The sequence below is a fragment of the Pan paniscus genome, chromosome 10 (assembly GCF_029289425.2).
Source record: "Pan paniscus chromosome 10, NHGRI_mPanPan1-v2.0_pri, whole genome shotgun sequence".
NCBI classification, from domain to species: Eukaryota; Metazoa; Chordata; class Mammalia; order Primates; family Hominidae; genus Pan; species Pan paniscus.
In genome coordinates this window covers 14,651,105-14,795,283 of record NC_073259.2, presented here as the reverse complement: position 1 = coordinate 14,795,283, position 144,179 = coordinate 14,651,105, and the positions used below count along the sequence as shown (strand labels likewise).

At 37.8% G+C, this 144,179-nt stretch overlaps 2 protein-coding genes, 2 long non-coding RNA genes and 3 pseudogenes across 4 annotated transcripts in view; 4 read left to right on the top strand and 3 right to left on the bottom strand.

Annotated features, from left to right (window-relative positions):
- Positions 1 to 28,623, bottom strand: part of LOC129393478 (uncharacterized) — a 30,058-nt gene extending 1,435 nt beyond the window's left edge. The window contains exons 1-8 of the long non-coding RNA XR_008620359.2: positions 28,508 to 28,623; positions 20,640 to 20,755; positions 18,902 to 18,931; positions 15,546 to 15,622; positions 14,427 to 14,567; positions 6,404 to 6,536; positions 4,101 to 4,166; positions 1 to 855 (exon numbers count right to left, since the gene is read on the bottom strand). The exon at positions 1 to 855 is cut by the window's left edge and continues 1,435 nt beyond it. This is a non-coding gene — a long non-coding RNA (uncharacterized LOC129393478). The remainder of the gene's footprint in view (positions 856 to 4,100; positions 4,167 to 6,403; positions 6,537 to 14,426; positions 14,568 to 15,545; positions 15,623 to 18,901; positions 18,932 to 20,639; positions 20,756 to 28,507) is intronic.
- On the top strand, positions 21,619 to 22,555 carry LOC100979614 (prothymosin alpha-like). Its single transcript, XM_003804534.6, has one exon. The coding sequence runs from the start codon at positions 21,783 to 21,785 to the stop codon at positions 22,134 to 22,136; it is 354 nt and encodes a 117-aa protein (XP_003804582.1). The 5' UTR covers positions 21,619 to 21,782; the 3' UTR covers positions 22,137 to 22,555.
- Positions 27,783 to 33,371, top strand: LOC134728430 (uncharacterized). The gene is made up of 3 exons (XR_010108806.1): positions 27,783 to 27,954; positions 28,396 to 30,019; positions 30,378 to 33,371. It is a non-coding gene; the product is annotated as an uncharacterized LOC134728430 (long non-coding RNA).
- Positions 33,372 to 55,874: 22,503 nt separating this feature from the next.
- LOC100981672 (pregnancy zone protein) lies at positions 55,875 to 117,842 on the top strand. Its single transcript, XM_008960810.4, has 36 exons — positions 55,875 to 57,306; positions 61,610 to 61,793; positions 62,877 to 63,036; positions 63,190 to 63,242; positions 64,215 to 64,235; positions 64,502 to 64,670; positions 65,115 to 65,199; positions 68,279 to 68,390; positions 68,717 to 68,831; positions 68,963 to 69,072; positions 71,166 to 71,327; positions 72,671 to 72,898; positions 73,154 to 73,217; positions 83,302 to 83,444; positions 84,287 to 84,436; positions 95,821 to 95,982; positions 96,436 to 96,541; positions 100,405 to 100,555; positions 101,239 to 101,467; positions 102,347 to 102,473; positions 102,816 to 102,937; positions 103,960 to 104,011; positions 105,493 to 105,576; positions 106,127 to 106,303; positions 106,593 to 106,680; positions 108,031 to 108,187; positions 108,772 to 108,846; positions 109,258 to 109,438; positions 111,751 to 111,974; positions 113,247 to 113,465; positions 113,640 to 113,767; positions 114,284 to 114,374; positions 114,922 to 114,990; positions 115,866 to 115,968; positions 117,010 to 117,051; positions 117,618 to 117,842. The coding sequence occupies exons 1-36, from the start codon at positions 57,224 to 57,226 to the stop codon at positions 117,638 to 117,640; spliced, it is 4,449 nt and encodes a 1,482-aa protein (XP_008959058.2). The 5' UTR covers positions 55,875 to 57,223; the 3' UTR covers positions 117,641 to 117,842.
- Positions 110,185 to 110,735, top strand: LOC106635338 (translationally-controlled tumor protein-like; annotated as a pseudogene).
- A 7,716-nt stretch (positions 117,843 to 125,558) lies between the features above and the next one.
- LOC129393477 (protein BTG1-like) lies at positions 125,559 to 132,662 on the bottom strand (annotated as a pseudogene).
- A 5,098-nt stretch (positions 132,663 to 137,760) lies between these two features.
- On the bottom strand, positions 137,761 to 138,794 carry LOC100980989 (keratin, type I cytoskeletal 19-like; annotated as a pseudogene).
- Positions 138,795 to 144,179: the final 5,385 nt, after the last annotated feature.

The following is a 144,179-nucleotide window of genomic DNA, read 5'->3' as shown; positions in this document are numbered from 1 at the left end:
ACACATATATGAAGATATTGAAAAGGAAGTTTAGTGATCAAAATAACTTCTAGGTTGGGGTAATAAGATTCTGGTTCACCCATATATCATGAATGTTTTAAAGTTAGGTTAAAATGTATTCTTTTAAACAATAATGAATATATTTCCTTCTGCCTTCAGATCAAAGCAAGAGGAAAAATCTCCCAATCAGGAATCCACATGTTATCCATTGAACAAGGAAACAGTAAATGTTTTCAAGATTTCCTTTTTCTTTCCTCTTTCATCTTGTCAAATTCTGAACAATTTAGCAATTTGGAGCTATTCTCACATTAGAAGAAACAGCCACCAACCTCTTCATCCAAAGATGAAGAAGCTGATGTAATAGGATGACATACTGGGTTCGCTTTAGCCCAGTTAAAATTTTTTCTTCTTTTATAGCATTCCTACATTTTAAATTTTATTCCTAAACTAATATATATTCATTTTATGTCTTTAATGTCTTCAAAAGGCAGAAAGTAACTGAAAAAATATGGAAAATAACCACAGAAAAATTTTACTTTGTGTGCTTGCGTATGCATTGCCTATTACTACTGTAACAGATTATCACAAATTTATGGGCTTAAAACAACACTTCTAGTTCTTCATTTTAGTGCCTTAAAACACCACTTGTATCTTCTAGTTCTGGAGGTCAGAAGTCTCACTAGGCTAAACTCAAGGTGTCAGGACTGCATTCCTGCTGGAGCTTGAGGGGAGACTCTTTCCTTGCCTTTTCCAGCTTCTAGAGACCTCTTGCATTCTTTGCTTGTGGTTCCTTTCTCTATCTTCAAATTCAGCCACATACCATCTTCAAATCTCTCTCACCTTCCTGTCTTCCTCCTAGAAAGACCCTTGTGATTACATTGGGCCCACTTGGATAATCCAGAATAAACTTCACACCTCAAGATCCTTAATTTAGTCATTTCTGCAAAGGCCCTTTTGCCATATAAAGTAACATATGCAGAAGTTTTGGAAATTGAGTATCTTCAGGGGCCATTATTCTATTTACCACAATCTTCCCATTGGCCCCAGAGATTCACATTCATCCCTCATGCAAAGTGCATTCACTCTATCCATCATAACATTAACATAAGATTAAAAGCTCACAGTCTCATTAGCTCAAAAGTTCCAAATCTCATCATCTCAGTCATCTAAATTAGGTGTTAATGAGGTCCTGGACATAATCCATCCTAGGGCAAAAAGAGTCTTTAGTCCCAAGAAGTGCTGATATCTGGCTAGGAAAACAGCATAGTTTTAACACCTGGGAATAATCCTCTTTAATTCATTTCTCTATTGTCTGGGCTCAAGGATCCACTCATGAAATCATTTGCCGTTTTTCATGAAGGATGTGTTTGCAGCTGAATTGTTTTATCAGATCTCGTTTCCTGCTTGCATGATTTGAGAGGTCTGACATTCTTCTTTTATTCTATACTCTCTCTGTCCCTTTTAGTTGAAGCTGACAATGTTTCTATTAGTATAAACTTTGCAAGAACCATGTAGGTCTCCTGTGTGTCACAGAGATTAATTCCGTTAAACAAAAAGCCTTTTCATTGACATTTGATGGATAATTCTATCTCCAATTTTGGCTTTTGTTGAGATGGGTAAGGGTATCTAAGAGTCATGCACTTAATCTTTTCGAAGAGCGCCTTTTTGGGGCTAAATTACTCTGACATTTTAATTTTTCTGCAAATCAAGTCTTTAGCAAAAAGTTGTCCAGTCACATCATAGCTTTTTTTCTAGAGCACAATTTCCTGACAGCGAATGTCTTAATTTTACCGATTTTTGCAATTTAGATAAGCTGAGAAATTTCCGAATTATCAAGTCCTAGTTCATTTTTGATGACTAATTCCTCAATTTATTTTTCTCCTCTCCAGTTTTGTTATAAGCAGGAAGAAGGAACCACTTTTCTATAAAAGCTTTAACACTTTTCTGTAAAAGCTCCTCCCTAAATATCTGAATTCATTAATATTTGGTATTTCTTTTTCTTAAATATTTTGTTGAATTTACCAGTGATCTGGACATAGAATTTTCTTTGTGAGAAGATTTTAAATACAAATTTATTTTCTTTAATGAAGTGCAATGTAAGTTTGCTACTACTTAATTTTTTGGTTGTGTATGTCATTGAAAATCTTGTCTGTTTTTCTAAACTGTCTAATTTATTGACATAAAATAGCCCATAATATTGTTTTAAAATATCTGTAATTTCTATAGTGATAGAAGCTCTTTCATTCAAGATACTTATAATTTATGTCTTCTTTTGATCAGTTTGGCTAGAAGTTTCTCAATTGTACTGATCATTTCAAACAACTAGTTTTTGGTTTAATTGATTTTTCTGTTTTTTTTTTTATTTTTATGTCATTGGTATCCACTGATCTTTATCAATTAAAGATTGATTTTAATTTAGTCTTCTTTTTATACTTTCTTCATGAGGATGCTGGGGTCATTGATTGAGACCTTTCTTCTTTACTAATACAAGTGTTTATTGTTACACATTTTCCTGTTAATAATGCTTTAGTTGCATCGTTTAATATTTACATGTGAAACTTTCATTTTGAATCAGTTCAAAATATTTTCTACTTTCTTTTTTGATTTCTTCTTTGAACCATGAGTTATTCAGAAGTGTGTTATTTAGTTTCTAAATGGGAGATATTTTAGACATCTTTCTGTTACTGATTTCTAATTTAATGACATTATGATTGTATGACTTTAATTCTTTTAAATTTATGGAGATATTTTATAGCTCAGAAAATATGGTCTATCTTGATAAATGTTAGAATGTGTATTCTGCTGCTGTTAAGTGGAGTGTTCTCTGAACGTCATTGAGGTCAACTGGGTTAATAGAATTTCTCTATCTTAGATCACACTTTTCTTCTTTATTTCTTTGAATCATAAATATATTTATTTATTTTATTTATTTATTTATTTATTTATTTTGAGACGGAGTCTTGCTCTGTCACCCAGGATGGAGTGCAGTGGCGTGATCTCGGCTCACTGCAAGCTCCGCCTCCCGGGTCCACGCTATTCTCCTCCCTCTGCCTCCCAAGTCCCTGGGACCACAGGCACCCGCCACCACGCCCAGCTAATTTTTTGTATTGTTAGTAGACATGGGGTTTCACCGTGTTAGCCAGGATGGTCTCCATCTCCTGACCTCGTGATCTGCCCGCCTCGGCCTCCCAAAGTGCTGGGATTACAGGCATGAGCCACCGTGCCCGGCGCATAAATATCTGTTAATTTCTGTTATCCTAGGAAGAATGTTTAACATTTCATAAAAAGATAAGTAAAAATATATATTTTTTTTACAAAAGATAAGTACAGCTGGCCTATTTACTTGTTACCTCTTGTCCCCAAGTTGAATCTCATAAGGAAAAAATGGACTTCTTTTTGTTTGTTTGTTTCAAATTTTGAAACAAAATTGAATATTTATGAGCTATCATTGACTGAAGGAACTTTTATTAACAGAGCTCAAATAAATTTTCAAATAAAAATTGATTTTTAATTAGTCATCTAACTCAACTATTTACAACTTTTCCTTTAAATAATCATGTAAAGTTTGATTAAAATACTTTTTTTTTTTTTTCGAGATGGAGTCTCACTCTGTCACCCAGGCTGGAGTGCAGTGGTGCGATCTCAGCTCACTGCAAGCTCTGCCTCCCGGGTTCACGCCATTCTCCTGTCTCAGCCTCCCGAGTAGCTGGGACTACAGGCGCCCGCCAACACGCCGGATTAATTTTTTTGTATTTTTAGTAGAGACAGCGTTTCACCGTGTTAGCCAAGATGGTCTCGATCTCCTGACCTCGTGATCCACCCGCCTCGGCCTCCCAAAGTGCTGGGATTACAGGCGTGAGCCACCGTGCCCGGCCTAAGATACCTTTTTAATTAATCACGAATTTAAGTTTGATTTCAAAATATTAATGTTTGTTTGTAATTTTCTGAGTTCCAGATTAGCCTCTTAATAAATTTCCTGTAACTCTACTTCTAGATGAAAACCTTTTTTTCATAGACTTTCTCCCAGTCTTTTTGAGCCAGCAAGAGGCTTCTAAGGTCATGATAAGGATGCAGTACCCACACTCTAAAACGCCACTCACCATAGGTTCTTCTTCGGTCTGTAACATCTCTTAGGTCTATATAATCTCTTACTGATTGTTTTCTTTCTGTTTGAAATAAAGCACAAAATTTGAATACGTTCATTCAAATATGAAACACTGACTCTAAATTTCCATTTAATCCCTGATTTTATGTTATTGGACATTGTATTGATTTTTTTAGAGCGGGTAAGGTTGTCTCTAATAACATATGAAAAAGTCACTGCCTCACAAAGCAGTATCTTCAAAGTTTGTTTCTGCAGTAGAGTTTAAATCCTGTATGGATTGGGTCCTAAGGTGGTGGGATGGGAAGAGGAAGTGTCTCTCTCTTTAAGAAAAAATATACTTCATTTTATTTAATGACAGCTATGTAAATGATTGTTTTGACTTTGTCTTTGACATTTCGGAAACTCAGTGAAAAACTTAAGTACTCTAGTGTAATAACCATTTTATTGCAGCTTCCTAATAAAATTAACTCCTATATTCAACCCTGCTTCAGAATTCCACATTCATTTGGCTTTCGTCTTACTGTTTCAAATTATTTTGACTCTGCTGTTTCTCTGTATTTTCATGAAAGCTGCCCTCAAATCTTTTATAGATACAGGAAGGGTACAATTTTTAAAGAATAATTTTATGCTACAAAGATCAAACTTAGAACATTTATGAAAATAATCAAGTGGAATGTTACATAAGCTCTATGTAGTTCACACAGAGGACAACCACTGAGATGAACACACAGAATTCTATTATAAAAATCAAAGGCTCACAAGGCTTTTTATGTGATTTGTATCTGTATCCCTGCTGTATTATAAATGGCCTGAAGGAAAAGACTGTGTTGCATTGTTTATATTGCCCTTACACACACAAGAATTATAACCAAACATGTCTAGAAGTTCTCTTTCTTCTCTCTTGACTCCTTTCTCAATAATATTTTTCAATTTAGAAATAGAGACATGCATTAAATGTCTTTTTCCTACTTAAACAGAGGAAATGAACAATTAAACCTATATCTTTAAGGGAAAATGTCATTAGCTCAGCATATATTTATTGAACACTACTACCTGCACAGTGGTATAAATGAAAGTCTTTTCTTACTTCAGTGTGATCCAAATGTAAATAAAGTCTATAGTTGGAAATGCCTTTTTTAAAAATAAAATTGATAATTCTGTTGCTAATGTGTTATTCTGAACTTGTTCTTCTTTTTAAATTCTCCAGTGAAAGGGGTGTTTTCCTTCTCCTTTCGAGTGGAATCAGACTCTGCTCCTAGTGCTCATCTGCTTGTTTACACTGTTTTACCTAATGGAGAAATTGTTGCAGACACTGACAAGCTTGAGATTGAAAACTGTTTTGCCAACAAGGTGGGTTGTTTTAAGACTAGTCCTTTTATTCTTCTCCCATTGTGATGTGTGGAAAAGAAGGAAATTAGGAAATTAGGCATACAGTGCTCCTAAAACATTCCTCCCAACTACTTCTAAAGGCAGGGGGTGATGTCATACTGAGAGGTCTAGTGCTGACATCCAAAACAGGCAACCACAAACACAGTTTTTTAAAAGTCTCTTGTTTTGTTATAAAATTCATATGAATTTCAAAATCAAGTCATCTATAAGCCTTTAATAGTTTTAATTTTAAAATGTTTTGTTACTAATATTTTGATTAAAAATGATGCCTCCCAAGGCTGTGCCAATTTTACCCCATCATACACTGGCACACTTCCATGTACCACTACAGACAGCAGGAAATTGTCATGAGTTTAAACTCAGCTTAATAATACAGAACAGATGAGAAACAGCCTGGACACTTTAAAAATAATGATAGCACAAAAATTTAACATAGGTTCAGATGGCATATTTTTTATTTAAGGAATACAAAGCTGCCATGTGAAGCTCACTGAGATATAAGTATGCTTTATTCCAACAGAACTTGGTGCTGTTTATCTGATTTTCACTACTCTGGCAGCATAATCATAACATTAGCAATCAGATAAGAGCCGCCTACTTCAGATGCCTGTTTTCAAATACACCTGGAAGGATTATTTTTTTTAACATGGGCTTTGTGGAGATTAAAACAAAATGTGTTTATAGCAAGTGAACATTTCTGCCCTGAGATCTATATTTAGGTTGTCTTGTTTTAAATATACAGTGAAATAAGAAAAATACACAGTGTATTCTGATGTAAACCTTTAATTCCACCTTACTAAAGAGTGCTATTAAACCTGGATGGTGTGTCCAAGAAGCTTAGTGTCTGTTCTGTTTGGACTTCTGTGTGTTTCATACCCACTGAGAAGAGACTCCTTCATGCTTCAATACCTTTAGTGTTAATGATGGGTAGTTAGTTTGTCGTTAAATCTTGGAATGGCCAAGTTATGCTCCGGCTTTCAGCACATCTTATTCGTTCTAGCAGTGGGGTCTCTTTCTGGTGGGTCAGTATCCTCTTCACACCCTAGAAATGAGAGAAGCATTATAAAACAGAATTGGCAGAAAAGTAATTTTCTCCCTGGAATCCAGTCTGAAAAACAATTCTGATTTTGCAAAACATATGACCGTCCCTGTGCAACAGTATAAAACTTCACCATAGAAGTAAAAGCCCACGGACATTATATTCAATCACTTCACGTTAAATACCTTTAAAATCATCATTGATCAGAATTGAAGATCAGCTGTAAAAAATAATATGAACAAAGATTCATAAGAAGATTCAGAAGAAAGTTGACTACCACAAAAACTAGAAAAACAGTAGATCTATTAAAATTACAAATTAAGCACCCTAAAAGTTAGACATCTTGGCGGGATGATGAGCAAATAAATAGTGCACTGAGGATGTGAGGAAAGACCCCAAGTCAGACATGCATCCCTGCAAAACGATACATTTAAATTTTTTTCAATCTTTGCTGAGACAGAGAAAAATAGTTTTCTATTCAAACTTCATATACTTATTTCTTCACTTAAACACAACAGATTTAGCGTACACATTAAAAATTATGTAATAGTTGGAATCGTTTGTTATACTCAACCAGATATAATTATTCATTAAGAATAACATTGGTAGTAATTAATATAATATATGAGGTACAGACTCCTTTGAAATATGCCTTAAAGTTATGTTTTGGTTTTCATATCAGTAAAACATTTTCTATTTTCTAACATGTCCACTTCTTGTTAATAGTGTTTTTAGTTTATTATAATCCCAAATTACCTGTTCTTTTGACATGGACAGTCACTAACATATTTTAATGAACTTAAATTTTCTAAAAATAAAAGCAAATATATTTCAAAGAGATTCTCCATAAGCAGTGTTTTCATAGTATATTGAATTAGAAAGATGAATACTATTGCATCTTGAAGATAAATAATTATTGATTTTTTTCATATATGTCTTATGATAAGTGATTTCAAACTGCTATATTAAATTCAGTAGACCATAAAGCTGGATTGTCATAGTGAAATTTAGCAACCTAAGTCAGATGTTATTTAGCTAAACATACTGATATTTCATTCCAATACAAATCAGTTTTCAGTCCAAGAATCAAGGAAGTTACCTGATGCTACTACTATATAACTCAGATACTACTCAAGAAATGTCGGTATCAACAGAAGGAACTAATAGATTATCTTGCCAATTAATTTTTTTGGCCAAAGTAGAATCAAATCTTTGGGAAGATTCTGCACAATTTCCTGTTGTTCTTTATTCACCATTTTTAAAATTGTCTGAACCAATGAACTCTTAGGCTGTATATTAGATATTTATTTTTTTAAATGGACCAGTAAATCCCCAATCATGATGAACAGTTCCACACTGCTTTAGAATTTCAGATGACTGAGACTGCCAACTGGAGGAGACTTCTGTTGGCTGGTCTCAGGGGTGGAATGTGATTTTTCACATCACCGTGCAAACTGCACACAGTCATCACACAAACACTGCACAGAGATAGGTCAGTGATAGCAAGGTATGCATCTTTCTTGCACGTGTGTTTTCAATTCTATGCAGCGTTTTATTTCTATATGATTAAGTCAATTTATATTTCACCATTTATATAAGGAATGGAAAACCTGAGTTAACTGGAATCAAATTTCCAGGTTGTTCCAGAGACACTGAATTGGTAGTTCCTAGGTTGTTCATCTCTTAATCCTGCTCTAAGATGAATAAAGAGAAAGGAAGTATAGAAAAGGCTACTCTTAGCCTGGAGTAGAAGAAGGGCTGGTTACTGTAATAATTATAAAAGTGGCTGCTTTAATCATATCCTCTTTACAGGTAAATTTGAGATTCTCCTCAGCTCAGAGCCTGCCAGCCTCAAACACCCGCCTGAAGGTGACAGCCACCCCCCTCTCCCTTTGTGCCCTCCGTGCTGTAGACCAGAGTGTGCTGCTAATGAAGCCTGAAGCTGAGCTCTCACCTAAATCTGTGACTCCCATTCCAACCTTGGAGATCATGAAATGCTCATGTGATAAGATCATTTTTGGAAGTTAAAAGTTCCAAAAATGTTTGCAAAAAAACAAGTTCTTCAGAGTAACAGGCATAGTGTAATTCCACAACAAGCAGAAACTGCATAAAGTACTTTACATATTTTATCTCATTGTATTCTCTGTTATATTCTCCTTAAGGGAGCAATCTTGCTTACCAAGACAATCTGTGCCATGCCTGGCACAGAATCTTTTTTTTTTTTAACTTTTATTTTAAGTTCTGGGGTACATGTGCCAGATGCACAGGTTTGTTACATAGGTAAACATTTGCCATGGTGGTTTGCTGCACAGATCAACCCATCACCTAGGTATTAAGCCCAGCATCCTTTAGCTATTCTTCCTGATGCTCTCTCTCCCCCTGCCCCCACCCCAACAGGCCCCAGTGTGTGTTGTTCCCCACCATGTGTTCATGTGTTTTCAGCATTCAGCTCCCACTTATAAGTGAGAACATTCAGTGTTTGATTTTCCGTTCCAGCGTTAGTTTGCTGAGGATAATGGCTGCCAGCTCCATCCATGTCCCTGCAAAGAACATGATCTCATTTTTTATGGCTGCATAGTATTCCATGGTGTATATGTACCTCATTTTCTTTATCCAGTCTATCACTGATGGGCATTTAGGTTGATTCCATGTCTTTGCTATTGTGAATAGTGCTGCAATGAACATTTATAATAGAATGATTTCTATTCCTTTGGGTATATACCCAGTAATGAGATTGCTGGATCAAATGGTATTTCTGCTTCTTGATATTTGAGGAATCGCCACACTGTCTTCCACAATGGTTGAACTAATTTGCACTCCCACCAACTTTGTAAAAGTGTGCTTTTTCTCCCCAACCTCGCCAGCATCTGTTGTTTCTTGCCTTTTTAATAACCACCATTCTGACTGGTGTGAGATGGTATCTCATTGTGGTTTTGATTTGCATTTCTCTAATGATCAGTAAAATTGAGCTTTTTTTCATCAGTTTGTTGGCTGAATGAATATCTTCTTTTGAGAAGTGTCTGCTCATGTCCTTTGCCCACTTTTTAAGGGGGTTGTTTGTTTTGTTCTTGTAAATTTGTTTAAGTTCTTTGTAGACACTGGATGTTTGATCTTTGTCAAATGAATAGATTGCAAATATTTTGTCTCATTCTGTAGGTTGACTATTCACTCTGATACTCTGTGCAGAAGCCCTTTAGTTTAATGAAGTCCCATGTGTCAATTTTTTGTTGTTGTTGCAATTGCTTTTGGAGATTTTGTCACAAAATCTTTGCCCATGCCTATGCCCTAAATGGTATTGCCTAGATTTTCTTCTAGGGTTTTTATAGTTTCAAGTTTTACATTTACGTCTTTAATCCATCTTGAGTTAATTTTTGTATAAGGTGTAAGAAAGGGGTCCAAGTTTCAATTTTCCGCATATGGCTAGCCAGCACTCCCAGAATCATTTATTAAACAGGGAATCCTTTCCCCGTTGCTTGTTTTTGTCAGGTTTGTTGAAGATGAGATGGTTGTAGATGTGTAGTGTTATTTCTGAGTTCTCTATTCTGTTGCATTGGTCTACGTGTCTGTTCTTGCGCCAGTACCATGCTGTTCTGGTTACTGTAGCCTTGTAGTAAAGTTTGAAGTCAGGTAGCATGATGTCTCCAGCTATGTTCTTTTTGCTTAGGATTGTCTTAGCTATTTGGGCTCTCTTTTGGTTCCACATGATTTTTAAAATAGTTTTTTCTAATTCTGTGAAAGCTGTCAATGGTAGTTTAATGGGAATAGCATTGAATCTATAAATTTCTTTGGGCAATATGGCCAGTTTCACAATATTGATTCTTCCTACTCGTGAGCATGAGATGTTTTTCCATTTGTTTGTGTCCTTTATGAATTCTTGAACAGTGGTTTGCAGTTTTCCTTGAAGAGGTTCTTCACTTCCCTTGTTAGCTGTATTCTCAGGTATTTTATTCTCTTTGTAGCAATTGTGAATGGGAGTTCTTTCATGATTTGGCTCTGCTTGTCTGTTGTTGGTGTATAGGAATGCTAGTGATTTTTGCACATTGAATTTGTATCCTGAGACTTTGCTAAAGTTGCTTATCAACTTAAGAAGCTTTTGGGCTGAGATGATGGGGTTTTCTAGATATAGGATCATGTCATCTGTCAACAAAGATAATATGACTTCCTCTCTTCCTATTTGAATACCCTTTATTTATTTTGTTTGCCTGATTGCCCTACTCAGAACTTCCAATTCTGTGTTGAATAAGAGTGGTGAGAGAGGGCATCCTGGTCTTGTGCAGGTTTTCCAGGGGAATGCTTCCAGCTTTTGCCCATTCAGTATGATATTGGCTGTGGGTTTGTCATAAAGGGCTCTTATTATTTTGAGGTGTGTTCCTTCAATACCTAGTTCATTGAGAGTTTTAACACAACGGGATGTTGAATTTTATTCTAGGCTTTTTCTGAGTCTATTGAGATAATCATGTGGGTTTGTCTTTAGCTCTGTTTATGTGATGAATTGCATTTCTTGATTTGCATACATTGAACCAACCTTGCATCTCAGGGATGAAGCCAACATAATTGTGGTGGATAAGTTTTTTGATGTGCTGCTGGATTTGGTTTGCCAGCATTTTATGGAGGATTTTTGCTTCGATGTTCATCACGGATGTTGGCCTGAAGTTTTCTTTTTTTGTTGTATCTTTGTCAGGTTTTGGTATCAGGATGATGCTGGCCTTATAAAATGAGTTAGGGAGGAGCCCCTCCTTTTCAATCTTTTAGAATAGTTTCATTAGAAGTGGTATCAGCTCTTCTTTGTACCTCTGGTAACATTCATCTGTAAATTTGTCTAGTCCTGGAATTTTGGTTGGTAGGCTATTTATTAATGCCTCAGTTTCTGAAATCATTATTGGTCTATTCAGAGACTCAACTTCTTCCTGGTTCAGTCTTGGGAGGGTGTATGAGTCCAGGAACTTATCCATTTCTTCTTGATTTTCTAGTTTATGTGCATAGAGGAGTTTATAGTATTCTCTAAATGGTTGTTTGCATTTCTGTGGGGTCAATGGTGGATTCATTTATTTTTTGAAGGGTTTTTTTGTCTCCACCTCCTTCAATTCTTCTCTGATTTTGGTTATCTCTTGGCTTCTGCTAGCTTTGGGGTTTGTTTGCCCTTGGTTCTCTTGTTCCTTTACTTGTGATATTAGTTTGCTGATTTGAGATCTTTCTAGCTTTTTGATGCGGGTGTTTAGTGTTACAAATTTCCCTCTTCACACTGCTTCAGCTGCATCCCAGAGATTCTGTTATGTTGTCTGTTTGTTCTTATTAGTTTCAAAGAGCTTCTTGATTTCTACCTAAATTTCATTATTTACCCAGGAGTCATTCAGGAGCAGGTTATTCCATTTGCATGTCATTGTGTGGTTTTGAGTGAGTTTTTAATCTTGAGTTCTAATTTGATTGCACTGTGGTCTGAGAGACTCTTTGTTATTATTTCAGTTCTTTTGCATTTGTTGAGGAGTGTTTTACTTCCAATTATGTGATCAATTTTAGAGTAAGTGCAATGTGGTGATGAGAAGAATATATATTTTTGTTTTTGTTTTTTGTTTTTTGTTTTTTTTTGACAGAGAGTTCTGTAGATATCTATCAGGTCCACTTGATCCAGAGCTGAGTTCAGGTCCTGAATATCTTTGTTAATTTTCTGTCTTGATGATCTGTTTAGTATTGTCAGTGGAGTGTTAAAGTCTCCCACTATTATTGTGTGGGCATCTAAGTCTCTTTGTAATTCTCTAAGAACTTGCTTTATGAATCTGGGTGCTCCTGTATTGGTTGTATATATATTTAGGTAGTTAGCTCTTCTTGTTGAATTGAACCCTTTACCATTATGTAATGCCCTTCTTTGTCTTTTTTCATCTTTGTTGGTTTAAAGTTTGCTTTATTAGAAACTAGGATTATGACCTCTTCTTTTTTTTGTTTCCTATTTGCTTGGTAAATTTTCCACCATTCCTTTATTTTTAGCCTATGTGTGTCTTTACACATGAGGTGGGTCTCTTGAAGACAGCATACTGATAGGTCTTGACTCCATCATCTTGCCTAGCACAGAATCTTATGTACAATAGATGATCAACACATTTTTAATGAGTGAGTAAATGAATAATAATTATTTGAGATGGGTATTATTACTTTAATATTATGAATGAAGAAAACACAACTAGGAGACATTAAAAATAGGGTTAGCCTTTCTACAGGAAAGTGAACAAAATAACAAGCTGGTAGGTTAAATTGTTCCAATAATAAACATTCCCTGAGCATATAACCTATTCCACTTGAGAAATAAGGCAACTATAAGAAATTGATGATAAAAACAATACATTTTAAAGGAGGAATTCCATTCTCATTTCTTTTCTTTTAAATCCACTTCCTAACCCACCACTAATATAATTTCAAGAAATTATGCAAAAATTTTATGCCTTTCTTAAAATCCAGACACTCACTCACTGGTTTTAAGTGTGGACAAAAGAGAATTTCCATTCAATGTTGTCTTTAAAAATGTCTCTTGCAATGAAGCAATTTCAGAACAGCCCTATATTTTATTGGCTTCATGGTTCACTTATTTATTTAAGAAATATTTATTGCATCTTGACTATAAGATGGACATTGTTTTGAGACCAGGATTATTAATTATGGACAATCCAGATTTGGTCTTTTACTAGTTTTGATTTATAATCTTTTGAGATATAAAAACAAACAAGCAAGCAACAAAAACATATAAACATATAATAATTCCAGATTTTTATAAATACTATGAAAAGAATAAACAGAGTATTGATATCAAGCATAAAGGTGCTGATAAATTTTTGAAATAATTGAGCAATTTTGAAATGTTTACATTGGAGAATAGTGGAGAGGCCAAAAATGGAAGCAGCATGCCAAAGGTTTTGAGTCAGAATGAATTTGGAGTGTACTGAAAAGGAAAAGGTCATCACCTAATATGTAGCAGTGAGAGGGGAGGATGATAGAGGCTGCAGATAGGATGGAAAACGGAAGATCATGGCGAGCTCTGTTTACTTGGTGTGGAGTTTGGAGTTGATAGTAAATGCAATGGTAAATCAATGAGGAAATTTACACAGAAGAGTGGACAATTGAGATGAATCTATTAAAAAGATCATATTTGCTGCTAAGAGTATGGGAGCAAGAATGAAAGCACAAGAACAGTTACGAAGTTATTACAGTAGCACAGATGACAAGTGACAGAAGCCACATTAGAAGGTCTGCAGGTGTGTTTAATGGCCTGAACACTGTATAGTAAGGCCACCTGAACCCTGAGCACATGGCCTTAAACTTGGCTCTGGGCAAAACCAAACTGGAATTGAATTATTTCTCAGTTGTCCCTGCACCTAGATTTTTCTTAAGCTAAACTTGGTCCTAATACGGTAGACTAAAAAGAAAACTTGGTACAGCCTTAGTCATATGAAATGGAAAAAGGAAATGAATCAAGTATTTATGGGGATTATTTTAGGTGAGGGGGCTGTGAGAGGCTTTTATTCTTTCATTATGTGCCTCTGCTGTCCACATTTCCTACTTTCTTTTAAAAGTAGGCATTTTTTTTTGTGTGTGGGAAATAGAGACGGTTTTATTTTTACTCAACCAAAATGAATTTTGAGATTTTGATCAATTCATTTCATCTCTCTATATATTACTTTCTTTTGCACAACAAAAGAGTTAGGATCCATGACCTTTGATATTACTCCATGATTCTCTGTGTTGCTTTTCATAATGTAAGCATGCACATGTTAAATAAACACCATAATCTTTTAAATTTCCTAAGGGACATTATCACATTTTAAAATTTGTTAAAAAGAAAGAGATTTCCTTTGTTCTCTCCATGTTGCAGGTCTATAACTTGCTACCAGTAAAGAGTCCATTTACCTTTAGAGCTGGAGGTCCTGCGGATGAATATGATGAAGAGTGCAACAACGCAAAAGACACAACTCACAGCGGAATCACTTCCACACCAAAGCAAGTCCTGGAGGGGGATATTTACAGTATCTTCACGGTAATTTTTTTTCCCTAAAAACATAACAAAAACTGATTTCTACGTCTCTGTTTAGATGGAGAAACAATGGACTTCTAAGCTCTAGGATCTTTTCTCCCCTCCCTCTAACAAAATGATAACTAACAGAAAAATATTGAAATCTCAGAGACAGATAACTTTGTGGACACAGAGATGTTCACACATGAATTTCTCTACCACCTTAAATAGAAAGTGGTTTACTTTTAGGCCGCAAACCTTAACCAAATGGATCCCAAAGCTGCTTACCACCATTGTATTCCCCTCTCAGTGACTCTTGGGGATTCCGATATGTAAGAAAACCAAAACAAAATATTTTCCATAATGTGTCTGACACTCTTGGAAAGGTGAGCACCTTGTTGGAGGCCATCATCTCAGTCATTTGCACCATAAACACTTGTTGAATGAGGCGGGGTGCGGTGGCTCACGCCTGTAATCCCAGCACTTTGGGAGGCTGAGGTGGGTGGATCACGAGATCAGGAGATCGAGACCATTCTGGCTAACAAGGTGAAACCCCGTCTCTACTAAAAATACAAAAAAAATTAGCCGGGCGTGGTGGCAGGCGCCTGTAGTCCCAGCTACTCGGGAGGCTGAGGTAGGAGAATGGCGTGAACCCGGGAGGCGGAGCTTGCAGTGAGCCGAGATCGCGCCACTGCTCTCCAGCCTGGGTGACAGAGCGAGACTCTGTCTCAAAGAAAAACAACAAAACAAAACAAACAAATAAACAAAAAACACTTGTTGAATGAATACAGGATTGAATACATAAAATGCAAAACTTCAGTCCTCACAGGGCAGTAAAATTCCAGGAAAACTTAAAGTTGTCTTTCATTAAGAAAAGATTAACAAAACTTGTATTAGAAATGTTAAGATGTCTTAAAAATGTAATTCTTTAGTATTAACTATAACTGAGCAGAATTATCCAGGTCATGAAATTAAATCTTATCACTATCAAAAAGCACTAAAAACTTTCATCATACCTTCAGGAAAATATGTCGTTCATCTGCTAGAGGTCTACAGCTTAGCTGAAAGCAATTTAAATCTCTCTCTTCTGGACCTTTTGGAATCATAAATCAGATGGTAGAAGGATGAAAACAATACTTCTTGGTTTATTAACCAGCTGTTTAATCTCTAAATATTTATTTCTGGTTTATTTCTTTCTGTTGCGTACACAACCCTCACTGACAACGGTGTTCAAGAGTCCCACAGTTTCCCAAATACTCTGAGATAAAATAGCAAATAATATTTATCTGTGACTAACACTGAAGAAGGGGGAAGATGGAAACAGGTGGACTGTAGACAACCGTGGGCATCTGAATGTGGGTTTTAGATGCAGACATTTGAGACGACTAAAAGAAACTGAGAAAAAAGAGGAAAGGACCACAGGAACGAGTTGAGCATAGATATTCAGGAAAAGCCATATCTTCTGGTAAAACATAAACAAAACAGAGTTTACTAAGATTGTAAAGAACAACCTCCGATATGCAAACCTTCAATTTAAAATGACAAGAAACAAGCAAAAAAATGCTCTTTGTAATAAAGCCATAAGGAGAGCTGTTTATATGCATACACAGACATAGATATTTGTTTCATGGGGAAAAAGAAGAGAAGAAAACATCTAAGTCTAAAATATTCAGTTTTATGGATGCAAAAAAGAGTTAAGGAGCATTAGAGTATACCAGACAATATTTAGAAATAAGAATCAGAAACGGGTTTGAATTCCCACTCCTATTCACTCAATAGCTTAATGAACTTGACCTTCTATGACTCTGTTTTCATATTTATAAATAGCTCTCCTTATTTTATGTAATTTTCATGATGAGCGTATGAACTATATGTAACATAATAGTGAAAGTACAATACAAATTCAAGAAACTACTTACAGTCTCAAGATTGGATTGCCGCTATGCTTTAACAATTAATTTTTTTCAGTCCATAGGATTAGATATTTTTACCAACTCAAAAATCCATAAGCCAACTTTGTGTCTACCACGAGGATTGCGTATCAGCATAATAGGAGGTAAAGGTGTGATTTATTTGTCTGACAGAATAGAAGAAAAATGGTGCTTTATTGGGTTGGTTTAAGATGAAAACCTGTTTTTCTAAGTATTGGATCTTGAGACTGCAGCAACTTCTCGGTAAGTTAGCCCCAAATAATACTTTTTCCTCAAATAGAGGATTTTTAAGCAATTATTATTTTCTCTTTGACATCAAAATCAACTACCTTTTTGTTTTTGCTTTTAATAGTCTTGCCATTTTAGATCTTCCTTGTCCATGATGGATTCAATACCTGAATTAGTCAGAATTAGATTCAATGGCAGTAACAAACAAACTCCCACATCTCAGCGGGTAAGCACCTAATGGTTTGGCTTTTGCTCACACAAAATCTACTTGTGAGTTCAGACAATCTCCAGAACAGCCCCGTGCCAAACAGTGAGTCAGAGAGAACCAGTCTGCTTTCCTCTGGTGACTCTGCCATCGCCAACGTGGCTTTCAGGGTCATACCCATGGGGAAGGAGGTTGCACTTGACTCTTAAAGGCAGGAGTGGGAATGGTATACATCACTTCCGCCCATGTTCCTGCCCTGAATGCAAAGGAGGCTGAGAAATGGGAAGGCTCATGTGGATATTAACTGTCTCTGTCATATCTTCTTATGGAAAGAGAAGTGATTTATGTAATATTGAGCAAAAGAGAGTAATGCAACTTTTGGCAGATATGCTACCTCTGCATAGTCTCTTTGTGTGTTTCAAGTATACCTGGAAATGAGGAAATGTTGCAAAAGGCCTAACTCAAAATTCTTTTCTACTGCCATCAGGCCTAGAGAAATTTTTCTCTGCATGCTTGAATGTCTACCAAATTTACTTTTTAATAAAAAATGAGGATGGCAGTAAAAAGTGTTAAAAAAAAAAAGAATAAACACATTTTAATACAGCAGATTCACTGCCTGGGAAGGCAAGGAGTAATGTTCTAATTGAAAACAAAGGAGTCATTAAGGATATTTCCTCACCAGAAAAAAAAAAAAAAATTCCTGTATAGTGAAAAAAGAACACTGTTTTAAGAACAAAGGGACAATTTTTCATCACACTCCTATCTGCTATGACTATGTGACTTTGGAAATTTGCAGACTCACTTAACCTTTTAGAGGCTCAATTTCTTTAAATCTGAAGTCAGAATGACAACACCAAACTCATTGAGGTATTGTGACCATAAAATGAAAAAAAAAAAATCATGATTCCTTTAATGGCATGTTTGTTTTAAAAAAAAAGAAAGTGAAAAGCATGATTAATTGACTTTCATTTCACCAAGTGTGTATTTTCTTTCCAACCTAAGAGAAAACAGATCAATGGAAACAAAGGTATGATTCAGAAAACCTGAAAACTCAGAGTACATCGTTACACTTTGACCCCAAATGTTCTGTAATATTCTATGCAAATTTTTCTTTTGGTATTTGTTGCTTATCCTTTTCTTCCTTCTCATTTTCAGTTACAGCACTTTAATCTGTCTGTCATTATTTCATAACTAGATTACTGAAAAACCATTCTAATTTAACTTCCTTGCCTCCAGCTTTTCTTTACCTCTATCTGTCCTGCATACTCTTAAACACTGCTTTTCTCATGTCACTTGTTTCTCATAGTCACTACTTCCAGAATTCATAAGATTATTGTATTTAAGGTTTTGAAAGAGCACATCTAACTCTATTATCTTATATATATATCATATATGTATTTATAATTACACACATATATAATTATCTTTAAAAAGTGATGCCCCAGAGATCAGAAGATATATTATAGAATAATATTATAATAAAGATATTTAAGATAATGTTAACAATACGTAAAGATTATATATATCTTATATATATGTATATCTTCTGATTTCTGGAATATCAATTTCTTTTTTATCAAGCTAACTAACTCCCACTTAACAGACCTTATTCATTTGTCCTAGCCTTCATTATGTTTTATTATATATTATACCTTCTGTTTACCTAATTATGGGAAACACACCCTGAAAATAGCCATTCCACTCTAGAGGGTAAATTTTTATTATCCCTGTGAAGCACCCTTCCACCTTTGTATATATATTTGCACAGTCCTTTCCTGGGAATAACTCCCCATTCTCCTCCACCTCCCATCCATGAATGATCATCTTAGGTTCCGCTTTGGTAAAGTCTTTTCCGACCTAACTAAAGTTGATTGTCTTTTCACTCCTGACTCCCCATTGTCTATACTACATACTTTACTGAATCCTGTTGCTTATTGTTTATGTCTCCATATTAATTCAATGTCGAAACAAACAAACAAAAAATCATTCCCGAAATCATCTTGCTTACCTAATATCCATTCCTCTTGTTTGATTCTCACTGCAAACAGAAGACATGTGAACACAATTTCAGTGTAAAAGCAATATTTGGTGTATTAAATTACTCTTTATCCTTCCCTTCACCAGTTGAGTAATCGTCTTAGAGAGAGCTACATTTGTTTTTTTTTAATCAACTTTTATTTTAGATTCAGGAGGTACATGTACAGGTCATTTGTTTTTATTTATAAAGAAAAATATCTTTAGCTCTAGATTCTATTTGAAGAAAAAATAGGATTAGCCTTTTTATAGGAAAGTGAACAAAATAACAAGCTGGTAGGTTAAATTGTTCCAATAATAAACATTCCCTGAGCATATGACCTTATTCCACTTGAGAAATAAGGCAGCAATAAGAAATTGATGATAAAAATGAGGTTCACACTGAGGCCTGTGTGTTGCCTTCCAGGACCAGGTCTGCGAGGTGTACCCCCAGGAGCCGTAGAAATAATGTACGCAATGATTGAAGAAGAACCTCAGATATTGCAAGTGAAAGAGATAGTCCGGAAGTACTTCCCTGAGACCTGGATCTGGGATTTGGTGGTAGTTGAGTAAGTTGTGTGTTGCCTGGAATTTAGTTTAGGAGAGGGCTTGAATCCTGCTGTATGACTGATGTTATCCTGGATTCCTGATCCTTTTAGTTCTGCTCTGCTCTTTTCTGGTAAATATTTAGGTTTATAGTTCATTTATCTCATAATTAAACAATGCTAATTTTTTTTCTAATTTAGTCTATTGATAACTAAAATAATAGAAAGTAGGATGCTACCAGCCCTCTTAAATAAAGGAAAGGGAAGGGGAGGGGAGGGAGATTGAAAGAAAGAACAAAAGGAAGGAAAGAATGAAAGAAAAAAGGAAGAAATAAAGGGAGGGAGGGAAGGAGGGAGTAAGGGAGGTAGGGAGAAAAAAAACTTTAAACCTCACCAGGAGCACCAACCCTTAGATCAAGTTTAGCATTTACCACACTAGGTTACTGAGTTATCATGTTCTAGGATCAGCCATGCTTTGTGTTAAAAAAAAAAAAAAAAAGATTTGCTTATACTCCTCTTCTCTGCTCCTTCACTAGCTCATTAGGTATAAGTGAGCTGGTGACCAGGTCCCTGAAACCATCACAGAGTGGAAGGCCAGCGCATTCTGCTTGTCTGGAACCACAGGGTTTGGCCTCTCTCCTATCGTGTCTCTTCAAGCCTTCCAGCCTTTCTTCCTAGAACTCACCCTTCCTTATTCTGTGGTGCGAGGAGAAGCCTTCACACTCAAAGCCACTGTGTTTAACTACTTGTCCACCTGCATTCGGGTAATGACACTTCTCTGGAAGTGAATGAGAATAGAAGATAGTCACCATTCATTACCAGGTCTCCTAGGTAACCCAGGAAATCAGAACTGCATATGATATATCCTAATTTTGAAGCAGACCTGGTACTAAGAGAAAAGGTACCTGACAGGCCCAAGGTGGTAAGGTTATATTCATTCAGGCTCCTATATCTGTGTATTCCTAAATTCAGACATTATGTTCACCTGATTGTTTCATGTATTTCACTAAACACCTCTTTCTTCTGTTGGCACAAGGCTAAATCCTAAACACTTATCCTAATTCCTGTCAGTTTTTCAATTTTCTTGTTTCAAACATCTAAACTACAAAGTGTCTGATAGAGCTGACCATATTTGCACAGCTTCTCAGCACCTCTGGACTCATGGACATTGTCCCTCAGTCCATTTACCTGATGCACAGAGCATCTTTTGCAGTATTCATGCTGTTCTGCATCCCTTCATAAACTTGTGGTTGGGTGTGGGGGACAGGTCGTTGTGCAGCTGGAGGTCTCTTCCGCTTTCCTGGCTGTTCCAACAGAGAAGAATGAAGAATCTCACTGTGTCTGTAGAAATGGGCGGAAAACTGTGTCCTGGGTTGTGACTCCCGTGTCCTGGGTTGTGACTCCGAAGTCACTGGGTGAGTAGTAATGCTATTAGCAAATTCCACTTCGTGTGCTTGGATGATTTGTTTTCTGCACTGACCCCAATACACACTTTTTCTCCTCCTTTAATACTAATCAAGAGGAAGACAATCACTGGATACACTGGGGAAACTGGAAAAGAAGAAACTGTTCAATATAGAATCACCGTTTAACTCTTAAGAACTTTATTCCCCAGGAAAGGTGAATTTCACAGCCACTGCAGAAGCCATGCATTCTCAGGAAGTGTGTGACAATGAGTTGACTGACGTCCCACCACTTGCGCAGAAGGACACTGTAGTCAAGCCCTTACTAGTTGAGGTACGTAAGTCTACTCTCTGTGAGTCTCAGAGCCCTTATTATTTCATACAGTATTATCTAATATGCATCTCACAGTGACATTTAATTCCCAAGAATGTGGATAGATCTACAATCCAATTTTTCACCACCATTTTCTCCTTTGCTTTCAAGTGTTTAATTTTTCTTTTATACATTCAGTATCGCTTTACTTTTTTTTTTTGTCAATATAAAGCCTGAAGGAATAGCAAAGGAGGAAACTTTCAACACGCTGCCCTGTGCATCAGGTAAGTGTAATATATAGAGAAAATTTTCATGTTAAGTGACTTGCCAGAGTATACAGTTGTGGAATGTCTTTTGGGGGCATGCTTTTCTCTGAGAGAGAGAGAAAAAAAAACAACTCTTACCCTCCTCCAAATCTAAGGACATTTGATGAAAAACATTGTCCTGCCCCACTGGCTGCTCTGAAAAGCCATCTTTGCATTGTTCCTCGGCAGCCTCCTTGCTCGCCGCAGCCGCCTCCGCCGCCGCCGCGGACTCCGGCAGCTTTATCGCCAGAGGCCCTGAACTCTCGCTTTCTTTTTAATCCCCTGCATCGCATCACCGGCGTGCCCCACCATGTCAGACGCAGCCGTAGACACCAGCTCCGAAATCACCACCAAGGACTTAAAGGAGAAGAAGGAAGTTGTGGAAGAGGCGGAAAATGGAAGAGACGCCCCTGCTAACGGGAATGCTAATGAGGAAAATGGGGAGCCGGAGGCTGACAACGAGGTAGATGAAGAAGAGGAAGAAGGTGGGGAGGAAGAGGAGGAGGAAGGTGATGGTGAGGAAGAGGATGGAGATGAAGATGAGGGAGCTGAGTCAGCTACAGGCAAGCGGGCAGCTGAAGATGATGAGGATGACGATGTCGATACCAAGAAGCAGAAGACCGACGAGGATGACCAGACAGCAAAAAAGGAAAAGTTAAACTAAAAAAAAAAGGCCGCCGTGACCTATTCACCCTCCACTTCCCGTCTCAGAATCTAAACGTGGTCACCTTCGAGTAGAGAGGCCCGCCCGCCCACCGAGGGCAGTGCCACCCGCAGATGACACGCGCTCTCCACCACCCAACCCAAACCATGAGAATTTGCAACAGGGGAGGAAAAAAGAACCAAAACTTCCAAGGCCCTGCTTTTTTTTTCTTAAAAGTACTTTAAAAAGGAAATTTGTTTGTATTTTTTATTTACATTTTATATTTTTGTACATATTGTTAGGGTCAGCCATTTTTAATGATCTCGGATGACCAAACCAGCCTTCGGAGCGTTCTCTGTCCTACTTCTGACTTTACTTGTGGTGTGACCATGTTCATTATAATCTCAAAGGAGGAAAAAACCTTGTAAAAAAAGCAAAAATGACAACAGAAAAACAATCTTATTCCGAGCATTCCAGTAACTTTTTTGTGTATGTACTCAGCTGTACTATAAGTAGTTGGTTTGTATGAGATGGTTAAAAAGGCCAAAGATAAAAGGTTTCTTTTTTTTCCTTTTTTGTCTATGAAGTTGCTGTTTATTTTTATTTTTTGGCCTGTTTGATGTATGTGTGAAACAATGTTGTCCAACAATAAACAGGAATTTTATTTTGCTGAGTTGTTCTAACAAAAAAAAAAGAAAGAAAGAAAGAAAGAAAAACACTGTCCTGATGAAAATCACTTGGAATGAGCCTCTTAGGGAAATAAATAGAAAGTACTTTTTAGGGTAAATTATTATTATTGTATTTTAAGAATAAAGAAATGGGCATAGAGAAATAAAAGACTTGCTTAAAAGCTTAAAAGCTCTTGCCTAATAATAAGGTCTAAGGCTGTTGACCTCAGGACAGGATTCTTTCTGATACCTCTGTGTTTCTCAAATGTCTTCCTAAACCATGTTCAAAATATTGAAATATCTGTGTGACACTAGTATGATTTACTGTTCAATTGACAGTTTAAATGCACTCATGTTTTTACTTAAACAAGTTATTTTAAGAGGAACTCCAGGTTACTAACTTGTATAGAAAACCAGTATTTTACCAATATCATTAATATAGCAATACAAAAATTACCACTATATTGAAAGAGAAGGGGAAAAGCTAACACTTTTTAAAGTTTATTTAAATTATCATTAAAAATCCAACTCTGTGCCACCTATAATCATCTTGACGATAATGCTCAGTCTGCAGATCTCTCTTCTCTATACGAGGATCCCTTCATAAAATCATCTAGTCAATGGCTTTAATAACAACTATGTACTTGTGTCCAAAAATGTACAACTTTGATCCACACCTTTTTCCTGAACTCAAACTCATGTATTCAACTGCCCACTCTCCACTTACAGGCTTGTAGGTCTCATAGGCATATCAAAATCAGCAAGTTTAAGACTGAGTATCTGCTCGCCCTCACAAACCTGCTCCTCCCTCAATTTCCTTCATCTCAGATGATGAAAAATCCATTCTTCTATTTGCTAGGGAGAAACACTTTGGAGTTCTTTACTACATTCTTTCCCCTATCTTCCCTACCTAATCCATGCACAAATCTAGTCGATTCCGCCTTCAAATTGCATCCAGAATCTACCCACTTCTCTCCATCTCTATTATTCTAGTCCTTTCTCTTGCGGGCTCTCAATAGCTTTCTAACTGGTCTCATGATTATCTCTTCTTGTTCCCCTTCAGCGAGAGGGATCCTTTAAAACATGTGTCAGATCGTGTCCCTCCTCTTCTCTAACCCTTTCAGGAATCTCCCATATCCCCCCAAAGTTAAAGCGTAAGTTTTTAATGCCACTTAGAAACCCTTGCTACCCCATGACTTCGCGTCTTCCTAATCTCTCTTTCGTTTACCCGGTTCCGGCCACACTGACCTCTTTCTTCCTATTGGAATACACCCAGCATGCTTCAGTCTCTGGAGTCCTTTTACTTTTTGTTCATTTTTCCTGGAAGTATCTTCCCCCAGGTTTGGATAAATCTGGCTCCTTGACTTACTTAAAGTCTCTGCTCACACAGGACTTTTTATCAATGAGCTTTTCCATAGGGAGCCCCCTCCCTACTTCCTGACCTGCCTTGTTTTACTAGCTTACCATAGAAACACTTGCCCTGCTTTAATTTCCTCTATAGCACTTATCAACAACTAGTATACTAAATATACTCTTGCTTTTTTATCTTAGTCTTCCCCTAAAAATGAAATCTCCAGGAGGCCAGGAAATTTGTTTTGAAACTTTTGGTATCATTGCACTTAGAACCTGGTACATAGTATACACTGAATGCAAATGAATGGAATGAATGTAATTCTTGAAAAGCACTAACAGTAGCAGGAATTAATATAAACCATGAAGAGAAGGAAATAAGCATACCATAAGTATATGCCTATAGGAAAAGCCATAGAAATTTAGCACAAATGTATATGATGAATATGAACTTCACTGAGAGATGAATCATGGCTTTAAGGGAAACTTGGATTGTATCAAAGAAATTATATAATAACTGAGCCAGGCATGGTGACTCACACCTGTAATCTCAGCAGTTTGGGAGATGGAGGCAGGCAAATCGCTTGAGATCAGAAGTTCAAGACCAGCCTGGCCAACTCTGTCTCTACAAAAAACACAGAAATTAGCCAGGCGTGGTGGTGCATGCCTGTAATCCCAGATACTTAGGTGGCTGAGGCACAAGAATCATTTGAACCCGGGAAGCAGAGGTTGCAGTGGGATCACGCCACTGTTCTTCAGCCTGGGTGACAGAGGGAGACTCTATCACACACACAAAAAAAGTTATATAATGATGAAGGAAAATAAAAGGTTGGATCTAGATGATGTAGAGAAACATGATTCATAACAAAAATAGAACATTTCTCTCACTTTCCCCTCCTTTATATGTGTGTTTTTCTTCTTTCATTAGATACTGGAGTAGCTGAAAAGGTGTCACTGAATGTTCCTTCAAATGTGGTTGAAGGATCTCCAAGGGCAACATATTCAGTTTTAGGTGAGTCTTTCAGCCCAAGGGAAGCAGCTGTCTGGCTGTATAATTCTAGTGCATGGGCCTCACCATCCACGATTAATGAAGTTTCTGACAACAGGCAATGGATTGAGAGAAAGCACTAAGGGTTACACTATGTTACCGTTGGAAAGGGGCTTGAATAGATGTTGTGCTACATATTATGCCTTGATATATTCTAACAAGAAAGGGTCACCTCTCAGTGCCCTCATCTTCAAGCAGTTTACTAGGTGGTAATGCTTCCTAGTCAGTTTGAAAATGGTTGGGTTGAGTTTTACCAGACATGTGGCCCATGAGAAAAGATAGATCACCTACCATTCAGTTTCTTCCCCGCTTTCTCCATCCTTAAACCATCTATTTTCTCACCTTTTGTTTTCCTCCCTATTTCTTGTTTTTTCACCTTTTTTAGTCTTCTTGTCCTTTTCTCTATAGGTCATTTGGCCTCTCAGTTAGCTAATAATCTATTTTCCTAGCCCAATACAAACCGTATCTGATTTCTTTACAACTTCTATTCCACAGGTGATATACTAGGCTCTGTAGTGCAAAACCTTCAGAACTTTCTTCAGATGCCCTATGGTTGTGGAGAGCAGAATATGGTCCTTTTTGTCCCTAACATTTATGTTCTAAACTATCTAAATGAGACACGACAGCTGACAGAGAAGATCAAGGCCAAAGCCACTAGCTACCTCATCAGTGGTGAGAGATTACCTCAAAAAGAAGAGCCATAATCTCTTAAATTTTTTTTGGTGAACTAAAATCAACATCTGTTTCATTAAGATTCGATAGTCATTGTCATGATTTTCAATAAAATGTCCCAATATACAAGTAGAAAATTCAATAGTATCATCAAGCCTGTGATTGGGGGTTGCGGGAAATTTTAACTAAATATTAGTTACCCTATGATTCCTAATAGCACTGAGAAAAAAGCTCAATAATCCTCCAATGTCTTTGCCATTTCAATAAATCTATGAACACTTCCTCTTCAGGGTACCAAAGGCAATTGAATTATAAGCACAGAGATGGTTCCTACAGCACCTTTGGGGACAATGATGGTAGCAGTCAGGGAAACAAGATTATTTTTTCCCTATGCTCTCTGTAGATCCATGACATTTCAGGATTCTAGAAACAGCTACTCTCTAATATCTGGAGTTTTTTGTGGAAAATTGTTAGTCTTTAAATAACACATATGCTGTATGTATCATTCCTGTTGGGTAATCTCACCGTTTCATCTCTGAAAGCTTACCTGCTGTGATAACACAACTGAAAATGGAGAAATAAGGATCTTCTAAATGGAAATATAAAGCAGAAAATGTCATTCTATAAAATGACAGAGGAAGAACCTCCCACACTGTGCATTAAAGAAGGAGAGGAGGGCGAGGACAGAAGGAGACCGTGATGCAGTAAAGTCAGGACAAGTCATTCTGGAAATGCAGTTTTCATGGTGGGGAGGCTTGGAGGCTCCAACAAACGTTTCACAACAAAAAATTTAAAAAGCATCAACTCAGAGAAACCAATAAAGTTGAGATATAATAAAAGATATTGAGATGTTTGTTGGACTAGAGTATATTCAGCTCTTAAATACTATTTCCCCATCAATACCTCCCAGTAATCTCCTCTACTGAATTGTGAAGAGCAATGTCTGGAGGCAGTGCACAAAGTGAGCTATGAAAGTGAGGTGGTCCTCATGTCTGTGTTTCTGTTTTGCTCGACGGGCTCACTGCATTTGTGCTCAAGTCCTTTGCTCAAGCCCAATCGTACATCTCTGTGGAGAGCTCACACATCAGGGATGCCCTCACCTGGCTTTCACAGGGACAAAAGGCAGATGGTTTTTTCGAAGGCTCTGGATCACTGCTCAACAATGCCATTAAGGTGATGCCTTCTCTATTTTTGTTCTGGTCCCTGAAGATAGTGATATGTGGGAGGAAATGATGTTTGAATTGAGTCCTTCAGTCTTAGCGACATAGATTTCAGGAAGAATGGTGGACTCTAAATCTCCTGAAATCTAGCAATACCTTAGTAGATTTTATTGAATGAAAATAGTGTTCAAAAAAACCTCAAAGCCGAACATACTATAAAAAGTGAGGGAAGGTGATCTGGGACAGACTCAAGAATTTTAGGGTAGAGGAGGAAGGGGAGAAAATCAACAATCTAGCACAAGACAAGAAAAAATCTAGTGAAGATGTCAAAAGGAAAAGAAGTGTTAGCAGATGCTGTCTCATGACTATTGAAGTGTTTGAGTCTCTCTGCCTCTGATCCTTACACGGTGGGGTGAACGATGAGGTGACATTCTCTGCCTACATCACCATTGCTTTGCTGGAGATACCTCTGCCTGCCACTGTATGTTCAAGCACATCCTCTGTACCTCCTTCACACACGTAAAGAATAAAATTATAATATGGTGAATCCCTGAGGGAAATTAATTGTGATTTTTATGGTATTTAATTTTGGTACATTTCACTGGAATGTAAAGGACCAGATCCTTTTGGAAGCAGCAGAGGAAACTCCTCTCTGGTCAGAACTGTGAGGTTATACAGGCACATTAAGGTTTTTAATCTGCAGTTAGCCCGGGAATAGCTCATTTGCCTGGTTCTGCTGTTTTACAATAGCCTTTCATCTTCTTCATAGCACGCAGTGGTCTGCAGTGCCCTATCCTGCCTTGAAACGGCCTGGAGCTCAGAGGCCCAAGGAAGTGTTGTCTGTACCAAAGCATTATTGGCCTATGCCTTTGCCCTAGCAGGAAACAAAGTCAAGCGAAGAGAGTTGTTTGAATCATTAAACAGAGAGGCTGTGAAAGAAGGTAAGAGCTGCTACTGCAAAGTTTACTTCTGACAACCACCAGTGACCAAAAGAAGGGACAATACCTCTACTGAGCTCATGCTTACCATGCTATCTTAATTTAATGACAGAATAATTATCATTGATCTAAGACCCGAATTCTCTGGATAACATGGATCATTTTATTAATCTACACAGTATAGACTCTATACAGTCCCACCTTCTAATATCACACACACACATGTAGTAGACACAAAGGCTCAATGTTATCCCTGGAACTTTACTTTCTTGATAAAGATTTGTTTGATAGTGACTATTTAATGCTTTCACTTTGTTTAATGCTTTCACTTCATTAAAATGAAATGTCAATTTATTAGGTAAACTGTAATTATAATCATCACTTATGGATTAGATTTTGAAATCATCCTTTAAGCTAAAAATTCTACCCTTTTCTATGTCAAAGAGGATTCGATCCACTGGCAACGTCCTGGGAAACTTCGCAAAGCTAAGACCCTCTATTCTCAACCCTGGGCTCCCTCTGCGGAAGTAGAGATGACATCCTATGAGCTCCTTACCTATCTTACTGTCCAGCCTGCCCCATCTTCAGAGGACCTGTCTGTGCATCACGTATTGTGAAGTGGATTACCAAGCAGCAAAATCCCCAAGGGGGCTTCTCCTCCACTCAGGTCTGTGGGAAGACTCTAGAAGGAAACATAAATATATTCACATATATGAAGACACAACCATCTGGGAGTTGAATAATGGAATGGTTAGTATTTCTAATTCACACTTTCTCCATCCCTCCATCAGCAGACAAGTTCCAGCCTTACTATCTTATGTATGGATTACTGCTCTGTCCTTTTTATACTCTCTCCCTAGGGGCCCCCCAACCATGCAGGTAGGTTTGTCTTCACAGAGCAATATTTTCAAGGGATTACTTCCCTTAGAAAATAAATCTTTTTTTCACTCAAAGCCTAAAATTATCTAATATTTTATCAAAAATATTTCCTCTCCCCAGTAAACATGAGTGCACCAATCTGATTAGGCAGATCCCTTTGCTTCTTCTGGAATTAGCTCACAGCTGTTTCCATGACTTCACATAGAGCATTCCCCACCCAGGTCCCCCCCGATGCCTCTCTTCTGTCTACATAAACTCTGCTCATTATTCAGAGTAATCTTATTTCTCAGATAACCTTCTTCAGTCTTCTCTTACTATTCTAACCCATATTTTCTTCTCTCTTCTCTGACCTTTTATAACAAATATTGTTACATAAATTTATAAATTATTGAAATAGCCTGGGCTTGTGTCAAATATCTAAGTCTTATCTCCATATGTATATTTAAACTAGCTGAATGAAGAAACTTTTTAGAAATATACCTTCAAAGTATCTAGAATAGTTTATCATTACTAACCAGATTGAACTGAATTGAAATAGAGTTAGTGTACTGCATTTATGACTAAATAATTCTGAAAAAAGAATAGCGTTGTTATGGTTTACATCCAGTGTGAGTTTGTTACTTTCCTCTTCTGTGATTTCTCTACTCATTTTTTTTTTTTTCAGGACACAGTGATGGCTCTTCAAGCGCTCTCCAAATATGGAAGAGCAACTTTCACTAAAAGTGAGAAAGCAGCTTTGGTCACCATCCAGTCTTCAGACACCTTTTCTAAAGACTTCCAAGTAGATGATGGCAACCGCCTAGTGCTGCAGGAGGTCCGGTTGCCAGAGGTTCCAGGGGAGTACAGCACAACCATGTCAGGGTCGGGATGTGTGTACCTCCAGGTGAGACTGCTGGGGTTTAGGAGATGCTGCAAATGGGAGAGAAAGTCTCAAGAGTTATATTTGAATTTCAAAATAAGAAAAAGAAGTGTGTGCTAAGGGAAGGTATGAATCATCTGGAACAGATTATGAGACAATTTCAGTGTAAAAATTAAGGATTTTTTTTCCATTTGTTTTAGACATGCCTGAGATATAACATCCTTCCCAAGAAAGAAGGGAAAACACCCTTTGCTCTGCAGGTTAATACTCTCCCCACAAATTGTGATGGAATGGATGTCACAGAACGTTCCAGATTGATATCAACATTAGGTAAGTCCTAGATCATGACCAGACCTTTTGCACCAACCGAATAGAATATGGAGAAATTGATTTTCTTATGTGGAGAAACTCCACTGTCCAAAGCCACACATAATGAATATGGAATTCTTGCAGTGTTTATTAACAAGAAAATTTTCTGAAAAAGGCTTAACATTGATAATATGGTATTACAATATCTGAAGAGTGTGAGCTTAAAATGATGGGTTTTCCAAACAACCATAATAACAGAAACAGATACAGTAGACATAGTAACTTAGTGTTAGAAATAGAAGGTAAAGAGAGAGTTTGTCTTGAATGAATTCCAAGAAATTTTGTTTGAATTCCTTATTCTTATGCTTTGATTTTATAGTTATACTGGGGACTGACCCAGTTCCAACATGGTCATTGTTGATGTGAAGATGGTGTCAGGCTTCATACCTATGAGAGCATCAGTTAAAAAGGTAATCCCTAGATCCCTTACAAATAGCAAAGCCATGGTAAATGCTGGCATTTATCGTGTCAATTTGACTTTATTGATGCACTTTTCAAGAGGTGTGCTCCCTCAAAATTGCTTCTCTAGAGGGTGTCTCTATCATTTTAATAGTGTGTATCATGGTTATATGGTGTCAAGTATAGGGTATAAGTCAGAAACATGATAAATAATGTTCCAACAGGCCCCAAGACACCTAGTTATGTGGAATGGTATTGAATTATTTTCCAGCTATATATAAAAAGAGAAAAGGATATATGGGTGTGTGCATGCATATATATATCACATATATGTATCTGCACATACACTTATAGCATATATAGAGAATAAAAGTTCAATAAATATTGCTACTGTTATTTTCATTATTATTCTTGAAGAAATCAAAATTAGTAGTTTGGATGCTCCTGAGAAGCTGTTTATATCATAAATACCTGAAAACTACTGCCAGTATGAAGTTTTCTCATTCCATATTTCTGGCTTATCCTCTTGGTCAACAGCTCCAGAAACAGCCTCAGATTCAGAGGACTGAAGTGAGCACCAACCATGTCCCAATCTACTTTGAAAAGGTAAGACTTTCTGTGACTCTGCTAGATTTGGAATAACAACTAGAGGTTCTATAAAAAGAAATGAAGCCGGCCGGGCACAGTGGCTCACACCTGTAATCCCAGCACTTTGGGAGGCCAAGGCAGGTGGATCATGAGGTCAGGAGTTCGAGACCAGCCTGGCCAAGATGGTGGAACCCCATCTTTACTAAAAATACAAAAATTAGCTGGGGGCGGTGGCAGGTGCCTGTAATCCCAGCTACTTGAGAGGCTGAGGCAGGAGAATCGCTTGAACCTGGGAGGCAGAGGTTGCAGTGAGCCGAGATCGTGCCACTGCACTCTAGCTTAGGCGACAGAGCGAGACTTGGTCCCCCCCACAAAAAAAAAAAAAAAAAAAAGAAGAGAAAAGAAAAGGAAAAAATAAATGAAGCCTGGACTGTCAACAGGCTTGATTCATTACATTTGGCTGTCTACAAAATGTCTCTTTTGTCCTTCTTTTATCTGTCATTGAGTATGTTATGCAGGTCACAGAATTCCCCTTTCTTTTCATAGGTTCTGGTACAGATATATAGCATAACTACAGGGTTTGATAATATCTTATGAAGAGTGGCCAGTAACTAGTAACTAGTTAATCAAAGATTAACTAATCTTTGATTCCAATTGTTTTCCTGTCTCTCCAGCTAACCCATCAAACCCTGCATTTTTCCTTCTTTGTGGAACAAGACATCCAAATAAAGAATTTAAAACCAGCTACAGTAAAAGCCTATGATTATTATGAGACAGGTAAGATTCAGACATGCTGAGCTTTGAAATGAAAAAAAAAAAAAAAAAAAGACTACTAACCTAGTAAAGGATTGCCTTAACTAAAGCAAAACTCCAGTGTTTCACTGGGGGAAAAAGTGAGTTTGTGTGCACTGGATAATCATGTTCTTGTATATTAGCCTCTCATGTCCCCCCACTAAACAAGTCTTAGAGTCATTCTTATAAATTGACCATAAGGCAATAAGAGGGTCCATTCTATCTTCTATCTAAATTTCCCTATAAAGTTGTTTGTCCTGGGCTGAATTACTCCAAAGAGATAAGAAGAGTACAATAACTGAAAAAACATATCTCATTGATGATGTGTGACATGAAAAATTTGATCTGTTTTTGACTTGTGCTTCGGATAGTCTCACACAATTTGGGGAACTTTGTGATAATCAGGAAATACTTTGATTTGCTCATGGCTTTGAGCTAGAAAATTACCACCATTGTAGCATGATGGTAGTGCTAAAACTGTTCTTCTTTGATTAAGGAAAGGTTCAGAGAGCAAGGTGCAATTCCAATGAGAAAAACACAGCTGTGAAAAGGTACTATCTACGGAGTCCTGTAACTACTGTAACTATTCTTAGGCACACCACCCGTGTACCCGGCCTTTCAATTCTGTTCCCAAGCCAGATTTTCTCTTAGTTTCCTCCCACCAATCCCAAACAGCTTAACAGAGAAGTCATTTTTATTGGTTCTATAGCGATGCTGTCTACTTTCTTTCTTAGCTTACATAGTTTATTTACAATTCACATCTGGGGTGCTTATGCCTGAATGTCTTCACTCTTTCTCTCCAATAATTTCTGTGTTTCAGATGAATTCACCTTTGAAGAATACAATGCCCCTTGCAGTGCTGGTAAAGTATAAATGATTCAATCTAATGCCACTTGAAAGAAAATAAATAAGCATCTCAGTTAAACAGTAAAGTCTAATCCCAACTTCAAAATAAATAAGCATCTCAGTTCTCTGCATAAGGCTGCTTCTTGAGAAGACTGTACCCTTTCCATATCCTAAAAAACCACTGATGTACCATGTATAAATTGAACTATATCAAACGTATTATAAAATTTCTCAGAAAAAAATGCAAGTTAAATACAATTACTGGTGTCTGGGGTGACTTGTTTGAAGATGAATCCAAGAATTTGCCATATGTAAAAACTAAATTATCTAATACGTAGTTTCCATTCTATACCCAGTGGTGATATATTCATCACCTATAGCCTTTCTAGGATATTTCTAAGTGTATACTAAAGTCAAAAAACTTGTCACTGTAATTATCCATATAGCACAGCATGAAAGGTGTGGTCTATAAGACCTTCCTTTAGGCTCATTGACAGGGTTGATCTTTGACATAGAATTTGCCATGAAAGCTTTGCTTCTCCATTTTAAAATATGAAAACATGGAGAACATCCCTATCATTAAAAATAATTAAAAGTTACTAAGTTCAAATATTTATAACTGAAATATAAAGAATTATTCTTAAGTAGGTCACAGAATTTCCCTAATATTTCTCCCTTTTCTTTTACTACTTAGAATCTGAACAAAGAAATGCTTGAAAACAGCAACTTACGGACCTCATCGGGTGAACTTCTCCAGAAATGAAGAACAGACTCATCAATAGAGAGGACAGTGAGAGAAAGAAGGGAAGATCATTGGAAATACACAAAATTTGTATGTTGAATAAATTTATGGCATTTATAACTCTATCTTTTCTTTTGTTCTTTATCAATATCATATTCCCTTTTCTGAATATGAATCTATTCTCCCTAGCATTTATTAAATCACAGAAAAGCTATACAAAGAGGTACACTCAAAAACACTATAGATGAATTAAAGCGGAATTTTTAAAAATGTCAATTAAACCACAAAAAGGAAAAAGAAAACAGTTTTTCCAAACATTGGAAACAACAAAAAGTTCATCAGTAGATGAATGGTTTGGCAACCATACGACATAGTTCTGCTGGACAACGAAGAGGAACAAACGACTGACATACACAATGACTTAAGTGGATCTCAGAAGCATTAGGCTGTGTGGGAAAAAAGCCAATCTCAAAAGGTCACAATCTGTATGATTTCTTTTATACAACATTCCTTAAATGACAGAATTATAGAGACGAAAAACAAATTCGTGGTTACTAGGGGTTACAGAGAGTACGGGAGTGGGATGGGTGTGACTGTAAGTGAGTAGCATTAGAGAGTTTTTGTGGTGATGAAATCCTGCATGTGTGGAAGCAAAAGTCCTGCTGCAGATTTTTCCATTTAATTCCATCTCAAATTATTTTCTTGTTTATTGGGTGGTGAGCAAGAAAGTATCTAAATTAACTTTTTTTTTCCATGTAGCTTTCTAATAGCCCTATTAATATTGATTGACCAACTCAATCTTTCCCTGCTAATAAAACATGCCTCCTTTATCACAAATTATCACGTATACTAAGGCTTGTTTCTGAATGGTCTATTCTAGTCCATTGAGTACCTGGTCTATTCTTTCAGAAGGATTACAATATTTGAATTGCTGTAGCTTAATAAAATGTTTTAAAAACTACTATGGCTGATGTCTTTTCATTTCTCTGTTTTCACTTTTTCTTTGCATCACTGATTTGTGTCCTCACCAAATCTCATGTTGAATTATAATCCCCAGAATTGGAAGTGGGGTCTGGTGGGGGGTAATTAGATCATGGGGGTGAATCCCTCATTAATGGTTTAGCACCATCCCCTTGGTGGTGTTCTCATGATAGAGTTCTAGCAAGTTCTGGTCATCTAACAGTGTGTAGCACCTCCCCCACACCTTGCTCATGCTCCCACCACATTAGAAGCCTTGCTCCCTTTTAGCCTTCTGCCATGATTGTAAGTTTCTGGAGGCCTCCCCAGAAGCCTAGCAGAGGCCAGCATCATGCTTCTTGTACAGCCTGTGGAACTGTGAGCCAATTAAACCTCTTTTCTTTATAAATCACCCAATCTCAGGTATTTCTTTATAGCAATGCAAGAATGGACTAATACAATTACTAAGATCATTATTTGTTCAAGTTAAAACTCTAGAATCTTTTAAGTTCATTATCCCCATAGTCAACTAGGTATTGTTTGGAATTGCATTGAATATATAAATATATAAAAGGTTTTAAGGTTATGAATATATAAAAGGTTTTAAGCACAAGTGTCAATTTTTTGCATTTCATCTTCCCTATTCAGACTCATTTTATATTTATTCAATTCACATGAAGCAAATTCTAATTCTGACTTAATTTCTAAATTTGGACTGAAGTACCAAGTTAAAGATTAGCTTCATAGACATATATAGTAGGATAAGTTGAAAAATAAAACAACGTATACATGGAGGCAAACGATTTTCACAAGATAGTGAAAAACTAGAACAATATTTCTCATTTGTTGATGGATGTCATTGAAAGGTTTTAAGCAAGATAATAGTTCCTATTTGCATTATGGATAGTCATCAGAAGACGGGTGATTTCTGCATTTCCAACTGAGGTACCTGGTTCATCTCACTGGGACCAGTTGGACAGTGGGTGCAGCCCACAGAGGGTGAGCCGAAGCAGGGCAGGGCATCACCTCACCCGGGAAGCACAACAGGTCGGGGATCTCCCTTTCCTAGCCAAGGGAAGCTGTGACAGACTGTACCGGGAAAATCAGGACACTGCCTGCACTTTTCCAAAACACTGCACTTTTCCAAAGGTCTTAGCAAACAGCATACCAGGAGATTATATCCCATGCCTGGCTCAGTGGGTCCCACACCCACAGAGCCTTGCTTACTGCTAGTCTGAGATTGAATGGCAAGGCAGCAAGCCTGGCTGGGGAAGGGGCATCCGCCATTGCTGAGGCTTGAGTAGGTAAACAAAGCAGTGGCGACCGGGAAGCTCAAACTGGGTGGAGCCCACCTCAGCTCAAGGAGGCCTGCCTGCCTCTGTAGACTCCACCTCTGTGGGCAGGGCATAGCTGAACAAAAGGTGGCAGAAACTTCTGCAGACTTAAACATCCCTGTCTGACAGCTCTGAAGAGAGCAGTGGTTCTCCCAGCATGGTGTTTGAGCTCTGAGAATGGACACACTGCCCCTTCAAGTGGGTCCCTGACCCCCGTGTAGCCTGACTTGGAGACCCTCCCAGTAGGGGCCGACTGACACCTCAAACAGCCAGGTGCCCCTCTGAGACGAAGCTTCCAGAGGAAGGATCAGACAGCAATATTTGCTGTTCTGCAGCCTCTGCTGATGATACCCAGGCAAACAGGGTCTGGAGTGGACCTCCAGCAAACTCCAATAGACGTGCAGCTCAGGAAACTGATGGTTAGAAGGAAAACTAACAAACAGAATGGAATAGCATCAACATCAACAAAAAGGACATCCACACAAAAACTCCATCTGTAGGTCACCATCATCAAAGACCAAAGGTAGATAAAACCACAAAGATGGGGAGAAACCAGAGCAGAAAAGCTGAAAATTCTAAAAACCAGAGCGCCCCTTCTCCTCCAAAAGATCACAGCTCCTCACCAGCAACAGAACAAAGCTGGATGGAGAGTGACTTTGATGAGTTGACAGAAGTAGGCTTCAGAAAGTTGGTAGTAACAAACTTCTCCAAGCTAAAGGAGGATGTTTGAGCCCATCGCAAGGGAGTTAAAAACCTTGAAAAAAGATTAGATAAATGACTAACTAGAGTAAAAAGGGTAGAGAAGATCTTAAATGACCTGTTGGAGCTGAAAACCATGGCATGAGAACTACGTGACACATGCACAAGCTTCAGTAGCCGATTCGATCAAGTGGAAGAAAGGGTGTCAGTGACTGAAGATCAAATGAATGAAATGAAGCAAGAAGAGAAGTTTAGAGAAAAAAGAGTAAAAAGAAATGAACAAAGCCTCCAAGAAATATGGGACTATGTGAAAAGACCAAATCTACGTTTGATTGGTATACCTGAAGGTGATGGGGAGAATGGAATCAAGTTGGAAAATACTCTTCAGGATATTATCCAGGAGAACTTACCCAACCTAGCAAGGCAGGCCAACATTCAAATACAGGAAATACAGAGAACACCACAAAGATACTCCTCAAGAAGAGCAACGCCAAGACACAAAATTGTCAGATTCGCCAAGGTTGAAATGAAGGCAAAAATGCTAAGGTCAGCCAGAGAAAAAGGTTGAGTTACCCACAAAGGGAAGCCCATCAGACTAACAGTGGATCTCTCAGCAGAAACCCTAAAATCCAGAAGACAGTGGGGGCCAATATTCAACATTCTTAAAGAAAAGAATTTTCAACCCAGAATTTCATATCCAGCCAAACTAAGCTTCAAAAGTGAAGGAGAAATAAAATCCTTTACAGACAAGTAAATCCTGAGAGATTTTATCACCACCATGCCTGCCTTACAAGAGCTCCTGAAGGAAGCACTAAACATGGAAAGGAACAACCAGTACCAGCCACTGCAAAAACATGCCAAATTGTAAAGACCATTGATGCTAGGAAGAAACTGCATCAACTAACGGACAAAAAAAAAAAAACAGCTAACATCATAATGACAGGATCAAATTCACACATAACAATATTAACCTTAAATATAAATGGGCTAAATGCCCCAATTAAAAGACATAGACTGGCAAATTGGATAAAGACTCAAGACCCCTCAGTGTGCTGTATTCAGGAGACCCATCTCACATGCACAGACACACATAGGCTCAAAATAAAGGGATGGAGGAAGATCTACCAAGCAAATGGAAAACAAAAAAAGGCAGGGGTTGCAATCCTAGTCTCTGATAAAACAGACTTTAAACCAACAAAGATCAAAAGAGACAAAGAAGGCCATTATATAATGGTAAAGGGATCAATTCAACAAGAAGAGCTAACTACCCTAAATATATATGCACCCAATACAGGAGCACGCAGATTCATAAAGCAAGTCCTGAGAGACCTAAAAAGAGACTTAGACTCCCACACAATAATAATGGGAACTTTAACACCCCGCTGTCAATACTAGACAGATCAACAAGACAGAAGGTTAACAAGGATATCAAGAATTTGAACTCAGCTCTGCACCAAGCAGACGTAATAGACATCTACAGAACTCCCACCCCAAATCAACAGAATATACATTTTTCTCAGCACCACATCACATTTATTTCAAAATTGACCACATAGTTGGAAATAAAGCACTCCTCAGCAAATGTAAAAGAACAGAAATCATAACAAACTATCTCTCAGACCACAGTGCAATCAAATTAGATCTCAGGATTAAGAAACTCACTCAAAACCACTCAACTACATGGAAACTGAACAACCCGCTCCTGAATGACTACTGGGAAAATAACAAAATGAAGACAGAAATAAAGATGTTCTTTGAAACCAATGAGACCAAAGACACAACATACCAGAATTTCTGGGGCACATTTAAAGCAATGTGTAGAGGGAAATTTATAGCACTATATGCCCACAAGAGAAAGCAGGAAAGATCTAAAATCGACACCCTAACATCACAATTAAAAGAACTAGAAAAGCAAGAGCAAACAAATTCAAAAGCTAGCAGAAGGCAACAAATAACTAAGATGAGAGCAAAACTGAAGGAGATAAAGACACAACAAACCCTTCAAAAAATCAACGAATCAAGGAGATGGTTTTTTGAAAATATCAAGAAATTGATAGACCACTAGCAAGACTAATAAAGAAGAAAAGAGAGAAAAACCAAATAGATGAAATAAAAAACGATAAAGGGGATATCACCACCGATCTCACAGAAATACAAATTACCATCGGAGAATACTATAAGCACCTCTATGCAAACAAACTAGAAAATCTAGAAGAAATGGATAAATTCCTGGACACATACACCCTCCAAAGACTAAACTAGGAAGAAGTTGAATCTCTGAATAGACCAATAACAGGCTCTGAAATTGAGGCAATAATTAATAGCCTACCAACCAAAAAAAGCCCAGGACCAGATGGATTCACAGCTGAATTCTGCCAGAGGTACAAAGAGGAGCTGGTACCATTCCTTCTGAAAGTATTCCAATCAATAGAAAAAGAGGGAATCCTCCCTAACTCACTTTAGGAGGCCAGCATCATCCTGATACCAAAGCCTGGCAGAGACACAACAAAAAAAGAGAATTTTAGACCAATATCCCAGATGAACAATGATGCAAAAATCCTCAATAAAATACTGGCAAACCAAATTCAGCAGCACATCAAAAAGCTTATCCACCAAGATCAAGTTAGCTTCATCCCTGGGATGCAAGGCTGGTTGAACATATGCAAATCAATAAACGCAATCCATCACATAAACAGAACCAATGACAAAAAGCACATGATTATCTCAATAGATGCAGAAAAGGCCTTTGACAAAATTCAACAGCCTTTCATGCTAAAAACTCTCAATAAACTAGGTATTGATGGTACATATCTCAAAATAATAAGAGCTATCTATGACAAACCCACATCCGATATCATACTGAATGGGCAAAAACTGGAAGCATTCCCTTTGAAAACTGGCATAAGACAGGGATGCCCTCTCTCACCACTCCTATTCAACACAGTGTTGGAATTTCTGGCCAGGGCAATCAGGCAAGAGAAGGAAATAAAGTGCATTCAATTAGGAAAAAAGGAAGTCAAATTGTCCCTGTTTGGAGATGACATGATTGTATATTTAGAAAACCCCATGGTCTCAGCCCAAAATCTCCTTAAGCTGATAAGCAACTTCAGCAAAATCTCAGGATACAAAATCAATGTGCAAAAATCACAAGCATTCTTATACACCAATAACAGACAAACAGAGAGCCAAATCATGAGTGAACTCCCATTCAAAATTGCTACAAAGAGAATAAAATACTCAGGAATCCAACTTACAAGGGATGTGAAGGACCTCTTCAAGGAGAACTACAAACCACTGCTCAATGAAATAAAAGAGGATACAAACAAATGGAAGAACATGCCATGCTCATGGATAGGAAGAATCAATATCGTGAAAATGGCCATACTGCCCAAGGTGATTTACAGATTCAATCCCATCCCCATCAAGCTACCAATGACTTTCTTCACAGAATTGGAAAAAACTACTTAAAGTTCATATGGAACCAAAAAAGAGCCTGCATTGCCAAGACAATCCTAAGCCAAAAGAACAAAGCTGGAGGCATCATGCTACCTGACTTCAAACTATACTACAAGGCTACAGTAACCAAAACAGCATGGTACTGGTACCAAAACAGAGATATAGACCAATGGAACAGAACAGAGCCCTCAGAAATAATACTACACATCTACAACCATCTGATCTTTGACAAACCTGACAAAAACAAGCAATGGGGAAAGGATTCCCTATTTAATAAATGGTGCTGGGAAAACTGGCTAGCCATATGTAGAAAGCTGAAACTGGATCCTTTCCTTACACCTTATACAAAAACTAATTCAAAATGGATTAAAGACTTCAATGTTAGACCTAAAACCATAAAAACCCTAGAAGAAAATCTAGACAATACCATTCAGGACATAGGCATGGGCAAGGGCTTCATGACTGGAACACCAAAAGCAATGGCAACAAAAGTCAAAATAGACAAATGGGATCTAATTAAACCAAAGAGCTTCTGCACAGCAAAAGAAGCTACCGTCAGAGTGAACAGGCAACCTACAGAATGGGAGAAAATTTTTACAATCTACCCGTCTGACAAAGGGCTAATATCCAGAATCTACAAAGAACTTAAACAAATTTACAAGAAAAAAATCAAACAACCCCATCAAAAAGAGGGCAAAAGATATGAACAGACATTTTTCAAAAGAAGACATTTATGCAGCCAACAGACACGTGAAAAAAATGCTCATCATCACTGGCCATCAGAGAAATGCAAATCAAAACCACAATGAGATACCATCTCACACCAGTTAGAATGGCGATCGTTAAAAAGTCAGGAAACAACAGGTGCTGGAGAGGATGTGGAGAAATAGGAACGCTTTTACACTGTTGGTGGGACTGTAAACTAGTTCAACCATTGTGAAGACAGTGTGGCGATTCCTCAAGGATCTAGAACTAGAAATACCATTTGACTCAGCGATCCCATTACTGGATATATACCCAAAGGATTATAAATCATGCTGCTAGAAAGACTCATGCACATGTATGCTTATTGTGGCACTATTCACAATAGCAAAGACTTGGAACCAACCCAAATGTTCATCAATGATAGACTGGATTAAGAAAATGTGGCACATATGCACCATGGAATACTATTCAGCCATAAAAAATGATGAGTTCATGTCCTTTGTAGCAACATGGATGAAGCTGGAAACTATCATTCTGAGCAAAACTATCACAAGGACAGAAAACCAAACACCGCATGTTCTCACTCATAGGTGGGAATTGAACAATGAGAACACTTGGATGGGGAACATCACACACTGGGGCCTGTCGCGGGGTGGAGGGATGGGGGAGGGATAGCATTAAGAGAAATACCTAATGTAAATGACGAGTTAATGGGTGCAGCACACCAACACGGCACCTGTATACATATGTAACAATCCTGCACATTGTGCACATGTACCCTAGAACTTAAAGTATAATAATTTTAAAAAAGAAAAAAATGATTTATTTTCCTCTCATCCATATACTCATACCTCTTTGAAAGCCAAACCTGTATCTTAATCATGTCTGTGCAGCCTGTTCACCCAACACAGTGCTGGGAAGGTTGTAGGCACTCATTAAAACAAAGGGGTGATTAAGTGTGTCAGTGCCTGAGTGAGCGTATTCCTGTATGTAGGGAATTAGAGGAGAAATGGAGTAACACTAAGGTGTTAGCACACACCAGTAGGAAACATGAGCTAGAAAAATCATTTTGACTCGAACCAGGTTTGAGTTGCTTAATGTTGCACAAACACTTTAAGGAAGAAGATTTTGATATTTTCCCAAAGTCAAATAAATGAGAAGGAAAAAAAATGGTTATTTATTGGGACTTTGAGCAAAACTTGTTTGAAAGTACATTTTACACATTCAGTGAGCTCTACATGGGAAATCATGGCCTCTATCTTGCAAAAGGAACTGTTAACAATTATCAGAAAGGTAAATACAAATGATCTTTGTTGTAGTTTGATTTGTGTCCCCAAAAAAGATATGTTGAAGTCCTAATGCCTGGTACCTGCGAATGTCGCTTTATTTGGAAATAGGGTCCGTGGAGTTGTAATTAAGATGTAAGTTAAGATAAAGTCATACTGGAGTAGTGTGGGTCCCTAATCCGGTAGGACTGGTGTCCTGTAAGAAGAAATGATACATGTACAGAGGAAAGGCGATGCAGACAGACCGCAAAGAAAACTCTGTGTGATGATGGGGGCAAACACAGGAACACTAAGGATTGCTCACAACACCAGAAGCTAAGAGAAAGGCATGGGGCAGATTCTCCCTAGAGCGTTCTGTGGGATCATGACCCTACCAATACCTTGATTTTGGACTGTGAGCCTCCAGAACCAACAGAGAATAAATGTATGTTGTGTTAAGCCGCCCACTTTGCAGTATTTTGTTATGGCAGTCCTAGAAAACTACTATAATCTCCAATTAAAATAGTATCTTTTCATTCGTTGGCCAAGTTTACTTAGCAAATTTTTGATTGTCTTTTAAGCAGATCCAGATAGTTGGGTGGAGGAAGAATACATGTTTTACATATTTCCACGGAGTTTAACTTAACAATGAAAATGTCTTGGCTGGGCGTGGTGGTTTATGCCTGTAATCCCAGCACTTTGGGATGTCGAGGCAGGTGGACCATGAGGTCAAGAGATCGAGACCATCCTGACCAATGTGGAGAAACCTCGTCTCTACTAAAAATACAAAAATTAGCTGGGTGTGGTGGTGCACACCTGTATTTCCAGCTACTCAGGAGGCTGAGGCAGGAGAATCACTTGAACCCAGGAGGCGGAGGTTGCAATGAGCCGAGATCACATCACTGCACTCCAGCCTGGCAACAAAGTGAGACTCCATCTCAAAAAAAAAAAAAAAAAAAAAAGACAAGAAAATATCTTGTATAATTTAAAATAAGCAAACAAATATTAAAATCTGGCCCAGTGCAGTGGTCTTACACTTATAGTTCCAGCTACTCAACAGGCTGAGGGTGGAGGATTGTTCAAGCCCAGGAGTTGGAGTCCAACTGGGGCAACATAGTGAGACCTCATCTCTATTTAAAAAAAAAAACACAGATAATAAATAATAAAATCTGAGACGTGGGGTTCAGCTTTCCATTTCTAGACCTCTGTCACGCTTAGAGCTTATCTCAGAAAAGACACATCTCTTTGTGTTCTTAAAGTTCTCCAGGAAGAATTTTCTTGTTTATTCCTGTGGTAATAAGGAAAACTAAAAGATGATTTATAATAAAAAAGCAAATCTGGCCAGGCGCGGTGGCTCACGCCTGTAATCCCAGCACTTTGGGAGGCCGAGGTGGGCAGATCACAAGGACAGGATATGGAGACCAACCTGGCTAAGACGGTGAAACCCCATCTCTACCAAAAATACAAAAAAAAATTACCCGGGCATGGTGGCAGGCGCCTGTAGTCCCAGCTACTCGGGAGGCTGAGGCAGGAGAATGGCATGAACCCGGGAGGCAGAGCTTTCAGTGAGCTGAGATCGTGCCACTGCACTCCAGCCTGGGTGACAGATTGAGACTCCGTCTCAAAAAAAAAAAAAAAAAAAAAAGCAAGTCTATGAATGAATGTTTGGGTGAAGTGTTGATTTATTCATTTTAATCTGTCTGGCACACCCCCAAGGGGAGGTTTGATTATTATTTAATGCAAAGTAGAAGTATTGTAAAAGACCTTTCTAAGGAATTTTTAAAACATAAAGGAGTCACTTAAACAGCAATAATATGAGAAATATCTTTAAGCATTTTACTTAATAGTCTCAGACATCTTGTAAAATTTAGGAATGGGAATTAATGCGATAACAAAGAATATTCAAGATACTAAAGGCAAGGGTTCTATGTGGATTCAAGTTATTGTTGAGCAAAGTTTTGCCTAAGAAAATCTGTGCCAAGATTTAATGTGTACTTAATCAGACAAGATGAAGCTTGTCATTTCCAGTAAACGATCTCTGATTACTCAAAGTCTGTTAATATATTAACAAAAGACTTTCATCATCAGTACACTTGAATAACACTTGGCCCAAAAATACTCTTTCCACATCACAGAGCAGCTGAATGAAAACTTAAATTGCTTCTTTGTAGCAGGCATAAAAAAGTAAAATATTGAAAATAAAAGAGAATGCCTTTGTCAAATTGTATAAAGAGTACTTTTCTATAAAATATTTTATAATTCATACTGAGGCTCATAGGTAAGTATTATTAACTGTGGTAACTTTCTTTCTTTCTTTTTTTTTTTTTTTGAGACATAGTTTTGCCCTTGTTGCCCAGGCTGGAGTGCAACGGCACGATCTCAGCTCACTGCAACCTCTGCCTCCCGGGTTCAAGAGATTCTCCTGCCTCAGCACCCCAAATACCTGGATTACAGGCACACATCACCACCCCCGGCTAGTTTTATATTTTCAGTAGAGACGAGGTCAGGCTGGTCTTGAACTCCTGACCTCAGGCAATCTGCCCACCTTGGCCTCCCAAAGTGCTAGAATTACAGGCCTGAGCCACCGCACCTGGCCAACTATAGTAACTGTCTATTTTGACAAATTTTTTGTAAAAACATAATTTGAAAAGGATAAAACCATGATTCTTAGGCAAATGTAAAAACAACACACATGTCAAAGAAATAACCAGTAGGATGTTATTACCAATTCAAAGAGCATATTAAAAAAACTAAGATATTTGCATACAATTAAACAAACAAACAAACAAAAAATCTGTTAGGATAAGAATGACATGTATAAAACTGGTTAATGTTACAATATGGTAAAAATCTTAGGTTTCTATTCCATTGGACAGAAATGATTGATACCGGTACTTGATAAAAGTCAAAAAGTAACTTTAGTAAGTTTGGAATCTTTATGATAAATAATGAGATGAACTAAGGATATTCCCCTAGATAATACTTAAGTGACCCTTACCCCAAAATAGTATTGAAAGAATGTACTACCATCATTTTACCTTATTTTTGAGTTTCTGATACTTTTTTTCAGAGTCTCCCCTCACCAAAAATTGTTCTTTTTTAACTTGTATTTTAGGTTCAAGGGTACATGTGCAGGTTTGCTATATAGATAAATTGTGTGTCATGGGGGCTTGGTGTATAATTATTTTATCACCCACGTAAAAAGCATAGTACCCAATAGGTAGTTTTTCAATCCTCACTCTTCCATTCTCCACGTGCAAGTAGGCCCTGGCGTCTGTTGTTTCCTTCCTTATGTCCACGTGTACTCAATGTTTAGCTACCACTAATAAGTGAGAACATACAGTATTTGGTTTTCTGTTCCTGTGTTAGTTTGCTTAGGATGACGGTCTCCAGCTCCATCAATTTTGCTGCAAAGGACATGATCTCATTCTTTCTTACGGCTGTGTAGTATTCCATAGTGTATATGTGGCATGTTTTCTTTATCCAGTCTACCATTGGTGGGCATTTAGATTGATTCCATGGCTTAGCTATTGTGAATAGTGCTGCAATGAACTGCATGTATGTGCTTCTGTGGTAGAATGATTTATATTCCTTTGGGTATACACCCAATAATGGGATTTCTGGGTCAGATGGTAATTCCATTTTAAGATCTTTGAGAAATCACCAAATTGCTCTCCACAGTAGGTGAACTAAATTACATTCCCATCAGCAGTGTATAAGCATTCCTTTTTCTCTACGACATTGCCACCATCTAATAGCCATTCTGACTGGTGTGAGATAGTATCTCAATGTGGTTTTGATTTGCATTTCTCTAACGACTGGTGATGTCGAATATTTTTTCATAAGCTTATTGGCCACATGAATGTTTTCTTTTGAGAAGTGTCTGTTCCTGTCCTTTGCCCACATTTTTATGGTGTTCTTTGTTTCTTGCTTGTTAATTTCTTAAGCAAGTTCCTTATAGATGCTGGATATTAGACCTTTGTCAGATGCATAGTTTGCAAATATTTTCTATTTTGTAGGTTGACTGTTTCCTCTGTGGATAGTTTCTTTTGCTGTGCAGATGCTCCTTAGTCTAATTAGGTCCCACTTGTCAATTTTTGATTTTGTTGCAATTGCTTTTAACATCTCCATCATGAAATCTTTACAAGGACCTATGTCCAGAAAGGTATTTTCTAGGTTATCTTCCAGGATTTTATAGTTTTAGTTTTTACATTTAGGTCTTTAATCCATCTTGAGTTGATTTTTGCACACGGTGTAAGCAAGAGGCCCAGGTTCAATCTTCTGCGTATGGCTAGCCAGTTATTCCAGCACCATTTATTGAATAGAGTCCTTTCCCCCTTGCTTGCTTTTGTCGACGTTGTCAAAGATTAGATGGTTGTAGGTGTGTGGCATTATTTCTGGGCTCTCCATTTTGTTCCATTGGTCTGGAAGTCTGTTTTTGTACCAGGACCATGCTGTTTTGGTTACTGTAGCCCTGTAGTATAGTTTGAAATTGGGGACTATGATGTCTCCCGCTATGTTCTTTTTGCTTAGGATTGCCTTGGGTATCAGTTGTTTATCAGATCAAGGAGCTTTTCAGCAGAGATGATGAGGTTTTCTAGATATAGAATCATATCATTCGCAAACAGGGAGAGCTTAACTTCCTCTCTTCCTATTTGGATGCCTTTTATTTCTTTCTCTTGCCTGATTGTGCTGGCTAAGAATTCCAGTACTATGTTGAATAGGAGTGGTAAGAGAAGGCATCTTTGTCTCATCCCAGTTTTCAAGAGGAATGCTTCCAGCTTTTGCCCATTCAGTATGATGTTGGCTGTGTGTTTTTAATACATGGTTTTTATTATTTTGAAGTATGTTCATTCAATGCCTAGATTTTGTGGGTTTTTAACATGAAAGAATTTTGATTTTTATTGAAAGCCTTTTCTGCGTCTATTGAGGTGATCATGTGGTTTTTCAGTTCGGCATTCTGTTTATGTGGTAAATAACATTTATTGATTTATGCATGTTGAACCAAGAATAAAGCCCACTTGATAATGGTGGATTAGCTTTTTTCTGGCATGCGTTTATTTATTTATTTATTTTTATTTCCATAGGATTTTGGTGAACAGGTGGTATTCGGTTACATGAGTAAGTTATTTAGTGGTGATTTGTGAGATTTTGGTGCACCCATCACACAAATGTTAGTGGTAGAGAGTATCCAAGGTTCTTGGTGTCTTGAACAAAGAATTGGACAAAACTCACTAACAAAGCAAGGAAGGAATGAAGGGTTTTATTGAAAATGAAAGTCCATTCCACGGTGTAAGAGCGGGACTGAGCATAGGGAAACAAAGGCTCCATTACAGAACTTTTGGGAGTTTAAATACCCTCTACTTGGGGTACGCCCTATGTAAATGAAGAAGATGAAGTAAAGTTACAAAGTCATTTACTTGGCCTACGCCTTATAGAGAGGATATTTCCTGTTATAGCTGAAGTGTGAATCAGCCTTATGTTCCCTGCCTCCAGACCCTATTTTCCAGCCTCACAACCAGAATACACCGAACCCAGTTTGTAGTCTTTTATCCCTCACCCATTTCCCACCCTTTCTTCACAAGTCCCCAAAGTCCACTGTATCATTTTTATGCCTTTGCATGCTCATAGTTTAGCTCTCACTTATAAGCGAGAACATATAATGTTTGGTTTTCCATTCCTGAGTTACTTCACTTAGAATAATAGTCTCCAGTCCCACCCAGGTTGCTGTGAATGCCATTAATACATTCCTTTTTATGGCTAAGTAGCATTCTATCATATATATACCACAGTTTCTTTATCCACTCATTGATTGATGGGCATTTGGGCTGGTTCCAAAATTTTGCAATTGCGAATTGTGTTGTTATCAAAATATCATCATCATTCTTCACAGAACTAGAAAAAAATCCTAAAATTCATATGGAACATAAAAGGATCCCGCATAGCCAAAGAAAGACTTAAAAAAACAAACAAATAAAAACAAACAAACAAACAAAAAACTATGGAGGCATCACATTACTTGATTTCAAACTAAACTATGAGGCCATAGTCACCAAAACAGCATGGTACTGATATAAAAATAGGCACATAGACTAATGGAACAGTATAGGGAACCCAGAAATAAACCCAACTATTTACAGCCAACTGATCTTTGAAAAAGCAAACAAAAACATAAAATGGGAAAAGGACATTTTATTTAACAAATAGTGCTGGGATAATTGGCAAGCTATATGTACGAGAATGAAACTGGATCCCCATCTCTCACCTTATGCAAAAATCAACTCAAGGTGGATCAAGGACTTAAATCTAAGTCCTGAAACCATAAAAATTCTAGAAGATAACATCAGAAAAACCCTTCTAGATTTTGGCTTAGGCAAGGATTTCAAGACCAAGAACTCAAAAGCAAATGCAATAAAAACAAAGATAAATAGGTGGGACTTAATTAAACTAAAGAACTTTTACATGGCAAAAGGAACAGTCAGCAGAGTAAACAGACAACCCATGGAGTGGGAGAAAATCTTCACAATCTATACATCTGACAATGAATTAGCTTTTTGATGTGCTGCTGGATTCGGTTTGCTAATATTTTGTTGAGGATTTTTGCATCTATGTACATTGAGTGTATTGGCCTAAAGTTTTCTTTTTTTGTCCTGTCTCTGTCAGGTTTTGGTATCAAGATAATGCTAGCCTCATAGAATGATTTAGGGAGGAGTCCTTCCTCCTCAACTTTTGGAAGTAATTTCAATAGGAATGGTACCATCTCTTCTTTATGTATCTGGTAGAATTTGGCTGTGAATCTGGTCTTGGGCTTTTTCTGGTTGGTAGGCATTTTATTACTGATTCAATATCAGAAATTATTATAGCTCTGTTCAGGGATTCAGTCTCTTCTTGGTTCAGTCTTGGGAGGTTGAATGTTTTCAGGAATTTATCCATTTCTTATAGGTTTTCTAGTTTGTTTGCACAGAGGTGTCCTTAGTAGTATCTGAGGTTCTTTTGCATTTCTGTGGAGTTGGTGGTAAATTCTCATTTTCATTTCTGATTGTACTTATTTAGATCTTCTCTCTTTTTTTCTTTATTAGTCTATCTAGTGTTCTATCAACCTTATCTATCCTTTCAAAAATCCACTCCTCAATTCATTGATCTTTTGTATTTATTTATTTATTTATTTATTTTGCATCTTAACTTCCTCCATTTAAATTCTGATTTTGGTTATTTCATTTCTCCTGCTAGCTTTGGGGTTAGTTTACTCTTATATCTCTAGTTCTTCTAGATATGATGCTAGGTTGTTACTTTGAGATCTTGTTAACTTTTTGATGTGAATGTTTAGCCTTATAAACTCCCCTCTTAACACTGCTTTAGATGTGTCTCTGATATTCTGGTATTTTCTATCTTTGTTCTCATTCATTTCAAAGAATTTCTTGATTTCTGCTTTAATTTCATTGTTTACCCAAAAGCCATTCAGGGCATGTTATTTACTTTCCATGTAATTGTATGGATTTAAGGGATCTTCTTAGTATTGATTTCTATTTTTATTGCACTGTGGTCTGAGACTGTGTTTGGTATGATTTTGGCTTCTCTGGATTTGCTGAGGATTCTTTTATCCAATTTTGTGGACAGTTTCAGAATATTTGCCATGTGGCAATGAGAAGAATATATATTCTGTTGTTTTGGGGTAGGGAGTTCTGTAGATGTCTATTAGGTCCATTTGGTCAAGCGTCAAGTTCAGGTCCTGAATATCTCTGTTAGTTTTCTGCCTCAGTGATCTAATACTGTCAATGCTCTATTGAAGTCTACTGCTATTATTGTGTAGGAATCTATGTCTCTTCATAGGTCTGTAAGAGCTTGCTTTATGTATTTGGGTGCTCCTGTATTGGGTACATATATATTTAGGATACCTAGGACTTTCTGAGTCCTCTCATAATGGGCTTATCATGCCTGATTAAATGAGTATTTTCAAATACTAACACACAAGGTATACTTTAATATAATTGTATCGATGTATCCAATTATATACAGGTTAAAAGGAAAACAGATTTTTATTAAATAATGTAAATAACTACATGCCATGAAAAGTAAGGAGACTCAGTAAAAGTATTCTTTTTTTCTGAATTCTAATGGAGTCCACAAAAATCAGATATCATTTAAAAATGTTTAATTCAACCCACAGATGTAAAATCTTCTAAATTAAGAGTTACATATTGTATAAAAAGAAAGAGAAAGGACTTTTTCGTATTTATTAAAAACGTAATTAAAATAATGCCTACCATATTCCAAAAAAGTAATCACAATTTAATTTTTTTCTCAGTTTTTTTTCAGTCCTAGTAATTCTTCTTTTGTTTGATCTTGTGTCAAGCATTCTTTTTTAAGGAAGTATGTTTGCTTCTGAACTAAAAAGAGTCTTGGAAATCCTGCCTCAAGACACTGGTACAGTCTGAAAGTTGACAAAAGAATAACACCTCAGAGGATTCAATTCAAGGGTCCATTGTTTGAAATATCAAAGTTCACAGTGTCTAATAGGGTTCTTTCCAGATGCCTTCAGCAAGCATAAAGAAGCAACAATCTGCTTCATAATGAGATTAATTTATTAGTATAACCAATAATGTAAGAATGGAGGAGGGCAAAATTTTCTATTGGAATACTAACAAAATGAATAGGAAATCTATGGAATGAGAGGGAAAAAAATTCAAATCATATATCTGATAATGGGTTAAATGGGTTAACTTTCAAAATATATAAGGAACCCCTACAACTCAGTTGGAAAAAATCAAATACCTGATTTTAAAACTGACTTAAAATTTTTTTTTAAGATTCTATTTTTGGAAGGCAAAAGCAAGAGTTGCCACTGGTTACTCCATTAAATAGCATTATATGCCCAAGAAGTAATACTCAGTTACACTTATGTAACCAAAATGACAAGCAAATATTTTAAAATTAGCATTAGAAAAGGTAACATGACTGTAAAGTCAACACAAAGCAGAGAGAAATATTCTAGTGAGACATCAAATAACTGCTATCTGGATGCATTGCAACAAAAGGTAAGTAATAATCTCATAACCTTTGTTAAGCACTCTAAAACCAATATGTCATTTAAAAAAAGAAAGTAAAATTATTTCTGTATAAATATATTTGGCAGTAATCTTTTATAGACCTTTAAATTAATAAGCCAATTAAAATTGAGCCAAAGGTGACATTAGCACAAAAGGCAGAGTAAGGAACTCTAAAATACCTCCATGCTCACGAGTTGGAAGACTTAATCAGATAAAGATAACAAAGATAGTCCCCAAATTGATGTACAGATTCAACACAATTCCATCAAAATTACGACCGTCTTTTATACAGAAAGGACAGACTGATTCTTAGATTCATTTGGATATTATAAAGATTCATATTAGTCACAACAATGTTGAAAGGAAAAAAAGAACTAAGAGCTTTTCTACTTTCTAATTTTGAAACTTACCACACAAGCTGTAGTAATCTCAAGACAGCATGGTACTAGCATAAGGATAGATATATAGATCAATGGAAGAACATTGAGAGTCCATAAATAAATCCACACATTTTTGGTCAGTTTATTTTTGAAAAGGGTGCCAAGAACATTTAATGGGGAAAGGATAATATTTTCAACATAAATGATGAAAAAAACAAATACCCATATGCAAAAGAAAGATTGGAGTTGGACCCCTAACTCACATTATATACAAAAAATTAACTCAAATCGATTACAAACCCAAATGTAAGAGCTAAAATAATAAAACTCCTAGGAGGAGACATAGGTATAAATCCTTGGGACCTTGGATTAGGCAATAATTTATTAAATATGACATCAGAAGCACAATGAACCAAAAAATGTTTTAAATTGTATTTTATTAAAACTAAAAACTTCTATGTGTCTCAGGACGCTATCATGCATGAAGAGACAACTCACAGAACAGTAGTAAATATTTGCAAATTATATATCTGATAAAGATCAAAGATCCAAAATATGTAAAGAACTCTTACAATTCAACAAAAGATAAACAATTGAATTAAAAGATGGGCAAAGGAATTGAACAGACATTCCTCTAAAGATGATACATAAATGGTCAGTAAGCACATGAGAATATGCTCAAAATCATTATTCACTAGGAAAATACAAATTAAAACCATAAAGAGATACCTCTTTATATCCACTATGGCTATCATTCTAAAAATTAAATATAGACAGAATAACAAATGTTGCCAAAAATGTGGAGAAAATGGGATGTTCATACACTGCTGGTGGGAATTTAAAATGTTTCAGCCACTGTGAAAAATAGTCTGGCAGTTCTGCAAAAAGTTAAACACTGAGCTACCATATGACCCACAGATTCACTCCTGTATATATTCCCAAAAAAATGAAATCATATGCTCATGCAAACACTTGTATACAAATATTTATAGCAGAATTATTCACAATAGCTAATAAATGAGAATAACTCAAATGTCTATCAACTGAGGAATGGATAAACAAAATGTGGTATGTCCATACATTGGAATATTGTTCAATATCGTTCACTCATGTAAAGGAATGAAGTACTATATATATGCTACAACATGGAAGAACTTTGAAAACATCATGCTATGTGAAAGAAGCCACACAACATAGGCCACATATATTATGATTCTATTAATATGAAATGTCCAAATAGGTAAATTCATAAAAATATAAAGTAGATTAGTGTTTGCAGAGAATGCACGAATTAGTATTTCCACTTGTTGAAAATAGGAAGTGACTACTAACATGTATGTAGTTTCTTTTGGGGGTGATGGAAATGTTCCATAATTTCATAGTGGTAATAATTACATAACACCATGAGCATACTAACAGCCACGGAATTGTACACTGTAATGTAATAAATGTTATGTAATGGGAATTTGTGTCCATTTAAAAATTGTAAAAAATAGCCAACTATGGAAAAAATTTACTGGTTTTTTTCAGATTCAATGTTATAAATGAAGGAAATAATTTCCTTTCCTGCAAACTTTATTGTACATTCATTCAGATTTTCTCTTTCACTGTCCCATTTCACATTCTGGAAAAATCAGATATTTTAAGACAAAACTACTCTTTTCCTCATTTGGAAAACATTTGTCCTATTATCTTGCATAGACAGTTATGTTTTTTGTCACTACTGTTTCTACCATGGCCTCAACTATACATATTAGTTATAACATTTAATGAAAGAAAATAACTAACATAAAAAAAACTAGAAAAGATGATTGGCTACTTTCTTTCTTATACAATGAATCCTAAAATGGCCTTGAAATCTGGTACCAGCTCTTCTATGATGCAGTCTAAGAGCAGTCTTGCCCTCACAGGGACCTAATGGGAGAAATGCTCATAAGTGCCCTGGTAGGCTGAACTTGGTCCCACTGTGGATCTTAAAACAGCACTGTAAACTGGCTCCAGGCCCTCTCATCTGTGATTTGAGAGCAGGCCTGCCCACTCAGGGACCCAGTGGGACACACGCCCATTCATGAACCCAGAGGCAGGCCTGAAGACCTGGGTCTCAGCTGTAGGCCTTGAGGCAGCCCTGTTACTTGGTTCCCTTTTCTCTCAGCTGCAATCTGGACCAGCACTGTCTGCCTAGGAACCTACCCAGTGACCCTGGAACCTACCAGTGACTAGGAACCTACCAGTAGGAGCCCTTCTAAGGACCCAGAGGAAGCCACATTCATCCACATATCTCGTAACTAGCCTACAATCTGTGGACTCTAAAGTAGACCCTCATCCCAGTGCCAGACCTACTGACCAAGGTCTAGGAGGCAGTCCAATTTACCCAGGGAACAGACAGAATCTAAGCCTACTAGAGCCCCAGTTAACAGGCCTGCCAACCACAGACCTCACTGTTGACCCAGCAAAACCATGTGACCTGGCTCTACCTCCAGTTGACCACAATTCTGGAAGCAATCTTGTCAATCCTGGGAACCCAACAGGAGGATCCTGAGGATCTTTACCTGTAAAACCAGTCTATAAAGATGGGAAAAGGTGTTTGCTCCTTCAGATGCATAGAAACCAATGCAAAGTTACACAGATAATGATGAACCAGGCAAACATAATACCACCAAAGGAAACTAATGAAGTTCCAGTAACTAATCTCCACCCCAAATGGAGATCTACAAATTTCCCCCCAAAATTCAAAATAATCATCTTAAAGATGCTCAGTAAGATGCAAGAAAACACAGATAGACAACTAAATAAAATTAGAAAAACAACGTATGAACAAAATGAGAAGTTTAATAAAGAAATAGAAACCATTAAGAAAAAACACACAAAAATTATATAAGAACAGAACTGAATATTTTAATGGAGAGCTTCAACAGCAAACACAGTCACACAAAAGAAAGAATTAGTAACTTGAAGACAGGTCATGTAAATAGTTTAATTAAAGGTGAAAAAAGAAAAAAAATTAAAGAAGAGTGAAGAAAGTATAAGGGACCTATGGAATACCATCAAGCATGCAAATACACATATTATGGGAGTCCTAGAAGGAGAAAAGAGGGAAATGAGCAGAAAGCTTATTTAAAGGAATACTGGAAGAAAAATGTAAAAGCTAGAGTATTGGTGGCAATATGGGGATACGAAAATCCTCATGCACTACTGGTAGAATTGTGGTGTGATGCAACCATTCTGGAGAGTTATTTGTCACTATTTAGTCACTTAAGTACATGCCTCTCATACAACAATCTCACTCCTGTGTATGCGTCTTGCAAGAGGATTTACCTGTCTCAAAGGGTATATGTAAAAAGATATTTATCAAAGCATTATTTCCTCATGGCAGGACAATAGAGACAATCCTGTTTTTATCATTAGGAGAGTGGAAACATTAAACCTCTTGGATGATCACCAAAGAGGGCTATACTGTAATAAAATGCAATTAATAAAAGACATACATATAAACATATAAACATGGGAGGATGTTTTAAAACTAGCAATAACTAAAAAGAATAAGAAACAGGCAAGGTCTTTTTCCAATACTCTTTATATAAAATAAAAATACACACTTAAGACTTTCCTTTCCAGTAATGGTATACAAGGTAATTGAGACCAAACTTCCCACTTAAATTAGGAATGGTTGGTTATATATATATTCACTGGAGGTATTGAAAAGCAAAGACTGTGAAGAATTATGAATCCAAAGTTCAGAAGCAACATAGCAACCCAAAGGGGCAATTCTGTGTTTAAGGGCACTTTCCCCTTAGGGTATTTAACAGCTCCAGAATATTTGGCTGAGAGATTTAGAAGCACATTTTAAAGCCTTTAGTAAATAAAATTGCAGCATCTAGAGTCCAAGGCTCATGAAACTGGGGCAAGGAGATGTTCCTGATAGACCCTTTACATATTGTGTTGAGATATCAAACTGAAGGTATAATTCAAATGGTCCATAAACATATGAAAAGATGTGTAAAGTCATTAATAATGAAAATTAAGGCAAGATACTGCTTCACTCATCAGACTGATAAAAAGTAAAATGCCTAGCAGAGTAAAATGATGGTAAATATATAATAAACTGAAAATATCCACTGTTGCAGATAGGTATTCAAATCCATGTAATACTCTGAAGAGCAATTTACCAATCTGATAGATTTCAAGATGTACATACATATATAGCCTATAATCCAATCTCTGCTATATACCCTAGAGAAACTCTTGCAAATATGCTTAAGTAGACATACCGTATTTGTAGCAGTATTATTTGTAATGTTGAAAACTATGAAGAATCCAAAATTCAGCACTAGGGGAATAGAGTAACAGGTTTGGCCACATTCATACAATAGAATGTCGTATAGATGGTCATTAAAATTAATAAATTTTATCCTCATTATCAATGCTAATAAGTCTTAAAACCATAATAGTGATGACAAATTTTACAATACGTGCATACCACTTATATATATAAAATACAAAACACAAAATTATGCTATATATTATTTACATAAATATGGAATAAAAACATAAACACATCTTGAAGAATACATATCAACTTCCTAATCCCACAACATTGGAAGGGAAATGAGATTGGAGAGAATTACAAAGGAAACTCCAACCATATTTGTCTTGATTTATTTCTTTTTTTGGGTTGGTGGATCTGGTAAAAACTGGAAAAGCTGCTAGACAAATTTTAAAAGAGCACTACCATTGCCATCTTTCATTTCTTAAGAAGAAATGACCTTAAACAAACTTGGCAAGTGTTTAATTTTATTAAAGTTGGGTGCATGTAAGGTACGAGTGTTTTTTATCTTGCTCTCTATATTTGTGAGTATATATATATAAAACATTTCATAATTTAAAATAAATTATTTCATTCTATGATAATGTGACAAAAGAAACAAAGATGTGAAATAAAAACTAATAGGAAGGAATCCACTTTCAGCAGTGTGGCCAGGAATTTGCTCTCCAAAGAAGGGATGATTAGGCTGAAATATGGAGAAAGAGAAAGAAAGTTGATTTTAAAAGTTTCAAGTAATACAGTATGTAAACAGACACCAATGTCTGCAGTCTAAGGATGGCATTAAATCTGCTGGTGGTTTATATGTGATCATCATTGTACTACAAGTTCTATGAGAGCATGGATACTGAATATCCTGTTCAATATTGTATTTTCATCACCAGAATAGCACTTAGCACACAGTATGGCTCAAAAAAAAAAATCTCAGATAAAGTCAATGATATGGTTTAAGGGACTCAAACGTTAGAGCGCTCAGACAGTAACAAGGACAGACAGGAGCAATTAAGAATCTGATCAGGTCAATGCTGTGAAATAGACAAGTGTGATCTTTGATAACTCCTTTCTAAAATCTCTTTGATCTTTTATCTCTTTTATCTTTCATTGATCCTCTACTCTTGAAATCCTTATTTTATATCACTTTCTTCCAGGACCATTACTCAATCAACTGCTAAAAAAGAAAACCCAAAAACCCTAAAGTCTATAGTTATAACTCACTCAGTCCCAGAAATGAATCTGCAATGCATGAGTTACTATCATGGTAACGTGTCCCTGACATTCTTTGTCAGCATCCTTTGTCACCTGCTTGTAAGGATTTTGAAAGAGATGGAGAAAGGTAGGTTGAAGGTTCCTTATCAGGAGGTTTGCTGTCAAAGCTCATTCTAAATGGAATACAAATTTTATCTTCCAGACATGCCCCAGTACCTATCAGAATTTAGCCTTGAGAAAAATGAGGCAACCACTGAGAGTAATGACCCTTTTAGGGAATCTGTGCTCAATTCTGAACTCTATTCAGAGGCCTTGGGGTGGGGCTTGTTTGTACATAGTGGCCACATAAAGCCTGGTAAACTCAGCTGGTCTCCAGGGCGAGGCTGAGGGCAGAGAGTTGGACACAACCCTGAGATTTATCCCTCACAATGCGGAAAGACAGACTTCTTCATTTATGTCTCGTGCTACTTCTTATCCTGCTTTCTGCCAGTGACTCAAACTCTGCAGAACCGTAAGTCTCACTCAAGACCCCTTCCTCCAGAGTGCGTTTCAGTCTCTCCCTTGTGTCTTCGCTTTGCCTTCCTTTGTAAATGCCACCTTTCCACTCATTACAATACCTTCCAAATATAAGAAATTATTCCAGTTAATCCCTTGTTTATCTTTCATTTATCCTCTATTCTTGAAATCATTTTTTCTACACTGGGCCAATCAGAGTCATAAATACAAGTAGTCACTAGGAAGCATGATTAAATAAAACACTAGATCCCACCTTCACAGAACCATTCTTTTGGATTGAAGGCACTGAATATAAAGATATTCAAAATATATAGTGAAGTGCAACTTAACATGTATTGTAGGCCATATATATATATATACAGAAAGTATAGCTCCTTTATTTTTCAATCATGTATCAAGTCTTCACCAACAGCTCCCAGTGGGGGACCAAAGCGGGGAAAATAATTTTAACCCTATCCAGTTGTAAGTTGGTACAACTCAATAATTGTAAGACTTCTTTTCCACCTCTCCCCAGTTCCTCTCCTCTATAGTGTCTAGAGAACTGTGGTCTCCATTAACTCCTAATAGAGAAAAGTGTCAGAGTCCTTGGTCTCAAAGTTCTCCATCCTTCTTGGCTACCGTCAGTCTGACTTCTCCTTACTTGCTGGCATGCACTGTTGAAGTTTAGCCATCTGGTTTCTCTTGTGTGTTCAGGACCCAACAGTCCTCTCTAACTGACTGTCTCACTTCAGCTGTTTCATATCCCATAGAACTCCTACCTTTGCATCCTGCCTCAAATACTATGGCTATTGTTTCAACACAGCCTGTGATGCAGGGTCACCTTGCCCCTTTGCAGTCCAGGCCATTTAAGGTCCCTGGCCTTAACCCAGCTGCCTTTACATTTCTTCCAGAGAATGGTGAGAACTCTTGGGTCCAATAATAGCACATAGGCACTGAGGTGTCCTGGAGAGGTTAAACTTCTACCTCTCTCTTGCATACCCACACTGCACTTCTAGATGCCTATCGTGTCTCCTGTATTCCAGACTGACACAGGGAAGTCTTCAGAGTCCCAAATGGGGAAAGGGATAAGGGGTCCCTCTGCTCTGTGTGTTACCCTTATTCATCTAACTCAAATGGCCTTCTTCAGGCCAAAGCGCAGAAAGCAGAAATAAGGAGTTCAATCCAGTAAGTCTCCTGCTTTCCTCAGGCTTTTTCCTTGCACAATTTCCTGGCAACCGGTAGGGGTACATTTCTCCCCCACTATCCCTCTACCTCATCTACAGCGGTGGGCGCTACTACTTCCAGCTGCTCTCCATCCAGAAAGCATTTGGGAATATGTGGAGGCTATTTTGCTTTCTGAGAGCAGACTGAATGGATAAAGCGAGTCGCGTGTATTGGGTCAGAAACATTAAGCAATTTGTGGTTCTGGATGCAGTCCTACACTACATAGGACCATGCTGCCATTGAAACCATCCTTTTACGTTGTGTCCGCCACTGAACAAAGAACAACAAGCCTCACGCCCTAGTTATCACAAGCAGAAGGGGTGTTTTCTCCCTTTGTAAGGAGAAAACTTAACTTCATCCCTCCAGAATTAACCCTTGATGTGATAAATGAGAGAGATTACAAAAGAGAACCAATAGCCATTCTCCCCTGCCTTGGGGCAGTAAGCTTCAGAAAGATGAAGGTTTCAGGGGAATAAAATGAAAAAGAGAAAATTAAAAGTTATCACTTTAATATTTGCTACATTTAGTCCCTGCTAAAGAGGCAAATATTTAAAATGCAAACATTCATGATTGAGTAAACATATATTAAAACATTTTAGCAGCTCACTACCAATGAAATCTTGGGCAAGTTTGTCAACTTGGATTTGTTCCGATTTCAATATCTGTTAAAAAAATATTAATTGAACTCATGTAAAATAGTTCTTTAGAATGTCAAATATATGTGGAATTAATTTTTAATCGTGATATCTTTTAGGCTTATAATTTATAAGAATAAAAATAGTAAATAAATTATAAATATATATATACCTTCTTATTAAGATGAAAGAACTAAAGGAAAAATTTTTTGATGGAGAAGTAAAAAATGATACATTTTTATTATTTATTATGCTGTTAAAAGAGCAGTGATCAGGAGATCAGAAGCATCCAGATACCAGAAAAAGATTAAGACATAAGAGACTAGCTGAACGACTATCGGTGAGTTACTTAACTGCCCTCAGCTTCTCTGCTAGAGAACAAAACCTTACTACTCATACAGTAAAATCATCTGAAACTTGGATGATTTCAGAGTGGCCCTGGAGATTCATGGCATATAGTTTTGCCCAGGAACACTTTAAAACACATGTAGCAAGACTGGTGTGCTGGAGCAGACTACATGGAGGATGAGGGGACCAAATTTGAGTTCCAGATTCCACAACTCAATTATCCTTGGATTCTCTCCTCCTAGTCTCACACCTATTAATTTTGTAAAGCAACAATATTGGGTTTCTTGTGTCAAATTGTCTGTCCAAAAAACAATTTAAAAAGTAAGAGTTTATGTTGGCAATGGAAAGTAAGGGTAGTAAAATAATATAAGAAAATAATAGTTTTTACTTGCAAATTTACTCTATAAATGGCCTAACCCTGCAGATATTGAATCATGAATCATTGAATCATTAAAGCTTTGAAGAGTTACATTTTAGTCACGATTTACTGATTTGGCATGGGGGCAGGGATTTTATCCATCTGTTATGGATTCAAGTTTTGGGGACTGATGAGGATCTCATCTTTTAGCTTCCATGAACATGGAGAGTATCATGCATGTACCTTACAGCATTGCTGGGAAGATTAAATGGCTTAATACAGAGACAGCTTAACAATTCTTGTCATGTGGCAGATGCTCAAAAACAGCAACAACAAAAACACATTCTCTTTCAGCCCATGGGATTTCAGAGTGTGGAGAGATTATATTGAGTTGGAGGCTTCTGGAAAGTGACAGAAAAATATGGAGTGGGGGGCATTAGAGACAAAGGACACTCATCAATAAAGCTAAGGCAAGAATGTGAGGCTTACACAAAAAATTGCCTGTGCCTCTGAAAAACTGAAAACTTTCAACAATTTAAATAAAAAAGAAAAGACTTTTCAAAATAATATGTACTTTTAGTACTCATATAAACTTTGCTTTTTTTTTTTTTTGAAACAGGGTCTCACTCTGTCACTCTGAAAGCACTGGTGCAATCATAGCTCACTGTAGCCTCAACCTCGTGGGCTTAAGTGATCCTTCTTGCCTCAGCCTCCTGAGTAACTGCTACTACAGCCATGCGCCACCTGGCTAAATTTTTTATTTTAATTTTTGTAGAGATGGGGGACCTCACAATGTTGTGCAGGCTGTTCTCAAACTCCTGGCCTCAAGTGACTCTCCTGCCTCAGCCTCCCAAAGTGCCGGGAACTAGGTATAAGCCACTTCTCCCAGCCTGAACCTGTTTGTTTGTTTTTTTTTATTGAAAAGATAACCTATCCACCCATGTGATTCGGAAACAAACATGTTTATAAACATGGACATACTAATATTAAATTATTAATGTTAATTGCCTCAAGAAATTGAGCATAAAGGGAAATGATAATAAAATACAGTGTGTGTTTGTGTAGCGTGTGTGTAGCAGGGAGTTGTGCATGTAAATAATTGACAAAATTTTCAAACTCGTTGATAAAATATTGACTTTGAGTTGTATCTGAGGAGCCTAAGAGAAACAGCAAATACTTTTTTTCAGTGTTGCTGATATTAAGAAAATGATTTTGCAATATACACATGTGTTATTTTGTGTAATGATATATGCTTACTGAAGTTCTTTCAGTTGAATTTCTGTAAATCTAGTCACGGTGTTCATTCCAAAGTGATGTTTATCTAGACAGATTTTAATGTAAGTCCTTTTTACGATGAATAATCACTCCCAATTTTTTATATATGTGTGTGTGTTTGTGTGCGTGCACTTTTATGGATATATATTCAAGAATTCAGATTTTTTTTAAAGTTCAAAGTTAAAGTTTAAAGAGCTCAGACTGCTCTTTAAAGCAAGGAATGCCTGTGAAATTGTAACATCTTGGAAAGCAATCTCCAGTGTTGTGTGGCTCCAGATTGTGTGGCTGAGGCATGACTGATGAGTAAAAGATAAAATTTTTGTGCTGATCTGTGACAGAACCTCCATTGACTTAGTCCATTGACTTTTAGAATAAAACTGATTGCACCAATTAATACATATTGTTATGAAAACACATTTATGGATGAAAACGCTTACTGTCATCAGTTTTTCTCTAATTTAGACTTCTTCCTTTCCCAGGCAGTATATGGTGTTGGTCCCCTCCCTGCTCCACACTGAGGCCCCTAAGAAGGGCTGTGTCCTTCTGAGCCACCTGAATGAGACAGTGACTGTAAGTGCTTCCTTGGAGTCTGGCAGGGAAAACAGGAGCCTCTTCACTGACCTGGTGGCGGAGAAGGACTTATTCCACTGTGTCTCCTTCACTGTGAGTGCTACGGTGCCAGCTGGCTATCCCTGCTTGATACATTTTATTGAGCTCTATAGGTCATGGTGATGGAGCTCTGGTGTGCAATCCCAAGGTATGACTTTAAGAATGTAGTTAGGACTTCAGGGGCCAGGTGCGGTGGCTCACGCCTGTAATCCCAGCACTTTGGGAAGCCAAGGCGGGCAGATCACGAGGTCAGGAGATCGAGACCATCCTGGCTAACAAGGTGAAACCCCGTCTCTACTAAAAATACAAAAAATTAGCTGGGTGTAGTGGCAGGCGCCCGTAGTCCCAGCTACCTGGGAGGCTGAGGCAGGAGAATGGCGTGAACCCGGGAGGGGAAGCTTGCAGTGAGCCGAGATCGCGCCACTGCACTCCAGCCTGGGCGACAGAGCGAGACTCCGTCTCAAAAAAAAAAAAAAAAAAAAAAGGAATGTAGTTAGGACTTCAGAAAGGACTAAAAATAGTGAGTTTTCAGCTATTAAGGAACAAAGCATTTTTTACCAGAGTAAGGAAGAAATACTCTTCTGAATTTCATTCCTAAATAATAATCCTATTGCCCACAAAAATTTCATGACTTAGAGGAGTTTTCTAGTTTTGATTGTAACTGTCTCTTTAAGGATCGGGCTGGACATTTCCTAGAAATAGATCGTATGAAAATTTCATGATAAAAACTTTGCATGCAACATAATTTTTTGCACATGCAGGATACCCTAAGCAAACACCTAGTACCTCTTTAAAGTTGCCTAACTTGGGAAACTCAGCTCCTATGCTCTCCCATATTTTTTCAGAGATGTTTCTCTCCATTCCTTCAGAATATATATACTCAGTTAAAAGGCATCTAATTTAATAACTAGAGCTCTAGGTGAATTCCATGGAGATCTGGGTTCTATTGATGGCCACTCTTACTGATACAATTCCTCTATCTCACATTAATATCGTCACTCTTATGTCTGAAGAAATAGTCACACCTTCCTTCTCCTTGGTGAAGCAGAAGGAGAGACAGGAAATAGCAATGACTGAAGAATGCAGAGGGAGAAGACTGCACAGTTCCCCAGTAGTAAAAAATCCTTTGCTTTTTAGCTCCCAAGGATCTCAGCCTCTTCAGAGGTGGCATTCCTTAGCATCGGGATAAAGGGGCCTACGCAAGATTTCAGGAAGAGGAACACAGTTCTGGTACTGAACACCCAAAGTCTGGTCTTTGTCCAGACAGACAAACCCATGTATAAACCAGGACAGACAGGTAAGTAGGGAAATTCCACTGTTTGGGGCAACACTGAGAAGGGCCACCTGAACCGCCAAAGTCTCCATTATCCTAGCCCCGTAGCCTCCTGTCTTATTACCCAAATTACCTGCTTTATCATGTCTGAATCTTATCGGAGAACTACTTTTCCAGTAAGATTCCGTGTTGTCTCCGTGGATGAAAATTTTCGCCCTCGAAATGAACTGGTAAGCATCCACTGTCTGTGGTTTGGGTTGTGGGTAGAGTGGGAATACTCACCCAGAGTGAGGTAGAAAGGTAGAAGAAAAGCGAGAGGATGAAAGACACTTGTTTTTGAACTTGGCTCCAGCCTCAGCACAGATTTGCAGTCTTATACAAAACAAAAATTGAGGGACAAGAGATGAGGAAGTTCTTTCTCTTATAACAGTATTTAATCAGTCTGGCAATAGCTGCATTTGTTACTCTGAACACACTGCATTGAGAATATTAAAGAAGCATAAGAAAAAAGGCACTATTCATATTCATACTTTCAAGGAATTTATGATTAAAAAAGCAACAAAGAATTATGCTTTTATGAATATATAGGTATATACAATAGACCATATTATAATTTTATTATATATTCTATACATATAGTATAGAAATATATTATACACAAAGACTTTTTTATGCTAATTGAATTTCCCTTTTTTCAACTTACCTTCAATATTAGTGCAAAGGAACAAAGCTGCTTTTAATAGGTAGAAAATAGACAATGTTGAAATTAGAAGAAATATTCTTGGTTTACTTTCAACCAAATGATTCTGGGAATTCTATTTCTGTTAGGTCTAAATCATAATGACATATAACTCTATTAATATCTATTTCCCAACTTATGAAAGTCAGCAGTATAGTCATATTATTCACTAGGAGAATTTTAGTATCCAAATAATATTAATACTTAAAGATTCAATAATATCATTCACCAATAATAATTTTCAGGGAAATGGCAACACATAATAATAATTATTGAATATATTGTGTATGCTCATCCTAGAACTATTTAATAATTTCCCTGAGATTTTTCCAGTTCTGTTATGTTTCTTGTTGAATTTAGCTACAGATAATATTCTTCCTCAGCATGTTGTTTGATCACAAGTCTGAAATTGTAGCCTTTGCTGGAATTCTAATCACATCTCTTCTTTCCTTTTATCATATAGATTCCACTGATATACCTTGAGGTAAGTATCAGAAAAAGTATCTTATAAGGAAATTAGTACTTTTAGAGAGTAGGAGGTTCTGATAATACTCCAGACAGATGAACTACTTTAAAAATTTTCAGATCTGAATTCTTCCTACTCCCAGTTGTCAGGTTGATTGTATTTTCTCTTCCTTCTGTATTTGTCTTTCCAGAGGCAATGCTAATTATCACCTTCAAAATCATTTGAGTTGCTCAAGTACTATTGTGACTAAATGATTACTGCCCATGCTTCTTGTTTCCCTTCAGAACCCAAGAAGAAATCGAATTGCACAATGGCAGAGTCTCAAGCTAGAAGCTGGCCTCAATCAGTTGTCCTTTCCCCTCTCATCAGAGCCCATTCAGGGCTCCTACCGGGTGGTGGTACAGACAGAATCAGGTGGAAGGATACAGCACCCCTTCACCGTGGAGGAATTTGGTATGGATTATGGAAGATGAAAAAGGCATAACATTTTGGTTCCTAGAGTGTGAGCTCACTTAGATCCTTTGAATTTCCTGTAGATATGTTGAACTTGCAGTAGAGTCAGACTTACCTGCTTCTAAGACCATTAGGACGGTGTGAACACAGAAGCTCATAAGAGCTTGCTGATTTTCAGTAGCAAATTACGCTTTGCCAAGTATGAAACTTCTTGTTTCAGTGAAACCACCATCATTTGTTAACGTCACTGAGACCCGCTGTGCTCAAGAAGTCAGTTAGATTCTGCATGAATTGTTAAACCTTACCATCTTAAAGTTGATACATTGGAAAGTAAATCTAACATTCAGAGTGTTATTTTGGGAAAAATTATAGACACACTGAAATTATTTGTATTTCCAATAAATGTTTACCAACCTTCTTTATTCCTATTATCTCTATTAACAGTGCTTCCCAAGTTTGAGGTCAAAGTTCAGGTGCCAAAGATAATCAGTATCATGGATGAAAAAGTGAACATAACAGTCTGTGGAGAGTGAGTTATATTATCTAAAATTTTATATTTTGCCTCAATTTTGAGTGATTATGTAGGTACAAAATTATAAATTTACTTTGCCTCAGCACTTTTGTAATATTACTCCATTGACTTCTCTTTATTTAACGACTTACTATTAAAATTTTCAAATACATAAAAGAATAGAAACACACTTAATTATGATTTAACAATAAACATCTTTCCGTATTGTTTCATCGTATATTTTGCTTTAACATCTTAGGATAAATCACAAAGATCATGATATTTTTCTGTACATGCAGTAGTATGTACCTCTAAAATACAGAGACATTGTCCACTTCTGCGACACCACGATCACTTAACAAAATTGGAAGTAATTTTCCAAAACTAATTGCAAGTTTACAGTCAAGTATCTTCAATTGTCCTAAAAATGGTCTCATAAAGCTGGGTGTTCGCACATTGGTTTTGGTTATTATGACTCCTAAGTACCTTTTCTTTTTCCAAACTCTCTACAACGGAAATTTTCAATCACGTGCCAAAGTTAACAGAGAAGTAAAACACAATTTCATGTACCTATCACCTATTTTTAAAATTGTAAAATTTGTCAGGTTCTTTTTGCCCCATTTCCTCCTCTACAGTAGTTTTTTAGCTCTAATATTTTAAAGCAAGCCATAGGAATCTATAAATATCTTAGAGGTTTAAAAGTCTATAACCTCCTTTTTTAAATGACATTTCGCTGAAGATCATCAGTTGGCCTCTAGAAGTCTTGCTTGCAGAATCTGCCTGTTTGTTTTCTCATGGAACATTGAATTAATTATGCCTAATCTTTCCTCTGGGCAATTTTAAGAGGATACATTGAATGTTTTACATTGATCTTTTTGATAGAACAATTGTTCAATAACCAGAAATAGTGCAATGGTAGAACAAATTGTTTAATAACCTGAAATAATCTCTCCCCCAGAAATTTCCACTCCAGGAAATTTCACTTTCTCCTTTTCTTCATATGTATACCATAAATACTAATCCTGTCATTGAGGAAGGAGGATGCGCTGATACAATGGACTAAAAATGTGACAGAGAAGCCTAAAGATCACAGGTCACAATTACTGGGCAAAAGCCAATGATTAAGATTTTATAGAAGTGACTTAAACATAATATAAATGATCCAGTGACCGATGTCATGATTATGAAGGGTACTAGACTCAGAATCGGCAGTGATGAGTGTGCCTCCCCTATCAGAACTTACTGTTTTCACTAGGCATTCTGCTGCTTCTCTGTGCCTCCATCTCTTAAGCAGTAGACAGAGGGCATGAACCTTACCTATGACGTTCCTTTTCACTGTTGCCCTCTGTGATTACAGATACCTCTTACAGTTCCTTTTAACCTGAAGAAGCAAAACTGATAGCCTACAAACAAACAGTCCCAGAGGGAGCACGCAGGGTAAAGGAATATGCCAGCCTAAATATTATATACCAGAAACACCAAAACGCCTAGATCTCTGCCTCATTTCAGCCTCAGAGCAATGGCCAAGGAGTTATGTGTCTAAATTAATAGTGCCGTAGTGCAGATATCTATATGTTGGAGAAGGGCTTCAGAATAAGCTGCTTTGATTCTATCTTTTTATTTGAAGTAATTTCAGAGCCATTTGCAAATAGGAAAGAAAACCAATGTCCAAAACAAAATTATTGTGTATTATTCTGTTACCCATTATCTAATCAGAGAAAGGACTAATATAACATGTTCACACACACATAACCCTACTAATTATTTTGTATTTACATGCCTCATGTGTTCCTAGGCTTCTTTTTCTCCCTCTCTCTCCCTTCTCTTCTCTGTGCATGTGTGTCAGTGCACGTGTGCGTGTGTCTGTGCATTTTGTGTTAGATTTGCTTAGTTATTATGTACTTATTTTTATTCAATTCATCATCTACATTTGCTCACTTGGTATACAGAATAAGCTTTGATATTATTAAAACAAAATAAAGAAGAATGATAGAAAATAAGTAGGTTAAAAGGAAGAAACATTTTTTTAGTAGACAGAGTCTCTAACCCAGGCTGGAGTGCAGTGGAGCAATCTTAGCTCACTGTAGCCTCAAACTCCTGGGCTTATGTGAATCTCCTGCCTAAACCTCCTTAAGTAGTTAGGACTACAGGTGCATGTCACCATACCCAGCTAATCTTTTTAAAAAGCTTGTAGAGACTGGGTCCTGCTACGTTACCCATGCTAGTTGGGAACTTTTGGCCTCAAGCAATCCTTCTTCTTGGCTTCCCAAAGTGTTGGGGTTGCAGGCATGAGCCACCGCACCTGGCCAAAGGAAAAACATATATATATATGTTTGCATATATATATGACTGCACTGTACCACCACATTCTCTTTGGGATTAAATATATATATAATATATATTAATATATAATATATAAATATGTAATATAAATATATAATATATATAATTTATAATATATAAATATATATAATTTATATATTATTAATAATATATATTATATATTATATATTGTATTATATATAATATATATAATAATTTTATATTATATATAATATATATAATAATTATATATTATATTATATATAATACAATATATAATATATAAATATAATATATAATATATTTATATATTATATATTATATTATGTTATATATTATATATTACATTATATATTATAATCAGTACTCTAATAATTAATTATTTTAAACATTATATATAATATATTTATATATAATATATTATATATATTATATTATTATATATTATTAAGCAGTACTCCAATAATTAATAATTATTTTAATTAAACATTAAAATAAAATAATTATAATATTATATATTAAATATATAAAAATATTTATATAAATATATATATTCAATCCCAAAGAGAATGTGGTGGTACAGTGCAGTCAAGTTTCAAAGGTTTTAATGGCTAATATTTTTGAGGGAGACATTTTCCAGACAGCTTTCTACTTGGTGGGCACCCAGATGATAAAGATGTGTAGGCAACTCTAAAGAGGGACAGTTCTGTGGAGGAGTGGTAGTGGAAAATGCAAACAGCCATTCTCAATTCCTGATTTATTTCTCATGTACCAGATACACCTATGGGAAGCCTGTCCCAGGACTTGCAACTGTGAGCCTGTGTAGAAAATTATCTCGTGTTCTTAATTGTGACAAGCAGGAGGTCTGTGAGGAATTCAGTCAACAGGTTAGTAGGCGGTATTCTCTCTCAGTGCTATCACTGTTTACAACCAGTGAGACTCCATTTTACTAACTAGAAAGAGGGCATCAGGACAAGCTTGTCGCAAAATATCCCCCACCAAAAAAGGAATTTCTGTTCTTAGTCAACAAGATTCTCATTTGGACGACTAACTTTGGAGGTTACAAAGCAGATATGAGTATTAAGTTCTCGAAGGTCAATTAACATACTTAATGCAAAAAAAAAGTTTTCTTGTCATTAGAGACAGAATAGTAGATTCAGTGACTATTGATCTCAATCAGTTTGACATTTATTGGTTTTGGTATTTTTCTCAGCTTAACAGCAATGGCTGCATCACCCAACAAGTACACACCAAAATGCTCCAGATTACAAATACGGGCTTTGAAATGAAGCTTAGAGTGGAAGCCAGGATCAGAGAAGAGGGGACAGGTGTGAGTAATGAATGAACATGGGAAATAAAACAATAGTTTACTTTCCATAACAAAATAAAGGTCATTTGTAAGAAAGAAATTTTATGACTAAAGTAACTTCTAAAAGTACTGACTCTTTATATTTTTCAGACCTGGAAGTCACTGCAAACAGGATCAGTGAAATCACAAACATTGTATCCAAACTCAAATTCGTGAAAGTGGATTCACACTTTAGACAAGGAATCCCCTTTTTTGCACAGGTAGGATATATTGTAATGCACAGGTAAGCAAAGTATCCAGTTGCACCTAAGCACAGGACACAATGATGCAGCCCACACTTGGTTAGTGTTATCAGTTAATTAATACGACCAAAAACCATGAAACCAAGGAGAAATACTTTCCTTTCTAAATATCACTGATGAAACAAACAGACACATACTAAATTATTATGAGAATCAGAGATAATATTTTAATATGTAGCTAATAAAGATACTTAATGTAATGTGACTTAGTTGTTATATCAAACCTCTTCTTTCATGCAGTTTAGAATAAATGATATTTCCATCATGACCTGGGCAGCATCAGAATTTTCAGAGTTTGTAACATTTATGGCTGTCAGTGTTCTTTTTATATCTGTTGATCTCTTCTGACATAAATAAATAAGTCTTTAATTTTAGGCATAGGTATTAAAATAACATGCATTTCATGGTTATTATTATTATATTTTTATATGTTTAACTTATATATTTTAACAATAATAAAACCAATAAAATATTAATTTTATTCATATTGATAATTAATTTTACCTGTTTTATAATTAGTAAATTGAGACATTTGGCCAGGCATAGTGGCTCATGCTTATAATCCCAGAACTTTGGGAGGCCAAGGGGGGAGGATCGCCTGAGGCCGGGAGTTCTAGATCGGCCCTAGTAACATAGTAAGACTCTGCCTCTGCAAAAAAAAAAAAATTAGCAGTGGGCTGGTGGCGTGCACCTGTAGTCCCAGCTGCTTGGGAAGCTGAGGTGGGAGGATCCCTCGAGCCCAGAACTTCGATGCTGCTGTGAGTTATAATGGCACCACTGCACTCCAGCCTGGGCAACAGAGACCAGTTGTGAAAGAAAAGAAAAGAAGGAAAGGGGAAGGAAAAGGAAAAGAAGGAAAAAGGGGAAGGGGAAAAGGAAGGGCCAGGGGAAGGGGAAGGGAAAGGAAGGGAAGAAAACATTCTCATGTGGATTTTCTTAGCTGGTTTGTTGCAGGAGATAATAATAACGTTAGTAACTAACATTTATGGAATAATTATCGTACACCAAATATCTTCTAATGTATTTTTATTATTTTAAATTTTTTAAAAATTGATACATCATAGTATCAATTTTGGGGAGTACATGTGATTATTTAATACATTCAAATAATTTGTGAAGATCCAATCAGCATAATTGAGATATTCATCACCTTAAATATTTGTCCTTTTTTTGCTAAACATTCAAATTATTCTCTTCTGGCTATTTTTAAATCACAACAGATTATTGGAAAACTATAGTCGCCCTACTCCTCTAATGTATCTTTAAATAATTATTTAATCTTCAATACTACCATATAAAGGAGGCACAACTATTATCCCCCTTTTAATGAAGGTGGAAAACTGAAGTGCAGAGAAGTAACTTTTTTAGCTAGTAGAGTTCAGAACACAGCCAAGCATTCTAGCCTCCGTCTATGCGAAAAGGGAAAAACAGCCAGTTTAAATTCATTTCTTTTATTCTTATTCCAAGTGCATATTAAGTGGCACGTTGTAGTTATTAAAAATCTCCCTGACTTTGGCCGGGCACGGTGGCTCACGCCTGTAATCCCAGCACTTTCGGAGGCCGAGGCGGGCAGATCACGAGGTCTGGCGATCGAGACCATCCTGGCTAACATGGTGAAACCCCGTCTCTACTAAAAATACAAAAAATTAGCTGGGACGGGTGGCAGGCGCCTGTAGTCCCACCTACTCGGGAGGCTGAGGCAGGAGAATGGCGTGAGTCCAGGAGGCAGAGCTTGCAGTGAGCCAAGATCGCGCCACTGCACTCCAGCCTGGGCGACAGAGCGAGACTCCGTCTCAAAAAAAAAACAAAAAACAAAAAACAAAAAAACTCCCTGACTTTACTGGAAATACTACAAAATTTCATAGATAAGCTATGTATGACATGAGGATCCAAATGGAAGGAAACATTTTGTCGTAAAGATGAAGGTTTGGTGGGGATTTTTTGAGGGGGAGGTTGTTGTTTTAGTTATAGCAGCAAAAGCATTTGTTCACATGAGTTCAGTCCTCTCTGGGTGTTATTCACATCAACTATCAAGTACTTTTCTTCTTTAGGTGCTTCTGGTGGATGGAAAAGGTGTGCCCATCCCCAATAAACTCATCTTCATCTCTGTGAATGACGCCAATTATTACTCCAATGCAACCACCAATGAGCAGGGTGTTGCACAGTTTTCAATCAATACTACCAATATCTCGGTTAATAAACTTTCTGTCCGGGTAAGTATAGAAAGACAAATCTCTGAGGACAAAGGAAATGTTAGGAACAGTGATATATTCAGAAGAAATGTACAGATTGCATTTAAGAGTAAGAAATAAGAAGATATCTAACTTTGAGTTTACAAATTTGAGGATAATAGAATTTCATGAAAAACAATAAAGGCATTAGAAAAGGCACTGCAGAAGTGCCTGATAATTTCACTATCATTATCTGTAACATTTTATATATTATGAAAAAAATCTTATTTGATTTGGGTCTTGAACAATATCAGCTGCTTCAGTAATTCATGTACTTTGTTTTATGTTATTTTTTCCATGTCACTTAGAAATTTTGTAAAGTGATCACACACACACACACACACACTTAATATACATTGTCTAATGATGATGATCAAAAGATTTCTATAGCTAAAAAGTTTTCATGCTGGTTATCTCAAAGAAGTGATAAAAGACTATAATTTATGGATTTCAGTGTCGATAAATAACATATAAATTATTTCTGTTTCTCAGTTTCATGTGTTAACTCAGTTTAAACACATGTAATGATGTTTAATGTTTTCTATGTGATAGACACTCGCTCTCCCTAGGATTTAAAAGGTGACTAAATAGTGTCCCTACACTTTAAAAGTTCCTATTTTCATGGAGTTAAAAGATCTGTAAATTATTAGTATGATGTGTTTATGCGCAAAAGGTTTCTTTAAATAGGAACTTTATTATGAGACCAAATAGAGGAGTCCACAAAATATGCCTAATAAATTTAGAAAAAAATAAGGGCACTTTGAAGAAAAGCTAAGGAGCAGTTACCACAAGGGAAATAGAATTATGCGCAAAACATTATCTGCAAGGCTTAAAGTTTCAGAAATCACATAGGTCTTAAAGGTTGGAAGTCACAATAATGATAAGAGGCATAAATGCTAATTTACTAAGGATTACTATAAACAATTTTGAAGCTCATAAGGTAATAGAATGTTTTATTAATACAAACCCTAATTTTAATTAAGCCAATTCATGAGGTAATTGTAATATCTGAAAAATCCCTTTTCCACTTGTTTGAGTTATTTATCATTCTCATTTTTCCTCTAGTTCTGAGGGGCAGGAGGAAAATGTCAAAGTAGTAATGAGTTAGCAGAATCAGGGCAAAAGAGATAAATTTGTGGATGATTTCCTTTTAATATTTGAATGTTGGGAGACTGAAAATTCATTTATTTGGCTGTCAACCAGTATGAGGGAGAGCCATAGTGTATTTTAGAGTGGAAGACACCGTTGTAACTATTCATTTTGGTGAGAAGCTAAGGTGAAGAATTTCAAGACAATATTCTTTCCTTGCTTTTCTGTTTACTCAGGTTTTCACTGAGCATCCCAACTTGTGTTTTCACTATTCATGGGTAGCAGAAGACCACCAGGGTGCTCAGCACACTGCAAATCGTGTTTTCTCCTTAAGTGGAAGTTACATTCACCTGGAGCCTGTGGCTGGTACCCTGCCCTGTGGCCACACGGAGACTATCACGGCACACTATACACTGAATAGACAGGCCATGGGAGAGTTATCGGAGCTCAGTTTCCATTACCTGGTAAGAATGAGGCCATGGAATACAATTGCAGCTTATCAGTAGGACAAAAGTGGTCAATAGGCTCAGGAATGTCAAAATAAACTACTTGCACACAGCCACCTTGTGTTCTTGTTGTGCGTCCTTCATTCCATGAGTTTTCTTGAGGTTGATTCTCTCCAGCACAGACTTGACAACTGAAAGTGGGTCATGTGGGGAATAGAAGGCTGAGAACTGTGTCCAGCTCAAGAAATTTCCTTCACTGTTTTTTCATTTCAGATCATGGCTAAGGGAGTCATCGTCAGATCTGGAACCCACACTCTGCCTGTGGAGTCAGGAGACAGTGAGTATCCTCAGATTCATCTCTCCTTGCTCCCCTAACACATCCTTACCCTTCCCTCGGTGACAGTTCATAAATGGGAAATCGTTTCCATCATCCCTTCACAATAAGGAGGACATGCAGGAAAATACTCGTCTTATGACTCTTTGGCATTTTAAAATTCAGCAGTCAACAGATAAATGTGATTGTCTACTCTGTATCAGTCACTCTGCTAAGGTACACTAGTTTTTCACTTTAGTTTGTTTCTTCTAACAGTAAAACAAAGCTCTTTTCAAAATCTAAACTGCCTTCTATTTATCTCCACCCCCAATAAAGTGTACATTGACTAAGTTAACATTGCAGAGAAGAAAAAAGTAATTATCATGGGAAATGGGAAGGAAGAAAGGTGATAGATTTTTTTTTCTTGTGCCAGGCCATGAGTACTTTATATACGAAATTGGATTCACTTCAAGAATAAATTGAGGCCTGGGGAACCAAGATCGTTTTCTATTCTAAGTCAAATAATCTAGAGGTTAAACCACTGAAAAGAGAACCCGTGAACATTTTTGTAATTAACCTAAACTAAGGGAAACATTTTACCAATTTCCACCACACCCCTAAGCTAAACTTAATAACCATTAGGATTTGCTCCATGCCTAATATTTTCTACCTATGTAGTTTCTCTTCCTGCTAAGCTGGAAAAATTAAATATCAATTTTTAATTTTTATTTTTCAGTTTTGAAAATTGAAACAATTTTGAGAAAGTTAAAATTTACATGTTATTAATCAGTACTCTAATAATTAATAATTATTTTAATTAAACATTAAAAACTGCTGCCAGTTTTGAATATCAGTTTTTTCCCAATACTAGTGTAGAGGTAGTTAGATATGGAGAATGGACCCCACTGTGTACATTGTTCTTCTTCAATTTTTGTTGAATAATTTTCTTCTCATACTGGTCTATGTATCACATTCACAGAAATAATCAAAGGTTTTAAAACATTTATTTGATTTTTTCTTTTATAATATTCCAATTTGAATTTTATTCATAACAGGAAGAGTCTGCATAAAAATCTCTATATAGTAAAATGAGGACTAGTTATTTAATCATTTACTTTGTGAAGATGCCACAAAATTTTATTGAAAGTAGCTGAGTCAAAAATTGGAAAAAATTTCTCTATATAGCTAATTAAATCACAATTGTTTCATCATAAAACAATTTTAACCACATATTTTAATAGTTATTAATTACCGATTTACTCTTCACCAAAGAATTATCAAAAGCACTTACACCTCTATGATAAAAGAACAAATTTTATTCACAATTTGTCTAAATTCAACTTTTTAAAACTTTTCAAATTGTCCAAGTTGAGCTTCCTCATATTCTCTTTTCACACTATTCTTCATACTGTCCAAATTATTATTACCTAAACCATTTGCCTATTTAATTTTCAGAATTGAGATTTTAAATAATGAAATCTTCTCAAATTTTATTATTTATTATTATGTTTAAAACTTTTATTTTAGGTTTGAAGGGTTCATGTTCAGGTTTGTTATGTAGGTAAACTCGTGTCACGGGGTTTGTTGTACAGATTATTTCGTTACCCAGGTTCTAAGCCTACTACCCAATAATTATTTTTTCTGATCCTCTTTCTCCACCTACCCTCCACCCTCCAATAGGCCTCAATGTCTTCTGCTCTCCCTCCTCCCGCCCTCCACCCTCAGATAGGCCCCACTGTGTGTTGTCCTCTTTGTATCCATTATGTTCTCATCATTTAGCTCCCACTTATAACTGAGCACATGGAATATTTGGTTTTCTGTTCCTACATTATTTTGCTAAGAATAATAGCTTCTAGCTCCATGTATGCTCCTGCAAAGGACATCATGGCGTTCTTTTCTATGGCTGCATAGTTCCATGGTGTATATGTACCACATTTTCTTTATCCAGTCTTCCACTGATGGGCATTTAGGTTGATTCCATGTCTTTGCTACTGTTCATTGCAACAGGGTTGCAATGAACATATGTGTGCATGTGTCTTTATGACAGAACAATTTATATTCCTTTGGATATATACCCAGTACTGGGATTCTTGGGTCAAATGATAGTTCTGTTTTTAGCTCTTTGAGGAATCGCCACACTGCTTTCCACAATGGCTGAACTAATTTACATTCCCACCAAGAGTGTATAAGCATTCCCTTTTCTCCACAACCTTGCCAACATCTGTTATTTTTTGACTCTTAATAATAGCCATTCTGACTGATGTGAGATGATAATCTCATTGTGGTTTTGAGTTGCATTTCTCTAATATTCAGTAGTATTGAGCTTTTTTTCCTTCGCTTGTTGGCCACATGTATATCTTCTTTTGAAAAGTGTTTATTCCTGTCCTTTGCCCACTTTTTAATGTGGTGGTTTGTTTTTTCCTTGTAAATGTGTTTAAATTCTATATAGATGCTAGATATTAGACCTTTATTGGATGCATAGATTGCAAAAGTTTTCTCTCATTCTCTAAGTTGTCTGTTTACTCTATTGATAGTTTCTTTTGCTGTGCAGAAGCTCTTTAGGTTAATTAGATCCCATTTGTCAATGTTTGCATTTGTTGAGATTGTTTTTAGTGTCTTCTTCATGAAATCTTTGCAGTTCCTGTGTCCAGAATGGTATTGCCTAGGTTGTCTTCCAGAGTTTGTATACTTTTTGGTTTTACATTTAAGTCTTTAACCAATCTTGAGTTGGTTTTTGTGCATTGTGTAAGGAGGGGATCCAGTTTCAATCTTCTGCCTATGGCTAGCCAGTTATCTCAGCACCATTTATTGAATAGGGAGTCCTTTCCTTGTGTTTGTCAGCTTTGTTGAAGATCAGATGGTTGTGGGTGTGCAGCATTATTTCTGGTCTCTGCATTCTGTCCCATTGATTTGTGTGTCTGTTTTTGTACCAGTACTATGCTGTTTTGGTAACTGTAGCCCTGTAGTATAGTTTGAAGTTGGGTAGTGTGATGCCTCCTCCTTTGTTCTTTTTGCTTAGGATTGTCTTGGCTATTTGGGCTCTTTTTTTAGTTCCATATACATTTTAAAATAGTTTTATCTAGGTCTGTGAAGGATGTCATTGGTAGTTTTATAGGAAAAACATTAAATCTATAAATTGCTTTGGGCAATATGACCATTTTCATGATATTGATTCTTCCTTTCTATGAGCATGGAATATTTTTTCCATTTGCATCATCTCTGATTTCTTTGAGCAGTGTTTTGTAATTCTCATTGTAGAGATCTTTGGGCAATATGACCATTTTCATACTGATTCTTCCTATCTATGAGCATGGAATATTTTTCCATTTGTTTGTGTCGTCTCTGATTTCTTTGAGCACTGTTTTATAATTCTCATTGTATAGATCTTTCACCTCCCTGGTTAGCTGTATTTCTAGGTATTTTATTCTTTCTCTGACAATTGTGAATGGGATTGCTTGCATTCCTGATTTGGCTTTTGGCTTGACTGTTGTTGGTGTATAGGAATGCTAGTAATTTTTGTACATTGATTTTGTACCCTGAAATTTTGCTAACATCATTTTTCAGCTTAAGGAGCTTTGAGGCCAACACTATGGGGTTTTCTAGATATAAAATCATGTCGTCTGCAAACAGGGATAGTTTGACTTCCTCTCTTCCTATTCTGATGCCCTTTATTTCTTTGTCTTGCCTGATTGTTCTGGTGAGGACTTCCAATACTGTGTTGAATAGGAGTGGTGAGAGAGGGCATCCTTGCCTTGTGCCAGTTTTTAAGGAGAATGCTTCCAGCTTTTGCCCATTCAGTATGATGTTGGCTGTGGGTTTGTCATAGATGGCTGTTATTATTTTGAGGTATGTTCTTTCAATATCTAGTTTATTGGGAGTTTTTAACATGAAGAGGTGTTGAATTTTACTAAAATCCTTCTCTACATCTGATGAGATAATTGTATTTTTGTCATTGGTTCTGTTTATATGAATGAATCACATTTATTGATATGCCTATGTTGAACCAACCTTGCATCCCAGGGATGAAGTCTACTTGGTCACAGTGGCTAAGCTTTTTGATGTGCTGCTGGATTCAGTTTACCAGTATTTTATTGAAGATTTTCGCATCGATGTTCATCAGGAATATTGGTTTGCAAATATTTTGTTGAGGATTTTTCATCAATGTTCATCAAGGACGTTTGGCCAGACTATTTTTTATGTGAGTCCCACTTCTCCTCATGGGGGCAACCCCACAGCCTGGGACTGCAGCTACCACCACCCCACCCGCATCAGGGTTTTCAGGCTGGTAGCAACTTTACATTTCCCTGGGATGGAGCTCACAGAGGGAGAGGCTGGCTGCCATTTTTTCCATCTTGAAGCTTCCGTTGCTATAACTTTCAGGTTCCGAAGAGCAAGTAGTGATTAGGGTGTAGCATGGATCACCTGCACAGCACAGCTGACCCACTAGTTCTTTTAGTTGTGATGTGAGGTTAAGTTGAGATCTTTCTAACTTTTCGATGTGGATGTTTAGTGCTATAAGTTTCCCTCTTAACACCGCCTTAGCTGTGTCCCAGAAATTCTGGTATGTTGTATCTTTGTTCTTACGGGTTTCAAAGAACTTCCTGATTTCTGCCAAAATTTTATTATTTACCCAAAAGTCATGCAGGAGCAGGTTGTTTAATTTCTATGTAATTGTATGGTTTTGAGTGATTTTCTTCTTATTGAATTCTACTTTAATCACATGGTAGTCCGAGAGTGTGGAGTGTATGATTTCATTTTTCTAAATTTGCTGAGGATAGTTTTGTGTCAGATTGTGTGATCGGTTTTAGAGTAGTGCCGTGTGCAGTTGAGAAGAATGTATGTGTTGTTGTTTTGTGGTGGATAGTTTTGTAGATGTCTATCAGATCCATTTGGGTCCTGTGCTGAGTTCAGATCCTAAATGTCTTTGATAATTTTCTGCCTTGATGATCTGTCTAATACTGTCTGTGGAGTGTTGAAGTTTCTCAATATTATTGTGTGGGAGTCTAAGTCTCTTTGAAGGTCTCTAAGCACTTGTTTTATGAATCTGGGTGCTCCTGTGTTGGGTGCATGTAGATTTTGTTTAGTTAGGTCTTCTCGTTGAATTAAACCCTTTACCATTATGCAATTCCCTTGTCTTTTTTTTTTTTTTTTTGACCTTTCTTGGTTTAAAGTCTGTTTTGTCTGAAATTAGTATTGCAACCCCTGCTTTTCTCTTTTTCTTTTTTTTTTTTAATTATACTTTAAGTTCTGGGGTACATGGGCAGAATGTGCAGGTTTGTTACATAGGTGTACATGTGCCATGGTGGTTTGCTGCACCCATCAGCCTGTCATCTATATTAGGTATTTCTCCTAATGCTATCCCTCCCCTAGCCCCCCACCCCCTGACAGGCCCCAGTGTGTGATGTTCCCCTCCCTGTGTCCATGTGTTCTCATTTTTCAACTTCCACTTATGAGTGAGAACATGTGGTGTTTGGTTTTCTGTTCTTGTGTTAGTTTGCTGAGAATGACAGTTTCCAGCTTCATCCATGTCCCTGGAAAGGACATGAACTCATCCTTTTTTATGGCTGCATAGTATTCCATGGTGTATATGTGCCACATTTTCTTTATCCAGTCTATCATTGATGGACATTTGGCAACCCCTGCTTTTTTCTATTTTCCATTTGCTTGACAGATTTTTCTCCTTTCCTTTATCTCGAGCATATCAGTGTCATTGCATGTGAGATGGGTCTCTTAAAGATGGCATACCACTGAGTCTTGCTTCTTCATCTGGCTTGCCACTCTGTGCCTCTTAATTGGGGCAATTAGTCTGTTTACATTAGAGGTTAATATTGAGATGCGTGAATTTGAATCTGTCATCATGTTGTTAGCTGTTTGTCAACTTGTTTGTGTAACTGCTCTATAGTGTCACTGGTCTGTGTACTTCAGTGTGGTTATGTAGTGGCTCGTAATATTCTTTCCTTTTTATATTCAGTGCTTCTTTCTGGAGCTCTTGCAAGTTGGATCTGGTGGTAACAAATTCCCTCAGCATTTCCTTGTCTGAGAAGCATCTTATTTCTCCTTCACTTATGAAGTTTAGTTTGGCTAGATATGAAATTCTTGGTTGGAATTTATTTTCTTTAAGAATGTTGGCCAGGTGCAGTGGCTCATACCTGTAATCCCAGCACTTTGGGGGGCCAAGGTGGTCAGATTATGAAGTCAGGAGATCGAGACCATCCTGGCCAACATGGTGAAACCCCATCTCTACTAAAAATACAAAAATTAGCCAGGTGTGGTGGTGCACGCCTGTAGTCCCAGCTACTCGGGAGGCTGAGGCAGGAGAACTGTTTGAACCTGGGAGGTGGGGGTTGCAGTGAGCTGAGATCGTGCCACTGCACTCCAGCCTGGTGACAGAGTGAGACTCTGTCAAGAAAAAGAAAAGAAAAGAAAAGAAAAGAAAAGAATGTTGAACATAGGCCCCAAATCTCTTATGGCTTGTAGGGTGTCTGCTAAGAGGCCCACCATTAGTCTGATGGGCTTCCCTTTGTAGGTGACTTGTCCTTTCTCTCTAGCTGCCTTTAACATTTTTTTTCATTCATTTCAACCTTGGTGAATCTGATGATTGTGTGTCTTAGGGATGACTTTCTTGTGAAGTATATTTTGGGGTTCTCTTCATTTCCTGAATATGAATTTGGCCTCTCTAGCTAGGAGGGGAAGTTCTCATGGATGATATCCTAAAATATGTTTTCCAAGTTGCTTTCATTATGCTCATCTCTTTCAAGGACATCAAGGAGTTGTAGATTCGGTCTTTTTACATACATAATCCCAGATTTCTCAGAGGTTTTGTTTATTCCTTTTCATTCTTCTTTCTTTATTCTTGTCTGACTGTTGTATTGCAGAAAGTCAATTTTGTGGCTCTGAGATTCTTTCCTCAACTTGATCTGTTCTGCTGTTAATACCTGTGATTGCATTATGAAATTCTTGTAGACTCTTGTTCAGCTCTGTCAGGTTGGTTATGTTCTTTCCTATACTGGTTATTTTGTCTGTCAGCTTCTGCATCATTTTATTGTGATTCTTAGCTTCCTTAGATTAGGTTTCAACATTCTCCTGAATCTCAATGACCTTCATTCCTATCCATAGTCTGAATTCTATTTCTGTCATTTCAGCCATCTCAGCCCAATTAAGAACCCTTGCTGGAGAACTGGTGTGATCGTTTGGAGGAAAGAAGATGCTCTGGCTTTTTGAGTTGTCAGAGTTCTTGTGCTGGTTCTTTCTCATCTTCGTGGGCTGATGTTCCTTCACTCTTAGAAACTGCTGTTGTTTTGATTTTTTCGTTTTATCCTATTCGATGACCTTGGAGGTTTGATTGTGGTATAAGGTGAGTTCAGTCAACTGACTTTGTTACCAGAAGATTCGGGGACAGTGGAGGCAGGGAGGAGCAAGGCTCAGTTCAGGACTCCTGGATTGCATGCTGTAACTCTGGGGAACTGGTATCTGGCTCCAGCTTTGTTCTCTGGCTCCTTGAGGTTAAGAACATGTTGCACTGAAGGGACCAAGGTGCTCCCAGACCACTGGTCACAACACTTCCATGGGTGATGTCAGCCAAAGCACTTTGCAGGATGGTAGCAGTGGGATCCCTCCTCATTCACATGTACCAGCAGCATGGCAGTGGCAGCGTGGTGGGGTACACGCTCATCAGCTGTGGCAGGGTGCTAGCCGGTGCCAGGTTGCTGGCCTTTGTGCAGGCATTCATAGCAATGATCATGGCAGTATGACTCAGGGGATTGGGGGATCCCCACTAGCAACTGTGCATGCATTTGCACTGACGGTGGTGTTAGCATGGGGGTGGGGCACTGGTGGGTGCAGGACTGTATGAACCTTTTGTATACATTCATACTGGTGGCAGTGTCTGTACATGGCTGGGGGTGGGTTTGTGTGTTTTGTGCCTAGTTTTGCACTGGCAGCTCCATTGCAGGGGCACAGTGCTGGCAGGGGTGGGGTTGGCGAGCTTAGTGCCTGACAATGCTCTGATGTCAGTGGCTGTGTGGTAGGAGTAGGGGTGATGGAGGACACTCACGCTGCCAGCAGTGGCAAGGCAGGGTGCACACACACACATGTGCTGGCAAATTTTATTATTAAAAGCTTTAATTTCCTACCACTATTCTTTGCCATAAAGTCACCATAATTTTTTTCTGGTTTTATGACATTTCAATCTACCCCACTTTCCTTGTTGAACTCAAGACAGTGATAAAAGAGCTTCCTTCCTTTTAGAAGGGGAGCTTATTTCCTTTTTGAGGTCTGAGCTAAAACTTGATCTGTCCAACTGAACAGAAATATGAATGGCATAACACTGCCTTAAGGATATTTTAAGCTTCCTTTCTTTCCAAACTTAAGAGCTTTGCAGTATAAACACATAGTGATATAAAATAAGTAATGTTAAGCTAAAGTCAAATTTGCATGAAGTTGGAAAAATTCCATATTCTACGTAGAGTTATAACAATTTTTAGTTGAGTGCCACCAATCTCAGGCTTTAATATAATCATTTTTTAAAAAGTAAATTTTGGCCGGGCACATTGGCTGCTGCCTGTAATTGCAGCATTTTGGGAGGATTGCTTGAACCGAGGAGTTTGGGACCAGCCTGGGCTACATAGCAAGACCCTATCTCTACAAAAATATATAAAAAATTATCCAAACGTGGTGTTGTGCACCTATAGTCCCAGCTACTGGGGAGGCTGAGGCAGTACAATCACTTCAGCCCAGAAATTCGAGGCTGCAGTGAGCTATGATTGCACCACTGCATTTCAGCCTGGGCAACAGAGCAAGACCCTGTCTCAAAAAAAAATTACATTTATTTAAGGTGTACAACATAATGTTATGGGACACATATAGATAATAAAATGACTACTATAGTGATGGAAAGTAACATGGCCATCATCTCACCTACTTACTCATTTGTGTGTGTGTGGCAAGAACAGCTAAAATGCACTCATTTGACAAAAATCTAAAATATAGTACCATTTTATTAACTACAGTCTTCATGTTGTGTATTAGATAGCTAGCCTTGTTCATCCTGATATTATACTTTGTAAAATATTCCTAAGGGTATTAGACTTAATTTTTAATACATATGGTTAAGAAAAAATAAAATCAATTATAGTTCTTCTACAATTCTAATTGTCCTTGTCCTACATTATTTTGAGTTTCAACAATGTCGAGAGACTCTGTTATCCTATGTATTGTCTAACTGCACCAAGAATATGTTACTGGAAAAGAACTTGGAAGCACAGGAATTTAAAGCCATATAGCTGGGAATCTGGGACAGGAGGGATGTAGAGAAAAGGAAGACATGGAAATAATACCAGAGAGTATCTGTCCTTTATGTACAGACATCTCAGAAACTTTTCAGTCATTAAGTCTCTCGTGGTTTTATAATTACCGTTATTCAACTACATGTGGGCCATCTACTCAAGTCCCCAGTGGACCATTTAGAAAATGGAACTTTTGTTGTTGCCCTTTTGTAGCTACCTGGTGGCCCTTCACCCTGCTTTAAAATGTAAAGTATTTTCTGAAGTTTTATCTGGTACCATTTAATGCTTCCAGTAGAAATATACCAATGTGCTTATAAGAGTTTAACACCGCAATGAAAACTCCAAGAATTAAATATTCTTTTAGGAAGTTCAATTAGTATGAACTTTTTTTTACATACAGAGCTTTTTAAAAGTCATATATGACAAAATAAACTTATTATATCTTACAAATTATAGCTCTATATTTAAATTGAGAATCACCTCTAGTCTGAAATGTAAATAAAATAGTTGTCACATATATATGCAGAAAATTTGGAGCTACTGATATTTAATTGATTTAGGCAACAGTTAAGTGGAATATCAAATAAAAAAGATGTGAGTGAAAGGAACTTTGTTAACTTCTGCTATAATTAAAGTTCTGAAGGGAGACATTGGCCTACTAATTTCACCAAATAACTAATGGCACATAGAGAGACTAAGCCATTAGAATGAATGGACGCAGTTCTAAAGTGGATAAGACCAAGCAATAGTGTCCTTATGACACTATTTTTATGACCTTTTTGTCTCACTTATGACCATTTTGTCTCACTCTCTCCATGTTCCAGTGAAAGGCAGTTTTGCCTTATCCTTCCCTGTGGAGTCAGACATTGCCCCCATTGCACGAATGTTCATCTTTGCCATTTTACCAGATGGAGAAGTTGTTGGAGACTCTGAAAAATTTGAGATTGAAAACTGTCTAGCCAACAAGGTGAGCGATTTAACATAAAATTAAAAGAACACAAATAAATGATACTGTAGGTGCCATCTATTTTACCCCAGAGAAAACTGAGTCCAGAAAAGTAAAATGAGTTGCCCAACAGTTCCCAACAAGTTTATGGCAGACCCAAATTTCTAGGGATCTAGTACAGCACTTTTTCAATTACACAAAGCTGCTACCAAATAAAATACAATCAGTTTTGTGTTCATGATGCTCTTCTCTGCTGATTCAGTTGTGTGAGTATGTAAAATGCTAAGACTCAAAAGTTCCCAAAACCTGAAGAATAAGTGTAAACACCTAGAATTACCTTATCATGTGTCAGAGATAAAGATGGCCATCTAAAAATCTAACAAGGTATCTATCCTTATTCTGCCTCAGTTATCTCCTTAGGACAAGACTAAGCTACCGAGAAGCTATATTTTGTTAAGATTCCCCACTCATGTAATAGTCATGTTTAAAAGAGTGAGTAAATTAATGTGTCGCCAAAGCATTAGATAATTTGGATCCTGTCTAAATAGAATCACTTTTGATCACTGGAGTAGGTAAGCTTGTTATAAAATTAATACTTGAAAACATAAGGGAAGTCATGTACCTTTTAACAGATCTAACTATTTATGTCTCTAGAGTTGCTGGGATCTGTGAAAGTGGTAATAAGTGATTTACAAGTTATTTTCTATTTTTAAAGTGAAGGAAAGTTGTAAAAATAGGTTTCTGACTGACATTACCAACATAGTCATATGAACTGAATATAAGGGTGGCTTAGGAAATGCAGGTGACTGCAAGATCACAGAAACAGGGAAAACACTGGTTGACATTTCCTTCATTTCCCACAGGTGGATCTGAGCTTCAGCCCAGCACAAAGTCCCCCAGCCTCACATGCCCACCTGCAAGTAGCAGCTGCTCCGCAGTCCCTCTGTGCCCTTCGTGCTGTGGACCAAAGTGTGCTGCTCATGAAGCCTGAGGCTGAGCTCTCTGTGTCCTCAGTGAGTTTCCAGCGGCCTTGGGGACCAGGAAGGGCCATTCCAGAGGCTCAGATCAAGAAGCCTCTATTAGCCCTTTGTCAGATAAGTAGGTTGCGAAAATTTTCTCCCATTTTGTAGGTTGCCTGTTCACTCTGATGGTAGTTTCTTTTGCTGTGCAGAAGCTCTTTAGTTTAATTAGATCCCATTTGTCAATTTTGTCTTTTGTTGCCATTGCTTTTGGTGTTTTGGACATGAAGTCCTTACCCATGCCTATGTCCTGAATGGTGATGCCTAGGTTTTCTTCTAGGGTTTTTATGGTTTTAGGTCTAACATTTAAGTCTTTAATCCATCTTGAATTGATTTTTGTATAAGGTGTAAGGAAAGGATCCAGTTTCAGCTTTCTACATATGGCTAGCCAGTTTTCCCAGCACCATTTATTAAATAGGGAATCCTTTCCCCATTGCTTGTTTTTGTCAGGTTTGTCAAAGATCAGATAGTTGTAGATATGCGGAGTTATTTCTGAGGGCTCTGTTCTGTTCCATTGATCTATATCTCTGTTTTGGTACCAGTACCATGCTGTTTTGGTTACAGTAGCCTTGTAGTATAGTTTGAAGTCAGGTAGTGTGATGCCTCCAGCTTTGTTCTTTTGGCTTAGGATTGCCTTGGCGATGCGGGCTCTTTTTTGGTTCCATATGAACTTTAAAGTAGTTTTTTCCAATTCTGTGAAGAAAGTCATTGGTAGCTTGATGGGGATGGCATTGAATCTGTAAATTACCTTGCGCACCAGCATGGCACATGTATACATATGTAACTAACCTGCACAATGTGCACATGTACCCTAAAACTTAAAGTATAATAAAATAAATAAATAAATAAATAAGCCTCTATTGAGAGTAAAATCTAACAGTAAAAATACGTACCACTTGCCGAGTACTTGATAGTTTCTCAAGCTGTCTCATATAGGTTTTCTCACTTAATCTGCCCAACATTCTGGAGAATAATAGTCCCATTTTAAGGTTAGAAAAGTGGATTCAGAATAGTTGAGAGATTTGTTCAAGATAAGTGGCATAAGCTGAGATGTGATTTTGAAATTCTGAATCTGCCTGCAACTTTGATTCCTTCTATGACACAGCTTCTATTTCTGTAAAGAATCAAATCTTAACCTCAGTTATTAATGTCTTACAGTGATCTTAATGAAAGCTATATTTTGTTAAGATTCCCCACCTATGTGATAGTCATGTTTAAAAGAGTGAGTAAATTAATATGTTGCCAAAATATTAGTTTGGATCCTGTTTAAATAGAATCACTTTTGGTCACTGGAGTAGGTAAGCTTGCTACAAAATTAATACCTGCAAACATAAGGGAAGTCATGTATCTTTTAACAGATCGAACTATTTATGTCTGTAGAGTTGTTGGGATCTGTGAAAGTGGTAATAAGTGATTTACAAATTATTTTCTACTTTTAAAAAATGACCTACTACACCTTTGTTAGCAATGTTGATTCACAGACTAAAATTTTAATTATCTGCTTTTGACTATAGTTATATTAATTCATGGGGGTGACACTTGGCATGTCGTGATGATTTATTTATTTTATTATTATTATTTCAAGCTTTCTACATGCTGGATCTATTGTAAAAGCTGGGGAAACAGAAGGAAACATATCACAGTCCTTGTCCTTAGAGAGAGGCAATAAAAAAGGATATAGGTGGATCAGCAAAATAAAAGGTGAACATTGGTTAATAAATGCCATTTGGAGAAAATAATATCTAATATGGGGTTTTTGAAGAATAATTATCAGAAGGAAGGGAAAAGTTCAGAAACTACTTGTCTAACCTATTTACAACTAGATTACTCGTGTTTGGAACTTTTTAACATAACGCAAGAAAAAATAATGTTATGATTTGATCTTTGATAAAAAGTTATGAGAAATTTTATAGCTTTAACTCCCTCATGAATCACCATTTAAAAGGGTCAATCAACTTATCTGTTTGGGAGGTATTATTACCTTTCAATGTTGGTTGGTAAATTAGTAATATGAAATTTTCTTTTGTTTATTGTAGTTTCTACTTCATGTCTATTAAAATTTTAAACTGTGAGATAACTGTATCCGAGACCACTGTCCTATTTTTAATTATCAAAATTAACATTCTTCAGGTCGGAGCATATCCACTAGTGCCCCCTGATCTGCAGGGGTGTGTCCCAAGACCTTCAGTGGGTGTCTGAAACTGTGGATAGCACTGAACCCAATGACCATCAGCTGGAACACATTTCTGTTCCTGTCTTCCACCCACAAATTTAATGCCTTTTCCATCTTAACAAAGCACTTATCGCGTGCTGTAGCCATAATTTTTGTAGTTTGAGATGTGACAGCAAAACAAGCATGATTTTCTTTTTCCTTCTTCACCATTTGATAGACAGAAGATTCGTTCTTACCGTAGATCTTAGCAACCTCAGCATACATTATTTTTTCTTTCCTTATCAAGTGGGGAACTTTCACCTTTTCACCTAAAGGAAGCACTTTACGGCTTCTCTTTCACCTCCCAATTGCCAGCATCAATACTCTGGTGCATTGGGGCCATGATGAAGTAAAATAAGGGTGACTTGAACACAAGCACTGAGATACTGTGACAATCTTGTAACTGAGGATTCTGGGTGACTAAGGGGCAGGGAGTGGCTACAGTGTGGATCCACCAGAAAAACAGAGGATTCATATCCCGAGCAAGATGAAGCAGAAAAGTGTGAGTTTTCATCATGCTGCTCAAAATGGCAGCAATTTAAAACGTATGAATTGTTTATTTCTGAATTTTCCATTTAATATGTTTGGATCACAGTTGACCACAGATGATGGAAATCTTGGAAACCAAAACCGCAGATTGGGGGATTGCAATAATCAAAATTTTTCTTGATCTTGATTTGTATTTTATTAACAGGTCAAAATATCTCCTCATAGCATAATAATTATTATGCAAGAGACAATGACTATATTTCTGTATTTTAGTTAGAAGAAACAACAAGAAGTTAACCCGAAACAAGAAAACTTTCTCTCTGAGTGCTTTCTTTGGTAATATGCCTGATATTTTTACACTCTCTGTTTATGGCAGTCTAGTCTAAGCTATTAATTTCAGCATGTAGTACAGGAATTTAGTCTACCTTTCAACAGTTTATGTCTGTCTTATTCCGTTTAGTCACATAAATTTAACAGTCACTTCAGTAAGGTTTGGTAAACTTTGAGTGTTGTGGAAGTGAGAAGAAACTATGAACATAACTGAAGATTTCAGATGATAAAGTTATAGAAACATTTAAGCTTGGTCGCTTTGAATAATAATAGAAATCATTAGTTCACCCAATATAAATAATACATGTTCATTTATGTACCTATTTAATTCTACTCAAAAACAAAGGTAAATAAAGAAGTAGAAAGGGTGTTTGCGTTAGCTATCTACTGCTGCATAACAATTTTCTTCAAAACCTAGTGGCTTAAAACAATAAACATTTATTATCACATGCAATTTCTGTGAGTCAGGAATTCAGAGCAGCTTAGCTAGGTGGGTCTAGCTTGTGACCTGCCCTGGTTGCGATTAACATGGCGGCCAAAGCTGCAGCCACCTGACAGCTTGACAGAGGTTGGAAGATCTGCTTCCAAGACAGGTTTCTTGAGAGCTATTGGCAGGAGGCCTCAGTTCCTCACCACACAGAGGTCCTAGGGCTGCTGGTGTCCCAAAATGTGACAACTGATTTTCTCCAGAGCATGTGATCCAAGAGAGCTAATGCGTTCCAAGAGTGCTAAACTTGCAATATCTTTTATGACCTAGGCCTGAAAGACATGTCCCCTCATTTCCACAATATCCCATTGGCTACAGAGGTCAACCCTATTCATTGTGCGACGAACAATGTTCGGGCATGAATACCAGGAGGCAGAGATTGTTGTGGGCAATTCTGGAAGCTGTCTCCACAGCCTGACCTCTGATCCCCAGCAATTCATGAGCTCTCACATGTAAAATATACTCGATCCTCTCTCTGAGATTCTCATTGTAAAATAGGAACAGCTCAAAGGCTAAATATCATTTAAATCAGGTCCAAGTACAGATAATGCCTCTCAGGTGTGATTCCTCAGGTACAATACCTCTAGATACAAAGACATTGAACTAAAGTGTACTCAAGTTATTTGGCCCCACACACTTAACATGCAATGGTGGAACTGGAATAGAATAATCACTATTGACACTCCTGTTCAAAAAAGGGGAAACAAGAGGCACTCAGGAGTTACTCGTCCATAATTACTCTGAGATCAAGCCTGGAAAATGGAAGTTCTCTGATTAAGACTCAATCTTACATCTGTCCAGGGATAAATATTCAGGCCTCTGGCCCTGCCCTGTGGGTTCTTGAATCTGTTGAATCATCCATTTTCCATAAAAAGTACACTGCATAGACATTGGTCTATCCAATATAATGGCATAAGTTCATTTATGTGCCTATGTGGTTCTTTTATTTTTATTTTGAATATGGACTGCGTTTTATTTATTTCTTTCTTCAACTTTTATTTTAACTTCAGGGGTACAAGTGCAGAATGTGAAGGGTTGTTACATAGGTAAACATGTGCCATGGTGATTTGCTGCACAGATCAACCCATCACCTAAGTATTAAGCCCAGCATCCATTAGTTATTCTTCTTGATGCTCTCCCTCCCCACACCCTACCTTCTAATAGGCCGGAGTGAGTGTTGTTCCCCTATGTGTTCTCATCATTCAGCTCCCACTCATAAGTGAGAACATGTAGTGTTTAGTTTTCTGTTCCTGTGTTAGCTTGCTGAGGATAATGGCTTTCAGCTCTATCCATGTCCCTGCAAAGGACATGAACTCATCCTTTTTATGGCTGCATAGTATTCCATTGTGTATATGTACCACATTTTCTTTGTCCAGTCTATCATTGATGGGCATTTAGATTGATTCCATGTCTTTGCTATCGTGAATAGTGCTGCAGTGAATATACGCATGCATGTCTCTTTATAACAGAATAATTTATATTCCTATGGCTATACACTCAGTAATGGAATTGCTGAGTCAAATGGTATTTTTGCCTCTGGGTCTTTGAGGAATCACCACACTTTCTTCCACAGCGGTTGAACTAATTTACACTCCCACCAACAGTAAAAAAGCATTCCTTTTTCTCTGCAACCTCACCAGCATCTGTTGTTTTTTGACTTTTTAACAGCAGCCATTCTGACTGGTGTGAGATGGTATCTCATTGTGGTTTTGATTTGCATTTCTCTAATGATTAGCGATGTTGAGCTTTTTTTCATATGTTTGTTGGCTGTATGTATATTTTCTTTTGAGAATTGCCTGTTCATGTCCTTTGCCCACTTTTTAGTGGGTTTTTATTTCTTGTAAATTTGTTTAAGTTCCTCGTAGACTCTGGATATTAGGCCTTTCTCAGGCGGTTAGATTGGGAAAATTTTCTCCCATTCTTAAAGTTGTCCACTCTAATGATAGTTCCTTTTGCTGTGCAGAAGTTCTTTAATTTAATTATATCTCATTTGCCAATTTTTGCTTTTGTTGCAGTTGCTTTTGGCATTTTCATCATGAAATCTTTGCCTGCGCCTATCTCCTGAATGGTATTGCCTAGATTTTCTTCAAGGGTCTTTATAGTTTTGGGTTTCACATTTAAGTATTTAATTCATCTTGAGTTAATTTTTGTATATGGTGAAAGGAAGGGGTCCAGTTTCAATTTTCTGCATAAGGCTAGCCAGCATTCCCAGCACCATTTATTAAATAGGGAGGCCTTTCCTCCATCGCTTGTTTTTGTCAAGTTTGTCAAAGATCAGATGGTTGTAGGTTTGCGGTTTTATCTCTGAGTTCTCTATTCTGTACCATTGGTCTATGTGTCTGTTCTTGTATCAGTACCATGCTGTTTTGGTTACTGTAACCTTGTAGTATAGTTTGAAGCCAGGTAACATGATGCCTCCAGCTTTGTTCTTCTTGCTTAGAATTGTCTTGGCAATTCAGGCTCTTTTTTGGTTCCATATGAATTTTAAAATAGATTTTTCTAATTCTGTGAAGAATGTCAATGGTAGTTTAATGGGAACAGCACTGAATCTATAAACTACTTTGGGCAGTATGGCCATTGTCATTACATTGATTCTTCTTATGCATGAGGATGGAATGTTTCTCCATTTGTTTGTGTCCTCTATGATATCCTTGAGCAGTGGTTTGTAGTTCTCCTTGAAGAGGTCCTTCACTTCCCTTGTTAGCTGTATTCCTAGGTATTTTATTCTTTCTGTAGCAATTGTGAATGGGAGTTCATTCATGATTTGGATCTCTGCTTGCCTGTTTTTGGTGTATAGAAATGCCTGTGATTTTTGCACATTGATTTTGTATCCTGAGATTTTGCTGAAGTTGCTTATCAGCTTAAGAATCTTTTGGACTGAGATAATGGGGTTTTCTAGATATAAAATCAAATAAAGATAATTTGACTTTCTCTCTTCCTATTCGAATACACTTTATTTATTTCTCTTGCCTGATTGCCCTGGCCAGAAATTCCAATACTACGTTGAATGGGAGTGGTGAGAGAGGGCTTCCCTGTCTTGTGCCAGTTTTCAAGGGGAATGCTCCCAGCTTTTTCCCATTCAGTATGATATTGGCTGTGTGTTTGTCATATATGGCTCTTATGAGGTATGTTCCTTCAATACCTAGTTTATTGAGAGTTTTTAACATAAAGGGATGTTGAATTTTATCAAAGGCCTTTTCTGCACCTATTGAGATAATCATGTGGTTTTTGTCTTTAGTTCTGTTTATGTAATGAATCACATTTATTGATTTGTGTATGTTGAGCCAAGCTTGCATCCCAGGGATGAAGCCTACTTGGTTGTGGTGGATAAGCTTTTTGATGTGCTGCTGGATTTGGTTTGCAAGTATTTTGTTGAGAATTTTTGCATCGATGTTCATCAGGGATATTCGCCTGAAGCTTTCTTTTTTTGTTGTGACTCTGCCAGGTTTTGGTATCAAGATGATGGTGGCCTCATAGAATGAGTTAGGGAAGAGTCCCTCCTTTTCAATTTTTGGAATAGTTTTAGTAGAAATGGTACCAGCTCTTCTTTGTACCTATGGTAGAATTCAGCTGTGCATCCATCTGGTCCTGGGCTTTTTTTGGTTGGTAGATTATTTATTACTGCCTCAATTTCAGAACTCGTTATTGGTCTATTCAAATATTCAGTTTCTTCCTGGTTCAGTCTTGGGAGGGTGTATGTGTCCAGTAGTTTATCCATTTCTTCTAGATTTTCTAGCTTATATAGACAGAGGTGTTTATAGTATTTGCGGATGGTTATTTGCGTTTCTGTGAGGTCAGTGGTGATATTCCCCTATCATTTCTGATTGTGTCTACTTGATTCTTTTCTTTTTTTCTTCTTTATTAGTCTAGCTAGCAGTCTATCTATTTTATTAACTTTTTTTCAAAAAAACCAGCTCCTGGATTCATTGTTTTTTTAAGAGGGTTTTTCATGTCTCTATCTCCTTCAGCTCAGCTTTGATCTTTGCTATTTCTTGTCTTCTGCTAGGTTTGGGGTTTGTATGCTCTTGGTTCTACAGTCCTTTTAGTTGAGATGTTAGATTGTTGATTTGATATCTTTCTAGCTTTTGGATGCAGGCACTTAGTGCTATAAATTTCCCACTTAACACAGTTTTAGCTGCATCCCAGAGATTGCAGTACATTGTCTCTTTGTTCTCATTAGTTTCAAATAACTTCTTGATTTCTGCCTTAATTTCATTGTTTACCCAAGAGTCATTCAGGAGCAGTTTATTCAATTTCCATATAGTTGTGTGGTTTTGAGTGAATTTCTTAATCTTGAGTTCTAAGTTGATTGCACTGTCGTCTGAAAGACTGTTATGATTTCAGTTCTTGTGCATTTGCTGAGGAGTGTTTTACTTCCAATTATGTGATCAATTTTAGAGTAAATGCCATGTGGCAATGAGAAGAATGTATATTCTGTTGAATTTTGGTGGAGAGTTCTGTAGATATCAATCAGGTCCACTTGATCCAGAGTTGAGTTCAGGTCCTAAATATCTTTGTTAATTTTCTGTCTTAATCATCCGTCTAATATTGTCAGTGGTGTGTTAAAGTCTCTCGCTATTATTGTGTGGGAGTCTAAGTCTCTTTGTAGGTATATAAGAACTTGCTTTATGAATCTGGGTGCTTCTGTATTGGATGCATATATATTTAGGATAGTTAGCTCTTCTGGTTGAATTGAATCCTTTACTATTATATACTACCCTTCTTTGTTTGTTTGATCTTTGTTGGTTTAAAGTCTGTTTTGTCAGAAACTAGGATTGCTTTTTTCTGTTTTCCATTTGCTTGGTAAATTTTCCTCCATCCCTTTGTTTTGAGCCTGTGTCTGTCCTTGCGTGTAAGATGAGTCTTTTGAAGATAGCATACTGATGATGGGTCTTGGCTCTTGATTCAGCTTGCCATTCTGTGTCTTTTAACTAGAGCATTTAGCCCATTTACATTTAAGGTTAGTATTTTTATGTGTGAATTAGATCCTGTCATCATGATGCTTTTTTGCAGACTTGTTTATGTGGTTGCTTCATAGTGTTCTGGCCTGTGTACTTCAGTGTGTTTTTGTAGTGGCTGGTAATGGTCTTTCTTTTCCAAACGTAGTGCTTTCTTCAGGAGCTCTTGCAAGGCAGGCCTTGTGTTGATAAATTTCCTAAACATTCACTTGTTTGAAAATAATCTTATTTCTCCTTTGCTTTTGAAGCTTAGTTTGGCCAGGTATAAAATTCTGGGTTGGAAATTATTTTCTTTTAGAATGTTGAATATTGGCCCCCAATTTCTTCTGGCTTCCATGGTTTTGGCAGAGAGGTCCACTGTTAGTATGATATGTTTCCTTTTGTAGGTGACCTGGCCTTTCTCTCTAGGTGCCCTTAACATGGTTTCTTTCATTTTGACATTGGAGAATCTGATGATTTTGTGTCTTTGGGTTGATGTTCTTGTGGAGTATCTTACTGGCCTTCTCTGCATTTCCTGAATTTGAATGTTGGCCTGTCTTGCTAGGTTGGGGAAGTTCTTCTGGATGATATCCTGAAGTATGTTTTCCAACTTGGTTCCATTCTCCCTGTCTCTTTCAAGGATCCCAATCAGTCATAGGTTTGGTCTTTTTACATAATCCCATATTTCTCAGAGGTTTTGTTCATTTCTTTTCATTCTTTCTTCTCTATTCTAGTCTGCCTGTCTTATTTCAGATAGATAATCTTCAGGCTCTGAGATTCTTTCCTCCTCTTGGTCTATCCTGCTACTGATACTTGTGATTGCATTGTGAAGTTCTTGGGATGCGGTTTTCAGGTCCATCAGGTCAGTTATGTTCCTCTCTAAACTGGCTATTCTGGCTACCAGCTCCTGTATTGTTTTATCATGATGCTCAGCTTCTTTTCATTGGGTTACAGCTCAGCAAAGTTTATTGTTATCCACTTTCTGAAGTCTACTTCTGTCAATTCCTAGCCTCAGCCCGGTTCTGTGCCCTTGCTGGTGAGGTGTCACAGTCATCTGGAAGAGAAGAGACACTCTGGCATTTCGAATTTTCGTTGTTTTTGAATTAATTCTTTCTCATCTTTGTGAGCTTATCTACCTTTAATCCTTGAGGCTGCTGCCCTTTGAATTAGATTTGTGTTGGGTCTTTTTTGTTGACGCTGTTGTTTTCTGTTTGTTTGTTTGTTTTTCTTTTAGCAGTCAAGCCACTCTATCATAGGGCTGCTGAGGTTTGCTGGGGGTCCACTCCAGACCCCAGTTGCTTTGGTTTCTCCCGTACGTGGAAGTATCACCAGCAAAGGCCATGAAACAGCAAAGATGGCAGCCTGTGCCTTCCTCTAGAAACTCCATCCTGTGGGGGTACTAACCTGTTGCCAGCCCACATGCAACTGTTGGAGGTGGCTGGAGACCCTCATTGGGAGGGTCTCGCCCAGTCAGGAGGAATGGGATCAGGGACCTTCTCAAAGAAGCAGACTGGCTGCTTTTTGGTAGAGCAGGTGGGCTGCATTGGGTGGGATCCTTCCTCACCTGGATCACCTGTATTCTCCAAAGCCAGCAGGTTGGAGTGGCAGAGTCAACCAAACTGCAGAGATGGCAGACACCCCTGCCCCCCAGGAGCTCGGTCCCAGGGAGAGATCAAAGCTCTGTCTTTAGAACCCTGGCTGGAGTACCTGAAGCCCCCACAGAAAGGTCCCACTCGATGAGGAGGAATGGATCAGGGTCCCACTTAAAGAAGCAGTCTGATCACAATCTGGCAAGGCAGCTGTGCTGCATCGTGGGGGACCGTTCCTCATCCAGACCATCTGTATTCCCCAAGCCTTCAGGCTGGAGTGGCTGAGTCCTCAGAACCACAGAGATGGCAGCCACCTCTCCCCGCAGGAACTCAGGTCCATCTCAGGTGGACTCCAACCCACTGCCGTCGGCTGGCTGAGATTCCAAGACAGTGAGTCTTAACCTGTGAGGTGCTGTGGAAGTGGGGTCCACAGGATGATGCTCTTTGGCTCTCTGAATTTAGCCCCCTTCCTAGGGATATATACAAATGGATTTCCTGCCTTTCCAGGGATCCCAGGGCCGGATTATGTAAAACTCCAGGGTTTCTGTGTGCCTGAGCAGCTGCTCTGCCAAGACTCCACATAGCTTTGTGTATCAGACCCAAGACCCTGGTGGCATGGGCTCACAAGGGTATCTCCTGATCCATGGGTTGCAGAGATCCTTGGGAGAAATGTGATTTCCCAGGCGAGGTCGCACAATCACTCACCGCTTCCCTTGGCTGGGGGTGGGGGTTCCTTCCGTTGCCCTCCCCCACCTCCACCCCTGCTGCTTTTCATTGTTCTCTGTGGCTCAAGTTGCTTGCCTAGTCAGTCTCAATGTGAGAACCTGGGTATTTCAGTTGAAGGTGCTGCATTTAATAAGCTTTTTCATTCCACTCTGTAAGTGCTGCAGACCGCAGCTGCTTCTAATGGGCCATCTATACGATTTTCTGTCTGAGAATAAGCCTGAGTAGACATAGATGTTTAACAGGTGGCAATAATAATATGTAGCTAAATTCCTCAGGGCATTATGTATTAATTAAACACAGATGCAAGTTAGGTCTTCTTTCTATATTTGGTCTATTTTTACCTCTAGACTCTACAATGAAGTTTTAATTAATCCTTCATAACTTAAGATTTTGTTAATCTTTGGAAACATTTTCCCAAGTAGGTTTCATTTCTTTATAACAAAACAACACTGTTAAATATAAGGAAAATCTTCAACTATCTCTAAGGTGCCAACTACATGAACGTACTCAAGAAAAGATTGGTGATAATTATTTTATTTCTCTCAGTTCATTCTATTTCAAAAGAAAAGTAAGTAACAGTTCTGCCTTTGATCCCCCCACTGCTACAGGTATATAATCTGCTAACTGTGAAGGATCTCACCAATTTTCCTGACAATGTGGACCAGCAGGAGGAAGAACAAGGACACTGTCCCCGTCCTTTCTTCATTCGTAATGGAGCCGTCTATGTTCCCTTATCAAGTAATGAAGCAGATATTTATAGCTTCCTCAAGGTAAAATTCTCACTACTTACTAACATGCTGGCTTGTGAGTTTTTGAATGTTAATAAAACTCTGTATCTATTCATAATCTTAGTAATTATGTAGCCTTGCCTCTCCATTTTTCAGCAGAGAAAAATGAAGCCAATAAAAAGGTTAAAGTCTCTTGTGAGGATCACATAAAAGCTCAGTTTGTGAGTCAGGGCTAGATCTAACCTCTGCCTATTCATCTGGATACTTTTTAGTTATATTTAGGTTTTTTTTTGCAAACCAAAAAATAATGAATAAAGAATAAAATCTTAATAATCCATAAGTTTAGTAATTTTACTACTCTATATTTACTGTCAAGTGTTTCGCTATAGAATTAATATAAGGATACTGGAATTACATAGAGAAGTCTCTAAGGATAATATGTTTTATATATTCTAATCAAGCTTACAAGTAGATTGAACAATTATTTTTTTCCAGGGGATGGGATTGAAGGTGTTCACTAACTCAAAAATCCGAAAACCAAAGTCGTGTTCAGTCATCCCCTCCGTGTCTGCAGGAGCAGTAGGTCAAGGATACTATGGAGGTAAAACAGCAATTTGCTTTTAATTTTATTTCATGTCCAACAATATTACTATGCCCAAAATGCTAAAATGAGGTAATGTAGCCCTATTTCCACTTTATACACACAAAGAAACCAAGATTCAAATTAATTGTTTCTTGCTGAGGTGACTTAGCTGGTGATAGCTAGAACTGATCAGAGATTTTTTTAAAGATACATCAGATACTTCAGGGAACAAAATCAGATAAAATGCAAGATTCTGATGTACCGTAAGAGAGGGAAAATGCTGACAATGGAAAGAAAGAATAATTCTGCTTATGGAAACAGGAAAGACATTCATAGGGATGCTGTATTTTAAAAAACATAAAGAAGGACAAAGGGCTTCACTGGTGACAAGAAACAACGTGAACATCACAGAAATATCTCATAATCCATGGCCAAAACCACTATTCAAATACAGCATCCTTTTTCAACACCCTTGAACTTATTAAAACATCTGTCCCATCACCAGGTCTACTTACACTTGAACACTACCCAGCCATTTGTCGTCCCTCTCTCATGAATCCAACTCCCTTTTTCTCCAAAATATTCCTGACATCCATCTGCTCACAAATATTTATATGCTCGGATTGGAAATCAGATATCCTATATGTGAAGTGGGTGTGTTATATCTCCTCTCTAAGCCTCAAATCCTTCATTAATAAATTGAAGGAATTTGACTAATGGCTCTTCAAGACCTTGCAAAACGCCCAATAAGATAACTAAATATAATGCACCAACACAAATTAAGAACTTTGATTGTTTAAATAGCATTTTCTATGTTCCTTGGCGTTTAAGATTAATATCCATCTTTAAATGAGCTTTAGAAAATGACACCTTTTAAAGGGCCATGGACTGTTTAAGTATACCTTCAATGATAGCACAAATTTCAAACAATTTCTCAAAAATGGTAAATATGATTTTGTCATGTAACTAAGATGTTATATAAATAATAAGAATAGAGAAGAAGGGAAAGGAAAATAGCCATGAGATTTACATAGAACAAACTTCAAGTTTAAACCATCGAGGTTTGGGGGGAAGGAAATGTTCTTGAATTTATTAAAAATGGAATTGAGGGCATATAATAACACTCAGGAAAAAAAGAGCTTCTAAAACGTGTGATAAATACACAACAGGGATTGAAATTAGTACCTATAAATGAATCAGGTATATGAGGAAATAAAAGAGCTAAGAAAACTGAAATATCTTGTGAAATTTCTTGATAAGAACTTCAACAACATAAAGCCATTTCCATGACTATTTGGGAAGCCATCATGCACCCTGAAAGTGTTTGACGCTATAGAACAGTACATATGAAGAAGATAAATTCAATAGCATTGGTAGCGCCTAAAAGAGAAGAAGAGTGAAAGATAATAATTAAACTAAACAAGGAACTAAAATTATGCTAGACAATGAAAGACATGGCTAGTACCTGAAACTTTAAAAATTAAGAAGCTACAAATTTAAACTCATGTGTTCAATATTTTCTGACGTAGTTTCTGATTATATAACAAACATGAACAAAACTATTCAACTATATGAAGGTTATGTTCTAATAGACACAGACAGAATATAAACAAAATAAGCAAGTAAATTATATGGCTCACTATAAGGTCATAAATATTATATGGAAAAAATCAAGTAGGGAAGGGATGTTGAGACTGAAGGAAGTTGCAGATTTAAATGGGTGGGGGTCAGTAAAGATCTTAACAAGAGAGTGAAATTTGAGCAAAAATGTGAAGGAAGACAACAAGCCATATGACTCTCTGGAAGAAGAGTGTTATAGTCATAGGAAACAATATCAATAATAGAAAATACTTATGCAGTGCTTTCTATGCTCCAGGAGATAGATAATAGAGAGATAGATGATTGATAGATTGACAGATCGATGGATAGGTATAGATAAATGAGTTTAGATAGATTTCCTTGATTCTTGCCGTAGCCTTATAAGGTAGGTATTTTTAACATCATTTTTCATATGGAAAAACTGAGGCCCAGAAAGGTTAAATAACTCAGCCACTAAGATCTCATAGCCAATAAGATGTTGCATGCGGTAGATTCAAGTCAGGGAGTTTGATTCCAAATCTCATGTTCATAACCTCCTCACTAGTCTATCTCTCAAAGGCTTTGATGTGAGAGTATGCCTGAAATACTCTAAGCAGCAAAAGGGGACCAGTGTGATTGGAACAGAATGAATAAAGTGTGAGCAGTTGGAGAGAGAGATCAGAGGAATACTTGAGGCTACATTGTGTGGGGCTTGTAGGTCATAGTAAGGACTTGACTTTTATACTATGAGTGAAATAAGAAGCTTTTCAGAAGAGGAGTGACATGATCTTTTATGTATCTCAATCACACTAGATTCTAAATTAAAAGAAAATTTTCAGGGTTTTTTGTTTTTGTTGTTGTTTGCTTGAAGGTATTAAAGGTCAAAAAAAAGTATTACAAAGCTGGGTTAAGCAGCCCTTTTTAAGCCATGAACAGAACATTTCACTGAAAGTATTTTGGGATCAGCAGCAAAACAGAGTATGAGTGGCTTAGTCCAGAGTTCAACACATTTTCATGAAGTCAAATGGGGAAAAGAAGCAAGAAAAAAAAAAAAAGATTTTTGTCCTGGGAAACTGATTTAAAGGCATTTACTGTAGAGATTATTAGTTGTGGGATGAAGAAGAATAAAACTTTGATGCAGAGACTATGAAAGGACACATGGAAAGTCAAGTTGACAGTAAGAGTAGGAAGGATATAGCCATGGTCCACTAAATGGAGTTGAAATAACACATAATGCCATGGTTTGTTAACTGCAATAACTGGAGGAGTTGGAGGGCATATCCAGTAGAAAATGGAAAATAGTTCATTTAGGTACATCATCCTTTTAGATATTTCAATATTTAAGATAAGAGTGAAGACAGAGAAGACAGAATATCAGTGAGAAATCAGAGTCAGAGATAGAAATTGTTACCACTTGGAAGGACATGGGGCAAGGTGTATGATATTCACTAAAGAAATTACTACTGATGCTTTCTTCAGTGGAGAAAACTGTTAGGGTGAAATTGCTAGAAATATATTTTTCCTTGTAAGTATTCTTTCATAAGGTATTTCTGAAATATCAGATGGGATACATGGAGGGAGATCTTAAATCAAATTCAATTAGTAAGCACGATTTCAGGCACAACATGGACAAAATTGCTTTCATGTCTAGCTCTCCACCCTCTCACGTTGGTAAATGATTTCTTTGTCTAAACCACACAGCCATTCCAAATGGAAATATCTGTTTTTGACAACTGAATTGTTTATTTCAGATGTCAAAAAATAAGTGGAATAAAATCTAATGCTCTAATCTTATTTCCCAGAGAACAACAGTTTTGCAAAGTTCCATACAGTAATTTAATGTAAATTTAATTTATGTAAAAGTAATTTAATGTAAATCATTAAATTCTGTTCACTCCACTGGTAATTTCATTTTTAGTATAGCAACCACTCGCAATGTCTAAAGAGCATTTTACAATTCCTGCTCAGTTTCTCTAAGAATGAAGCAATGCTGTCTCAATTTCGAAATTGGTCCTTCGCCACAAAACCCATAAAACTGTCTCCAAGTGATCTCGTTTTTCCAGCTTCCATTCACATCAAATTATGCTATGTCTAGGATACATAGAATTTCCACCTTTGACAAAGACTCCTCTCTTTTCAGGGAATGAGGGATCACAAAGTATTTCCCAAGTTCTACAACTTCTACAAGACTTTTAGGACAGTCTGAGCAGGAAAACTGAAAATTTTGTTCTCTAACGTCTCACATGTGCACCATGAAATTAATGAATGTTTTTCCCTAACTAGACAATTTTCTCTTACTTTAGCAGGTCTAGGAGTAGTAGAGAGACCATATGTTCCTCAATTAGGCACATATGATGTGATACCCTTAAATAATGAACAAAGTTCAGGGCCAGTCCCTGAAACGGTGCGAAGCTATTTTCCTGAGACTTGGATCTGGGAGTTGGTGGCAGTGAAGTAAGTAACTTTACTTTCCTCCATTTGCTGGAGGGGAGGGAATGTGGTTCCTCCAACATTTTCAATTCTAAGATAATCTTTCTGAAAAGTTCTGAATAATTATCTTAACCTCTTACTCTTTAGGATAGACCTAAGTAAAATGCTGCAATTGCATAGGCTCATTAATACAATTGTCTCAGTGCTGAGCAATTCTAAAATAATTATTTCTGACACTGTCAAATAGTAGACATGAGAACTATAAATATTCAGTTCTATATATACTGCTTAATGTCGTTCAGGGAGCCTTCTGTAAATATCAGGGCTGGAGCAGGCACATAAACAAATCAGGCTACATTAATCCAGTGGTCTAATTGTTGGTCATGATTCTTAAAAATGCTTATTTATGGGATTATACAATAGCAAGGGAAGTTAAGGACCAAAATGAATCGCAATTCAAATATTTTTATTCAAAGTACAGACGTGGGATATGATCATTTGTTGATAAGGGGGAGAGGTACCATTCAGTGGCTTTCATTTTCCCAACTCAGATCCCAGGACGTAATCTAGTGTTCACACGAATGCACACACCCATATACCCTTAAGTGGATTCAGTTCTTGACGTTAGCTTTATGCATATTAATTCTCACTTGAGAAAAGGTGGCTTACATTCATTATTTCTGTTCTTCACTTGCCCTCCTCCCCAGCTCATCAGGTGTGGCTCAGGTAGGAGTAACAGTCCCTGACACCATCACCGAGTGGAAGGCAGGGGCCTTCTGCCTGTCCGAAGATGCTGGACTTGGTATCTCTTCCACTGCCTCTCTCCGAGCCTTCCAGCCCTTCTTTGTGGAGCTCACAATGCCTTACTCTGTGATTCGTGGAGAGGTCTTCACACTCAAGGCCACGGTCCTAAACTACCTTCCCAAATGCATCCGGGTAAGGAAAATGAGGGTGAACAGGAAAGGTGGGTAGAACAAAAGATTCCTTTGATCAGTCAGCTACTGATTCTGTTCCTGAGACTAAGGATAATTCAAGGGATTGTGTGTTAGCACTGTGAATAATTAGTGCTATGCAAAGCAGGACATGATCAGAAAGATAATACAATGATATATGTGCTATGGGTGCTTAAATCACGGCTCTCTAAGCCACATCTTGCTTTTCTATTTCTTAGCGCTTGCAGAATTCTTTGCTGCAAGTTAGGTTATATGCCAGGAACATTCTTGAAGCTGACACACAACTCAGCTTTCTCAGTTCCACGAGAGTCATTCTCCAACCCCTCATCTTGAAATCTCCAAAATACATCATTTTAATGTATCTTATAGCACTTATCTCTTCGTAAATTATGTAATAGTGGTTGTATATAGATCATCTTTCTTGTGACACAATATCCTCAAGATCGGGAGCCTCTCATCTACCATTCCCAGTGTTTTATGTCTTGTATGGATTAGACATGTAATATATGTTGTAAGAAATAGGAGAAGAAAGGAAGGAAGAAACTACGAAAATCTACATAGCAGCAGATAGTATTCCCTAGGGCAATATACAATCACTGCTTTTCCCTTTCCTCTGCCACTGCCAAGCCTGCACGTCCACAAGCTACCCTAAGGCAAATGCCAAATCCTCCTAATACACAACCAATCTTGATTTGTATCATTGCCATTTCCATGCTTCTTAAAGCATGGATGAATCTATGTGACATACATTTTTCTTACAAATCCCAATTTACTGCAGCATCTCACACTTGGCCCCAATTCTATATGTTCATGTTGTTCCATATTCTGATCATTTCTGTCTCTGCCTCACATGGGGTGATAGGTCAGTGTGCAGCTGAAAGCCTCTCCAGCCTTCCTAGCTTCCCAAAATACAAAGGGAGAAGAATCCTATTGTATCTGTGGAAATGAGAGGCAAACCTTGTCTTGGACAGTGACTCCTAAAACTCTGGGTGAGTGACAGTACCCAAAAGGGCCTATCAATCAACAAGGACGATGGCTGTCTGAGTACTTTTTTCATTATATTCTCTGTTTTATTTGCTATAGTTATAATTCTATAAAGTTCGTTTTTTTTCCTATTTCTATCCACTATGACCTCCTCCCACTGTTCTCACCCAAGCTAGTCCCCAGAATCACTATCTTGGACATTGGCTACTTAGTATACATTAACCTTGTGGGTTTCTTTTTTTTAGCCTTATTTTCTATTCTGGCCAACTATAAGTTTAAGGTGCAGCCCTTAAAGGTGATTGGACTATCAAAGTGGATACTCATGTTTTCAATATTCCTTGTTTTAGGGAATGTGAACTTCTCAGTGAGTGCAGAGGCAATGCAGTCCCTAGAACTCTGTGGAAATGAGGTTGCTGAGGTCCCTGAGATTAAAAGAAAAGACACAGTCATCAAAACCCTGTTGGTGGAGGTAACATATTTTTGGGAGTCCCTAACAACTGTAAGAATGCAACACCGGGCGGTCACTCTTGAGACAACAAAGAACCATTAATATCATGCTCACACAATACATCCTGTAAGACTAATGGAATTTCCTATCCTAAAAGCATTGCAGCAGACAACATTGCCAGCTATTGTAAATTTTTTTTCACAAATTATTTGAGCGCAATTTCCTTTTTTTTTTTGAGATGGAGTTTTGCTCTGTTTCCCAGGCTGAAGTGCAGTGGTGCAATCTCGGCTCACTGAAAGCTCTGCCTCCCGGGTTCATGCCATTCTCCTGCCTCAGCCTCCCGAGTAGCTGGGACTACAGGCGCCTGGCTAATTTTTTTTTTTTTTTTTTTTTTTGTATTTTTAGTAGAGACGGGGTTTCACCATGTTAGCCAGGATGGTCTCGATCTCCTGACCTCGTGATCCTCCCTTCTCGGCCTCCCAAAGTGCTGGGATTACATTGAGCGCAATTTCTTGATCTCCACCTCTCTCCTAAGATTCACATATCTCTCATACCCATTAGCTTTGATTTACTGCCCTTATGATCTCTTCCCATTTTCTCTCTACCACCCTCCCTGGTTCTTCAATGTTTTATGGATTTGTAATAATTCAATAACAAGTAGGATGTTATGTTCTCACCTATAAGTGGGAGCTGAATGATGCAAACACATAGACACATGGAGGCGAGCAACATATATGGGGCCTGTCTGAGAGTGGGAGTGACAGAAGGGAGAGCATCAGGAAGAATAGCTAGTGGATGCTGGGCTTAATACCTAGGTGATGGGATGATCTGTGCAGCAAACCACCATGGCACACATTTACCTATGTAACAAACCTGCACATCCTGCACATGTCCCCTTGAACTTAAAACAAAAGTTGGGAAAAAAAGAGTAGGATGGTAAACATCATTCGTGTAAACCCTACCCATCAAAGAAAGGAATCCATGTGGCTCTCTTGTCACCAGGATGTTTCTATCTTTTCTCCTTTTCTTTCTTTTCATCCAAGGCTGAAGGTATTGAGCAAGAAAAGACTTTCAGTTCCATGACCTGTGTCTCAGGTAAGAGTCCATCCTCATAATCATAGTGAGATCAAAACCACAAAGGGGTATAAACCTCAAGTTACAATGCACATTCATTTTATCTCCCAGTTTTCATAGTGTTCCATGAAAGGCAACATAATACTAAATATTTCTTTATGTATGTTTTACAGATGAAGACATTGAGCCCAAGAGAGCAAGTTAATGTGACTCAGGTGGTACAGATAGGACTAATACCTGGGCTTTCTTGGTTCATACGTAGCTCTTTTACCCGGATAGCCCAGTGGCTGCTCACTGACAAGCCCAGCTGCAGAAGCTTAGAGTGTCCCAGGATGAGGTAGAAAGAGAGCAGGGTTGGCCGGGTGTGGTGGCTCACATCTGTAATCCCAGCATTTTGGGAGGCTGAGGCGGGAGGATGACTTGAGGTCAGGGGTTTGAGAACAGCCTGGCCAACATGGTGAAACCCTGTCTCTACGAAAAAAACAAAAATTAGCCAGGCCTGGTGGCGGGCGCCTGTAGTTCCAGCTACATGGGGGGCTGAGGCACGAGAATCGCTTGAGCCGGGCAGGGGGAGGTTGCAGTGAGCCGAAATCACACCACTGCGCTCCAACCTGGGCAACAGAGTGAGACTCTTAAAAAAACAAACAAGCAAACAACAACAACAACAAAAACTAAAGACAGCAGGGTCATGATAAGTTTGAATCCCAAGAGATAGTCTCTAAAACAGCTGCTGACAAAACATATAGCATTTCCTACCCATCTCACTAAAAATGTGTGTTTTCCGTGTCAGAAAATAATTTACATTTAACTTCATCATATCATTAAGAAGTAGTTGTAGCTTTTATACAGAACCGCCACATTATTAGTTCTATGTCCACAGTGTATACAGCACTGTATTTGTCATTTGAGAAGGACTAATTTAAGGTATATTCATGTTATCTATTTATAAACATGGGAATCCATTCAAATATAGTGTAAGGGAGGCAGTAAAATAACTTGTATTATCATGGGTATAAGTCTTAATATTGCTACAAAAGTGGAGAGCGATAGTTCCCCCACTAAGTCTTAGGCTTCTTTTAGAAAGCTACTGAGCACAGCCATGCAAAAATATAGTTAAATGAGAAGAGGAAGGACTCTGGAAGTCACACAGTGCCAAAAGCAATTAGACTATCAAAGGTAGTCTCATCATTAAGTCAAATCCTTATTCCTTGCACCCAGAGTTCCACAAGGAGATATAATAATATTACTGCTAACTCTAATAATAAAATAACCGCAATAATAACAATTGCTCACATTCGTTGAAATTGAATATGTTGCAGATACTGTTCTGAATGTTTTACATGTGTCTTTTCCTCAAATCATCACAATTTACCCAAGGTCACAAAGCAGGGCCAGTACCATATCCAGGGAGTGTGGCTCTGAAGCTCTCACTACATTATAATCACTAAATTATATTGTAATCGTAGATCTCCTCCTTTAACATGGGCTGTCTGTTTCTAAAGGTGCTAATGTGTCTGAGCAGTTGTCCTTGAAGCTCCCATCAAATGTGGTCAAAGAATCTGCCAGAGCTTCTTTCTCAGTTCTGGGTGAGTCACCTTCCATTTAGTAAACCTGGGCCAAAAGAGTTGCCACTGTACATCTTATCTACGTATTTGTATTTGAATTATCAAGTTCTTGATAGCTGCTATTCTTTTTTTTTTTTTTTTTTTTTTGAGAGGGAGTCTCGCTCTGTCGCCCAGGCTGGAGTACAGTGACGTGATCTCGGCTCACTGCAAGCTCCGCCTCCCGGGTTCACGCCGTTCTCCTGCCTCAGCCGCCTGAGTAGCTGGGACTACAGGCGCCCGCCACCATGCCCGGCTAATTTTTTTGTATTTTTAATAGAGACGGGGTTTCACCGTGTTCACCAGGATGGTCTCGATATCCTGACCTCATGATCCGCCCGCCTCGGCCTCCCAAAGTGCTGGGATTACAGGCGATAGCTGCTATTCTTATTAGGATCCTGGAAGTCACACTCTGTGTATATAATTTTTCTCTTACCTAAATGATAGACTCTGAATATAAAAGCCATTTTTGTTAATAATGTTGGCTATTTATGAACTGAAATTATTCTGACATCTAATCTTTCACATTCCCCAGGTGACATATTAGGTTCTGCTATGCAAAATATACAAAATCTCCTCCAGATGCCATATGGCTGTGGAGAACAGAACATGGTCCTATTTGCTCCTAATATCTATGTCTTGAACTATCTGAATGAAACCCAGCAGCTGACGCAGGAGATCAAGGCCAAGGCAGTTGGCTATCTCATCACTGGTAAGTGAGACAGAGAAAAATTTACTTCGTTACTCTAACGAAACTTTTCCCAATTAAGCTTCAGTTATATCATCAAATATTAACCCATGATGATAATTTTTATGAAAACAACAATCTTCCCACACTCTAATAGGATGTTGTGTTTTGATCTATCCATAACATTCACAAAACTATGGCAGATCACAGGAGGTCATAAAATGTCCATGGCGCCTGGATGCATGAGCCTAAACATATGGATGGCCTGCCTTTCTTTAATGCTTCATGAACCATCTGAAGCCTTCCATTTCAGGTTACCAGAGACAGCTGAACTACAAACACCAAGATGGCTCCTACAGCACCTTTGGGGAACGATATGGCAGGAACCAGGGCAACACTTGGTAAGAAAGAAAATCTATTCTGAGTTTCAACTATGAGTTCAGAACGTGCACATAGATTACCTGTCTTAGTACATTTTCTGTTTCTTATAACAGAATACCTGAAACTAGGTAATTTATAAAGAAAAGAAATTTATTTCTTATAGCTATGAAGGCTAAGTCAAAAGTCTAGGGGCCACATCTAGTTGAGAGTCTTCTTGCTGGTGTGGACTCTGAGGAGTCCCACGGTGATGCAGGGCATCATATGACTGGAGGATTGAATGGGCTCACTCGGGTCTCTCCTTCTCTTCTTTTCTTTTCTTTGTTTTACTTTGTAGAGACTGGGCTAGCATCTCCTCCTCTTCTTATGAAGCCACCAGTCCAACTGTCATGATAGCCCTTTAATCTAGGAATAGATTCATCCATTCATGAGAGCAGAACCCTCATTAGCCAATCACCTCTTAAAGGCTCCACCTCTCAATACTACCACATTGGGGATTAAGTTTTAACATGAGTTTTGGTGGAGAAACCATTTCTAAACCATAATGTTACCTTATTTAATTCTTATAGCTACCCTGGGAAGTGAGAGTTATTAGCTTCATTTTACAGAGGAGAAAACATATTCAGTGTGGATAAATAAATGTGTCAGGAGCAAACATCTAATAAGTGGCAAAATTGAGAACACTTTTAGGTTGATTTTTTTAATCCAATATACCCAGACCCTCTTCCTTCTCATGTTGCTAAGGGAACATTATAAGTTTGTAACTTGCCCCCTTAAATTGTTGCTCGGCCCTAAGAGGTGTTAGAAAAATGCTAGAATAAAACCACAACCATTACTGGCAGAGCATACCTTACTACCTTCTACTAGATGATATCCTTTCTCTCTCTCTCTTTGTAGTTTTACCACACAGGCAAACACAGGGGAAAAAAAGTGGAAGGGCAGGATGATGGAGGGAAATATTTACTGAAGCAGAACATTAGAAGTTAGCTGATTAGAGTTAAAACTACAGAAAGTAAGCTAAGAAATCTAGGAAAGGAAATAAATTCATAGAGCCCACAGTGTAAAAGCAAATGACTTAGTTAACCAACCAAGAAAACTGGAAGGAACCTGAACCTCTGAAGTGGCATAGAAATGCTGTAGGAAGCAAGGACAAGCTGGTAATGAACTGAACAACATGTGGCAGCAAAAAAAAAAAAAAAAAAGAAAAAAGAAAAAGAAATGTCTAAGCTAAAAAGAAAAAGTCTCCAAACTCTCAGTAATAGCTGATTGACTTTCTTGGGGGCACACTGTGATGGGAGAGCCTGTGTGTACAAAACAGAGCAGTAAAGTGCTCAATGAAAAGAGCCTCAGCACTGCATTTTTCCTCCCCCTAGGCTCACAGCTTTTGTACTGAAGACTTTCGCCCAGGCTCGATCCTACATCTTCATTGATGAAGCACACATTACCCAATCTCTCACGTGGCTCTCCCAGATGCAGAAGGACAATGGCTGTTTCAGGAGCTCTGGGTCACTGCTCAACAATGCCATAAAGGTGAACTGTTCCACAAATTTCTGAGCCTGACACACATCAACATAACATCCCCCAGGGGTGAAGGGAGGAAGGAGGAACAAGGAAATTGCAAAGATGAAGTCCTGGATGATGTGGGATGGCATCAGGAAAAGAGTATTAAACTTTCTACAGAGAAGGAAGAAATTGGGCCAGATGCAGTGGATCACACGTAGAATCACAGCACTTTGGGAGGCCAAGGCAGGTGGATCACTTGAGCCCAGGAGTATAAGACTAGCCTGGGCAACATAGCAAGACCCAGTCTCTACAAAAAACATTTTACAAAATTAGCCAGGCATGGTGGCCTGTGCCTGTAGTTGCAGCTACTTGAGAAGCTGAGGCAGCAGAATTGCTTGAGCCTAGGAGCTTGAGGCTGTCATGTGTGATAGTGCTACTGCACTCCAGCCTGAGCTACAGAGCAAGACCCTGTTGAGAGAGAGAGACAGAGAGAGAAGGAAATGGTATACTTTGAATGGAAACAGATACTGAGGAGCGTTTCCATCAAACAACAGAAGAGAATATACTAACACTTGGCACTGGAATTAATCAAATCAATGTTGTATTCACAGGGAGGTGTAGAAGATGAAGCGACCCTCTCCGCCTATGTTACTATTGCCCTTCTGGAAATTCCTCTCCCAGTCACTGTAGGTACCAGCTCAATCCCATTCTCTACCATGAAAACTGTAGATTTGCTGTCTGGAATGCCACCATGCTAAGGGCTGAGTCTCAAGTCTCTTTTGGTTCAATGATGAGGGATTTCTCAGACTGATAAGCTCTTTGGTTGATGCATTAAGAGGGATTTACACTTGCCCAGTAATGCCCATAGACTATGTATCAAAACCAATCCTAAAAACAGTTTCTCTAGTCTTATTCTTTAAGACTGAACTATAAAGGGAAGAGATCGAAATATTTTTCTATTTAAATTTGATGAATATCTAGCTGTCTGCCTATCTGTCTGAAATCCATTAATAACATCTGACTGTCAATATCCAGCTCTCGGCTTGCTCTGCCCTCTATTCACCCTAGTTTGACACAACCACATTTTGCCTTTACAGAACCCTATTGTTCACAATGCCCTGTTCTGCCTGGAGTCAGCCTGGAATGTAGCAAAGGAGGGGACCCATGGGAGCCATGTCTACACCAAGGCATTGCTGGCCTATGCTTTTTCCCTACTGGGAAAGCAAAATCAGAATAGAGAAATACTGAACTCACTTGATAAGGAAGCTGTGAAAGAAGGTGAGAGCACTTATAAATGGGAGCTGAACAATGAGAACACATAGACACAGGGAGCAGAACAGCACACATTGGGGCCTGTCTGGGAGGTGCGGGGAGGGAGAGCATCAGGATAAATAGCTAATGCATGGGGGACCTAATAACCAGGTGATGGGTTGATAGATGCAGCAAACCACCATGGCACACCTATGTAACAAACCTGCACATCCTGCACATGTACCCCAGAACTTAAAATAAAATAAAATTTAAAAAATAAATAAATAAATAGATAAATAATAAGAGTTTTTTTTAAAACTGTGCAAAAAAAGGTGAGAGCAAACAGCAAATGGTACCAAATTTCCATTTCCATTTACACTGATTCTACAAAAAGAAGAAATATATTCCTTCTGAAATCCACAAGCTTCATCTGTAATTCCTTAGCCAAATCATACATTGTGAGATCAGAGCACCTCTTATAAAACTGTCTTCTCTGGGATTGCATATGTTACACAGAACAGAACATAATAGACATAATGCTGCAGATAAATTATGCAGTTTTATTTCTACTTGCTAAAACCAATATAATAGACAAATAGATTCATTTTCTCATGATTTCTCGCTACTTACTTGAATGAAAAGAGGTACAACAGCTCTTCCATACCCCCTAAACCCCCACCCAATGCCATCCTGGCTGCACCATGCTCACTTCATGCTCTAGGCTTCTGCTAAGCTAGTGCTGCTATAGTCTCCTTTCAGCTACCATCATAATTATCTACCAGGATCTCATCAGCCATGCTGAGATGTTCTCTGACATTTACAAGATCCAGAGATGGAGGAAGGACTGTGCCTAGAGGTGGAGGGGAAGATGGTCAGTAGGACAAAGGGTGACATTGATGACTCGCTTATTGGTGGAAATGCCTTCACTGAAGTTTCCCAAAGCAAAGGTACTGGAAGCAGAGTAATCATTGGTGTTGATATTGTCATGAACAATCACTTGCAGGAACCGACTTCACAAAAGAAGCCTACTAGAAGTACATCAAAGCTGACATAAAATCAAAGACAAACTTAAAGAACAGAGACCAGAAACAGTAAAACCTTTTATAACAGGAGCTGCAGAACAAATCAAGCACACTCTTGCTAATCTCAAAAACTACCAGTTCTTCATTTGATCTTAGCCAAAAGGTCAAGAAGCAATAAAAACTACCAGTTCTTTATTGGTGAAAACATGAACCCATATGGCATGGTGCCTCTGCTGGACTACCATGAGGATGGTGTGACTCCATAGATGATTTTCCATGGTTTAGAAATGGAAAAATGTTAACAAATTTGGCAGTTACTTTGGATGTATCACCTGTCGTAACTGGCTTCTGCTTGTCATCCATACAACACCAGGACTTAGACAAGTAGAACTGATGTCATCTTGAGATCTTCATTTATTTTGACCATGATTTATTTGGAGCAGAGGCATTGTTTTTAAGGAAAAAAATGTCATAGAGGTTGTCTAAAAACAAAATGCATTCAAACTCATTTGAAAGAGTGTCATTTAGTTTAGTACATATTTAAACTCAATCTATCTTGTAGTGTTCTTGGAGAAACTAGAGTCTGGTTGTAGACCACTACTAGAAAGAACACAACTGCCATGAGATAACTTCTACAGTGGAAACTATTTCTGAGGCTGGAGTACAAAAACAACAACAACAACAACAAGAATCAAAAGTTTTAATTCTGAGTTGAATTAGCAGGAAAGAACATGCTTATAGCAGTGCCAACATTTGAAGTGGAGCCTTATACATTTCATCACCTACAATGGAAGTAGTTAACTCTGGAAGATGTTACAAAAGAACAAAAAGGGACTGATTCAGTTGGAGAGAAAAAAAAAGAAAGAAAAGAGGTACAACAAACAGAAAATGCAATAACATTTTCAAACTATTTTTATCTCTATTTGCCAGAGACAGCATCACAAAAGTCACATGAGATAAATAGTTAAGTTTTATATTCTAGTCTATACTGCAATTCTCAGAAAATATCACGAACAATAAAAGAACTCTCTCTACCACTTTTCTCTTTCATCAGTCCAACTAAAATAACATTGGAGAGATTGGTGAGTATGCTCTATGCTTCTTCCTCCATCAACCTACCCTACCTTCGTACCACAGGACTAAATCAAGTTCAGCATAGAAGTGTTAGTTAGTGAGTTTTAGGAGTTTATGACAGAGAAGACCTTGCTTCTCCTGTATTATTTTCAGCTCCATGTATTATGAATGTGCATTCTTTTATCTACCAGTTATAATTACTTATTGACGAGTTACAATTATCTCCTTTTTCTCACCCTTAAGACAACCTCATCCATTGGGAGCGCCCTCAGAGACCCAAGGCACCAGTGGGGCATCTTTACCAACCCCAGGCTCCCTCTGCTGAGGTGGAGATGACATCCTATGTGCTCCTCGCTTATCTCACGGCCCAGCCAGCCCCCACCTCAGGGGACCTGACCTCTGCAACTAACATTGTGAAGTGGATCATGAAGCAGCAGAACGCCCAAGGTGGTTTCTCCTCCACCCAGGTCAGTGGTTCCCAAAGAGTCTTCTGCTCCAGGTTCACTTGGCAATTGGGAGGCTTAAAAGTAGAACAGTTAATGGAAAAGAGAAGGCAATTATTAAATCATTGAAGAAGTATTTAGGAATATTTGAGGACCATGAGAATTTAAAGGAAAGACTTAAGACATCCCCCATAACACTTTTCACTAAGCCCTATGTTAATATATTAGCAACATGGAGACTTACAACGAGCATCTTTACCCTCTAAAGCCATGCTATGGTCATTGGACACATTCTAGACCAGAGTTTTTCAGCATCAACACTATTGACATTTCGAGCCACATCATCATTGTAAAAGGAACTATCCTCAGCCTTATAAAATATTCAATAGTATCCCTGGCCTCTCCCCATTAGATGCCAGTAGCACGTCACTTCAGGTTGAAACAAGAAAAAATTTCCTCCAGTTGGGAACCAATGTTCCAGACATCTTCAGAATCTAACAAGAAATCCTCTAAGATGTATCCCCCAAAAAATGTGTGATTAAAAGTACAGTAACTAAGTAGAATCCACTTTGATCTTTTTGGAATGAGAAGTTCCATTTCAACTACTCCAAGGAACTCAGCTTCTTCATTCCTTTCTACTTTCCCTGAGAGTACTCTTCTTACTTTCTCTTTAAGTTGATCTTTTTTAAGCTGAAGCTCTTGAAAATTTATTTTTCTAGCATAATTCTAAAAGTATTTTATCGAGAGTATAAATGATTGTATTAAACACCGAGAGTGTCTGGCTTTTCCCTCCTACATGTCTTCTTTCAACAGTTAGGATCTCCATAGTGAAACTTTTGTTTTTCAGAGAGATTAGGTGGGGTAAATAAAAACAAGCTAGATGAAGGTAAAAAGAAACTCAAGAAAGTGCAACTTGTCTCATACCATTTTCATGTACAGTAAATTTTTATCACTCTTCCATCTAACTGGTCAATCATCTACTTAAAAATGGTCACTAGTTTTGTCTTAACTTCTTAGTTTTAGACCTATTCTTTGAAGGACATATCCAAAAAGACTGTCAATGAAAATAAACAGTGACATTAATAAACATTATTAGCCTTTTATTTCATTTGGAGAAACTGCAGCATGATTTTGATAATGTCTGAAAGGCAGAGAAAAAGGAAAGGTAATTAGTGAAGATCTACCTTAGGGGTAAAAAGCCAGCTTCCCTCATGGCAGGCTAACACAGACTTTGGGGGAAAATCCCAGATGCCAAAAATTTACTCTTTGGGGCGGTTGTCCGCTCATCTCTTCCAGGACACAGTGGTGGCTCTCCATGCCCTGTCCAGGTATGGAGCAGCCACTTTCACCAGAACTGAGAAAACTGCACAGGTCACCGTTCAGGATTCACAGACCTTTTCTACAAATTTCCAAGTAGACAACAACAACCTCCTGTTACTGCAGCAGATCTCATTGCCAGAGCTCCCTGGAGAATATGTCATAACAGTAACTGGGGAAAGATGTGTGTATCTTCAGGTAGGGCTCCAAGGTTATATGGGTGAGAGTCAACTTTAAACTTGCCAATTGAAATGGAAACTCTGTTCCTTCCTTCCTGGGAAAGTAAAAGGCACCTCTGGAGATGTTAAGTAATGAGGAAGTGAGGGGTCCCAGAAAAAGAGAGAAACTGATAGTGTCTTTGCTGTTTCACAGACATCCATGAAATACAATATTCTTCCAGAGAAAGAGGACTCCCCATTTGCTTTAAAAGTGCAGACTGTGCCCCAAACTTGCGATGGACACAAAGCCCACACCAGCTTCCAGATCTCACTGACCATCAGGTAAGACGTTCTAACCTAATCACCTATCTTTGGCCCAAAAGCAACTTGGAATTAACAGAAATTAATAGTCCATTTGGAAGCTATGTTATTAGATTAATATAATTTAGAATTGATATATCTATAAATGAATTTAGGCTTTTATCATTATGACGTGATCCTTTCTCTACTAAAAATATAAAAGTAATATATACTAAATAACAAATGAACCGTATAGTGAGGTGTGCAAAAACCATAGATATGTTAAAAATGCCGATTAGCAAGATTCACTACCAAAGATTTTGATTTGATAGTTTTGGGGTGATGCTTAAACATCTGTAATTTTAGCAAGTGGTAGATCTGATGTATATTCATGTGTCCAATGTCAATGTTGCACAAGTCCAGGGAACACAGACCTTTGTAGAATATTGTTAGGGACAACTTCTTGAAGACAGACAGGCTTAAAGTGACTCTTGAAAGCAGAAATTTGGCTTTCTTTCACGTATAAAACTCTAACTTCTTTTTCCTTTGACACTACAGTTACACAGGAAACCGTCCTGCTTCCAATATGGTGATTGTTGATGTAAAGATGGTATCTGGTTTTATTCCCCTGAAACCAACAGTAAAAATGGTAGGTGTATTTTAATCCTAATAGACTTCATACAAAAGTATGTTCTGTATCCCCAAACTAAGACCATACCAATATCAAAACCACGTCAACATCATCCTGCCTCAAAAAAAAAATTTTTCCCAAACCCAGGAAGTAAATGAACTATTTAGTTGGCCGTAAGCTAAGGGACATATGTGATACCAGAGAAACACACAAGGAGTACCTATCCTTAGGCCACTCATAGTTTAGTCAGGAATTTAAAGCACATGGGCACAAAACAATAAAACCACCCAAGAAAGATAGGATATGGTTTAAATCCCAAACTGACTGATATGCACTAAAAATTTGGGAAGGGAAAAAATCAACGTGAACTAAAATTATCAAAGATGCCAGAGGCTCTAATGTGTTACTTGGATATTGAAGAATTGTGGAACTCCTGACCTGAAAACAATTAGCTTTCTTCTCTTCAGAGAATGACCATTTGTCCCTTATTACAATCTGCTCTAAATCTCACAACATTCTCACATCTGTTCTCTAACTTTAACTGAAGTTTTCTAATTCTCTCCAGCTTGAAAGAACTAGCTCTGTGAGCCGGACAGAAGTGAGCAACAACCATGTCCTCATTTATGTGGAACAGGTGAGGGCTCTGACATCCCGGCTGAGACTACATATGGGTCGTCTTTCTAAGTGAGTCTCTTTACTGGAATAGTAAATAGTCGGTAACATGAGGAAAACAATCATTAGTAATGCCCTTCCAGAAAGGTTTATCTATTCCAAGAAGAATAAGAGGGGAAACCTTTGAACTCCATGTAGTGTTCTGTTCTATTTTTAATTGTGTTAACATTGGAATATGAATATTTCTATGAAATTTAAAGTATAAAATCAATAGAAAAAAGGTGTACTTTTAAAACAAGGTGTATTCCTGTTGTTTTAAAGGCCCCACTCCCTGACGATATGAATAAATATTAAACTTGAAGTGATAAATCAATAGGACTAAAGCTTATCATGCATTCCTGTTATTTTAAAGACCACCTCCACAAAATGAATAAATATGACCCCAGTGGTTGCCTAATGATAATGTTAACATTCTAAAATGTCACCATAAAATAAAATGAGGATTTTATGAATATTTTCAAATATGACCATAAAACAAAGAAAATGTTTTATGTATCCAAACAGAAAGAATACTTCATCGTTTTAATTACAGATTGTATGAAACCATGTTTCTCCAGCTTAGAACACATTCACATGGGACCAGAGAGTTAATCTCATAACAAGGGACTACAAAAGAATAGGGTTGGCTCAGTTGTTTAGAGGAAAATCTGTGAAAATTTGTTGACTGTAAATAGAGTTCCCAAGGATGCATTCTAAAACCCGTCTTGACGTCCACAAATGTCTGCTCACCTAAAGACACTGGTGAAAAAGAGTCAAAGAACAATAAGAATATGTTTTGCTCATGGGAGAAAGAAGGAGGCTTTCTAGGTTCTTGATTACTCCCACTTTTCCTTTCAGGTGACAAATCAGACGCTAAGTTTTTCCTTCATGGTTCTGCAAGACATCCCAGTAGGAGACTTGAAGCCAGCAATTGTTAAAGTCTATGATTACTATGAGACAGGTGAGTGAAAGAAAAATGAAACAATCTTAACCAGAGCCAAGAAATGGATCCTGTTGTGACAGTTGATCCTCTTCTTAGCCCACTTAGTCAACATTAATCTTTTGTTTCTTTCCTCCAAGATGTACACTATAAAAACGACTTACTGCAGTCTGGCCAACATAGCAAAACCCCACCTCTACTAAAAATACAAAAAATTAGCCGGGTGTGGTGGTGTGTGCCTGTAATCCCAGCTACTTTGGAGGCTGAGGCAGGAGAATCATGTAAGCCTGGGAGGCAGAGGTTGCAGTGAGCCGAGATCACGCCATTGCACTCCAGCCCAGGTGACGGTGCGAGACTCCGTCTCAAAAAAAAGAAAAAACAACACAAAACAAAAAAAAAACTTACTGAACAAATTTATCAATTAGTGTTTCTTGAGTCAGAAACTTAAGCATTAAAAAGAATGATAATATATAGTCACTGCTTTCAAGTAGTTTAGAGACATAGATAACATAATACAGATAAAAATATTACATAACAGGAAAGACTATTAGTGACAAATGAGTGTTAGTGAGCTAAGCAATAAGTTTAAGAGGCAAAAACAGCACAGAAGGCTGGTGCTCAGGAAGAACAAACAGGAAGAAAGATCTGATTTGGATCCTAGAGGATGAGTGGAGTTTTGGGGGTCTATAGAAGTAGGAGGAGTGTTTCAAGCTGGAACAATAATCTTAGAAAAGTAATTAAGGGAGCAAGCTGAACAAAGTGAATAGAAGCAGAGAGGTCATGGAAGAGAGAACTACAGGTTAGTGCAATTATGATCATCTTCCCAAGAATTTAAAATTTGAACAGCTGCCATCTGAACAGGCTTCAGTCCCCATCTCCAGTCTCAGGGAAAGAGAATATAAATATGTTAATGATCCTGTTTAATTCTTGTCTATTTACATGAAGTTTTGACAATTCTGATAGGGCATGCTTTTCTCCAGTAGTAAAGTGACTAGACAGATTTAGCATGGTCCCTAGTTCATAGATCTTTCGTTTCTTCCTTCACCCAACGTTATCTTTCAGATGAGTCTGTGGTTGCTGAGTATATCGCCCCCTGCAGCACAGGTAAGAGTTCACAGCTTATGACCAGTACTAGATGGCATTAACCCACTCTCCAAGGGCCCCTGCATTTTAAATTCTCTACAAGGCTTTTCCTACATCTGAGACAATCCACATGGCATGTCCTCACACCAAGACAAAACTGTGGCGTAGCATGCCTATTCTGTAGCGGACTCTCCAATTTCAGATATTCACTCCCAGAAAAGTCAATAAGCTTTGTTTATTTGTAGGACAGCTATCTCTAAAAGCGACATTTCACTTCACAGCGAATTGGGCTTCCTTCAACACAATGGTCAACCAATCACACACCTAAAACCAAATCTAGCCTTACACTTAATTTTGTAAATGAAGCTTTTTTGGCACATGGCCACACTTATTATTAACATTGGCTATGGCTGCCTTTGTGTGCTGATTAGTCATGACAGACCATATGGCATATAAACCTAAAATAATTACCATCTGGCCTTTCACAAAGTTTGCTGACCCTGCATAAGCTCACTCTGCTGCCCACACTCAACTGAATGCTCCTCAGGAAACCATACAACCCCCTTACGTTTTTCTTTTCTCCATAGATACAGAGCATGGAAATGTTTGAGGACCATACAGGCTGTATATTTTGGTGGATTCTCTGTCCTATACATTTACTTAGAAGGAATGGAGTTATTTGTCTCTATAAAATAGACACTAAAAAGATTTGCTGAATAAATATGTACTTCTGGTCAAACTATCACTTGTTGCATCATTCATTCATCAGACATCAATAACATGTTCACATGATGAGTTATATTCTTTCTGTTTAATTTTGGTGCAAAGGTTGGATTCTAATAGGTTAGCATTCTAGTAGGAAAGCAGAGTGGAGGTTGCAGGTAAAGAAATTGAATGAAAATTCAGTTGAGAAAGCTGGAAGGTGAGAACATAAGGGGATGATAGATAATATAAACGTGGTAATATAACTGGACTAGAAGGGTCAGAAGATTAGAAGAAGAGACATCAGAAGAGATGTTTGAGATGAGGAGAAGTGCTGTTATAGGAAAAACTAATATTGAAAGAATTGATAATTAAAGTGCATTTTAGGATAAGATTATTATGTGGATTAAAAAAATAAAGAGATGAGAGCGAAGGATTTAGATAAACCATCTACAAACATGGATAATAAAATTAATAAGTTTAAAGATAAAAGTAACAGTGGTGAGGATGCAGTGACTCAAGGGTTAAAATCTTCAAAGAATAAAAGAGGAGTAACCTGCATCCTATAGATTATTTTAATAGAAAGAGACATGGTGGCTACAGTTAACCATATTGTATTCTTGAAAAATGCAAAGGAATAGAGTTTAACCATATGACAACTATATGAAGTAATGTACATGTTAATTAGCTTGACTTAACCATTCTACAATGAATATATATTTCAAAACATTGTTGTACATGGTAAATATATACAATTTTATCTGCTTAAAATAATTTCTAAAGTAATTTTTAAACATCATTTAAAAATAAACAAGGGTATAGCAGATGGTAAAATCAAATGGCTTGAAAGTAGTTAATGCCTTTTATGGAGGGAAAAAAAATCAAGTATTTGAGAAGAGGCAAGAATGACATTATCCTATCTACAGAAACAGGGATAAATGTAGTGTGGGAGAAAAAAAAAACTGGTCACCTCTTAATGGAGACATAAAACAAGTCAAGGTCTCGATAGGAAGATATGCTTCAAATTCAAACATAAAGGCAACATTTGGAGAAGGCTATAAGATATTTTGCTAATAATAGGTTCTGAGTTCCAGAAGACTTAGCTTGAAGGGTTCAAGGAGTCATAGAAGAATGGTGGGTGGATATACTAGAGTGGAGCCATAAGACAGTAAGAAACTGGCTGATGAAAGATACATGAGTGGAGAAGTGAAGTCAGCAAGATGACAGAGTAGGAAACCCTGGTCTTCCCCCAGGCTTCCCCCCTGTCCCACACATGAACACCAATTTAGTAACAATCATGGACAAATTCCCTTTGTGAGAAATTCAAAGGCTAATTGAAAGACTCCTGTATCCTAAACAAATGCAAAAGCAGACTCACCGAAGCCAATAAGATTCAGGACATGCTATGGCTTATGAGAGGCTAAAAAACAGAAAAAAGAAGATTCAGAACACTCCCAGCATTGCACAACACAATTAGAAAGAGGCCCCCTAGCTCCCAGCTTCTCTTAGGGGAGAGAAGGGGTTACTTCACACATCTTAACTTTTCTGAGGGTTCCCCCCAGAGAATTGGTTTCTATCTTGCCAGTAATAGAGCTCTGACAGGACAAGCACAGTCTAGCTGCTTGAAGGAGAATGAAGATGGCAAGTTGGACTGGTAGGCACTATAGATCCTTCTCCCTGGTCAGCAGAGAGTGTGTGGACAAAAAATTTCCTGCTCTCAGCTTTCCCTTAGGGAGAGAAAGAGTTGATCCATGTGTCTAATGCCCTAACTTTTCTGTAGATACCCAAACAACTGACATCTGCCTTGCCAGTCAGGGAGCTCAGATGAGTCTGCACAGTCTAGCCCCACCTTGGAAGAAAGGAGGTGGCAGCTTGGAATGCTAGATGCCATTAATCCTTCCCCTTGCTAGCAGACAGTAAATGGATTTTTTAAATCCCAGCTCTCAACTTCCGCCTGGGAAAAGAAAGAGTTGATCCATGCATCCAAAACTCCAACTTCTCTGTGGCTGACCAAAGAATTGGCACCTATCTTGCCAGTCAGGGAGCTCTGATGGGTCCAGCACAGACTGGCTGCCTGGGGGAGAAAGACAGCATTGATTTGAAGTGGTGAACACTATAACTCCCCTAGCTCATCATAAAACAAGCAGACAAGAACCACAGCTTCCTGCTTCTCCCTGAGAAGAGAAAGGATTGTTAGAATCTCCCACAACCTCCAACAAGGCTGATTGATAGGAACCTTCTCCTATACAAGACTAGTCTGTGAAGAATGGGAGAGGTGCCTTCCTTTGTCTAATGCAGAGGCAACAACACGGAGAGTCAAAGAAAATGAAGAATTAGGCAAAGATATTCCTTTAAAGAGGAACAAAATACATTCTAGAAATTAACACTAATGAAATGGAATTATGTGATTTACTTTATGGAGAATTCAAAATAATTCTCATAAAGATGCTCACTGAAGTCAAAAGAACAATGTATGAGCAGTGAGAATTTCAACAAAACCATAAAAAGTATCAAAAAGTACCAAGCAGAAATCATAGAGCTGAAGAGCACAGTAACTTAAAAATTCACTATAAGAGTTCAGTAGCAAACTAGATAAAGCAGAAGAAAAGATCAATTAATTTGAATACCAGTCATTGGAAGTAGTTCAGTCAGAAGAGCAAAAAAGACAAAGAAATAAAAAGTGTAGAAAACCTAAGGAACTTACGTAGCACCATCAAATTGACCATTATACAAATTATGAGAGTCAGAAAAGGAGAATAGAAAGAGAAAGGAAGAAAAAACTTATTCATAGAAGTAATGACTAAAACCTTCTCAATCTGAAAAAGGAAATGGAATCCAGGTTCAAAAATAACTAAGTAAGATGAACCCGATGAAATCCACATAAAAATACATAATCATTAAATTATCAAAAGTAAAAGAGAATTTTCAAAGCAATAAGAGAACAGTGACTTGTAAGATAGACAAGATGCCTGATAAGATGATCAGCTGGTTTTTCAGCAGAAATTTGCAGTCCAGAAGGCAGTGAAATTATTCACAGTGGTAAAATAATATAAACCTGCTAACCAAGAATACTATACCTGGGAAACCTGTCCATCAAAAATGGAGGAGTAATAAAGACTTTCTCAGACAAACAAAAGCTGAGGGAGTTCATCACCTCTAGATTTGTCTTACCAGAAATGCTAAAGAGAGTTTTTCAACTGAAAGAAAAGGACACTAAACAACAACACAATATCAAGAGAAGGTATGAAACTGATTGGCAAAGGCAAATATAAAGAAAAACACATGATACTGTATTACTGTAATGCTAGTAAGTCACTTTTACTTCTAGTTAAAAGTTAAAAGAGAAAAGTATTAAAAATAACAAACTAAAATATGTTTTAGAACATAAAATAGATATCAATTTTCACAAAAATAAGGTGTGTAGGGACAGATGATAAAGGGCAAAGTTTTTGTATGTGATTAAACTGAAGTTGTTATCAGCTTAAAACAGACTGCTATAACTACAAGATATTTTGTGTAAACTCCAAGGTAACCCCAAAAAGTCTATAAAAGTTACACAAAAGACAGAGATTTAAAAATCAAAGTATATTGGTACACAAAAAAACAATAAAACACAAGGAAGACAGCAAGAGAGGAAAAGACAGACAAAATAATTACAAGGCTAACATGAAACAACTAACATGGCAATAATAAATCTTCCGCTATCAACAATTACTTTAAATGCAAATTGAGTAAACCTCCCAATGAAAACACATATAGTGACTGAAAGGTTAAAAAAACAGACCCAAATATATTCTATATACAAGGTACTTACTTTAGATTTAAGAACACACATAGGCTGAAACTGAAGGGATGAAAAAGATATCCCATGCAAATGGTAATCACAAGAGAGTATGTGACAGGGCAGGAGTATCATCATCTTGGACAAGCACTGGCATTTTAAAGTTCCCCTTAATCAAAAACTGCCCCAAAGGGCATCGGCCTAATGGCTAACGTCAGCGTGACCATAAACCACAAATGACATCTCTGACCAGAAACATTCCAACACGAAAATAAACCCTCCCCGACCAGAGGCATGCCTGCCCCAAGATAACCTCCCCTCTGGCCAGAGAGATGTCAGCCCCAAGATAACTTTCCCTCTGATCAGAGACATTCCAACCCCACAATAAACTTATCCTCCACACAGAAACATTCCAAGCCTGTGATAAGCTCTCTCACCCTAAAACCCTTAAATACTCTTAGTCTGTAAGAGAGAGTGGTCCTGACTAAAATTGGCCAGAAGCCCCTCTCAGGGGTATTCTCCAAAATAAACCTGTCTTTGACTGTTGAGCCACGAATCGTGTTTCTTTCCTCTTTCTTTAACTCTTACATTTGGTGCCAAAACCCAGGACAGGTGTTGTGGGTAGAGGCTCTCTTGCAACCCAGGAAGCAGTGGGCAGTGGCAGCTTATCCCACTGGATCCTGAGAGTCTCTGGCCAACCACCCCATCTTGCCTCTTACTTCACTTTTCAAGTGATTTACATGAGCAGGACAACTAACCTGAAGGGAACTGTGAGGCTCAGGCTGGGGCTACTCTCCACTGGGCTCTCAAAACTCTCAGGTCTCAGAGTCCTGAGACCTGACCACTTCTGACCACCCACAGTGGGTATTTTGCTCTCTAACCCTTGTCCCCTCCTCCTCCCTCATCCTCACTTTCTTTTCTCTCTGTCTCTCTCTCTGTCTCTCTCTCTGTCTCTCTCTCTCTCTTCCTCATGTGCTCTGGTTCAAGAGGCCCTTTGCCAATTCCAACTGGAACATCCAATATTGGACACTAATCCAGCCAACTGGTAAGATCTGCCTTCCCCTGACTTTCTCATGGTACCCGGGAAAGTCAGGTATGCCATCCTGATCCTCAGAGGACCAGTGGGACTAGGCTAGAAGAAATCTTGGGGACACCCAGTTTCTTCTCAGCTTAATTGTTCTCTTTAGAAAGAGGATTCTGGGTCTCTGTCTTTTGTCTGGGGACACCTAGAACAAAAACAGACACCCTAGGCTTCTTCTTACCAGTCCACATAGGTGCTCAACAACCCAAAATTCCTATGTCCTCTCCACTGGGCTGTCTCCTTCACAGCCTTGCCAAACTTGGCTTATGGGAAGCATAAAGCCAAAGTGTTTGGCTTTTTATTGCAACGTGGCCGGGCCCCAGTGCAAATTAGATAATGACAGCTAATGGCCCGAAAATGGCACCTTTGATTTTTCAAATTCTCAGGGACCTTGACAACTTTATAACCAGGAACAGCAAATGGCAGGAGGTTCTTGCCTGAATATTCAGGCTTTCTTCTACCTAAGATCCTGACCCTCCCTGTGTCAAGCTTGCACCCCTCATGAAATCCTTCTTAATAAAACCCTCCCCAGGTTTCTCCTTCCTCTGAAATTCCTTCCTTCTAAACCCCTTCCTCTGAAACCCCTTTTGACCCTACAGATGAATGCCCTGTCTATCCTCATCCCCCTGGATCCACTTCTTGCCTGTCCGAACCCTCAGCCCCAAACTCCACTCTTCCTCCTTCTCCACCTGTTACTCATTCAAAAACTGCTTCAACCAGTCAAACCACCTCTGCCTTTCTCCTACTCTGGGAAGTGGCTAGGGTCGAAGGTATTGCTCGTGTTCATGTCCCTTTCTCCATGTCTGATTTGTCACAGATTAAACAGCACCTTGGATCTTTCTCTGAAAATCCCTCTCATTATCACAGGGAATTCCTGCACATAACCCAATCCTTTAATTTAACTTGGCATATTATTTATATAATTCTAAACTCAACCCTCACCCCTGATGAAAAAGAGCACCCAGCTTAATTAAAATTGATGTCCAAGCTATGAGTATATTCAAAGGCCTTTATGTTTTTCTCTTCATAAATCTTGTTTTCCTGGAAAAGGTTTTTTCCCAGTCAACTGAATTACTTTTCTGCATTCTTTCTTGCCACTCTTGGTGCAGGTATTAAAGACCCTAAAATGACTTCTGGTGGCCTGGGATTCCTTGGGAAAACAGAAAAGTTGCCACAAATCCCATTTGGGGAAAAACCTTTGTTTTCCTTATGGAACCCCTGGAATTAGAGGTAAATAAGTACCTCTCAAAATCTGTCTTTGTCTCCTAGCTTTACTTGTTTATTAGGCCCTGGAAATTATTTTCCTAGCCCTGTTCTTAAAGGGCCTCACCCAAAGGCCAATTATCCAATTGGAAAATTAGAAAAAAAATCTTATAACTACTGGATTTTCTTCTGGTTGTCTGTGTGGCTATATATGTGTTAGGTGTGCAATGTCTATTTAAAAAGCTCTAATTAACTGGCCTAAGAAAAATAAGTGCTTAAATCAAATATTTTTAGGGGAAAAGTAAAAGCTATGGGACCTTTCAGTTCACGTGACTTTAATCTTTAAAACTTACTGGCACAGTAAAATTAGAAATGTTTTAAGAGTTGCCAGCATACATTTTTGTTTGCATTTATTAATCAAGCAATTTCATACTTATCTCTGCCAAATACTATTAGGTGTCAAAATTTGGCATAGAGTCTACAAAACTATAACTCAGCCCAAACAGAATAATCTTTGCTTGTGTAATTTTTTAATAAATGAAACATTAATATTGGTTTAATAAAGATAGCTTCATCTTGAACTATTTAGTGAAATACCCTAACTTCTAATTTTGTGGCCTTAGGCAGTCTAGTGCACAGACATGAAGGAAGTTTGCTTTGGGAAAGGACTGTTATCATCTTTGATATTAAAGAAAAGAGAATTTATACAAAAAAGAATCATATATGGTAAATTCCTGTCCTGAAGTAAATTAACTAGTTGTTTAAAGAGAGAGATGTTTACAACAAAGTCGAGGCATGTCAGAGACTGTCCATGTAAGTCATGAAAAAATTTATAGAAGGGAATTTATGCAAGAAATGTTGTACAATTTAAAAGTGATTAGGACTCCTGAATGCTTTATAAAATGCCATATAACTCTTAGCTGTACAACTTGCCTGCTTTGCAGCTAGGTAAGACCTAGGACACATGGAGTTAAATGCTGGAATAAGTCGGACCTTATCTGAACTTCTGTCTGGGTCCTAGGCTCTCCACCTAGTACATAATTAAAATCCCAAACTTACCAACAAAAGTAAAGGTTGCTAAAAGTTAACAGTGTAACATGTATTTAAGACTATTGAAAAAACAGTTTACATATACATTTGGTAAAAAGATTATAAGGAGGCATGAGAATGTGGATTTTTACCTAGATTAAAAGGTTAAAGAATTGTTTTAAGTTGAATAAAATAAAAATGAAGGTTTAAGCAAGTTTTGGAAGGTAAATTGTAAAGGAAATTCTGTGTATAAATATATTGGCTAAAGTTGAAGGAGTATCATCCAGTTTTTCTGTAAACTGACATTAAAATAAAAGCACAGTGGGTTTGGTTTCTCTTAAAGCACTAACCTGCTCTTTAACAAAAATTATAAAGGGTTAAAAAGGGTCTATAGAAATCTTACCTTATGGTCAAACATTAAAGTCGGGTAAATGTATCTACAAGGTTCTATTAAAAATTGAGTTTAACATTAGTAGCACACTAATATAAAGGTTTGGCTTATTTGGTATAAAATCATACAGGAAGCATTGTCAAATATAAAATGGTGTTTGGCTTTCTTTGGGCTATATTTGTATACATATGTTATTGGTATGTGTTCCAAAGTTATAAGAGACTCCTATATTTCTGATATATCTTAGTGTACGTTATCAGTAATAATTATAATTGTTATGTTAAAATATTGCATGCCACAAAGGTAACAGATATTCTTGTCAATTGTAACTTTATGGCTACTATAAAACTTTTTGTCATCCATAAACAATTGTTGTCTTGTTTTTGGTCCCCTAGAGACTGAAGTAATCTTTTTTACTTTTTGAGTATATTTAAGTTATGGCAATATAGTTATTTGCATCAGTGCAATAAGAATCTGTTTTATTTTGTAACAGAACACGATTTGAAAAACTGGTTATTTTACCAAGGCTTTGACTGGAGAGGTGTGCTGTCCTTTAAGGAATCAAACTTGACTTATGGAGCCAATAAAGCTCTTGGGAAACTGGCCTCATATTTTATGTGCACAGTCCCTGTACAGGGTTTCTGACCTGTGGTAAGTAAAGAATGTCACTTTCTGACAGGCCAGGACCCCCAAGTTACCTTGGAACCTCAGGAGGAGAGGAATTCACCCAACTCATAGGTATTTAATGGTACAATTCCATGACTGTACCTTTATCTTTAAAAGGTACTTATCTCAGATTCCTTCTAAGGAACAAAATTCCATCAATGCCAGTTTAAAAGGCCTAGGTAACAAATAATTATTCTTGCTGCACTGTATGCAAATAATTAAACCAAGTATAATAATGCAAACCATTCCTACCATGATTTATTTTTTAATAACGGTTACTGGCAGAAAATAACACGTGGCCCTTTCCAAACACGTGCCTCTGCCTCTCATTAGGTAAGGAATGTTGCTTCTATCTCAACCAATTGGGCCGAGTAAGAAACACTGCTAAATAACTTAAAGAAAGGGCCAAAAAGCTAAGGGAATTCCAAAACAACCAAATGGATTCTTGATTTGGGAAAAAAACCATAGCATGGGTCATCCCATTCCTGGGCTCCCCCCTAATACTATGCCTAGGACTAATGTTCTTACCCTGCCTAATTAATCTTTTCCAAAGATTTTTAACTGACAGGATCATGGCCATTTCACAGACAACTACCCAAAAACTGCCCCAAAGGGCATCAGCCTAATGGCTAATGTCAGCATGACCATAAACCACAAATGACATCTCTGACCAGAAACATTCCAACACGAAAATAAACCCCTCCCCAGCCAGAGACATGCCCATCCCAAGATAACCTCCTCTCCGGCCAGAGAGATGCAGCCCCAAGATAACTTCCCCTCTGACCAGAGACATTCCAACCCCGCAATAAACTTCTCCTCCACACAGAAACATTCCAAGCCTGTGATAAGCTCTCTTACCCTAAAACCCTTAAATACTCTTAGTCTGTAAGAGAGAGTGGTCCTGACCAAAAATTCGTCAGAATCCCCTCTCAGGTTTATTCTCCAAAATAAACCTGTCTTTGACTGTTGAGCCATTTTTCATGTTTCTTTCCTCTTTCTTTAACTCTTACAGGAGGAGTGGCTACGCTTATATCAGATAAAATAGACTGAGTTAAAAACTGTTACAAGAGACCAAAAGGGAAATTTTATAATGATAAAAGGGTCAATTCAACAGGAATATATAACAATTACAATTATATATGCATCCAACAGTAGAACACCTAAATATATAAAGCAAACATTGGAAAAACAGAAAAGAGAAATAGGGAGCAATAAAATAATAGTAGGAGACTTCAATACTATTTGCAATAATGGATACATCATTCAGACAGAAATCCGTATCCATAAGAAAACAGCAGACTTGAATAACACAATAGACCAAATGGACCAAACAGACATATGCAGAATATTCCACCAAACAGCAGCTGAATACATACTCTTCTCATGTGCACTCAGATCCTTCTCCAGGATAAGTCACATATTAAGTCACAAAATAAGTTATAACAAATTTAGAAAGATTGAAATCACACCAAGTGTCTTTCTGGCCACAACAAAATTAAACTATAAATCAATAACAGAAGGAAGACTGGAAAAATAAAAAATACATAGATATTAAACAACAGACTCTTGAAAAGTCATTGAGTGAAAGAAGGAATCAAGAAGGAATTTAAAGTGCCTTAATACAAACGAAAACAAAAATAAAAAACACTAAAATTATGGTATTCAGCAAAAGCACTATTAAGGAGGTTTACTGTGATAAATACCTACATTAACAAAGAACAAAGATCTAAAATAATCAACCCAAATTTATACTTCAAGAGGCTAGAAAAAGAACAAACTAAGCTCAAAATTAGCAGAGAGAAAGAAATAACAAAAATTAGAGAAGAAATAAATAAAACAAGAAAAGAAAAAAATCAAAGAGGCTCAGTGGGTTTTTTGAAAAAAATAATGAACACATCCTTATTTAGACTAAAAAAAAAGAAATGAAAGAAGATACATTATAACTGCTCTTTTAGAAATAAAAATGATCATAAGTGAACAAATATGTCAACTAATCGAATAACCTAGAAGAATTGTGTAAATTCCCAAATACACAAAACATGCCAAAAGTAAAAATTAAGAAAGTTTGAACAGACCTATCATTAGTATGGAGATTTAATGAATAACAAAAATCCTTCTAACAAATAAAAACCCAGGATCAGATAGCTTCACAGGTAGATTCTAATACACATTTTTTTAAAAAAGTGCCAATCAGTCTCAAATGCTTCCAAAAAGTGAGAGAACACTTCCAAACTCATTTTATAAGGCCAGTAGCACACTGCTACCAAAGCCAGACAAGGACACTACAAGAAAAAAAAAAATGACAGGCCAATATCTCTGATGAATATAGATGCAAAAAATATTCAAAAAATATTAGGAAATAGAATCCAACAGCACATTAAAGGGATCATACATCATGACCAAGTAGTATTTATTCCCAGGATGCAAGGATGGTTCAGTATGTATAAATTTGTACCACATTCACAGAATAAAGGGAAAAAAAATCACATAATTATATAAATACATGCAGAAAAAGCATTTGACAAAATTCAACATTCTTTCATGTTAAAAACTCTCAAGAAACTATAAATAGGAGAGTATCTCAACATAATACAGGCTATATATGAAAGGCCCACAGATAATATCAGACTCAACGGTGAAAAGTTGAAAGCTTTTCCTTTAAGAACAGGAGCAAGGCAATGATGCCCACTCTTGCCACTTTTATTCAATATAGAACCAAAGCCCTAGCCAGAACAGTTAGGCAAGAAAAATAAATTAAAGCCTACCAAATCAGAAAGGAAGAGATAAACTTTTTCCTGTTTGCTGATGCCATTATATTATGTATTAAAAATCCCAAAGGCTCCATTTTAAAAAACTGTTAAAACTAATACACAAATACAGTAAGATTGCAAGCTACAAAATCAACTTACAAAAATCAGTTGCATTTCTATACACTAGCAATAAACTCTGAAAAGGAAATTAAGACAACAATCCCATTTACAATAGCACAAAAAAGAATTAAATACTTAAGGAAAAACTTTTCCAAGGAAGTGAAAGACCTGTGTCTGGAAACAAAACATTGATGAAAGAAATTAAGACACAATTAAATAAAAATATATACCGTGTTCATTGATTGGAAGATTTACTATTGTTAAAATAACCATAATATCAAAAGCAATCTACAGATTCAATGCAACCCCTGTCAAAATCACACTGGTATTGTTTAAAAAAATAGAAAAGGAAATCCTAAAATTTATAGGGAATGAGAAAACACCACAAATAACAAAATCAATCTTGAGAAAGAAGAAGAAAGATGGAGGACTCACACTTCCTAATTTCAAAATTTAGTACAAAACCACAGTAATCAAAACAGTATGGTGCTGGCATAAAGACAGATAAACATCAATGACAGAATAGAGATCTCAGGAATAAATGCACGCATAAAAGGTCAACTGGTCTTTGACAAGGGTACCAAGAATACACTAGGGGGAATGGATAGTCCCTTCAACAAATGGTGTGGAGAAAACTGTATATCCATAAGCAAAACAATAAAATTTGATGTTTATCTTACACCATACACAAGAATTAACTCAAAGTGGATTAAAGACATAAAAGTAAGGCCTGAAACTGTAAAACTGATAAAAGAAAAAATAAAAGACATGCTTTATGACCTTGGTCTTGGCAATGATTTCTTGGATATGACACCAAAATCACAGACAACGAAAACAAAAACAAATAAGTTGAACTATGTCAAACTGGAAAGCTCTTGCAAAGCAAAGGAATAATCAACAGAGTGAAAAGACAACATATGGAATGGTAGAAAATATTTGCAAACCATGTGTCTGACAAGGGGTTGCTATCCAAAACATATAAGCAACTCCTACGACTCAACTCAGCAGCAAAAAAACTAATAACATGACTTTAAAATGGGCAAGGATCTGAGTAGACATCTTTCAAAAGAAAACATACAAATGGCCAATAGGTATATGAAAAAATGCTCAATGCCACTAATCAGGGAAATGCAAATCAAAACCACAATGAGATATCGCTTCACACGTCAGGATGCCTATTATCAAATAAAAGACAACAAGTGGTTGGCAAAGATGTGGAGAAAACTGGAATCTTTGTATACTGTTGGTGTTAATGCAAAATGGTGCAACTGCTATGGGAACATGGTGTATATATTCATCTATATTTGTATATATGTATATGCATATTATATATACATGCATATATATATGCACATATATATGCACACACACATGCACAATGGAATATTGCCTTTTTTAAATGCCAAGATAAGAAACAATTTATTACAGAAGAAAAATTTCTCATCCAAAATATAGAAATCAATACAACTTTGCCACAATCAATATACACGAACTGTACAAATGTATACCCATTCATAATTTACCAAATAAAAGATGATTAACAAAGTTCACAAAATAGATGAAAATACTTTTACCCAGGAAAGTTACAAACCAGACCTCCAATTTCTAAAATAGAAGTTTACTCAGTCTTAGAAAACTACAAGCTAGCAAATGTACGTAGAGCTGGCTGGTGCCAACACCACAGTTGAAACAGTCTTTCTAAGGGTCTTTTTAAAAACCCGTTGCCATGGCAGATTCTGGTCACTTGCTACTTTCAAGGTCAAAAACACAATACAAAGTCTGACTATTTTCCCAGGTCATGTTTGCTAGCTTGTCTTTATGTACATTTAGAAATATTTGCTAGGTAAAAGTCTTGTCGTAAAATTTCCAGTACTACCATGTTTAAAACGTTGAGCTCCCCTATTGAGCTGCCAAAAAGGTAAACAATTTTCAAGTGTGATAGTGCAAATTCCTCTGCGAGATCTACTACAGAGAAAGGTTCTTTGACATACAGATTTTCTTTAAAGGAATTGATGTAAAAATTTAAGTATGTCTGGGAGAAGCTGAAATCACTCTAGGACTTCACTCCCTAGCAAATAAAGTGATCATTTACTTGGACTCACAGGCTATTAAATTATTGAAAGGTACTGTACAAACTATGGCACTGTCACTTTTAAAAAAATGTTTACCACTCTATCTTGTGCCGGATCTTCACAGCTGTGACATGGTTTAAATTCCATAATCCATCCCCAATAGAAGCCCACCCAAAGCCAAAATCAAATTTATCCATGCACTGTAAGATGATCCATCTTAACCTGATACAGTCATCATACTGTAGTTTTTGGAAGGGCTGGTTCTGCCCAAGAGAAATTCGTCCTTACAGTTTATTCAGCTGTCTACCATTTGTATGTCGGTGCTGTTTTGAGTGCTACCCCCTGCTGGTGGGGCTTTCATACAGCACACAGATGGAGCCATCTTCTCCAATTCTGCAGGACAGACATCTCATAGGTTGAGGTGAGCGTGAGTCCAACCCAGAGTGTGAGTTCACTTGGGAAAAGCTTGAACAGCTCCTGACTGCTCGGTCCAATCCGCTGTGCTGCCTGTCCAGGGGATCCATTTCATGGTTGATGCGAATACAAAGATAACTTGATCTTTTTGTATGGCTTTTCTGGGAATCAGTGATGTTTATAATGTTCTGTCAGCAGTTCCTGCAGGCTGTGGCTGAAGGTCTGCAGCTGTTGCCCGTTCGTGAGCCCTTTGCTGTGGAGAAAGTTGGAGACGAAGGACATGGAGGCGGCCATCTCGCCTACCCTGGTGGTGGCTCTGGGGTAGAAGGGATGCAAGGAGGCAGAGGTGGGGCGGCCCGGGAATGCCGGGGCTCGGCTGCGCTGCCTCAGCAGCTGAGCAGCCCCCAGGGCTTCCTCACAGAGCAGAGGGCTCACAGGAAGAAAGGGTGTGAGGGGCACACAGCTACTTTTTTCTTTCATTAGAGTAAAAAAGTTATTTTCTAGACAGGAAGAGGCAGAAGAGAGGAAGAGAGGAGCGATGGCGGTTTGGTTACATGGCTAGGACCTCCCCAGCTGCCTCCACCCCTGGCTGCACAGCCTCTGAAGATCCCAACAGTTCCCTTTCCAGCACCGAAGGGCGAACTTCTTTAAAAAGAAGAAAATTCTGTATACGACAAAACTAATGAATCTTGAGGACATTATGCTCAGTGAAATAAGTCACAGAAAGACAAATACTGCATGATTCCAGTTACATGATTTATCTAAAACAGCCAAATTCATAGAATCAAAGAGTAAAACAGTGGTTGTCAGGGGCTAAACTGAAGAGGGAACGGGGAGTTTGTAATCAATGGACATAAAATTTCAGTGAAGCAAGGTAAATAAGCTCTGGAGATTTGCTCTACAATGTTGTACTTAGAGTCGACAATAATATATTGTACACTTACAATTTGTTAAAAGGGAGATCTCATGTTAAATGTTCTTACCACAATAAAATAAAATTTCTAAAAGAAAAAAGACACCTGGTGTCTTTTTCTTGTAGCAACCGAAGTAAATAGAGATGTATGGGTGTATGGGCATTAGTTTGATTTTCTCTTACGAAGAGGTCTGGATTATAGCCTCCCTCTTGAGACCGGAGTCAAGCACTTGAGGTGGGGAATGATGGAGAGATTGGAAATGGCATTCTTCTCCACAACACCATGGGTTCTGTAGTCCCTTGTGCAATTCTGCAATTCTGCCATGATAGTTATTGAGACCAAGACAGGCAAAGTCTAACCAGGGAAAGAAGAGTTCCGTAGACTTCCTTCCAATTCTACCAAGGTTGATATTGAGAGCAGGCTTCTTGCCAGCAGCATTAAACCCAACAATCTATACTTCCTAGAACAATCTCTACCTTTGATTTCTGTAAAATAACACTTTTTTGTTGTCTTCTGAGGCCCCTCCTTCACAGACCAGTTTCTGGATATCTTCTTCTTTATCAGATCTCTAAATGTTGAGATTCTTCTAGATTTAGATCTATGCTGCTTGTTCTTTGCACTCTACATTTTCTTCATTCATTTCTACAACTTTTAATACTGTGTATAGGTAGCTCCCAGATTGCTATTTTCACCGTGATTCTCTTGCCTCATACTTTTCCCCTCTTTGGTGATGATGTGTCAGCACATTGGCCCTCTCTCTAATCTTGAATACTTTATTTCTGTCTGGGGAGTTTAGCACATGCTTCCCTCTGCCTATAATGCTGTATAACTTGCCCTCTCCCTTTTTGCAAGGATAAATTCCCAGCTTAAATGCCATATCATAAGAGAGGTCTTGACTGAATGCACAATCTATGTTGGATCTCCCTGGATGTTCAGGGAAGAAAAGAAACATTTTTTTCTTTCACAGCATTTATCATCATATGGAATTACCTTATTTAATTTATTTGTTTATATACTTTGATCTGTATTCTTCCACAGGAATGTATAATCCCCAATGGCAGGAACACGTGGTTTTTGTTAACCACAGAACAGTATCTGATACAAAATATGCATTAAAATTCTTGTGAACTGACTAAATAATATCCATCTCCTCCACTTGACTGCTTTACTTGCCACACATCCCCAGTACCTAATTCAAGAGCTTGGCTCATTGTCAGCCTTTAAATATTGACTGAACCCAATTAATCACTTTTTTCTTTAACTTCTGAACTCTGTGCCCAGCTCCCTACTTGAATAGCTTCACTGGATATCTCAAAAGAACCTCAAATTCAATATGTCTACTTTCCCTATCTGTTATTAGCAACAAACCCAGCACTTGCCCTAGTAGGAAATCTACAATCATCCTTTACTTATCTCTAAAATGAAAAAAAAACCCACACCTTTTTCATAAAGTTTTGAGTTCACTAAGTGAAATAAGCAAGATGCCTATCACAATGCCTGGCGTACAGTATCTATAAATATTAGTTTAGCTATACCAGTTTTCATTCATTCAAAGAGGCACATCTTTTCACATCTCTGAAATCAAGATGTGTTTTGTGATCAGTAGTGTTTCATAATTGGATACACATCTAATCATTAATCAGGTGGAAATTTTTTCTTTAAATACTTTATTAGAAAATTGTGTCCTTTACCTCAATGGTGCTTCAGATGTGATAATTTGCAGTAACACAACTTCTCTCTCCAACGTGCCCATATATATTAAAGTAGTCATTAGGTCACATCACGTACATTTGAAATCCATATTTTTCTCACTCTTCCCACTGTTGTAATCTTACTTTGGGCCCTCATTTTCTTCCAACTGAACACTGAATTAGCCCCCTGAATGGTCTTCCTGCTGACTATATTGCCCTTCTCCAATGTGTGTGTCATATTCATGCCAGAGTAATCATGTTTCTCTCATGCCTAACTCACTTCATTATCTACACAACTGCCTGCAGAATGGAATCCAGATTCTTTCACATGGCACACAGGGCTCTGACTCTCTCTCTCTTTAGCTTAATCCCTAAGCCACAGTCAAGTTGACCTCCTTTCTGTACTTGCAGATGACTTAACACTGTATGTTGTTTCACAACCCATGTCGTTTATCACACTGACCTATCTTGAAAATATTTTGTATCAGCTGGAATCCCTCTGGCAATAAATAACAGAAAAGCAACTAGCAGCTGCTTAAACAAATAGGAAAGTCCATAGGTTGGTGTTCCAAGGTTGATAGAATTGCCCAATAATGCTGATGAGGACCAAGGCCCATTTTATCTTTCAGACTTCCTTAACATGCAGACCTTCATCCCCCTGCTTGTTACTTTGCTGTCTCAAGATGGTCATTGAAATATTAAATATCACATCTATTTTCCATTAAGTAAGAACAAGGAAGGACATTCAGGGGTATGCCCACTACAACTCTTCTTTTTAAGAAAGCAAATGTTTCCCATAAGCCCTACCCAGCAGTTTTCTACTTATATCTCATTGCCCAAACAGCACCATAGTCATTCTGGTTTGAAGATGCCTAGAGAGAGGGATGTTGTGGGTAGTTTAGCCAATGAGCAGTGTCTGCCACAGTCTGCTTGGAAAATATCTTCTCATTTTTTGTGAGATTCAACTCAAGAGCTATATCTTAGAAATTTAGAAATGTGTATATATATGTATATAAACTATATATGTATATAAATTATATTGATATTTATATAAGCATACATAAAACACAAATATATAAACATATATATAGTATGTACCCTTTCATCATTAACTGAATATTTATCAAACACCTGTACACAGTGCGTGCTAGGTACTGTTCTAGGCACTGGGAATACAGCAATGAACAACATCCTTTCCTTTGTGGAATTTACATCCTAGTGTTTACCCTTTGATCTAACTTTTTCACCTCTAGTAACTTACCTTACAGACTATACCTCAAAAACAAGGATGCTCATTGAAGTGATAACTAGAATAACAAAAATACGATTAAATATCACTATGGGATTGATTATAATATACATAAAATTATAAAATGTAATTATTCAAAAGAGTATAATCCTCTTAATAGAGATATACTAACATGGAAAGCTGTCCCCAACATATATTTTAATTTAAATAATGGAAGACCAAAATGTATAGTAAACTCACTTTTAAAAAGAAAATCCATCCCCAAATTCATACGGAATCTCGAGGAATCTGAAATAGCCAAAACAACTTTGGAAGAAGAATAAAGGTATTAGACTCACACTTTCTGATTTCAAAGCATATACAAAGACACAATGATCAAAGCAGTGTGGCACTGGCATAAAGACAGACAAACCATCGTAATAGAATAAAGAGCCTAGAAATAAGCCTGTGTGTATATGGTCAACTGATCTTCAACAAGGGTGCCAAGACCACTCATTGGGAAAATGATAGTCTCCTCAACAAATGGTGTTGGTAACAATGGAAATGAAAGTTAAACCTTTATTTTACACTATCTACAAAATTTAACTTATAATATATTAAAGACATAAGCATAAGACCTAAAACTATAAAATTTCTAGAAGAAAACAGACAGGATAATCTCATGACATTGGGTTTGTCAATGACTTCTTAGATATGACACCAAAAGCACAGGTAACAAAAGCAAAAAAAGATAAATGGGACTACATCAAACTTGAAAACATTTGTGCATCAAAGGACACAATCAAAAGAGTGAAGGGCAACATACAAAATGGGAAAACAAATTTTACAAAGAATATATTTAGAAGTTATTATCCACAATATATAAAGAACTCCCACAACTAAACAATGAAAAAAAATCAAATAACTAGATTTTAAGGTGTGCAAAATATTTGAATAGATATTTCTCTAAAGAATATATACAAATGGCTAATAAACATTGAAAAGGTGCTCAACATTACTAATCACCAGAGAAATGCAAATCAAAATCACAATGACATACTACTTCACATCTGTGAGGATGGCTGCTATAAAAAAAACAGAAAGTAACAAGTGTTGGCAAGGATGGGGACAAATTGAAACCCTTGTGCACAGTTGGTGGGATTGTAAAATGGTTTAACTGCTATGGAAAACACTGTCAAGTTTCCTCAAAAAGTTCAAATAGAACTACCATATGATCCAGGAATTTTACTTAAGGGTGTATATCCAAAAGAATTGAAAACATGGTCTTGAAGAGATATTTATATACCACAGTCATAGCACTAGTCCCAATAACCAAGAAGTAAAAGTGAGCCAAATGTCCATCAATAGAAGAATGAATACATACAATCAAATATTATTCAGCCTTAAAAAGAAATGAAATTCTGATACATGCTGCAACATGGATGAACTTTGAAGAAATTTTGCTAAGTAAAATAAGCTAGTCACAAAATGACAAATACTGTATTATTTCACCTATATGAAGTATCCAAGCCAATTCATAAAAACAGAAAGAAGAACGCTGGTTACCAGGGACAGAGAAGAGGAGAAAGGGGAAGTGTTTAATAGGTTGTTTAGTAGGTATAGAGTTTCAGATTTGCAAGATATAAAAGCTCTGAAAATCTGTCTCACAACAATGTGTATATACTTTACACTACTAAACTGTACATTTAAAAATGGTTCACCAAGCGCGGTGGCTCACGCCTGTAATCCCAGCATTTTGGGAGGCCGAGGCGGGTGGATCACAAGGTCAGGAGATCTAGACCATCCTGGCTAACATGGTGAAACCCCGTCTCTACTAAAAATACAAAAAAAGTAGCCGGGCGTGGTGGCGGGCGCCTGTAGTCCCAGCTACTCCTGAACCCGGGAGGCGGAGCTTGCAGTGAGCAGAACGCGCCACTGCACTGTAGCCTGGGCGACAGAGTGAAACTCCGTCTCGGGAGAAAAAAAAATGGGTAAAATGGGAAAAAGGAAAACCCATACCTGAATCTTCATATATATTATTATATACAATAATACTGAAAATACTTTCAGTTTATGAATTTGGTGGGTAGCTCACACATTACTTTATATTTTCTTCATACTTATATATTTTATAATAAGTATATATTACTTTTTATAGTCAGAGAAAGATTAGAAAAAATTTTAAAAATTACAAGGTACTTTCTTCTCTCTCTCTCTCCTCAAATAGTAATGACCATTTATTTGTACTTATGTAGTCACCAACAGAATTTATATTTATTGAATGAAATAATAAATGTATCATCAACTAGTGATAATGAATGCCTTCAATAAAAATTTATATTTAGCACCAAATTAAGAAATTAATTTAATATAGTTCTTCATTTAATGAATACCGATTGTTATTAAGTGCCTAGGATATGCCCGATGTGCCTGTGTAGGTTTTCAGTAATAAACATGGTTATTTCTTGAAACTATCTTTTGATGAAGAAAGAGAAAAAGAGAAAGAGAGAAAGAAAGAGGTTATGGCTAGCTGGTAACATTCAAAAGCAAGCCACTTCATGAAACCCCATTACAAGTCAAGATAGTATAGTCCAGGTGTGTAGTACTCTGGTGGTCTGGTTTTATCATAGTTAGAGCCTAAATACATAGCAAAGAGAATAGATTTCACATACTTCAAAAACATGTAACAGCGAGTGTGAAATACCCGCAGACCCAGTCACCCCACTCCAGCTTCTGCCAGAGAAAACTGGTGTAAGAAAAACTGGTTTGGAAGTTAATTGCATTCTTCCCCCCACCCCCTTGGGCCATAAAATTTTATTAGCAGGTAAGGGGAAGAGCCAGGAGTAAGGGTCCCTCCCTTCCCATCCCCTACCCAGGATCCTCCCTCTGAAGGAGAGCAGAAGCCCAGGAGCCTACCACTCAGCGGACCTTGCAGGTGGGCAGGTTGCTGTAAGGATCTTTCTGGCGCTCGAGCAGGATGCGGTCGGCAGTGATCTCCTGCTCAGGCCTCCTCTGGCAGTCAGCACACACATTGCCCAGCTGGACTTCGGCACCGCTGCTCAGAGCCTGGATCCGCACCAGCTGGGCCTCAACGCAGGCCTCCGTTCCTGCAGTATGGTCTTCCAAGGCGGTTTTCATGCTGAGCTGCGACTGCAGCTCAATCTCAAGACCCCGGAGGGTACGCCACCGGTCCGTGACTCGGACTTGCGCATCTGGAGCTGCTCCGTGTGGCCAGCGACCTCCCAGCTCAGCTCCTCAGTCTGGCTGGTGACCAGGCTTCAGCATCTTCGGCCTCTGCTCAGCTATGACCGCATACTGGCTTCAGGTGTTGCCCGGGATCTTTGCAAGACCAATGCCTGGAGCAGAATCCACCTCCACACTGACCTGGCCACCCGCAGCACTGATTTCCTCGTTGTGGTTCTTCTCCAGGTGATCCAGCTCCTCCTGCAGGCCTTGGATGTGCGTCTTCAGGTCAGCCCTGGCCGGGGTCAGCTCATCGGGCGCCCTGCGCAGGCCTTGATGTCTGCCTCCAAGCTCCTTCGCAGAGACTGCTCCATCTCAGACTTGGTTCGGAAGTGATCTGCAGCCAGGCGGCGGGTGTCAATCTGCAAGACAATCCTGGAGTTCTCAATGGTGACACCAAGAATCTGGTCCCGCAGGTCTTCGATGGTCTTGAAGTAGTGGCTGTAATTGCCGGGGCCCCGGGGCCCAGTCGCGGATCTTCACCTTCAGCTCACCCGGCCTCCTCCAGAGCCCGCACCTTGTCCAGGTAGGAACCAAGTGGTCGTGGATGTTCTGCGTGGTGATCTTGGTGCCCGTCAGCAGCCTGTCGGACCTGCAGAGGACGCTGGCATCGCCGCTGCCATAGCCCCGGAGGAGGATGAGGGCACAAAGTGGGTGGAGGACACAGACAGGCTACGGCTTCGGAGCCCCAGTGGATGCTGGGCTCTAGGAAGCCGCCCCCGACCCCAAAGTGCACGGAGCCGCTGCCCAGCCCCCAAAAGACTAAGTGGCCAATGACTGGCGAAAGCTGCAGGAAGTTAGGGTGAGGCAGAGAACGGTCCAAGGAGCTGCAATCGGCAGGAGGAATCGGAAATTTTAATTGCATTATTACCAATTATAAGAATTTTTGTGCTATGAGTGGATTTTGTGCTATGAGGGAACCCAAAAAAGGGCTGATAAAACACCAAAACCACTGGTGAGGAGAACTTAAGAGGGAACCAGGCTTCAAGCTCCTAAACTCACCACGGACTGCCACAGAATTTAAAGCACAGTCCATATTCCCCAGAAAGCTAACCAAGCCCACCACTGGGTGTCCTACCAAAGGCCGTTCCCTGGCATTATTCTAGACAGAACAACCCAGACAGGAAAAATGTACTGCTGTGGAGAGATGAATCAATTCCTAGGAGGACTGGACAGACATTCTCAAAAGTTTGTGGGAAAGATAGCAGAGAAGAGAAGAATGAGGTGCTTTAATAAAGGGATAGGAAGAAGGTGAGAACAAGGAACTGAGATTAGGAGCTGAGTGTGTCCATGACAGACTGCCTAGAAAGAATGTAGTATCTAGAGCTTTTACTCATAGACTGCGGGACAAGGTATATTTACCATATAGCTCTGTATTTTCCCTCGTGTTATAATGTTTTCCGTAATTAATTACTCTAACCCTTTTAGCAAAGTCTAATACACTTCAGCATTGTCTAGTGATGATATACAGACTAAATGGACAGGTGAGTAAAAGAAAAAATTAAGGCATCCTCACTGGTGAGAGCAGAATCCCAGGCAGAGAACTATGCACAGAAGTTTCAGGCAGTGATCAGCTGAAAGTCAGATTGCAGTCCATTGTATTCCACGATGGAGACAAGAACAGGGAGGGAGCACCCATACTTAAAAGAAACTTCTAGGCTTGGAGCAGTCTGGTATTTTATACACATCACCTCTGTTAGTCAAGCTTTGGATGGGGGCTAGATAGCAGCCCACTGAAAGACCTGGAGTCCCTGTATTCTTACTTGCTATGTCAAATAGTTCCATATTTAGAAATCAGATGGGCAGCAGGTAAGTTAGGCATTCTTCTGAAAAAAATTAAGCCTCTACCAGGACCTCTCACTTGGTTTATAAAATGAGCCACAGAAGAAACAGCAAACTCAAGTTTTCCTCTCAAAAAGTCCTGTGTCACTTGAAAAGTTGCTTCATACACATTGTGTCCTAAATATGAAATCTAAAGTTGTTACTGTTTTGAAATAAAGTTTCAAGAGAATATATTTTATATAACATTCAAATGAGTTATAGTAAAAATGCTAGGTCTTAAGAGATTCACCGGATAAAATAACATTCTCCACTTCAGAAAATGAAACTAGTACAATATTAAATACTGTGATTAATAATAATCTCTAATATTTCTACATACTTTTGCTCCTAACAGTTGAGTTATATGCTCACCCTGTATGATTGTGGTATATTCTGTTATGCCAGTTGCATTATTGTAATTACAAACTTGAGGAATAAAGTACACGAACTTATAAAATATAAACATGGCCAGGCACAGTGGCTCACGCCTGTAATCCCAGCACTTTGGGAGGCCGAGGTGGGTGGATCACAAGTTCAGGAGTTTGAGACCAGCCTGCCCAATATGGTGAAACCCCGTCTCTACTAAAAATACAAAAATTAGCCGGGCATGGTGGTGAGCACCTGTTGTCCCAGCTACTTGGGAGGCTGAGGCAGGAGAATCACTTGAACCTGGGAGGTGGAGGTTGCAGTGAGCCAAGATTGTGCCACTGCACTCCAGCCTGGGCGTTAGAGCAAGATTCCATCTCAAAAAACAAACAAACAAACAAACAAAAAATATATATACACGCACTATTTTAAAACTCAGTTTTTATCTAAAACCTAGATTAAAAGTCTTTGGAAAGAGTCCATGGAGAGGAATACGTTAAAAATGCCATTGAAGCCATTCTGCAATGTATAATATTTCAGAATGACATGTTGCACACAATGTCTACATAATTTTTCGTCAATTGAAAATAATGTGATCAATTAGATTAAAAAATATATCATTAACTCATGAATTTAAATATATTTAATGAGCTTAAGTTCATTGTATTTTCTGTATTTCTTAAACTCAAGGTATTACCTAGTGCTTTGAGGTGTCCATTTTCTGGCCAGAAACTTCTGTGGCTGGCGACAAGCTCTTGTCCTGCATCCAGGAAGAATGACAGGAAGAATGAGGTACACGAACAAGTGTAGGGTGCACAATAAGAATGAGGTACCCAGACATGTGAAGGACAAGACGAAGATGAGCTTTACTAAGTTTTAGAACAGCTCAGAGGAGACCCACAGTGGGTAGCTCCTCTCTGTAGGCAGGTCTTCCCAACATCTACTGCTCTCAGCAGAGAGGAGGCCCTGGAGCGGGTGCTCCTTGCTCCTCTCTGCACTGTAGTCCCGACGTCTCTGCAGGTCTCTGAAGCTCTCAGCAGAGAGGGTAGTTCCTCTGTGCAGCTGGTTGTCCCATCGTCTCCTGCTATTAGCAGAGAGGGCAGCTTCTCTCTGCAACTGGTCTTCCTGTCCCTCCATCCTCTCTCTTGCTCTGCCTGAGCCCGAGGCTTTTATGGGGTGGAGGAAATGCCTGCTGACTGATCCATGGGCAGCCATAGGCAGGCCAAAGGAGGCACCGCAAGTCCTAGGGACTGACTGCCGGGCTCCCAACCTTCAGGTCCTCCCTGGCCTGAAGGTGGGGTCTTACAGGGGACCTGCCCCCTTCTGCCCAGGAGTCTGTCTGCCTCCCGCTGCCATTCATGGCCCCTGGGCTCAGCCCCAAGATTGGAGCAGGCTCTGGGAGAGGAGAAAGGCCAGGCAATGGGAGCAGACACCCCTGAGCCTGCAGGGTCGAGAGAAGGGGAGGGTCTTCCCGGCTCTCGAGGGTGCAGGCTGCAGAGATGCCTGGACCTGCACCTGTGAGGGTGCCGCAGCTGCACCAGGGGATCTCCCGCGCAGCCAACTGGGAATGGGCAGGGCTCCCGCTTGTCCCGGGCTCTCTCCGGCTCAGTGGAGCAGTAGGCCCAGGTCTGCAGCCACTGGTCGGGGTGCTGCAGCCGCACGGGGAGTGTAGATCTTGCCTGCTCCCAGCCCCTTCCAAGAGCACAGGGAGGCGCAGATCCACAGCCACAGTTTGGGCGGGGCTCCTACCTGCTCCATAGAGCAGGAGGCCGGGGTCTGCAGCCTCGGTTTGGGCAGCTGCAGCGGCACCGGGGAGCTCTGGCCCCAACTCAGAAGGGACGGAGCTCCCACCGGCTCCACTGCAGCCAACATTATGGCAGCAGCGGCTACCATCAATGGTATCCCATCTTTGGCAAGTGGAAACATCTTAATGAATTTCCCGTTTGCCCCGAGAACCCTCTTGTCTCTGATCCTAAGGTAACATCACATACATGTCTGTTACACTAGGATTAGAGACAAGTTCTGTTTAGAAATAACTCCAAGAACAGCTTTTATATTTTATTTTCACATTGAAAATTAGTTAGATTTGCTTCAGCCTCAAAGAATGTGTTTACTAAAATTAAATGAATGCTGGCAGGGAGCTGCACTTTTTTTTTCTAAATAGGAAATGGGTTAAGGGCGGCAGCTGAGTCCTTTCGACATAACCCTAATAGTCTTTGGCAGCATCCTTTCTGTTTGGTAGGATAAGATATTCTAGGCTCATCTTGCATTTTCCGCGGAAAAAAAAAAAGCCATTGAATTAGGCATAGAGGAAATTACTATAAAGTTTAAGGGATAATGTAAAGGATCTAGGAAAATACTCTAATTGCTTCACAAACAAGGAAGAAACTGAAACTAGAAATGTAGTCAATTAGTATTGCTGATGTGCTTTATGCAAGAAAGATAGTATATTAGTTCTCTCTTATCTGCAGCTTCACTTTCTGTGGTTTCAGTTACCCTTGGTCATCCAGGGTCCAAAAATATTGAATGGAAAATTCCAGAAATAAACGATTCATAAATTTTCAATTGTGTGCCATTCTGAGTGGTGTGATAAAATCTTGACACCCGGGATATGAATCATTCCTTTCTCCAGCGTATCCATGCTGTATATGCTGCTGTTATTCCCCCTAACCCCCACCCCAGTCACTTAGTAGCTATCTCAATACTGCAGGGCTTATGTTCAAATAATCCTTATTTTACTTAATAATGGTCCCAAAGCTCAAGAGTAGGGATGTTGGCATATTGTTATAATTGTTCTTCTATTATCAGTTTTGTTAATCTCTTACTAAGCCTAATTTATAAATTAAACTTCATCCTAAGTATGTATGTATAGGAAAAAACATCGTATATATAGGGTTAGGTACTATCTGTGGTTTCAGGTGTCTACTGGGGATCTTGGAACATATGCCCCTCGGATAAGGGGAACTACTATATACAAGATTAAATAAGGTCACTTAAAATTCATTTATAAAATTATGTCCTAAAATATTTGTACCAGTAACAAGATATATTCAAATTATTTTATCTAATAAAAATTAACATGTTTTATTTTCTAATAAAAGTTAAAATATGTTAGCAGTCTATACCACTTCTTTAATTACATGGAAAAAGTTACATTATGATGTCTAATTAATAAATAGTTATTTATAATTACTGCCAAAAGTCAAAAACCAGTTTGATACTTACATCTTAAATACCATGCCTTTTTATACCCTTTTCTTTATAAATAACTTGTAATTTAGCCTTCAAATTATACTGCATTACTTTAAATTAAATAATGAGAGTACGTATGTATAACTTGCTTTGAAAATAAATGAATTATGAAAGCTACACTATTTAAAACTTGAGAACTTTCAATAATACCTTATACAATATATTCCATAATTACTTTTTAATAAATTTTTATAATATTACTGTAAATTGTGGGTTTAGGGACCGACAGTTCAACTATTAGCAAAATAATCTTTTAGCATAACAAAAATTGGAACATCTAAATCTCTTAGAACTTGTCTTAGCCCATTTATATAGTAAGTACTACATAATTGCTAGCTGTCATTACCTGTTACTGTTGTAGCTATTGTTGTTAGCCTCATTATCATCAGCATCATCTGAGTAATTAAGTAAAGTTGGCAAACAAC

What these genes read in the sequence shown, in the direction of transcription:
- LOC100979614 (XM_003804534.6), top strand. Translation starts at nt 21,783, where the DNA reads ATGTCAGACGCAGCCGTAGACACCAGCTCCGAAATCACCACCAAGGAC.
- LOC100981672 (XM_008960810.4), top strand. Translation starts at nt 57,224, where the DNA reads ATGCGGAAAGACAGACTTCTTCATTTATGTCTCGTGCTACTTCTTATC. An exon ending in GTATAAACCAGGACAGACAG is followed by an intron (nt 63,037 to 63,189) that starts GTAAGTAGGGAA and finishes CTACTTTTCCAG; the next exon opens with TAAGATTCCGTGTTGTCTCC. An exon ending in AGGTCAAGGATACTATGGAG is followed by an intron (nt 96,542 to 100,404) that starts GTAAAACAGCAA and finishes CTCTTACTTTAG; the next exon opens with CAGGTCTAGGAGTAGTAGAG.